The sequence below is a fragment of the Lutra lutra genome, chromosome 9 (assembly GCF_902655055.1).
Source record: "Lutra lutra chromosome 9, mLutLut1.2, whole genome shotgun sequence".
Lineage (NCBI taxonomy): Eukaryota > Metazoa > Chordata > Mammalia > Carnivora > Mustelidae > Lutra > Lutra lutra.
In genome coordinates, this window is record NC_062286.1 from 138,707,784 (window position 1) to 138,848,048 (window position 140,265).

The 140,265-nt window shown below is 52.5% G+C and overlaps 3 protein-coding genes across 6 annotated transcripts; all 3 read left to right on the forward strand.

The window, feature by feature from the left end:
* The first annotated feature begins 8,409 nt into the window (after positions 1 to 8,409).
* Positions 8,410 to 21,210, forward strand: SPO11 (SPO11 initiator of meiotic double stranded breaks). Its single transcript, XM_047747201.1, has 13 exons — positions 8,410 to 8,638; positions 10,692 to 10,805; positions 12,069 to 12,157; positions 12,574 to 12,640; positions 12,856 to 12,964; positions 13,445 to 13,531; positions 14,200 to 14,236; positions 14,558 to 14,667; positions 16,023 to 16,122; positions 16,439 to 16,476; positions 17,397 to 17,473; positions 20,339 to 20,450; positions 20,949 to 21,210. Exons 1-13 carry the CDS (start codon positions 8,508 to 8,510, stop codon positions 21,066 to 21,068), a joined length of 1,191 nt encoding a protein of 396 aa, XP_047603157.1. The 5' UTR covers positions 8,410 to 8,507; the 3' UTR covers positions 21,069 to 21,210.
* Positions 21,211 to 27,981: 6,771 nt separating this feature from the next.
* On the forward strand, positions 27,982 to 49,137 carry RAE1 (ribonucleic acid export 1). Of its 4 annotated transcripts, none has more exons than XM_047745907.1 (12): positions 27,982 to 28,173; positions 30,754 to 30,850; positions 31,414 to 31,518; positions 33,977 to 34,069; positions 39,153 to 39,239; positions 40,159 to 40,245; positions 40,372 to 40,443; positions 41,837 to 41,944; positions 44,947 to 45,053; positions 45,136 to 45,211; positions 45,753 to 45,947; positions 48,692 to 49,137. In XM_047745907.1, exons 2-12 carry the CDS (start codon positions 30,761 to 30,763, stop codon positions 48,776 to 48,778), a joined length of 1,107 nt encoding a protein of 368 aa, XP_047601863.1. In that variant the 5' UTR covers positions 27,982 to 28,173; positions 30,754 to 30,760; the 3' UTR covers positions 48,779 to 49,137. The 4 variants fall into 4 exon arrangements, with proteins under 4 accessions (XP_047601863.1, XP_047601864.1, XP_047601865.1 ...); XM_047745908.1 differs by lacking the exon at positions 27,982 to 28,173 and adding an exon at positions 28,260 to 28,811; XM_047745909.1 differs by lacking the exon at positions 27,982 to 28,173 and adding an exon at positions 28,260 to 28,766.
* Positions 49,138 to 61,278: 12,141 nt separating this feature from the next.
* Positions 61,279 to 76,340, forward strand: RBM38 (RNA binding motif protein 38). The gene is made up of 4 exons (XM_047745974.1): positions 61,279 to 61,711; positions 62,510 to 62,633; positions 63,121 to 63,175; positions 74,678 to 76,340. Exons 1-4 carry the CDS (start codon positions 61,475 to 61,477, stop codon positions 74,976 to 74,978), a joined length of 717 nt encoding a protein of 238 aa, XP_047601930.1. The 5' UTR covers positions 61,279 to 61,474; the 3' UTR covers positions 74,979 to 76,340.
* Positions 76,341 to 140,265: the final 63,925 nt, after the last annotated feature.

The following is a 140,265-nucleotide window of genomic DNA, read 5'->3' on the forward strand; positions in this document are numbered from 1 at the left end:
TTAAGTCTGGATGAATAAGCAGAGGATGGGAATCTTGGGGGAGCCAACTTGAGGCTCCTCCAGCTTCCTTGTTCCTCAAACATCCCATCTCTGCTCTCCCTCGAAGCCTGTATGTGCCGTCTGTGCCTCCAAAGAGCTCATCTGGAAAGTGCCCACGGGGCTCACCACTCACCTCCTTGTGATTGGGATGGTGATGGTGATGGCACCTCCTTGGGAAGACGCCCCCGTCCTCCCTGCAGAAACATCACCCCTCTCACTCCCCAGCCCCTTAACCCTGCTTTGTTCCTCTTCATGAAGTTTACGGAGTATCACAGATGTATTCACTCTCCCTGCCCCCCTGGACGGCAAGCCCTGGGACAGGGACTTTTACTGTGTTTGCAGAACCTGGCACAGAGTAATTGCTCAATATTTATGCTGACTGGAAGGATGGACATGTTTCTTAGATTTTCTTAATGGTCTTAAATAGTCACCGTGAGGTCTTTTGTGTTTAACCGCCAGCCCTGGGCTCTGTGGGAGGCACAGTAAAGCCGAGGCAGAGAGCCCAGGGATCGGAGCCAGACGGCCTGTGTTCCAAACATATGGGCCAGCCCTGCACCTCGAAGAGCAGGGTTCTTCCTCTGCGACACTAGCACCTACCTCAAAGTGTGTCCGTAGAAGCAAAATAGCCCAGGTGAAGCGGCAGGCACCCAAAGCCAAACCGTAAAAGGACACCATTTCCCACCCTTGGAAAAGCAGGGTTGTCCCAGATCGACAAGGATGGGTGTGATGGGCCCTTGCGGGGGAATGCCTCTCGAGGCGGCCACTTCAGAGATTTATTTCACAATCGCTAGCCGAGGTGAGGATGTGCACATCCTGTGTCCTGCCCAGAGACAAGCCCAGGAATCTGTCCACGCCATCTGCCAAGATACACTGCTTGTATCAGTAAGATCTCACAGGACACATTCAGAGATGCTACCAGCTTCCGCTGAAGGACTGGCAGACACCGGAACAAATGCTTTCCACAAACAACCTCCCTGCATCTTATTCCCACTTTACAGATTGGAAAATCGAGGCTCAGGGAGGTGCACAGTGCTTGCTCAAGATCACGCAGCTGGGAAGTGGCAAAGTTCTGGCCTGCACCCTGGATGGTGGAGAGGGAAAGGGGTTGGGGGGCAGGGGAGGAAAATGGCAGAGTGGACACAATGCCAGCATCAATGTGTCTCAGAGAGCGCCCTCTTCTGCAAAATGCTGGCCCAGCTGTTTCATTCCGAGGTCTGGACGCAAGAGCAATGAAAACACACGTCCACACAAAAATCTGTACGAGAACGTTCATTATTCATAAAAGTGGGAGCATTATTCATAATAATAATAATAATAAGCAGCATTATTCATAAAAGTGGGAACAACCCAAGCACCCATCAACTAATGAATGGGTAAACAAAACCGTGTTCTTTCCACCCAGTGGGAGACTGACTTGGCCATATAAAGGAATGAAGCACAGATATACACAGATAAACCTCGAGAATATGCTGATTGAATGAACCAGTCAAAAAGGCCTCATATTGTGAGACTGCGTTTATATGGATTTCCAGAACAGGCAAATGTATGAAGACAGAAGGTTGCCAGGGAGCTGCAGGAAGGCAGAATGAGAAAGGACTAAGAGGTACTGGGGGCGTTTTCCAGGGGCAAGGAGAGGGAAGAACACAAAAATCTTCTGAAAGTGGATTGCGATGGTGGTTGCACAGTTCTGCGAATTCACTTGGAAGTAGGACTCTAAAAGAGTGAATTTTGTGATCAGTGAATTATATCTCAGTGTAGCTGTTTTTAAAGTGTGTTCTAAGGACTTCCAGTTTTCTGAGTGTCAATGAGGAAAAGTCATGAAAAAGTAAGTCTGGTAAATGTGGGTTAAACAGGTTCATGAGGTTTTTACGCAGAGCCTTCAGTTTGTAGAGACGCCTGCTGACGCCCCACATGGACCTTGCTCTAATAAAGGGCGATGCTTGCCGAGTGCCCGCCACGTGCCAGGCATATACGAACTCATGTACACGTATTAGCAAGTTAACTCTCCGCACTGAGCCTGTGAGGTGGGTGCTCTTGTTGTCCTTACTTTAGAAATGAAGAAACTGAGGCACAGAGAGATTGCGAGTCTTACCCAAGATCACACAGTTGGTAAGCAGCAAAGCCAAGGTTTGAACCCATCGAGTCTTGCTCTGGGATTCGTGCTAGACTGCTGTCTTGATGGAGTATCCAGCATTTCCAAGACATGTGTGACCCTCTCTGACTTTGATACCACGCATCCCCACCCCTGTGCCTTTTCTCCTTCCTGGAGGACAGCACCTGGTCTGGGAGCACCGCTCACCTGCACGGTGGGGCGGCAGTTCTCCTCCCCAGGCTTGCTGCCTTCACCCTCCCTCCCCTGTGCTCCATTCTCTTCTTATTTCAGCTTGTACCAATCTCTCACTCTGAACCCTCTGATGACCTCCCCTGCCTTGGGACCAGGCTCTCTCAGCCTTGGCACTATTAACATTTGGGATCGACACATTCTCTTCTGCGAGGACGGCCCCGGGCACTTGGGAATGCTTAACTTGGGAATGTTTAACAGCATCCCCGGCCTTGTGCTACTATATGCCAGGAGCATCCACCCCCTCCCCTCAACCTCCTGCAAGTTGTGACAGCCCAAAATATGTCCCAACACCACCAGATGTCCTGTGGAGGCAAAATTGCCCCAGTTAAAATCATTGCCTTCTAGCAAAGTCCCAATTCCTCCCGCTGGCTGATAGGCCCCCTGATGGTCTGACCATTGCCCACCCTCTTGCCTCCACCTTCCCATCCTTCACATCATCCATTAACACTGGCTGGCTCTCCAATCCCATCTCTCCTCAGGCCCTTTGCATGTGCCATTCCTTCTAGCCTGTGGCAGGCCCTTCTTCATGATCCCGTTTTTTCTGGTCGCTTCTTTACTCTTTCCTGTCCTCACACCAGGATGTATGTTCCCAGCAACACAACCTTATTGCATTTATGTTGTAGATTTCTTTGTTGTCTTTATAATCTGTCCTCTCCACCAAAGTACCAGCCATGTGGGTATGGCACTTGGCGATCTTGTTCTTTGTTGAGTCTTGGTGCCAAGGAGAGCCCTGGGTGCCAGGCAAGCACTTGTCTCTGCCAGATGATTCATGTCATGATGGAAACTGGGGAGGCCTTCTGGTGCGGACCTGTGCACAGGAGAGAAGGAGAAGTGAAGAGGGAATCACCTGAGGAGCGTGTTATCTCCTTGGGTTTAGCCACTAAAGATGCCTTCTGGTCTTTTGTAAAAGGTCTCTTCCTGTCCAAGCCTATTGCCAGGAAGTCTTTAGAATGGAAGACAAACAAAAAAAGACGACAAAGAAGGGGCAGAGAAGGAGGATGAGAACTACTTAAAAGTTTTAAAGCCTCCTTAAATCAAAGCAAGTCGCTGTTTAGTGTCAACTGACTTTTCAAATAAAGCCGAGACTGGCTGTTGGAGCAGGGCTGGAAAACTGGGGTGGTAGGGTGTCTCTAAGGCCAGGATTCTGACACACGGGGTGGGTGGAGGGGAGCGATGAGCAGCCCAGCTGGGGTGTGAGGAAGAAATAAAAAGCAGAGGGGATGAGTCAGGTTGGGCCGTGGCAAGAAGACTCTGCCTGCTAGCCAGCCAAGAGGCAGCCAGGTGGAGAAAGCTTCCCCGCAAATCCAGAGGCCGGCATCTGCGGCTGAGGGAAGTGGTGGCTCAAAGAGCTCTCCCTGGATTTCCTCCTCTGGGTTGGTCTTCCATGAAGGGATTCAGGATTTTGCTGAGCATGACTTCGCCTCCTGGAGTGAGCTTCTCCTTCTGTTCATGAGAGGCTCAGGCTGGATCTGAGCTTCTCTACCTGGAAAACCCAGCCACAGAGGTCCTGGAAGGTTCCAGTAGAGATCCTACCCAGTTCAAACCTAGGATATATTTTTTGCCAAAGGAAGGAAGGAAGGATATATTTTTTGCCAAAGGAAGGAAGGAAGGGAGGGAGGGTGGATGATCAAAGCAGGACCAGGCAAGCCCCTAGATCTAACCTCCAATTTACAGGAAATACCAGGGACAGAAAAACATGTCAAGTGACACCACAGGGGTGCAGTCCACAAGCTATTAATTGCAGGAAACTCTCTGGGATAAATGACTCAGTGCCTTCAACAAATAAGGACAAGGAAGGAAAAGAGGGGAACCTATGGAACTAAGGACATTTAGGAGACCTATCAACCAACAGCCATGAATGGATGGACCTTATCTGCACCTCGACAAGAACAACCTATAAAAACATTTCATGGGATAATGGGGGACATTAAGCAGTGATGGAGTATTGGGGGATATTCAAGGATGATTGTGAATGGAAGTTCTGCTATGAAAATGGAATTGTGTTGTTGTTTTTTTAAAAGAGTCCTTGTTTTTTAGAGATACCTGTTTAACTACTTAAGATGAAATAATATGATGCCTGGAATTTGCTTCCAAATAGTCTGGAAGGAGGGTTGGGAAGGGGGTGGATGTAGGTGAAAAAGTTTGGCTGGGGCAGACAGTCATGGAAGCTGGTGTTGTGTCCATGTGACTCTGTCTCTCTTTAAACAAACAACCATGCGTGCCTGGGAGGCTCAGTAAGTTAAGCATCTGCCTTTGGCTCAGGTCATGATCCCAGGGTCCTTGGATCAGGTTCCTTGCTCAGTGGGGAGTCTGCTTCTTCCTTGTCTGCTCTGCCTGCCACTCCCCCTGCTTGTGCACGCTTGTTCTCTCTCTCTCTCTCTGACAAATAAATAAATCAAATCTTACGGGGAAAAAAAACCCACCATGCCCGCATCAGTAAGATGACCCACATGCTCCCAAATGTTTTGCTGATCTTATTAAAATTTGATTTATCTTCCTTTCACTGATCTACTCCATACCACACATCCTGTTGTATAATCACTGGTTATGAAAAATGGGCAAATTTATTCATCACTACTAAATTACCTTGACTTTGAGGCAACCTGGTATAGCAGCTGACAGCCAAGACGCTGTTCCTGTCAGAGTTTTCTCATATGCCTCTCTAAGAAACCCAGAAGGTTTATTTATACTTCTTCAAGCCTCAACTTTCTCCCTCACACAGTGGGAAGGAGTAAATGAGATTTTGTGTGTGGAGCATTTGGCTCAGTGTCTGACCGTCAGCAAACTGCGGTTATGATTATGACCAGTGGCAGCAATCCCAGAAGAATGTTGAGTAGCGTCTTATTCATATAAAAAGTGATGCTTATTTGGGCATGCACAGAGAGATGTCGGAGCTGAAATACTTTAAGTAGATAATGGACATAATCCCACAAGGGGTCATTCGTTCATTCAACAAACATGACTGAGTGCCTTCTATGTGCCAGACACAGTGCAACTGTGGGGTACTGAGAGCTCACCCCATGGGGGTGACAGGGTAGAGAAGTGCCGGTATATTGAGACGGGGGAAAACAGGGGTCAAGACTTGGGGGTGGTCCAGGGAGATGTTCAGCTGAGATCTGAAGGATACAGGAGAATCAGCAAAGCTGGATTTGGTGGGGGGGAGGGCAAGGAGTAGGAGAGAAAAAGGACAAAACATCCCAAATTGTCAAAGGATGAGCAAGTGCAAAGGCCCTGGGGCAAGAAGGAGCAATTCCAGGGTTCAGAGGATGACAGAGCCCCAGGAGGACAAATGAAGGTGGTGGGTGGGTGTTTCTTTCACTCTCACGCTGTACCTTCTAAATTACGCAAATATTTTATGAAAAGCATACATCATTCTTACATTTTTTAAACACCTAAAAAATCCCACAGATACAAAAGAAAAACAACTGCCAAAGCCCCCAGACACAAATTATTGTAGCACTTACTTTTTTTTTTCTCAAGAATCTATAATACATTAAAATCCATCCACATTTGCTAAAGACACCACCTTGCTTAAAGGTAACAAGCGTGGCATCATCTCCTGTCTGGTTCGCCAGAAGGGTCTCCCCATCCTTCCCTACGATAATCATGTCTAATTTAAATAATGTTCCTTGCCAACCTGCATGAGGGCTCTGATTCCCAGATAAATTTCCGGATGTCAGGTTGGGTTTGGATGAAAGGCCCAGCCCACTAGTGGGGTTTGGGGAAAATCTTTACATTTTCCGAAGAGCAGCTCGAGCACAGCTTTGAGACCCTTCTCTGTCCCTGTGCCGAGCATCACGGGCCAGCAGGAAGAAAGGACCCACTAGGGAGACTACGTTGCAGAGTAGCTTCCCGGTTTCATCTGCAAGTTGTGGCTGGAGGCGCGGAATCTGTTTTTCTGGTTTTGGGGCCTGGGGCTGGGATGCTGGACTTTGATGTGAAGGTGGCAGCTTACCTGAGTGCGGCTAACGCCTCCTGCTTTGGTCTCCTGAGGCCAGAACAGGCGACACCTTTCAAGTCAGCCCCGTGTGGTGTCTCCCTGCAAGGATGTCACGTTGATTAGGGGTTGTTCCCTTCTCCATGTCAATCTCCTCCCTGGGACCCTGCCCTGCTCAGGACTTTTCATTTCATGTCGAAGATCCCGAGAGGCCGCTGGCTCCCGGCTGAGTGTAGCACTACGTGAGACGGAACAGCCTGTCCTCAAGAGCGGCAGAGACAACGAGACAGATGGTTCTAGTCCTTGGAGAGAGGCACCTCCCAGCAGACCAGTCCAGTTGGTTTCACTGACTCGCTCTCTCCCTTCAAAGACCTGTTGTTTGTTCCACATTGAGGATGATAAATGAGAGCCCACCTGTGGCACCACCCTCATCTCATCATGAGGGAAACTGAGACCAGAGGGGGTAATTCCACCACCAGAGAAGCCTCTGCAATATTCCTGCCCTTCCCAAGCCAGCCCTGCCGTGGGGCCTCCTATCCCCGTGGTAGCAGCTTGAAGGTGGAGGCAAGATTTACATCTCAGCTCTATCACATACCAACGTGCAATCTTGCACAAATTGCTTAACTTCTCCAAGCCTCAGTTTCTTCATCTGTGAAATGGGGATAATAATTTTTACCTCTTAGGGTTGTCAATTTAAATGTGCTTCTCGCCCTGCCAGCTTCACGTTTTAAGTATTCACTTATTTACCCTCTTCTTAGATGGTGAGCAACCAAAGGGCAAGGACTCTGTCTGCCATATTCACAGCAGTGTCCTCAGTAACCAATGCTTCCTAACTCAGACTAGGCAGAGACAAAGTATTTGTGATTATAATAACCAAGGCCATTAGCTCAGTGCCTGGCACAGGCAGCCATCATTATGAACGGAGGTGGGGGGGCTCATTGTTACTTCTGATGGCAAAGCAGTTTTCATTTCAAAATATCAAATAACCAGGAAGTGAGAGAACAAAATAGTTCTCTGGACGGGGCCTGTCGTCAGGCGGCTCTTCTGGGGCAAAGCCCTTGGCTTCCCATTCCTGTAGGACCAAGCACCCCACAGGCCCGGGACCTTACCCTGCTTTATAATCTCTCCCCATTTTTCTTCTCTCTCAAGGACGTCATTCCCCAGAGGCAAGAGTCCTTCCCTGAGGCTTCAGAATTCCTAGCTTCTGCTCAAGGGGGTTAGGGGGTTGGGTGGGACACGGACATGGACATGGACACGGACAGCTCACCAAGTCTGCCAGGCAAGGATGTGGTCCAATGTCAGGATTGCTAGATGAAAACTGGATGTCCAGTTCAATTCTAATTTCAGATAAACAACAAAACGTTTTCCAGTAACAGTATGTCTCAAAGGTTGCATGGGACCTAGTCATCCTTAAAAAAAACAAACAAACAAACAAACAAAAAAAAACCACATCTGTTGTTTATCTGAAACTGAAATTTAACTGAGTGTCCTGTATTTTAATTTGCTAAATCTGGCGATCCTTCAAAGTGATCAAACTGGGAGGCTGTTACCCCAGCCTGAATCCGCTGTGGACCTCACTTTCTTCCTCTCCTGCGAAATCACCAGGACCACATCAGCAACCTCCTGGGATGGTTTTGAGAATTAAGAGAGCGGCTACTATAAAAATATCAGTAGGGCAGGAATCTTGTTTGCCTTGACCACAGCTGAACCCAGTGCCTAGGGCTGCCGTCAAGCACACGGGGCGGGGGGTAGGGGGTGGGGAATCACCATAACTATTTCTTTTCATGAAAAAATCGCTGGTACTATTTTTGCCTCAATACGGCCTCTTATCCCCTTAAAAACAAACAAGGAAACAAATAGAACCACCATAAATCCATTTCAGGGAAAACTGGATCCAATATCCCAAACACGTCATTTTGGTACCCCCTGGGCCCATCGCTTTGACCCTCAGGTGGGAGAGAACCTGATGGAATTCTGTGCACCTGTGCACTCCACTCAACGTTATGCGCATGCGGAGACGGGGGAGGGCAACGTGTGCGCATGCCCAGATAGAAAGCTTGAAAGTGCTGGGAAGAGACCACCATCGCCAGAGAGGCTGTCAGGGAGGGTTCGTTGCAGCGCCCGGCAGGGCCGTCGTGGTCGCCTGTGGGTTCCTGCCCTTGGAGCTTTCCGTTGCTGTCTGCCCTCATGGCCTTTGCGCCCATGGGGCCTGAGGCCTCGTTCTTCGAGGTTTTGGACCAGCACAGGGCTTCCCTGCTGGCCACCCTGAGGAGAAGCGGTGGGGAGCCTGCGGGCGGGGGGACGCGCCTGGCCTCCAGGTAGAAGGGGTCTCTCTGGGACACAATGCTCGGGAGTTAGAGAGGAGCTGGGTCCCCAGCCGGGAGGGGGTGGGGGCTTGAGGCCCTCTGAGGGGACATGGCTGGCGGCCCTTGCCTTCTCCCCAGTCTCGGGATGAGGCGGCCCCAGGAGCGACCCCCTTGGCTTCGCTGGCTGCTCGGAAACTCTGAGAAAGCCGTTCCTCAGAGCTCTCGTCGGCGCTGAGCTCTCCTTTTGAACTCAAAAAGCCGGGGGCAGACCCCGCCCCTCCTGTCTTCTAGAATGTTCCCCTTCTAGAATGTTCCAGGAGCATCCCCACGGCGAGGCTCGCAGGTCTCCTGAGAGTCACAGAGGTCAGGGAGCTGAGGGCACAGCCTGGCTTTGTGTTTGTTTAAAACAGTTTCTTTTTGGGTTCCATTTTAGCTTAAAAAGCTTTCAGAATTTGTGTGTGTGTGTGTAGAGGAAGAGGGAAGCTGAGTGTGTGTGTGTGTGTGTGTGTGTGTAGGGGTGTGTAGGTGTTTGTGTAGGTGTAGGAAGAGGGAAGCTGAGTGTTGGGCGTTCTCTCTCTCCATCCGGGTTTTATCAAAATGAACGTGGAAGCGGTTGATAATGAGACAACGATGTACACACGTTTTAAGTGATTTATTTAAAATCGGTTGAAGCGGTTGACGGCTGGCGAGGTTGGTTAGAGCCCGGTGCTGAGGAGCGCGGTTACTGCGGTTCTCCAGCTGCCCCGCTCGGAATTAGCTACAGAGAATGTATTTATGTTATTGACCATTTTTACTTAAGATGCTGTCCTCCCCCACCCCCCGCCCCGGATCTGCTATTCTGGTTTAGCAGCAAAGTTTTTCAGCCTAAACAAATTACTGTCTTATCTTTAAGAAGACTAAGCCAACTACCAAAACAAAACAAAAGACACACACACAAAGTGGAAAACATATAAGCAAACCGATTTTTATGAAAGTATTAGGAGGAGAACTTGCAAGGGTGAGGAAAGGAGGGACTGGAAGTCCCCTGTTTGAATTTCAGATGCAAATTAACCTAATTGTATTTTCAAGGTTGTCACAGTGTTACCTTGCAACTTTTTTTTTTTTCTCCAAACTGGAAAAATGAGATCTTTCCTTGAGTCCGTTTTTCTCTCTCCCTGTTAGAAAATACTGATTGTTTTAAGATTTGCTTTCTGAAAAAAAAAAAAAAAAAAAGATTTGCTTTCTGATAATGTGCATTTTCTCTTCCTTCCTTCCTTTCTTTTTGAGGAACGTGTGTTTTCAAAGCAAGCTCTGAAGTTTCTGGGGGAATTAGAACATTCTACATTCTACATTTGCGCATTTTCTAGATTTAATTTGATTTCCCTTCTTAGGCAATACACTAATGGTATTTATAACTGAACAACATTTTTTGAAGCTGATGGCTTGTGAAATTAAAAGTCAGCTCATAGAAAACTGGGCTAGGTCTTCTTATTTTGCTGTAAAGTGGGGTAATGGTTGCCAAGTCTTTCCATGGTAGTGATTAAAGTTTTTTCTCTTTGTATCACTAAAATTCAAAGGGCAGATTTAAGGCATGAGATCAATCAGGGTGATGTGTTACAATAAGAAGTTATTTCTTTTGGAATATTTTTTGCATTGCATTTTTGGGAAAGAAATTAAATTCAAAGCCAATATTACATCATTTTTAATTGAAACATTTATCAGGAGTATTTCAAGCCAACAAGTTTGAATTTAGGTTAATACAAAGAGATTAAAATATATTTATATATCATTGTCTAGTTATTGATACTGTCTAAAAGGGAGAGAGTACTTCAATTGGTAATTGTTTGAGAAGTAAAATGACAAGCAAATGAGATTTCTCTGCAAGTAACCACCATAAAGATGGTTTAGTGCAATGCCGATGTCAAAATTTAATAGGAGAGATTTGCATGGAGGTGAATTACCGAGTCTTAAAAAACTTAACCAATGAAACAAAAACCTACTTTTATGTTGATCTGGGGAAATGTTACATATTGTAAAGGTCTAATTTAAAATTAAGATTGAATCATAGTGTGTTTATTTTTTTCAGTTCTGAGGTTCTTGGATCTATAGAAAGTGTTATCCAGGACGTCATCACAAGCGTGGCAAGGAATGAGGCACCTGCATTCACCATAGACAACAGATCAAGCTGGGGAAATATAAAGTGGGCATTTTGCATTTTTAATTTTCGAATACAATACCTATGTCATTATTTGAATTTATTTGAGTTTGAGTTCTAATCCGATTTCTTTCTTTTTACTGCTTTTACCCTGCCTAGAAGGATTTAAGGAAGTTTACAAAATACATACCTCATAGGCAGGTCATATAAACTAGAAGTGGCTGTGAAAGATAAGGCAAAGGGAAAACAATGCTAGGAGCAACAAATGAAGCACCCAAAGAGGTTAGAATTCAAAATGCATATGATAAACTCTTACAATTCTGCTAAAAACAGGCTTCAAACTGGGATCTAAGCTTTCTAGCACTCAAAGTGGGGTAATATGACCAGTGGAATTCTGCAGAAATACTGCAAAAGCAAAGCACTTGCTCTGGGGAGCTACAAGCAATCCTGATACTGGGAGGAAAATAAATGTGTCCGGAACACAGGCTCTTTCTCCTGGTAGATTCCCCTGCTAAGTCATGTGTCCCAAGAAGGTAAAATCAGCAAACAGCTTTGTCAAAGCCCTCCAACCTGCTCAGATCTTTTGTGTTTTTCAGATGCTCAGCCTGCAGAGTCTCAATAATGAAAACACTACAATAGTCCTCAGTAAGAGTTACAGACACAGAATAAAAGTAATCTTGAGTTTCCTTAGTCACTAAGTATTCTTTTATGGTCAGTATAATTAATACAAACTAAACTTTTGAATCCTACTTTGCATAATTTTGCAGAATGGATTTCATCCAGCAGATGAGGCCGCTGACGTTCAGCCTATTTGCCTGGTGCCTTCTGCCACCTTTAGGACAGGCTTGGCAGTTCAATTTAACAACCTAATAACAAATTGCTATTTCATTTAATGTCACTTAGGAAGTAAATCAGAAATATAGTTCAAAACTTGTTAAATTGAGCAAAATTAATGAGTAAATATTAAAATGAGCAAAATGCTAATAAACTTGTGAAAATAGTTCACGTACACTAAATGTCACAGATTATACACTAAATACACACATGCGCACACATTACACTCAAAGGTATTTAATTCACTTATTTTAAACTCTTTATCTTAGTGCTTCTGTATGTCACAAAGCTAATTACCTTATTATTACTTGGAATTACCTAAGATTGTAAATGAAGTTGTCCTAAAGCTTCAGTGCCTCTGTTGAGAAGAAATAGGGGTTTAGATGATGTGCAGAAGAGTGTATTAAGTGTATATTGTTTGGTGTTCAGAAGGTAATTCTTTTTTTATCTTATCGCCTTTCAACAAAATGACAGGTTTGAAGATTCTGTGGGTCTTCAGATGGCATCTCATTGTACCACGAGAAAAATCAAAAGCGATTCACTAAAATCAGTTAAAAAATTTGGTAAATTAATCTTTCTTAGCTTTTACTAATAAGTAAGTTTGGCTACTTCTTGGGTTTAGCTGTTCCTAGTTGAATAATTTTAGTTATGGTTAATAGACCACCCTTATGCCTGAAATAAAGTTACAGAATTTTTCATTGTCAGTAACTATGGAAACAGATTATAATTCCAAAATAAATTTTTAAGGTACATGATTCAGTAGAAAAGTTTTCTCTCCATTTTGTTGTTTAGAGAGCAATTAATTTTATTTGATCCTTCAGGAAATTATTATCCTGTACTCAGTACTTCTATTTTGGAAAGATAATTTTTTTTAATGTTATGGAAAGTAACTGGGGGTAATCAAAATCCTTGATAGTGGTGTGTTTTGAATTAATGAGAAAAATGATGAGTAACTTATTCATTGTATCTTATTTTCCAGCCCTAATTCTTAAAATATTGTCCATGATTTATAAATTAGTACAGAGCAACACTTATGCAACCAAAAGGTAAATACTTGTTTTGGTAAATCATTCCTTTAAGACAGTTTGGGTAACTCCCATTATGTTTTGAAATGGTACATAAGACTAGACTATGGGTAATAAATTACTTTCCTTGTACGTTGTGTTCCGTCCAGTTAAAGCCTCCTAAAAATAATACTCCAATAACTTGTCATTGTCGAAGAGAATATGGCTAATTAAAAATATATATTTAACTTTCATAGAGACCTATATTATACTGACAGCCAACTCTTCGGTAACCAGACTGTCGTGGACAATATTATCAATGACATTTCTTGTATGTTAAAAATGCCAAGGATAAGTCTACATATAGTAAGTAGCATTTAATACAAAACATCTTATTTTAAGACGAAAGATTTGTGTGAAATCATAATAGAAAAACAAATGTAATCTGTGCCTTTTGTAGTATTTGATACTACATGTCTTTCATTATGAATTTAATCTCCTCTCAGTATATTCCCTTGGATGAGTGGACTACAACAAGTGAATTACTAGGTATCCTTTAATTCCTTAATATCCTTACATATTTTCTCCTTTGCTTCTTAAATTCCGATCTGAGCTAAAATACATGTAGTGTGGCAGGTGAACGTGAGGCCTGACTCAGCCGTGTAGAATGTTAGTGAGGGGCGCCTGGCTGGCTCAGTCAGTGGAGCGTGTGATTCTTGCTCTTGGGGTCATGAGTTCGAGCCCTACATTGGGTGTAGAGATTGCTTAAATAAATAAACTTAAATAAATCAACTTTAAAAAATATGTCAGTGAAACAGTGTTCAAAAACGGCTATTATTTTTTCAGTTATCTACATCAAAAGGTTTAATCGCTGGCAACTTAAGGTATCTGGAGGAAGACGGCACCAGAGTGCACTGTACCTGTGGTTCCACAGTAAGCATATTCATGCACCTGCTTTAACTCCCTTTCAGACCCTTTGTTTTCGAAATGTATTTTATTTCCTGCTTTCTTATATAGTTTGGAGCTTAAGATGTTCAAATAAAACTGAAGGGTGAGTAAGCGTATGCTTTAGGGGGTCGTCCGTTAGGCAGTTTTAAAATACCCCAGTTGTCAAATGTCATATTAAAATAAAGATATGCCTTCCTTACAAAAATGTACTATTGTCTTCGGGTAGAATGGAGCTTGGCTGTGTTAGCATGGTTATTTATGTAATCTTGATATAGTTTCCTGGTTTGGAAATTGATCTCTTTAATTCTGAGCTATTTGCTGGGCTTTGGCACCTGGAAAGGCCACAGCATTAACCTGCACAGCAGTCTGGAAATGAGCAGGAGACACCTGTGCCCTCTAGGGTAAGGAGGGCTTTAACTCCCCACTTTCTGCTGCTTAAGCCACGTAGCCACAAAGTTTCCGAGAGACTCTCACCTGCCAGGAAGTAGTTTGGGTGGCACGTCTATCTTCTTAGTGAGGGGTAAATCTGAGGAGTAAATTTCTGATAACTGGTATATTCAAAGAAAAATGAAATAGGGTTTGGGGATACACTTTAAATGTGGTTAAACTTGCTTTTTATTTAAAATAAAAACTCTCTTGTTTTGTTAACTTAGGCTGTTGCTGTGCCATCTAATATTCAAGGAATTCGAAGTATCCTTTGAGTGGGAAAACTATTTAAGCTCGTAGAATGTGCGTTCATCCGTTATTTTGATAAACCAAGCCTTCATAGCGTGTAACCGTCATGCTAGGGCCTATGGTGGTCAAGATGAACACACACGGTTTCTGCTTTAGGGGCTCTCTGTCTAGTAGGTGAGACAGGTATGGGAATATGTGAATAGATGTTTATATATTTGAAGATAAAAAGGAATATACTATGCAGCTGTTTGAAAATTGATTTCTACGGCATCACTATTTAGCTGGCGATTAAATGGAAATATTCTTGGCTTCGAATTATCAGCCTTAACGTCACAGATTTAATTACAGATGCAAAATTTCTATTAATTGTAGAAAAAGATGCAACATTTCAGCGACTCCTGGATGACAGCTTTTGCAACAGAATGTCCCCGTGCATCATGGTTACGGTATTATATTGTCACCCTTTACTACAATGCCAAGACTAACATACTACGTTGGTAATTGGCAAGAGGGGTTTATAACATTATGTCTGCAGCTCACACAACATTCTGTTATCCGCATGGCACATCCTTTGGGGTGATAGAGTAAGAATTTCCAAGGGGGTTATTTAAACATCCTCAAATCTGATTAAAATCAAACTGGTGGTCCCAATTCTTTTTTTTTTTTTTTTAAGATTTTACTAGGGAGAGAGAGGGGCGCCTGGGTGGCTCAGTGGGTTGGGCCTCTGCCTTCGGCTCGGGTCATGATATCGGGGTCCTGGGATCGAGCCCCGCATCGGGCTCTCTGCTCGACAGGAGCCTGCTTCTCCCTCTCTCCGCCTGCCTCTCTGTCTACTTGTGATCTCTGTCTCTGTCAAATAAATAAAATCTTTAAAAAACAAACAAGATTTTATTAGAAAGAGACAGGGCAGGATCCAGGTGGAGGGGCAAAGGGAGAAGGAGAAGCAGATTCCCCGCTGAGCAGAGAGCCCAGTTCGGGGCTCAATCCCAGGACCCAGAGATTATGACATGTGCTGAAGGCAGACGCTTAAGCGACTGAGCCACACGGGTGCCCCAGGTGGTTCCAATTCTTAAACAGCAGTGATTTTCTAATACCACAGTGAGTTTGCACAGGCTCTCAGAGTCACCTACAGGCCATTCCCCCACGGCAGCTTGTCTCAACTGTAATGTGGTAACACTGGAGCTGCTCTGTGTTCCGCCTCCCACAGGTTTATACATCAGGTAATTACATGAATTCCATCAAAGAGAGTCTGCTTTTTTATACATGCATACATACACACATATATACATATACAGAAACAGATACAGAAACAGATACAGATACATATGCGCCAAGAACGGCAGAGAACCCAGAAGCATACGCTGAGATGCCACACGGGCAGCCACAGACATCAGTGAGCAAAGGGTAGTAAGCTTCCTGCACCGCGTCATGTGGGAGGAGTCGATAACCCTGGAGTAATCAGGGACATCTGCTGGACTAGGGCCGGATGACAAATGACGTGTGATGCTGCCTCTCCATGTCCCTGTTGGTAGATATGACCGATTTTTATTATTTCTGTTTGTGCCGAAGTGTTTCCTTGGGATCATTTCCCAGGACCGGGGTAGTTGGGTCACAGTGACAAACGGAGGCAGGCGTCTTCACTCTGTTGTGTAGACTGTACATTTTTCACAGTCCCCACTAGTCTTCCACCTGAAATTTGAGGTGATCTAACTTTTCTAACTTTTAAATTGTTGATAAGGAAAAGGTTTTGTCAGTTTCATTCTGCTGGAATTAAAATGCATAATTTCAATCTTGTTTATAGGGAAAGGGGGTACCTGACCTGAACACAAGACTTTTGGTCAAGAAGCTGTGGGATACATTTCATATTCCTGTTTTCGCTCTTGTCGACGCTGATCCACATGGTGATTTGTCATTGGACTATTTGAAGTAGTTGTCCTAACTAAATCCTCTCTGTCACACTCATAGATGTACTCTTCTGCTCTTAGAACACTTTCACAAGTTATTTTAAAAGAAGATGGTTATTAGATTAAAATTACTGTCTGTAATCATCTGAGGCAATTTATTTTTATTTTGCCCCATTGAACTGAACAGTAAGTTTTTTTATTGGTGGTGTCTATGAAAAGAAAAGTTGCGGGTGTTAGTGAAATGTGAGTGTACACACGATCCAGCCTGTTACATGCAATGAGACGGACCGTAAAGGTGACTTTCTTTTTACAGGCATAGAAATAATGTGCATCTACAAGTATGGATCTATGGTAAGTACAGAAGAGTATTTTCCCTTTTCCAATGTTGAGGTAGTTCATTTTCATCAGGGTGATTGCTGCATTCATTTACCAACCCTTAGTTAGCTGAGGACCCCCAAAGTGTGCCGGGGAGCTCCTCTCCTAGTCTACGGCCAGTCTGTGCTAGTGGCTGTGGTTCCAGCTTCCAGCATGACCAGTGTGACCACAGATGACAGAGTGGGATTAGCTGTGGGCAAGAGGCAATATAATGCTCCACTCTCCCAGCCTGCTGAATTAACTGTGGGAGCTCAGGGTAACAGCAAGGTCTGATTGCCAAATAAACTCTGAAAATTATATATAGCCTTGAATTCTGACATTGCTGATTCCCTTAACACCCAAATGAAAACATCACCAAATTTCACCACTAGAGTCTGAACTACCATCAGTTGTTCTCAGAGTATGGTCCTAGACAAGCAGTGCTGGCGTAACCGGGGAACTTGCTAGAAATGCACAGCTCCGTCCCCATCCAGGCCTCCTAAACTGGAATCTCTAGGCTTGGACCCCAAGTGACTCAGATGCATGATCAAGTTTGGGCACCACCGGTTTACACCTTGGGCGTCCCCGACAGATACATTTATATGACACGTATAGTTAGGTGTAAGGGATGGTGAGGTAAGATGTTAAAACACAGAATCATGAACAACAATAAATGAAGGTCCGAGAGGTTCATTTTTCGTTTTAACTTCTATAAAAGCAATACAGAAATCCTAGAGCAGTTTTAAAACCTTCACTGAAAGCCAGGGTTAGCAAAAGTCTTGGTGATTTTTAGTTCTGTGGGTTCAGGGAGTCTGTAGTCTTTCCCAGTCTTACTGGGAAACATGGGGCTGCAGAAACAGGTCTGCCGGTTTTCTGCAGATTAGCCTCACCTAATGTGCATTTGCTCTTTATTTTAGGCGATGTCTTTTGAGGCCCATAATCTCACAGTTCCAGCTATTAGATGGCTTGGTCTCCTCCCTTCTGATATTAAACGGTGAGATTAATTTTAGTCTTAGTAAAACTAAGATATTTAAAATGATGACTCATCATAATATGTAACAATAAGCTGAAAAAGTGACTGCACAGGAAAGCTGTTAATGTGTTTTGTTTATATTGTCACAATGACACAGGATTATAGAATTATGAGTTAAATGCATGGATGTTTGTTTCAATTACAAAAATCCTTGAATGAATTTGGTTAAATGAACTTTCAGCTAGAAAATATTTTTTGTTTTACCTTATGGTAAAGAGATTTTGTAATATTTAATTTTATTTTTTAATTTTTTTAAAGACTTTGTAATATTTTTATAGTCATAAAGTATAAGACATTGGCTCTAGTGAAACGGTAATTGTCGACAACATCATTTGCTATATGAATCGATTTTACTGTAGATTTAAAATTTTAATTTCATTTAAAAAATCTCATTTTAAGATTACTTAACATTTGGGAACCTAACTTTTGGCAAGTTTAGCATATATGTTCGTTACAGAAAAAAATATCATTATGTAACAAGGTAAAAATCACCTACTGATGAGCACCTTTACCCATGCAAATTATTATTACTCTCCGCCTGTAGCCGTAACTTGTTCACAAAAATGGAATCATGCTCTGTTACTTTGTAGTCTGCTTCTCTCACACAACACAATGAAATCACTTTTCTGTATCCATGACCTCATTCTAGTGTCTTCTGTTACTGAGTTCCAATTCTGGATGTACCAGTGTTTATTCAGCCAGTGCCTCGTAGTCAGACATTTGGGTGGTTTCCAGACCTCTGATAAATAGTGCTTTGATGGGCCCCTCCTGTAACTAAATCTGTGCCTGCATCTTTAATTAGTCCCTTAGTCCCGAAGGCTGAATTCCCAGAATTGTTGGGTCAAAGGGTAGGCACATTTTTAAGATTTTGACTGCCCTCCAGATAGGTTAATTATTTTTTTTTTCTCCTGGAGAGTGAGAGCCCACCTGTCCCTCAGCACAGGATATGATCCCTTTTATTCATCTCTGCTAATGTGATACTTCAAAATATTTCATTGTTTTAATTGGCCAGTGTGAATGAACTTAAACGTGTTTATTGGATTTCTTTAAGCAATGAGCAAACCTTGCTACCTGGTCCTTGTTTCCTAAATTTGGAACGTGAACAGGTTTTGGGTGATTGCCACTTCTTACAAAATGAGGGCATAAGAGAAAACATTTAGTTTTTGGTTTTTGAATATTTGCACTCTTTTGGATTGAAGTTTTGTTCCATTTGGTTTATGTGTCCTGGTCAAAATCCCTAGGGGGTGATCTGTTTGTATGAAAAGCTTTCCTAACACAAAGTCAGGACAAATGATCTGATAATTATTAAGGTGGAGGGCTTGGAGAAACTCTAGCTGCGGGGTGCCTGGGTGGCTCAGTGGGTTAAAGCCTCTGCCTTGAGCTCAGGTCATGGTCCCGGGGTCCTGGGATCGAGCCCCACATCGGGCTCTCTGCTTGGCAGGGAGCCTGCTTCCTCCTCTCTCTCCGCCTGCCTCTCTACCTACTTGTGATCTCTGTCTGTCAAATAAATAAATAAAAAAAAAAAAAGAAAAAAAAAAAAAGAAACTCTAGCTGCATCTCATGAATTCTACCAGTGCCCTCGAAGCCGCTCCAAGTAAATGGACAATGAAATTTTTACACAGAGTGTGATGCCTACACAAACATAGCTTCATGGGAAATCCTCTAGGCCCCTACCCCCAATTTTAATCAAATCGTCACACTATCTGGTAGCTGCCACTGGCAAATTATCATAATTGTGGGGACACATTGAAAAAGACTATTTGAAACTGGAGTTCTCCTGGGAAATCCAGGATTTGTGACTTCAAAAAGTAGTCTATACCATAAATCCTGGACCTTTGCTGTTCTTTTTTTTTTTTAAGATTTTATTTATTTATTTGACAGATCACAAGTAGGCAGAGAGGCAGGCAGAGAGAGAGGAGGAAGCAGACTCCCCGCCGAGCAGAGAGCCCTATGCGGGGCTCGATCCCAGGACCCTGGGATCATGACCTGAGCCGAAGGCAGAGGCTCAACCCACTGAGCCACCCAGGTGCCCCGCTGTTCTATTTTTAAAACACACACCAAGAAAAAATTACAATCCACCTTTTTTTTAAAAAACGTAAAACTAGATAGGGGTGTGTGTATTTGTGTGTGTACACACATGCACTTAAGTGAAATAAATTAGTAATAGACTAACTTCCTTGACCCAGAAAGTTCTCATGAATTACAAAGAATGAAGTGCTCCATGGAGCCTGAGATCCCACTGTGACTCTCACTGCTGGCCACGCATTTTCTCTAGGCCACTGCTTTGAGGCTGTAGCGCTCTGAGAACGTGGGGTGTCCACACACTTGATGGTAGTGCCATTGGCTTTGTGTTTATCACCAGTGTCTGTGTTCTTCTTGTCATTGTCCTGTGCATCTGGAAGGAAAACAACAATTTACAACGGACGTCCACTATGAATTTGAATCCTTGCTGGTCTAGGACAAATTCTGGCTTTTTTTTTTTTAAGATTTTATTTATTTGTTTGACAGACAGAGATCACAAGTAGGCAGAAAAGCAGGCAGAGAGAGAGAGGAGGAAGCAGGCTCCCTGCTAAGCAGAGAGCCCGATGTGGGGCTCGATCCCAGGACCCTGGGATCATGACCTGAGCTGAAGGCAGAGGCTTTAACCCACTGAGCCACCCAGGCGCCCCCAAATTCTGGCTTTTAAAGGAAGGACCTGTAATAATTTGCTTATCTGTTATGTCTGAGTTTCTTGAAATGGTATAATAAATTAAAATACATATATGACCTTTAAGTTATAAGAGCACTCTGTTTTTGCTGATTTTTTTTTTCATTTATTTTTTCTAGGTTAAATATACCTAGAGATACCTTAATTCCGCTGACAAAACAGGACCAGATGAAACTTGACAGTGTCCTGAAAAGACCTTATGTTACTTGCCAACCATTTTGGAGAAAAGAAGTATGTTTCTTTCTAAAATTCAAGTGTCGTATGTTTTATTGCCTTTAACTTTCATAGTGGTTATTCACATAATATTTTGCAAGTATCCTCTCTGAAATTTTATATAACCAACAACTAATGTGAGTGGTGTTTGGCAGTAAATGGTTGTTGAAAGACTGAAATGCCAACCCTAACAGATAAGATCAGATAGACGGAGCTGACCTATTTTTATCCTCATCATAGTTCTATACCCATCATCTATGGCTCTATCATAGTTTATGAGGGGAGGAAAGAAAAGAGAGAAATCACATAAAGACACCGGAGCATTCCTAGTTATCAAGACATCCATACTGGGTATTCTTCTGACATTTTTTTCTAGAACACCTCTGGAATGTTCTGGCCAAGCTAAAACCTATTGCCCATGGCTTTGGGAATGGGACAAGTCTAGATTTCCTAGTTTGAGTCGACAGAGCTGCGGTGCAGGACTTGGTCACAGCTGTGCTTTACTTCTATTGACAGATGGAGATAATGGCAGACTCTAAACTGAAGGCAGAAATTCAAGCTTTGACCTTCCTATCATCAGATTATCTTTCCAGAGTGTACCTACCCAATAAATTAAAATTTGGAGGATGGATATAAAAATATATCAGAATATATCTTGTGATTGTAAGAGGTTTTTCATTAGTTTTATTTTTGGTAGTAGATACCATCTTGGAAAGAACATATATTCTTAATCCTGTAGAGGTAAAATAATTTTCCACTAGTTATATTTTTTGTCAAAACAATTTTATTTGGAAGACTTTATCCTTCTCTGTAGAGCCTGAGTTCTATCCTGTACTCTAAAGTAACTTATAAAAGAGTACATATTATTTTGACTTCTAAATTTTATTTGAAAAAATACCGTACAAATACCATCACGGTCTACAGAAATATTTAATTCCTGCAATATAACCAATGTTAAGGCATGAAGCATCTTTTTTAGTACCAAAACTAATAATAGCCTAAATTTGAGAAGTTGAAAATGAATTAGAGTGTCTAACATTTCTTTTTTTGCCTTCATGGTGTAGGGGTCACCCCCCATTCGTCCACTCCTGAAAGTAGTAAAATTTATCATGAATAAATATTTGGGTTGATGCAGTCTGAAGCACTAAATTTTGTTTCTGAGTATACTTTTTAATAATTTTTTTTAAAGATTTTTTATTTATTTATTTGACAGAGAGAGATCACAAGTAGGCGGAGAGGCAGGCAGAGAGAGAGAGAGAGGGAAGCAGGCTTCTTGCTGAGCAGAGAGCCCGACGTGGGACTCGATCCCAGGACCCTGAGATCATGACCTGAGCCGAAGGCAGCGGCTTAACCCACTGAGCCACCCAGGCGCCCCACTTTTTAATAATTTATCTGAAAATTTCCCCAGGGTTTTATCCATTCTCACTCCAAATCAAGTCCCTTGACTTTCCCTCTAGTCCATGTTTATAAAACATGTTCAAGATTTACAGACGCCTCAACTTTTAATAAGGTCCTTCTGTAATAGTAAAGAATTGATCAACTCCCCTCATAACCCTATCTGAATGTTTCCAGAGTTAAAAATAAAGTTTAATGACTTTATTCTGTACTTTCAGCAAATGTTTAACTGCATTGAGGTTACCTGTAACTTGTAAGCAAGAATATGTATTTAGAGAAGAACAGAATTGTTGGTGAGTTATTTTAACAAGATAGATGCTAGTAATAGTGGGTCCCATTTCTAAGAACTTACCTGTGCCAGTCACTGCTTACACACTATCTTGACTTTCACAAGGGCCCTGGCAGGTCTGTAACTACGTCTGTAGTTTACAGGTGAGAACACAGACGACATTGCATGTCCAAAGCCATGTAGTAGGAACGGGGCAGAGTGTGGACAGTAACAGAGCAGGACCAGCTACTGAATATGTGGGGCCAAGGCAAAATGTAAGTGTAGGGTCCTCCTTCAAAAGTTATTAAGAATTTTGGGGTGCCTGGGTGGCTCAGTGGGTTAAGCCGCTGCCTTTGGCTCAGGTCATGATCTCAGAGTCCTGGGATCGAGCCCCGCATCGGGCTCTCTGCTCAGCACGGAGCTTGCTTCCTCCTCTCTCTCTGCCTGCCTCTCTGCCTGCTTGTGATCTCTCTGTCAAATAAATAAATAAAATCTTAAAAAGTTATTAAGAATTTCAAGACATCAGCAGAGAATTAAAGCACACACTGGGGGCTCTTCTTAGCATGGGGCCTGGCATGACTGCATCCACGAAGCTGGCCCTACTCCAGAGGTTCTGGGAAACATTAAATAAGGTCATACAATAAGAAAAGAAAATACTTGTAGAGCACATATTATGTGCCACATATTTTTCTGGGTGCTTTTGATCATCAACTAGTTTCATCTTCACAGAAACTCTGTGAGCTAGGGACCTTTCTTATCATCTCCACTTCACAGATACGACAACAAAGGTACAGAGTTGCTCAGAAACTTTACCCAAGGTCATATAAGTACTAAGCAGTGGAGCTGGGACTCACTTCTAGAGCCTGGCTCCACACCTTGTGCTTTAGCCACGACACTGGTACTTGAAAGTGTGTTACATGTGGCCAAGGTGGCACACTGCTCCAGAAAGGTCTACAGATCTTACTGTTGGCTAGTGGTCAAATCAGGTCCTCCTGATGCCAAGCCTGTAACATCAACAGTGCTGTTACTTCCCCTGGTCACGTCAGAACCAAGTATTTCATTTTGAGAATATTCCGTGAGACTCTCAACTTGACTTGTGAGACTATCCCAAATTGTAAAGACATTTTTATAAATCACAAGTGTTTCTTTAAATTTATACCTTCCTTCCTTAACATCTAATATCACTGAACTTTGACAAGTGAAGGAGAGTATCACTAACCTAGAAATGCATGGCCAAGCTGCACACAAGGTGTCTGGATGAGGACGTCCTGTCAAAATGGAAAGCAATGAAAAGTCTACAGTAGTCATTAAATTTTGAAAATAAATCAAAAATTGTTTGAAAGAAAATTTGAAAGGGGCTTGCAGATACATTCAGTTTAGATAATTACATTCATTTCAAGTTTATGATGGAAACTTAAAATGATTTTCATTTATTTGGGAAAAGGAAATCGGAGAGCAAAATGCACTGTGTTTTGGCTTTGCTGCCTATCTTTGATGCAGATGAAAACCTAACATTAGTAGCTATTGGGAACCATATAGAATTCCAATTCTCAAGAGTTATTTCTAAAAAGGATTACTGTAAAATAGATGGCCATTTAACATGGTAACTGACAAGATATCCCCTCGGCCATCATCTACTGTGTTTATTTTTCATACTTTCATAATTTCAATTAAGCAAGAACATTGGTATTGGAATTTGGAATTTTATAATGAAAGTGAATAAAAACTAGTACAACAAAAAGATGTTCAGAGAATCTTATTTTTTCCTTAAGAGCTCGTTATCACCCTCATAAAAGAAAAGCTCTTGTAGTATCCCCAGGTTTCTGTCATCACTGATGGTGCTGAGTGACTTGAGACGTCGTGATTTCATGGGGAAAAAAAAAAAACATTGCAGTTTCTACAAAATAGGCAAAAACATCCCAGGTTCACCATCTAGGACTTCTTTAACTGGAGCATCTTGGTTGAACTGTTTGACGGAGGTACCTGTTTATTGATACTCAAAAGAACGGATGCTGTCAAAGCTGTCAAAGCTAAACCACACGAACATGTGCACGAAAAAATACTGGCAGCAGAGTGTTTTCGTAGCAAAGTGTTGAGAAACATTACTTCTGTTTGGACTTGGGTTTACCCTTAAAAAAGTCTATAACCCAAGGAAACAATCTTGTAAACACGAGCCAAAGGCGCCCTCTGCTGGCAAAAGCTCTATTGGTCTCCCAAATCCTCCCACTATTGGGCGGGATTTCTCTCTCTCTCTCTCTCCCCCTCCCTCTCTCTTAAGATTGATTGATTGATTGATTTACATACATACATATTTATAGGGCAGGGGTAGGGGCAGAAGGAGAGAGGAGCCCTGAAGCAGACTCCCTGCTGAGCGTGGAGCTGGACGTAGGGCTTGACGTGGGGCTTGATCCCAGAGCCTCCAGGTCATGACCTGAGCAGAAATCAAGAGTGGGACACTTAACTGATTGAGCCACCAAGGTCCCTGGGTGGATATTTCTTTAAAATATTTTCAAGTCATTGCTTTTAGGAATGGGGTAGAAGAGTCTGAGACACAGCAAAAGTAGTTGGGTAAAACCATGAGGATTCCTGTGTGGGACTGAGTATTACCTCTGGACAAAAATCCATTCTGTATCATCAGCTTTGGATTCACCCAAGCCCTCGTAAAGCTGCACTTCGTGTATGCTTCTTGGCAACCAAGCTCTTTACAAAACCTTAACATATTAGGACTTTTTTTTTTTTTTAAAGAGAAGCAAAGGGAAAGCTACATTTACAACATTTTTTTAAAGATTTTTTTATTTATTTGACAGACAGAGATCACAAATAGGCAGAGAAGCAGGCAGAGAGAGAGGAGGAAGCAGGCTCCATGCTGAGCAGAGAGCCCGATGTGGGGCTCGATCTCAGGACTCTGAGATCATGATCTGAGTTGAAGGCAGAGGCTTTAACCCACTGAGCCACCCAGGTGCCCCATATTAGGACTTTTTAATTAAAATTTCAAAATTAAAAATCACTTTAAGTGAAAAGGATGTATACTAAGCTTACAAGCATAGTTAGTTTCTATTCACCTAGAAATGGAATATAAATATTGCAGAAGTGTTTGCCAATGCGAATGATAGACATATCCGAATTTTAATTATTTTTTATTTTATATTTTTTAAGATTTTATTTATTTGAGAGAGAGAGCACAAGCAAGAGACCAGAAGCAGAAGAAGCAGCAACAGGAGAGGGAGAAGCAGGCTCCCCCCCCAGCAGGGAGCTGGATGCAGGGATCGATCCCAGGACCCCGGGATCCTGACCCGGGCTGAAGGCAGTGGCTCAACAGACTGAGCCACCCAGGCGCCCCTAATTATTTTTTATTTTTGATAATTTTTTGCCTATACTTTATGGCTCAGTAATTCTACCCATGCATACAGATGATTTTTATTCCCCCTTCTTGTTTCTAGAGGGAAGAAGTGGGGTGACTTGCTGTAGCCTGCCATCTGTGGGTGTGTTGTCAGATTGCGGGGGGTGGGCTACATGCATCCAGTTCCCCTCTACTCACTGACTCTGTGACTGGGACAAGTTACAACCTGGCATTGGTTTTGTCCTCTGTAAGATGGAAATAACAATAATAATGCCCCCATAGTGTCATTGTGAGGATTAGAGGAGATAATCCATGGAAAGTGTTTGAGTAACACTGTTCAGGAAAAGTCAAGGAGTGTTCGTTTTTGTTATATTTGGCTGCCCATGCTGCTGCTCTCCTTCCCCTGATGGTATATGCAAAGGGAGCTTGTCTGTTACATGTCCCTCGACGGCAGAAAGATTCTTCTAAAGTATGCTGGATAACCAGTATTATATGAGAATCTGTATCATAATAGAGGTTTCTGGAATATTCCTCAGGCATGGAAAATATAATTCAACAAATACTGATCTAACAGCATATATGTGTAAGAGACACTGTGCTTGGTGCTGCAAAGGGTATGCATAGGAGTAAGGCATAGTGTCCAGGAAGCTAGACAAGGCAAATACTTGCACTGTTTTATGAGACGGAATATGATAAGCACTGAGGGGGCTTTGAGAGGTTAAAGAAGAGATCATATGAGATCGTCCATCTGGGAAAGAATGAGGAAAGGTGTCCATGAGGAGGGAGTACTTGTCGGAGAGGATTCCAAGATTATGCTGGTGGAGATAGGTACCAGATGGACCTCTCTGGCTCTGCGATTTAACAATTAACAGCTAAATCTGCGATTTAACTGACAGGTATGTTCTCTCTCTCCACTATGTTTTCCTTCCTATAAAATGGAGATGACAGGGGCGCCTGAGTGGCTCAGTGGATTAAGCCTCTGCCTTCAGCTCAGGTCCTGATCTCGGGGTCCTGGGATCGAGTCCCACATCGGGCTCTCTGCTGGGTGGATAGCCTGCTTCCTCCTCTCTCTCTCTCTGCCTGCCTCTCTACTTGTGATCTCTCTCTGTCAAATAAAGAATTGGCCAGCTTCATAAAATAATTTAAAAAATGGAGATGACAGTACCTACTTGATAGGGCTGCCCTGGCAATTACAGGAGATGGAACATCTAGTGGTCAAGAGAGCTAATATGGGGCGCCTGGGTGGCTCAGTGGGTTAAAGCCGCTGCCTTCAGCTCAGGTCATGATCCCAGCGTCCTGGGATCCAGCCCCGAGTGGAGCTCTCTGCTCAGCGGGGAGCCTGCCTCCCCCTCTCTGCCTGCCTCTCTGCCGACTTGTGATCTCTGTCAAATAAATAAAATCTTAAAAAAAAAAAAAAGAGAGAGCCATTATTACTATCACGACCTGGACTAGAGGTTCTCAGTCTCGCCTACATCTTAGGAGCACTTGGGGGAGCTTATCAAAAACGACTCATTCCCTCTGTTCCTCCGCAAGACTGACCAGATCAGAAATCTCCCTGATCCCATGCAGCAGGGCTTTACGGAAGTTCCCCCAAATGGTTCCAAATACCTCTAGATTCTTGGGTGCATGGCGAAGCAAGCTCAGCTGGGAATCTGCTAGAAATGTGGATTCTCGGCCCCTCCCCGACCTTCTGAATCTGCATTTCTTTTTTTTTTAATTTTTAAAGATTTTATTTATTTCACAGAGATCACAAGTAGGCAGAGAGGGACAGGGGTGGGGGGGGGAGAGCAGGATCTCGATCTGAGGACCCTGGGATCATGACCTGAGCCACCCACGTACCCCTGAATCTGCATTTTATAACAAGGTCCTGAGGGTCTGAAAGCTCCCTGCGGATGCCAAGACTCCTGGTTCGCAGACCACACCGACTAGCCAAGAAGATTCAGCGGACCCCTGCCTCTTTTTTTCCTTCAGAAATCCAGCCACCAGCTGAAATATTTGGAGCTGGCACGTGTGTCTGTGTCTGAACAGCCCCTTCACAGTCTTACGAAACCTTGGACTTCGCAAAAAGTCTTTCGCGTATGTGGCTTCACTTGAACCTAAGAAGTCCCCTCGAAGTCAGGCACCGTTATACCAATTTCACGGAGGGAAACCGAGGCCCAGGGAGCCCCGGATGGCTTAGGACGCCTCAATCTGCAAACACGAGGTCGGGGTGGGGGCCGGGACCCAGGCTGGCCGACTTCGCCGCCGACCCAGGCAGCGTTCCGTCGGCTTCTCCGAGGATGGCTTTGGACTTCGGTTGGCGGGAATCAGAAATACGCTAGACTTTCCATTCTCAAGAGAAAATACTAACGACCCTCCCTCAGCGGGCTGCGAATTTATCAAAACTGTTGCTTGGCAACAAGCAAGCGGCCCAACTTGCGACCAATCGGCAAATTGCTGGCTCGGGGACTCCTTCTCGGCGTCACTGGCGCTTCTGCGCATGTGCCTTCGCCTCGTGGGCGGGGGAAGCTGTGTTCTTACCTGCCTTCCGGGCGACACAGGAAGTGGTTCCGAGGCGCCTGCGCGGTGCTTACGCGGTAATTGGGGGAGTTTCCTCCACCGGCGTGAGGGTATTTCGGCCCTTGGGGTTTCGGTGCCCAGCACCTCGCCTTCTCCTCCTCCGTTCCCGAGCGGGTTCGCAGTCTCCCGAGTCCTCCGCGCTGCCCGCCACCGGCTCTCCGCCGCGGCGTGACTCTCAGGTAGGCCCCGCGCCGCCTTCCTCGCTCCCCGCCGCCATGGCGCTTCCAACGCCGCCCGCCCCCCTTCGGGGGAGTGGGCCCCGCGGCGAGGCACCTGGGCGCGAGCCGGCCGGTTAGCGAGCTTCCTTACTGGCCCCTGGGAGGGGCTCTGGGGTCACCCCGGGTCTAACCCCCTCGTCCTTCTGTTGGGAAAACTGAGGCACCGGGAGGGTCACAGTTGATGGCAGCGTCTGTCGTCTCCACTCTTCCCCGTTAACGCGTCTGTCTTATCAGACACATGCTCCCACCTCCTCGGAGAAGCCTCCCTTGACCCTTCTTGCAGACAGGCGTCGGTCCCCTACGGTCTCCCGCGCTAATCTTCGTTGCACTTTCCTCTGAAACCGGTCTGTTGCTTTGTTTCTGCCCTCCTCGGCCAAGTACTGGCTGTAAACACAGAGACCCGCGGCCCCCGTCAGGGGTCTTGTTAAATACCAGCCGCCTTGGCCCAGGCGCCCTGCCGAGGGCGGGGCGTATCTTAGAAAGGAGTCCAGACCGCCCTCTGTTCCTGGAGCTGACATTTTCCCGGGGAAGAGGTTGATTGCACACAATTCCAGGTCGTGACCGGTGCTACGAAGAAAACAGGGTAGTGGTATCGCAGGTTGGGTATGTTCAATCAGGAAGGCAGGGGAGCCTCTGAGCAGGTGACCTTTTTGAAAAAGGTAGGTCTAACAGCTTTATTCAAGTACAGCTTTCCTACTGTCACCCACTTAAAACTGGGCCTTTTGCGTTGGGGAAGTTGAATACAGTTATGTGAACATCACCCCCAGAGTTTGAGAACATCTCCATCCCCGCCCCCATCCCCCCAGCGTTCTCAGGAGACAACTTTTGAATTGGGATCTGAAGATTCAGACGGAGGCAGCTGGAGGTTTGGGGGAGAGCGAATCATCCCAGGTCGCAGGAACAGATAGTAGGAATGCTGCAGGGTGGGGCTGAGTTTGCTGTGGTCACAGGCGGAAGGGCGCCCCCAGAGCAGTAGGGCTGGGATGCAGCAAGTGGGGCAGGCGAGGAGATTGCTTGGAGATGTTCTCTGAACTTCTTGAGGGTTCCCCATGCCCTGTATAGTGTGTGGTCCACATAGGCTGACTAATACTTGAATGACCCTTGCTCTTTCCCTAAATTCATCCCCAAAAGAGACAGAGGAAAGAATTTTCAGGCACCGGGTGTGCGACTGATCTCACTTGGTTTTTATGATTCCTTGAACCGGATGTCAGTGACTCTTTTTGTGGATGAGAAAATCAAGGCTAAGTAACCTTCCCAGAGCCACGTAGCTCCTTCGCAGACTCTGACTGCCCAAGCCCTGTTACTCCTCTGTTCACTCGTGCAGTTAACCGGGGCTTCAAGTGCAAGTTCACATTTGAGGCACAAGTAGCTGGCACATACCACTTCCTCTCACAGAGTTGCTTTCCAAGATACTAACATGCTCAGAGCTGTTGCTTTGGCCAGGATATCTGCACTCATTTTGCTCATGAAGTTGGGAATCCCAAGTGCGTTTCCAAAATCCCTAGCAATTTCCCCATTCTGTGTTGTCCAGAACACAATACCAGACCTTTTGGTACCCAGTCACACCAGAGTGGATTACTTCTTAAAACTCCTACAGAGAAATCGCTGAATCTTTGCCAGGACCGATTGCTTTTCTTAGTAACATCCTGCAGAGATAGTGACCTAAGCCAGAGTATAGAAATTATTAAGAAGAAAGTGAACAGGGCGCCTGGGTGGCTCAGTGGGTTAAGCCACTGCCTTCGGCTCAGGTCATGATCCCAGGTCCTGGGTTCAAGCCCCGCATCGGGCTTTCTGCTCGGCAGGGAGCCTGCTTCCTCCTCTCTCTCTGCCTGCCTCTCTGCCTACTTGTGATTTCTCTCTGTCAAATAAATAAATAAAATCTTTAAAAAAAAAAAGAAGAAGAAGAAGAAAGTGAACTCTCACTGAGCAGAGACCTGGAGGAGTGGGGCCTTCTGCTGGTTTATTGTTACATTCCTGGTGCAAAGCTAAGTGTCTCAAATTATGTAAGAAAGGGGTGAATTTATCTTCTAGCTGGTGATTGAAAAGTACTTTGCTGTAATGTATTGGTTTACTAATGGTGACAGATGTAAAAAGGAAATAAGGAAACAATATGGGGGTGTATGGGAACTCTATCTGTATAATTTTCTATATGTCAAAAACTATTCTAAAATAGTACATATTTAAAAAGCACTTTTCGCATTTCTTTTAAAGATTTTATTTATTTATTTGACATAGAGAGAGACGGCATAAGTAGACAGAGCTGCAGGGAGAGGGAGAAGCAAGCTCCCCACTGAGCAGAGAGCCTCACGTGGGATTCGCTCCCAGGGTCCTGACCTGAGCTGAAGGCGGATGTTTAACCGACTGAGCCACCCAGGCGCTCTGGTGATCATTATTTAGACCACTTTGGAAGAGAAAAACCTGACATCAAGTCATTTAGAGTCTTTTTTTCCCTTCTGTGACCTAATTGGCTTTATATTAGCTCTCAGTGATACTGATGACTGAAGAAAAGACCTATCCTTAACATTTTCTATTATTTTTTAGGGCCAAAATGAGTCTATTTGGGACAACCTCGGGTTTTGGAACTAGTGGGACCAGCATGTTTGGCAGCACAAGCACGGATAACCACAACCCTATGAAGGTACCGCATGAAGCTTCATGGGACTTGTATGAAATTACAAGCCAGGGTTTCCCACAATGAGAGAGATCCAGATAGCTTGGGAGCCTCCTTTGGGGCGAAAGCTCTGAATCTTTGTCTAGCCCACTTTCTCAAACTTGGAGCACAGAAACAGTGTCTCTTGTGCTAGTGTCCTGTCCCCCCGACTTTCTTCACCACTTAAGTTAGCAGCGTGCTTATTAAAATTGTGGATTCCCAGGGCCCAGCCCACAACTGTTGAATAAGAATTTCCTCTGGGTTGGGGTCAGGCCATGACTCTGATTGAGCACTTTAGGGCCAGAGTGAACCAGTGGGCCAGAACGTGGAAATCATCCTGGCCATTCATTGAGAGTGCGGCTTCCAGTCCCAGCAGGGCTAGCCCTTCCACTAGCTTCTTTATTACTCCTATTTTGGGTCAAAGCAAGAGAGGTCTAACTCACTTAGTTCTTAGCACAAGGAAAATCCGCCATGAGTGTTCAGTGAGAAGGAAAACAATTTTGAATGAAATCGATGATGCGTACATTGTAACGTTGACTTTTCCCCCCCAGGATATTGAAGTAACATCCTCTCCTGATGACAGCATTGGTTGTCTGTCTTTTAGCCCACCAACCTTACCTGGGAACTTCCTTATCGCAGGATCATGGGCTAACGATGTAAGTCTTCCTTACACGCATGTTCTAGAAGTCTTATTTCTTTGTATGGGCGAGGTTAGCTTTCCATTTGGCTCCATTCTTCCCCAAGTGAATGAAGCAAAGGTAAAGCTTATTCACAGTCATTCTGAAGAAATCAGTTAGCGGGAGTGGCCCTTCTGAGCAGGCGACGTTGCCTGTCACACTGACGTCTGTTATGAAAGCATGGTCATACGGTCAGAGGCCTCACTCAGAACTCCTGCCCTAGTTCAGTGACTTGGCATGGATTTCCAAGTCGCATGTACTGGCATTGAGAATAACTGTTACCCGTGGTGCTATACATAAACTTCGAGGTATCCTGAAAATGTTCTTAAGGCAAATATTAAACTTTTTCAACTTTGGATATGGCACAAATCCTGCAGAGACGTTACACGTAACCTATTGTGTACAAAAAAGGACAAGAAATCACAGTGCACAAAAGGAAAGATAAAAACTCTGGTGGAAGAATCAGCAGACATGAAGAGGCTCTTTGTAGGAGTGCAGGTGGCCTGTTAGTGTGAATTTGAACCATTCAGCCACACTCATAAGCAGGTAAACTCAGACTTCCCTGATGGACGCTACCAAGTTAACAAAATGAAAAGTTAAAAAGAATAACACTTGGTCCCAGCAAAGAAAAGCTGAGACCTTCCATGTACCGCTGGTAGGTATGGAAATTGGCACAGCTCTTCTGAAGGTCAGTTGGCAGTATCGATCAGAAAACGTTAAGTTTATACCCTGCCTCTCAGTGCTTCCCCTCTGAGGCAGTATTGTACCCCTCCGGGGTAAAGTATTGTACTTCACATGTGTAACTGGATTAATCTCTTGACAGCGAAAGCACTGATCCTGTTGTCCTCTCTTCTGACTCGGAATGTGGAGCTTAGGGTTGTAGAGTAGCTGGCCCAGCTCCCGCATCTGAGGGACTGGCCGTCAGACTGCTGACCTGGCAGTGTGGGCCCGGATCTGTATTCCTAGCTACTGTCTGCCACTGCTTCATTGTATTACATTGTCTTTTTATTTTATTTAAAAGATTTTATTTATTTGTCAGCGCACACAAGCAAGGGCAGTGGCAGGCAAAGGGAGAAGCAGGCTTCCTGCCCCACTGAGCAAGGAGCCCAATGCGGGACTTGATTCCAAGACTCTGGGGTCATGACCCGAGCTGAAGGCTGATGCTTTACTGACTGAGCCACCTGGGTGTCCCAACCTCATTTTAAAAAGACTTCATGCTAGTGGAAGTTTTGAAAATTATGATATCAAATAATGTATTTTGTGGTATGTTTTGTATGCTGGACTAGCATTTTAAAAGTTTTGGGAGGGGCACCTGGGTGGCTCAGTGGGTTAAGCCTCTGCCTTCGGCTCAGGTCATGATCCCAGGGTCCTGGGATCGAGCCCCGCATCGGGCTCTCTGCTCAGCAGGAAGCCTGCTTCCCCTCCTCTCTCTCTCTCTCTGTGCCTGCTACTCTGCCTACTTGTGATCTCTCTCTCTGTCGAATAAATAAATAAAATATTTAAAAAAAAAAAAAAGTTTTGGGAAAGATTTTTCTGCAACAGAGGGGCAGCGAGGGGATTGAGGAGAGAACAGCAGGAGGAGGAAGGTAGTCATGGTTGAGCAGATTTGGTTTCTACATGTAGTTTCTGGAAAGACTTCACGTGATTTATTGCTGAAAAACATGAATTGTTTAATGGCAATTCATAATGCAAGGGAGGAAAGTTTCAGTTAAAAGAGTGAAGGTACTCTGTAATCTAGGTTTTTGAAGAAAATACGTGTGCATAGAAACATTGAAAGCACAACAAACTATTAACTATAGTCTGGTGGGATTAAGGTGATTTTTTTATTTTCTTGTCATACTTATCTCAAGTAAAATGCGTTATGTTTATCAGGAAAAACTGTAAAAAAACAGTATTCAGAGAAGAAAGGTAAGTTTCCCCTTTGGTCTTGATTCTCTGAATGGTAATGGATGACATTCTGCTTTAGAAGACAAATACATCTCATAAATGTGATGAATTTATCCGCAGTTTTAGGTGTAAGCAGAAGAAGTTGTATATTTTGATGGCTTGGAAATACAGGAAAATAGCCACTTGAGTAGACTTTTCAGTTGCTTCATTATTATTATTTTTTTTTAAGTTTATTTACTTTAGAGAGAGAGCATGAGCAGGAGGGGCAGAGGGAGGGAGTCTCAAGCAGACTCCGAGATGACCGTGGAGCCCAGCGCAGGGCTGGGTCCCACGATCCTGAGATCGTGACCTGAGCTGAAACCATGAGGCGGACGCTTGACTGACTGTGCCACCCAGGTGGCCCTCAATGGCTTTATTCTTCAAGTTAGATAATTAGGTTGATACGAGAAGTTTGTGTATATTTAAGTCGCACACATTAGTTATTAGGTGTTATGTGCATGTAAGATGTCACGAGGTGCTGTGTTTGCATTAATTTTTCATGTCACTCTAGGTTCGCTGCTGGGAAGTTCAAGATAGTGGACAGACTATTCCAAAAGCCCAGCAGATGCACACAGGGCCTGTCTTAGATGTCTGCTGGAGTGATGTAAGTGTCATCCCATTTTTCATATTTTCTACAACATAAAATCACATGTTATCTGGAGTATGTATATATTTCTATTTTAATATAACCTGAACCACGAATTTTGTGTATTTATACACATTGTTGGGATTCTAAGTTTCTGATTGTCAGTATAATAATGTATTGATATTCGTGATACAGTCAACGTTAGCATTAGTTTATTTGAAAGTTTTTCTTGCATAAAAAGTTCATTATTTTATTGACACATTATCTTAAGCAAATAATTGAATAATTTTTGGAAGCCATTCCTACCTTTCTGCTGTGAATTTATGTCATTTTAAAATGAAAAGTTTAGTATCCCCAAAAATAAATCCCAGAGGAAAAAAGAATCATTTTCTGTTAATAGCATTTGAAGTCTTTTGGGTTTTTGGGATTCTCTTTTTCCTCCCAAATTCTGAGCATCAGTAATACAAGCAAATATATTCAAGTTTATCTGGCTCTGAGCTTTTGTTGTTGACTGGGGAGACTGTAATGAAGGGACCGTTCACAAGGGGGCAGCAGCAGGGAAGGTAAGTGGGGAGCCACGGCAGGAGGCTGTAAAGGGGCCCATCGCCTTCCTAAAGGAGGAGCCAGCATGGTGACAGCCCAGCCTTCCTCCCTCCTGCCACTGCTGCCCAGTGGCTGAACCCAGCAGAGGCAAGAAAACGGGCAGACAGATGTACGTCCGTGCTGAGGAAGCTAAGCCTCCAGGCCCCTGTCAAGGCCTTCTGTGTAATATTAGTCAGGTTCTTTAGATAAGAATTGCAGACAATAAAATTGAACCTTTTTAGTGCATAATTCTGTCAGTTTGAAGAAACGCGGAGAGTTGTCACAATACAGAACACCAGCCGCGGATTCCTTCCTGCCCTTCTGTCACATGCTGCTCAGTTCTAGCCGCTGGAAACCACCGATGTGGTTTCTGTCCCTGTGGTTCTGCCTGTCCCAGAGTGTCATGTGAACAGTCCTGTACCGTGTCACCTTGGCGTCTGGCTTCTTTCGCTCTGGACAGCACGCCTGGGGCCCACGCAGGTTGTTCTGTCAGTCAGTAGTTTGTCCTTTGTGCTGCGCGGTGGCCCGTTGTGTGGCTGTGTTGCTGTTTGTTTGCCCAGCCACCGGGGGAAGGACATTTGGACTGATTCCCATTTTGGTCATTACGAATAACGCCGTTATAAACCGTTGTGTGCTGGGTTTTCTGTGAACAAAAGTTTTCATTTCTCTCGGGTGAATATCTCCTAGAGGGATTGCTGTGTCCTATGTCGATTATATGTATAACTTTGTGAGAAATTGCCAGACTCCTCTTAGTTTATGTTGTCATTTTCAAATGACACCATTCATTTATGTGATCTTATTTAATTTATAATTAAGAAATGATTTTCCTATTTATGTTTTGAGGTGGTTTAGGAGCCAGAATTGGCTCCTGTTTTTTTGTTTTGTTTTGTTTAGAATTTATTTGACAGACAGAGATCACAAGTTGGCAGAGAGAGGGGGAAGCAGGCTCCCTGCTGAGCAGAGTGCCCAAAGCGGGGCTTGATCCCAGGACCCTGAGATCACAACCCGAGCTGAAGGCAGACGCTTAACCCACTGAGCCACCCAGGTGCCCCTAGAATTGGCTCCTGTTTTCATCATTAGCTGAATAGGCTTCAAGCATTTTTGTCATCTGAAAAATGTTTGCTTGACCTATCGGATTGGGTTATTATGAGACTAATAATAGATCTGTGAAAACAGTTTGAAAAGTGATGCATTTATTGCAGATACAACTTGTTTTTAATTTACATGTGGAAAAGTAGCAACTTGAGTAGGTTGAGAATCTTTCTGATTTTGCTGGTCTTTTTTAACCGACTGGATAACGGACCAGAATGTAGTTTCTTACAAAGTATAGGATAAGAAGTACAATTAACTGTGATAGGAATGCTGTTGCCCCCATGTTACTGAGTGGCTGTTGGCATTTATAAAAACAAAGCCTATTTCCTTTCTCCAAGTTGTGCGTCATTTGATGGAGGAATCCAACTTGGTGATGAGGAGTTCTAACGCAGTGAGCAGAGCTCCGAGACGGGCGGGGTGTCCTGGTGCTGGTTTGTAGGGAACACAGAAAGCAACTGTGAATTTTGGGAGGGGTGCCGTGAAGGCCTCACTGAGGAGACGAGTTGAACTGAATCTTAGAAGAGAAGCGAGCCAGATGCCTGGGTGGCTCAGTGGGTTAAGCCTCTGCCTTTGGCTCAGGTCATGATCCCAGGGTCTTGGGATCGAGGCCCGCATCGGACTCTCTGCTCAGTGGGGAGCCTGCTTCCCTCTCTCTCTGCCTGCTTCTCTGCCTACTTGGGATCTCTGTCGGTCAAATAAATAAATAAAAATCTTAAAAAAAAAAAAAAAAAAAAAAAGCAGCGAGCCATGTGCCTGTAACTCTTCGGGCTTTGTGTCATTCAGCCCAGGCCCAAGTTCAGATTGGGGCTCCAGCTTCCTGGCATTTTGACTTTGTCAGGTTACTTAATCTCCCTGTATTTGTTTCCTCCTTTGTAAAATGAAGGTAATAATAATTACAGCAGATGGTATTTAATTACGGAAGTAATTATCAGGCTCTCCTAGGGCGCTAAAGCCCTGGGGATATAGTGAAAAGGGAAGTAGGCAAGGTGGGCAAATACCACATTCATGGAACTTCTGGTCTGTCAGGACAGACAGACAGAACTGCAGATGGTAGAACTCTGTGGCAGCGAGACTGCATCTACGTAAAGTGACTAGCACAGGCTTAGTTGACAGACTTGTAGGAGGGAGCGTGGTGAATGGCTGAGTCTAGGCCCAGACCCAGACCTTCCCGGCTCCAGAGCCCAGGTGCTGGACCGCCTCCCTCAGAGGCTTCCAGGAAAGGGAGTGGGCTAGCGTGGGAGGTGGGAAGAGTGGTCGGGAGAGGAAGCTACACACGTGACAATAGCAGAGAAGCACAAAAGAGCCAGATAACCTTTGAGGCATAAAACCCAAACTTGGTGGAGATGATTTCTTGGGCGCTGTAGGGACATGGCTAGCTGTGTAGCCATAGCAAGGGGACGGGGAGCCTCTGGCTGGAGAGCGCTTGTAAATACCGTTTCTCAGCCCTGGCCTTTTTTTTTTTTTTAAAGATTTTATTTATTTATTTGACAGAGAGAAATCACAAGTAGGCAGAGAGGCAGGCAGAGAGAGAGGAGGAAGCAGGCTCCCCGCTGAGCGGAAAGCCCCATGTGGGGCTCGAACCCAGGACCTGAGATCATGACCTGAGCCGAAGGCAGCGGCTTAACCCACTGAGCCACCCAGGCGCCCCAGCCCTGGCCTTTTGACAGATGAGCCTCCGTGTCTGCACGGCCGCGGATCAGGCACGCTGCTGCTCCGTAGTGCCGACTGCAGCTGGTAGGATGGGCATTTCATAATGACATCGAGAGCCAGTGTGTCGCTCAGTCTCAGGGTAGCCCACGACACACATGGGTATCCTTCTAAGGTTTTATGGAGTTACCCTTACAACTCCGCTGATCAAAAAGCAGATTTTATCTTTTCTTTCAGTTGGAGAACTGATGAGTTTTTTGTTTTTTTGTTTTTTTGTAGTGCTCAAATCACATTCTACTTTTATTTTTTTTAATTTTATTTTTTATAAACATATAATATATTTTTATCCCCAGAGGTACAGGTCTGTGAATCGCCAGATTTACACACTTCACAGCACTCACCATAGCACATACCCTCCCCAATGTCCATAACCCCACCCCGCATCTCCCTACCCCCCTCCCCCTATCAACCCTCAATTTGTTTTTTGATATTAAGAGTCATTTATGGTTTGTTGAACTGGTGAGTTTTATGGGAAGACATTTTTGCTAAGGAAGGATGGCAGTAAATCTTTGAACTTTGAAACCAGAGATGAGATAATTTAGGTCACTGGTCAGCGGACTATGGCCCATTGTCTATATTTGTAAATAAAATTTTATTGGCACACAGCCATGCTCATTCATGTAGGTAACGTGTGTGGCTGCTTTCAGGCTATTATGATAGTTACGGAGTTGCAGCAGAGACCTGTAAAGACTAAAATACTCAATAGATGGCCCTTTCCGAAGAAATTTCTAACCACTGGCCTAGACTTCCATTTAGTTTTTTCTCTTTCTAAAAATTACCTTGTGCTGCTTCATGTATGACCAGTTTATGAGTTTTATATTTAAATATTTTTAAGATCACTACACAATGATTGCTAATTTGTTAAGCTGTTCTATAGTTTCCATAGGACCAGTGACTATTGGAAATTAGTGTAGTTTTATGGTGTGCACTTTAGAATGCTGTTAGAGACCTAGCCGAACAAGCGTGTGCTGGTAGCAGATGCACGTGCGTGTGCAGAGAGAGTGATGCCCTGACTGTGGCAGAGTGTTCACCACTGGGGATTCTGGGTACAGGCTTTATAGCTGGTCATTGTTTCATTCTTGCAACTTATGGTCAAAAAAAGGCTTGAAATTGGGGTGCCTGGGTGGCTCAGTTGGTTGAGCAGCTGCCTTCAGCTTGGGTCGTGATCCCGGCGTCCTGGGATCGAGTCCCATATTGGGCTCCTTGCTCAGCAGGGAGCCTGCTTCTCCCTCTGCCTCTGCCTGCCACTCTTGTCTACCTGTGCTCACTCTCTCTGACAAATAAGTAAATAAAATCTTTAAAGAAAAAAAAAAGGGCTTGGATTTAACCAGAACAAGAAAAAATTGTGTAGGTGGCCCCTGGTACTATATGTGATGCAGGATTTGCAAAAACTACTCTTGGAAGGAAGTCTGGCCCCTGAGAAAGGAGTGGGTCCGGGACAGGAGTCTTCATTTTCCCTATATAACTTCCCATGCTGTTTGATTTTTTTTCTTTATCCTGTTAATTTGGTATCTCTTAGAAAAATTAATCAGTAATAAAGAAATAGAGCGAAAAATGTGTTTCGTATATGACAGTGGAGTTTATAATATACCGGCCCCCAAATAACTAGAAAAATAAAAATTGCAAAACAAAGCCTGCCTCAAGATGATCAACCTAACATACAGATAGAAATTGTATATTTTTTTTCTAGAATGACAGATTTTCTTGATTTTTCTTTTAGGATGGGAGCAAAGTATTTACAGCATCATGTGATAAAACTGCCAAAATGTGGGACCTCAACAGCAATCAAGCAATACAGATTGCACAGGTAATAAACACTGAGTCCAGAAAGGCTGGTGTCTGGGGTGGTGATGAATTTTAAATTCTAATTCTCTAGTATAGAAAACTGCAGTTGACTCTACCAAATCAGTTAGACTTAAGCTTTCCAGAAACCTCTTTAGCATCAGAGTAATACAAAGGTAATAACCATCCTTACTCCTACAGGCATTTCACAGGCGGTCTGTCGTGGATCTTCTGTATGTGTGTAGGAGAGGGGGGCGTCCTAAGGAGTTAGTGCCATCAAAGCCTGTAAAAGACAGACGTTACAGATGGGCCTCAACATTCCTGTGTTTGACGTTCTGATAGCCATGTGTGGCTTGCCTTTTACCAACTGCATTTGGACACTGGTCCACTGGATGAGTATTGAACACCTGCTCCGTGCCAGGCACTGCCAGTAGGGCTACATACCCCCGGAGATTTTAGTCTACCAGGAGCAGCAGGCGCAAAGGGCAGAAGTAATGAAGCTCAGAGAAGCAAGACCCAGAGGGTCCGACCTGGTTGGGAAGGGCCTCTTGACCCAAAACCATTTTCAGAAAGACCTTGCTTACTCTGGGCTCCCAGTATGTGTGACTGTGTTCCAGAAGCATCTCTTTGATCTCTTCATTCACGCCACCTGAGTCAATAGATAAAACTGTACTAGTTATTTCTGAATACTTCCCTGGGGAGGGACTTCCTTTGACTCTCATTATAGGTAAAATAAAATTAACGTTTGTCAGGATGGAAAGTAGCTATATCTTCTTAGGTGAAATTGAGTGTCAGCGGTCTTTAGGAAGAGCTTGGATGTCCTTTGGTGTTTGGTAGGACCTCAGTATTTCAGTTTGTGCCTTCTCTTTGAGTTTCTAGAACTAAAGGTGCTTAGCACATAGTTACGTTTATCTTGACCTGCTTTGATTTTGTCTTCTTACAAGCACGATGCCCCTGTGAAGACCGTACACTGGATCAAAGCGCCCAACTACAGCTGCGTGATGACCGGCAGTTGGGATAAGACTCTGAAGGTTTGATACACCAGTGAGGGGGGCTGCATGGCCTGGCCAGGAGTGACGTGAATTCTTACACTGTTGGGATGATAGCTCTGAAATGGTCACTTACTGGGTGTTTTTTTTTTTTTTTCTAAATTTTAGTTTTGGGATACACGATCATCAAATCCTATGATGGTTTTGCAGCTCCCTGAAAGATGTTACTGTGCCGATGTGGTAAGGAATTTCTAACTTCATATCTATCCTTTTAAGAGAAATACAGGTTTCTTACCTTGTGACATCTTGCAGCTAGAGGGTGATCTAAAAATCCCTCTCACTTGAATAATGAATACACAGAGGATGTAGTTCCGATTTCTGCAGTTACCTTAAATCAGGAGATTTTTGTGCTGCATTTGCCCCCAAATACTAAATACTGATTGTCAAGTTTTTTTTGTCATTTGTTATTTGAAGATGTTTGGGAGCCGCGTACTATGCGTATATAACAGTTACTGTTACGTAGGAAAGTGGGCACTGACTGTGTGGTGTGGTGTTGGATCTTTGAGGACTGACTGGAAGAGAAACTGAAGAACTTTCTCTCTCCATTTGATTATAAGTCTTTTTTTTTTTTTTTAAGATTTTATCCATTCATTTGACAGGGAGAGAGATAGTGAAAGAGGGAACACAACAAGGGGAGCAGCAGTCGGAGAGGGAGAAGCAGGCTCCCCACTGAGCAGGGAGCCCATTGTGGGGCTTGATCCCAGAACCCTGGGATCACGACCGTAGCCGAAGGCAGACGCCTAACCATCTGAGCCACCTGGGTGCCCCAGTTTGGTTTTAAGTCTTAGTTTTGTGCTAACAGCTAGTAATTCCACTTTTAGGAATTTATCGTGAGAAAAATAAAGACGCAGATGGTCTTTGTTCTGTATAATGTAATGAAAGCTTGGATGTGGCCTGATGAGCCCACAAGTGCGGTTAAATGAGCTCATTTGAGGGGATATTGGACAGCAGCTGCTGGTATTCTTGGACAACACGCCTCGCATGAGGGTATAAAGTACGCAGGAGCGGACGTGCGCACATACGCATGCGTGACGCTCACACGCGCCCCAGAGAAGAACGTAGCATGTTAATGGCAGTCAGCCTTTGGAAGGGTGGTGTAGGTGCTCTTCATTTCTTCTCTATTCCTCTCTATTTTTTTTTTTAAGATTTTATTTTTATTTATTTGACAGAGATCACAAGTAGGCAGAGAGTCAGGCAGAGAGAGAGGGGGAAGCAGGTTCCCTGCTGAGCAGAGAGCCCGATCCCGGGACCCTGGGATCATGACCTGAGCTGAAGGCAGAGGCTTTAACCCACTGAGCCACTCAGGCGCCCCATATTCCTCTGTGTTTTTTAAAAATAATCCTGTGTTTTATAGTTTTAAAAAATTAGGCTTTTAGAAATGCATGTTCTACTTTGAAATAATTTTTGCCCTAGGTTTTCATGAAGAGTATTGTGGTATCATTGGATTTTTAAACTTAAGAAAATTCAGACTTATTTTTCTGAGTCAAAAAACACAGATCTGATATTTTGGTATTAAAAGAAAATAACACTTCCTTTCATTTTAAGCATGTCTTTGCTTTCCTCTGTTCCCTAGATCTACCCTATGGCTGTGGTGGCCACTGCAGAGAGAGGACTGATTGTCTACCAGTTAGAGAACCAACCGTCCGAGTTCAGGAGGATAGAGTCTCCACTGAAGCATCAGGCGAGTCACCGTCTGGTCAGGAAGCACGTGCTTACTGGGTGTCATACGCAGTTCAGGGCCTGTGTGGGCAGTACCGATGTGCTTTCAGACACCGAGAAGTGTTTTCAAAGGGGTCAGTTTAAGGATACAAGTGCACGTATTTTGTGAGCAGATACTGTCCAGCCCTGGAGGAGCCTGACTTCTCTGTCATCTCGCTGCTGTATACAGCTGTGGGCTCCACGATGGGCTCCGTCGGGTCTTAGTGCCCAGCCATAGCTCTGCCTTTGCGGGGCCTACACACCACCAGGCTTCTCCCTGCAGTCGCCCCGCTGCCACAGACTCTTAGATTTTCTTCACTCTCTTCTCACTCCTAGGCTTTCCCTCCTCTAGCCTTTGTCTCAGCAGATCAGCTCAGCTCCTACTTGGAGAACATCGTGGTGGGGAACTGCTTGTCTTCTTCCTGGGGAATCTAGGAGTCTGCCTGCACCTGTGTCTTTCCCTGCCTTACTCCTGCCGGTTAGGTGAGGTCTGTGCTCTGTGAAGGCCCATGTTGTGGTGGGGCTCTGTGGTTGACCTCCCCCACTCCCACCCCCCGGTGTCTGGACACTTGCCGCACCCACCCCCCAGCACTACTAGCACGGACTCGTGCTCCGGTCTCATTCGTTCTTGAAAACACTCTTGCCCTACACCCTCCAATGCCACCTGGACCCTTTTCCTTTGCAGTGAAGCATCTCACGTGAGCTTTCTTAGTTTCCTTACCTCCCACTCATTTCTCACCCGATTCCGTTGAGGCTTCTGCCCCCATGACTCCAGTGACACTGTTTTTGCCTTGGCCACTGATGGCTTCCTCATCCGTAATTCCAGTGGACACTGAGCAGCCCTCATCTTAGCTTAGCAGATAGCTTTCACGACTGTTCTTATTTGTTCTTAAACACCCTGTCCCTGGCCTCTGTACTGCCCATTCTTACCCCCTGCCTCTCCATGGCTGCTTTGTCTTCCTTGCCGGTTCTCGCTGCACGTTGGGGTTCCCCAGGCCTCTGCCCTTGCCTGCCGCCTTCTCTACTGAAGCAGAATCTTATTCCTGTCCTCGCTGTCATGTAGGCATACCTTGTGGGCGGGGGACCCAGATCCCCAAAAGACCTCGCCTCTGGGATCCCTAGAGGGACACCCATGGTCTGACAGCTCCTTTCATGTCTCCCAGCATCTCAGCCCAGCAGTATCTCACACCAAACCTGGGACCACTTCCTGCAGGTCTTGAGATGTTACCTCTTGTCAGGCTTCTCCCTGGCTGCTTTCCCCAAGACTGTGTGTGTCTTAACAGAGCTACGCATACATGTTTTACATGTCCTGCCTCGTGTTGGCACTGGAATGTCAACCCAGGGGAGGCAGGGATTTCTGTTCGTTGCCTCCTCGTCCCCAGCTCCTGGGACCAGGTCTGGTGCATGGAAGTTTTCTGCAAATGTTTGCTGAGTGAACAAATAGCCTGAACCTGCTCCTGCCTGCCACCCTCAGCCGCCTCTTCCCCATGTGCTCTGCATCTCAGGAGACGGGACCCCCACCTGCTCTTGTCTGAGCTGGAAATCTGGAAGTCATCCTTGATCTGCTCCCCTCCTTTTCTCCTGTCTCACTGGTCTCCAGGTTCCCTTCTGCTCTGCAGGTGTTTTGGAATCTGTTCATTTCCCTCCTGCCTCATCTAATCCAAGTCCCTTGCGTGACTAAGAGCTTAGATCTTGGCCCTCCTTTGGTCCACTCCTCATGCGTGGGTCAGGGAGCTCTTACAATGGCACATCTGACTTTCCCACACCTGTGCTTAAAAACCCAGCACCGACTCCTCATTTCCCTTTGGGTAAATCCCAGATTCCTTGACAAAACCTAGTGTGACTGCCTTCACCACTGGCTGCCTGCGCCAGGCATCCTGGCCTTTGATTTGCCGAGGCAGGGCCTCAGCATTTGCATAGGGCCACTGTGAGGTTGTGTTCTTGTAAACGGTGCCCCAGGGGAGTGCAGTTTCCTGGTCTCTGTGCTGAGCATGGGAGGCACAGTCATGGTTCCTGGTGACTTACAGGCTTTTGCCTCTTTTCATTAATGTTTTTTCCACTCACAAAAGTAATGGGCTTGTTGTTCAAAAAAAGGCAAATAGTATAGAAATAGAGCTAGCATGTATTTTTCCATTTACTTAGGAAATTTGTGAGCTTTAGCAAGCGTCGCAATAACAGAAACTGCTCTCTATATCTTCTGTGGCTTCGTCCCCAGGCTCTGACCTTGCCCCCATGCTTCCTGAACTCCTCACGGAAGATAAGACCTCAGTTTGGGTAGGGTGGGTAGGCCTCTGGAGGAGGCCAGGTCATCACACTGGAAGGTGGGAGTGAGCACCCAGGCCCTGGCCTCCGCCCCTGGCAGCTGGGTCTCGGGCTCTTTTGTGGGACCCTCTGTAGAGTTCAGGAGAACCCTCGTTTGGGTCCCGAGACTCAGTGTTAGGTCAGGTGCAGCGTGTTGCTTCTGCATAGTGTGGTCCCAGTTTAGAAAGTCCTGGCCACGTCCACTGTCCCCTGTGACCTTTGTTTCCCTGTGATCACCGGGCAGATGCTGTTTCCTTTCTCCGTGAGGGGAAGCCGAGGCCCAGACACACCGGGCGAGTTGCTGCAGGGTGTCCCTCTGGTTAGTGGTGGGCTGTGAATCGGGCCAGCGCCAGAATAGGACCTGGCGGGGTTCCGGGGGGCATGTGCACTGCTGGGGGGACGGCAGGGCCCTTGCGAGGACAAAGGCCAAGCAGGGGCAGACATAGCGCGTGCTCTGGATTTTGTTCGTAAAGTCGCAGGGCTGAGTACAGGTAGTTTCTCAAAAGGTAGAAAATATTGCTTGGTAGGGAACTAGAAATAACATGTCGCGTTTATATAATGTGTTTCTGGTTCTTCTGAAACCCAAAAATGAGGTGGACGTTACGTACCTCCACTTGGTTATGAAGTCTTGTATCTTACTTTGTGGTAACATACTGTGTTGTTTTTTTTTCTTTTAAATCATAGCATCGATGTGTGGCTATTTTTAAAGACAAACAGAACAAGCCGACTGGTTTCGCCCTGGGAAGCATCGAGGGGAGGGTTGCTATTCACTACATCAACCCCCCAAATCCGTAAGTGGGCTCGGTTCACTTGGCGAATTTTCACTTGAGACTCGTTCAGAATGGAAAACTCATTTGAGCCTTTGCTTTTCAGCGCCAAAGATAACTTTACCTTCAAATGTCACCGCTCGAACGGAACCAATACCTCAGCTCCTCAGGACATCTATGCGGTATGTTTTTAGAAACTTCAACTTTGAGATTTAGAAACTAGACTTGGAGGTGGGTGGCTGAGTCATTACGGGCCGGGAAAGCGCCCTCTGTCATCGTGCCTGTTCACGGGCAGAGACCGATGGCTTACGTTGCAGATGCTGGTCTTCTGTTTTTGTGACACATTGGCCATCTTTGCTGTCTGTGTGCTGCTGCTGGGTGCAAGCAGACGGCTCTCTCAGGAGGGCCTTCCCTCTCCTCCTGAGCACTGCCCGGCCGCTCCAACGCTTCGCTGAAACTGAGAAAGAAAAGGCGCTTTCCTGAGGTCCACTGCTTGGCGTCCTGGCTGGCTGCGTACTTGTTAACTTCTGCGGCCTTGTGTTTGTAACAAGGGACGCAATTTGGTTCTGGGCTCCCAGTGGATCCGGGAGCACGGCTAGTTCCTCCGTGCTCCGCGGGCGGCCGGCACGTTCTGTTTCCGGAGTGAAGCAGGAGACGTGTCGCTACAAACCTGGTTTCTCCTCCCTCCTCCGCCGCTCATCGTGCGCATGTGAATCCTTGCAGGTAAATGGGATCGCGTTCCATCCTGTCCACGGCACGCTTGCCACGGTGGGGTCGGATGGCAGATTCAGCTTTTGGGACAAAGATGCCAGAACGAAACTAAAAACTTCCGAACAGCTCGACCAGCCGATAGCGGCTTGCTGCTTCAATCACAACGGGAACATATTCGCCTACGCCTCCAGCTACGACTGGTCAAAGGTGAGCGTCCCCGGGCCTGCCGGGCGCACTGAGGCAGTGGCGCCGGCTCTGCAGTCGGAAGGCCTGGGCTTGAGTTGTGACTCTTCTCTGGACCTGCCAAGGTCACCGTCCTGTCCCTGCAAAGGGACATAGCCGGCCTTCCTCACAAGGTGTGGGGACTCAGTCATACCTGTGGAGCCTTTTTCCTGGAAACCTGCCCCTGGGAAGGGTCTGGTCATGCGAGGCCAGAAGCAGAGAGACTCTAGGAGGCTCCGAGTCCGTCAGGGAGGCCCAGGGCGGCGGTCAGAGAGTGAGGGGGCGCGGTGGGGCCAGGTCATGAGGCTTTCGCTGGAGAAATTGCTTCTTTTTCTATTATCTGGGAGAGGGGGTTAGGGGCCGACAGGCTTGTGGCTGCATTTTGGGGGCCTCCCAGCGTGGTGGTAAGGGGAGCAGACTCGGGACTGGGGCTCCAGGCCGCTGGCTGACAGCCCCAGTGTTAGCTTCTCAGCAGCTGGTCTCCTGGATCGTTTGTTCATTTTTCTCGTGCCACCCCCAGCCCCCTCTCCGCAGCAGCCTTCCAGACTTTCCCTGCTCTGCCCTTGCTGCCCAGGTTCCTGACTGGTGAGGTCGCCGGCCTCCCAGAAAGGCTTTGCCCTTCTCAGTGTCTTTTCCTTTCATCCGCACGCGTGCCCGTCTGCCCTGCCATCTCCTTCCGCCCGCCTCCTGCTCCAGACTCCCTGGCGCCCCTCCGTTCTCTCTTCCTGCGAGCACCTTCTCTGCCTGCCCACCGGCTCCTCGTCCATCTGTAGGACACACCAACGCCTGCGGCCGTGCCAGGGCTGTAGCTAAGAACCCTTGTTCTCCCCGACCGACGACCACGGCAGCAGGCTTGGCACCTGCTAGCTTCCGTTCCTTTGGCTGCCTCCTGGGGGCCGCCCTTCCCCGTCAGCTTTGAGCTGACTGGTTCGTCTTGGGGTTCTCCCAGCGCAAACCAGTGACCCTTCGGTCTCTGACTTGGTTCCCGAGCTCGCCCTTCACTTCCTCCCAGAATCCCCGCCTCGGCTGTGTGAACGCGCGGCCCTCCCGGAGCGCCTTCCCTTAGGAGGTGGAAGGCTGGTGACTCCGCCCGCGCGTGCTCTAGCCTCCAGGCTCGCTGCCTCTCCTGGGTCCCCCTTTGAGTCCGTCACTGTCCGCTCACTGGGGGTCTTGGCGTCACCTTTGGTTCTCTGTCTCTCAGAAGCGCGGGGCAGCGGCCCTGTCTGGTGGCTTTAGCGGCAGTACCCCTGCCTGCCCGGCCTCCGTACCCAGGCCCCCTCCCGCCGGGGCTGAGCTGATGCGGGCCGGGCAGCGGAGCGGTGTTTCTGGAAGCTGCTTCGCCAAGGTGCCCCGGGGGAGCAGTGCGCGTGCATGGTGGGCGCATTCGGTGTCTGTACCCAGCAAACCATCGCCACAGCCCAGATAACCTTGTTGTTTAAGATCACAGTTTTAGCTCCCCCAGAAGTTTCCACGCGTGTTGCCGCCATTCTGCCCCCGACACACACACGACCCTCAACCTTCCTGTCATTGTAGATGAGCTTGGTCTTCCAGAACTCTATGTCAGAGGAGTCCTGCACTACGTGCTCTCTCTGGCATGGCTGCGTTCACCCTGTGTAAGGATTGTGGCGTCCGCCCCGGCGCTGAGTGGCCCCGCTGCCAGGCGGTCCGAGGGGCCGGTGTGCCACGTGTGTGTCCGCCCGCCTGTGGCAGCCACATATGCAGTTTTTGCAAAGGATGCCTGGTCCGGTCCTGCCGAGCTGGGGCTGGAGCAGGCTGTGGCCGGGACCTTGGCTCTCCACACTGGGCCTGCCCTAGTCCACGTGCCCAGGCCCCAGCTGCCTGGGGCTGCACCCCCCACCCCCCTCCCTGCCTCCCGTCCGGTGCCGCTCAGGGCGCTGCGTGGTGTGGGCAGTGGCGAACTGGAGTGGGCTGGACGAAGGGAGAAGGCGCATTGCTATGAGCGCCGCCGAACGGTTAATGTCAGCTTACACTTGGAGTTACTTACGTCGTAATGTTTTTCGCTTAAAAAGAGTTGGTTTGCGAATTTCACACTGTTCCTGGTTTAAGGACAGTTCTCTTGGGCATAAAATTGCGATCACAGGGGATGAAAGGTATGAGGTTGCTGCAACGGTCCTCCGACACCTGAGGTGCCCGCTGCTCTGCCGTGCCAACCGCCCGCTCCGCTGTCCTGTCCCTGTGGATGCCAAGAGCTGCTGAGGCCGCCGTTGCTCTTCCCTGGGGGATGATGCTTGAAGGCCTCAGTTCGCCCTTCATGGTCCTTCTTTGTCCATCCTGGTCCCGATTTCCAGGCTCCCTGAGACTCGCACGGCTCCCCTCCCACCTCCCCATGGAGGGCAGACCCACTGACCACATGTACTTGCACTTGTCTCTGGGTCCGTGTGGGCCGGCTTGCTCCTGTGGCGGTCACGTTGGCATTGAAGTGGTGAGGGGTTAACGAGGCTCAGCTCTGAAAAATACGTAAAAGCTCATGCCTCTGAGTGGGTCAGCGAAGACAGATTTCCACCGAGTCCTTAACCTTTCCTCTGAAACCAGAGTTTAAATTTGTTTAACGTTTTGGCTTTTCTGTCCCTCCATAAACCTGTTTTGTTCTCCCAGATACGTTATTTTGTGTACGTAGCACAGGACTTGGCATATACGAAGTGCCCATAAAATGCTGATTTTTACTCTTTAATGATGAGATTGTTGTGTGTGTTTTTCTCCCCCCTTAGGGACACGAATTTTATAATCCCCAAAAGAAAAATTACATTTTCCTGCGTAATGCAGCCGAAGAGCTAAAACCCAGGAATAAGAAGTAGCGGCCCGAGACTTCTGGGTTGTCCAGAGTTGTTTCCTCTCTACTCTGCCTCGTCTTTGTACGGATTCGGGTCCCGGTGTTTGGTCGGTTGTCAGCCCTGGATGTGGACTCACGCCCTGGAGAAAATGTCCTCGATCGCAGTCAGGAGCCCCGCCGGCCACGATGACTGTCCATTCCACTGCCTGTTACAGAGTTCTTCTGTGACTCCACGGGGACTGAAATGATTCTAGAAGTTAGACTCCTGTGGCCGACTACCACGTATTTTGCCGTGCTTCATGCAGCCGCGTGTGTGTTCGAGAACATTGGGAAACATCCTGTGAGCGCTGTACTGTATTTTGTAATAAAATATTTTGAAGATTCCCTGCTAAGCTCCCTTTGTGTGTCTCTCCCCCTCCTGCCCCCTAAGCTCTGAAGCGGCCATCCTGTCCCACAGCGTCCTGGGTTTTGATTTGTGATTGGAGCCGCCCTTGGGGACATGCAGTAGCCTTGCCCCTTCAAGAGGGCATCCTGAGCTGTGCCCGCCGCGTGGAGCGCCTAGTGGTAGCGGCGAGCAGAGGCCAGCAGAGGCTGGATGTGTGTTTCTCTTGCTTCCTTCGTGCCATCTTTAACCTCCCCAGTGGTGTCTGGCTCTGCTGGGCAGAGGTCCCCGTGGCCGGAGTGGGGCCTGCCCCGTGTGCTGAGGTGCAGGCCTTTGTGCACAAGCCCGAGCAGGTGATGTTTGTGTGGCCTTCAGGTTAGGATCTGAGCCCCCTGTGCCCGGTGCTGTTCAGTCGTGCCCCAGTACTGGTAGCTGTTTTTATTCCGTGTCATTGAGAATTCTTGATTGGTAAGTATCCGAAATGAAATTCAGCTTAACATTTGACTTTTGAGTCTGTTGTGTTTTTAACCCTGTGATCCCAAATGCTGCTTAACGCTTTACTGTTAGGGGCTGGTACGTAAACTTGCTGAGTTTGGAAATCTGCCTTTGACAATGTTGTAAGTTGTGTTTGCCTTCTCATGAAAAGCAACGAAAATAAAATTTTCTACTGGAAGAGATTGCCTGCACTGAATGGTTTAAATTCTTCGGTAGTCTGAACACAAGTAAAATCAGACTCATTAACTATTCCGTTCTATCTTTTTGGATGAAAATGTATTTTTTGAGAGAGAAGGGCGGGTGCACTGGTGAAAAAAAAAAAGCCTGAATTTTCAAGTTACTTATTTACACTTCACTCCATGAATCAGCCCTGTGCTTGTGGGGAAGGGAGGGCAAGCGGGACCACTGTTCTCTGAGTCGGCGCAGGTACCCCAGTAGTTGGCTTTGCTGGCATGGAGGCAGGTCTGTGAGCACTGGTTTAGCTGTGGTTTCGTAATGCTCTTTACAAGCTAGTGACTGGTGATGCTCGAAAGGAGACCTCGAAATCATGAGTCTAAACCAGGAGCTTTGCAGTGTTCTTTTCCAAGACTGGGCCTCACCACATCACCAAGGGGGTAGGTAGTTTGTGCCATTGGTTAATTTAAAACATTGGCCAGAGTCCATTTACCAAAGTTACCCGTGTTGGGGTACCGGAAACCAGGAGTGAGGGAGCTCCTTGGTGCCCACAGGGATGTGAACCCTGATAGATGGGGCCAAGGCTCATTTCTCCAGCTGTCCAGAACCTAGAGCATAAAAGCCTGCTATGGGTTTACTCGCAATGAACCAGGAAATATTTGTTGAAATTGCTGAACTACTTAAGATTATTTCCATGTTTTCTAAAACGATGTGGAGTCTGAGGAGCTCTCCATCTTAAAGATCACCCCTGCAGGAACCCACACTACACGCTGCTTGTGAATTTGCCAGCATCTTCTGGTTCAGAAAGATACAAGTGTAATCTTGATGGCCTTAATAAAAGATAAGTCATTGTGCCATTAAAGATGGATATCCATGGAGCGCCTGCATGGCTCAGTCGGCTAAGGGTCTGCCTTGGGTTCAGGTCATGATGTCAGGGTCCTAGGACCTAGTACCGTATTGGCTTCTCTGCTCACGGGAAGTCTGCTTCTCCCTTTCATTCTCCCTCTATGCACATGCTCCCTCGCTTGCTCACTCTCTCAGATAAAAGCTTAAAAATGGGGTGCCTGGGTGGCTCAGTGGGTTAAGCCGCTGCCTTCGGCTCAGGTCATGATCTCAGGGTCCTGGGGTCGAGTCCCGCATCGGGCTCTCTGCTTAGCGGGAGGCCTGCTTCCCTCTCTCTCTCTCTCTCTCTGCCTTCCTCTCCGTCTACTTGTGATCTCTCTCTGTCAAATAAATAAATAAAATCTTTAAAAAAAAAAAAAAAAGATTTACACCCGGTTAAAACCAGAGGTCCCACTCTCCTGGAAAGAAGGGTGCGTAAGCTTCGTGGAGAAGACAGGCTGTCTTGTTCACTTAGGTTTTCCAACATTTTACCATGAAAATTACCGAACGTGTCGGGAGTGTCTCCAGCTTCACAGTGAATACATACCCACCAGCCAGATTCTGAAGTTAACAGATTGCTTTCGCGTGATGTCTCCACTTGGTTTTCCTAGGCCTTTGCTCTGCTCTGCTCACGATGCCACACCTGGCAGTAACCATGGACACAGCCTGGCAGTGAGAACTCGCAGGAAAGGAGGCAGAGCTCAGAGGCGGGGCCGAGCAGGTGGGAGTCGTGGGCAGCAAGGCCCACCTCTGTTCCTGCCATGTTTGGTCTCACCGCGTGTTCTGGGAGACAGACCCCAAAGTGGCCTGGAAACGTGGTGCTCTTTGTGTGGGTCTGCGAGCTTCTCCAGAGTCCGCTGCCGTCATCAGAGGGGCCTCCTGAACCCTGCCTGGCCGACCCATGTGAGGGGCGGCTTGGTCTATCCTGGGCCTGGACGCGAAGGCTGCCACGGTGGGACCTGGTAGAACAGGGTGAGCGGCCAGCTCGTGTCCTCGCCCTTCCTCCCGAGAAGCGGGATTCATTCGCTTCAGGAGCTCAGGCGCCTGCTGGGGTGTTTCAGGGCTGGTTCCCGGGCAGCTCCCCAAGCATTCATCCAGTCACCATTTTCACCGTGATTTTCTCATTTTTCTTTAAGTCAATCCACTTTTTTATTTTTTTAAGATTTTATTTATTTACTTGACAGAGATCACAAGTAGGTAGAGAGGCAGGCAGAGAGAGGAAGGGAAGCAGGCTCCCTGCCAAGCAGAGAGCCTGATGCGAGGCTCAATCCCAGGACCCTGGGATCATGACCTGAGCCGAGGGCAGAGGCTTTAACCCACTGAGCCACCCAGGCGCCCCAAGTCAATCCACTCTTTTTTCTTTTTTTCTTTTTCATTCAACCAAAATGTGATTTTCCTTTGAAGGAGGGGCTCTATGAGAAATTACCAAACACCTTAGGAACACAGAAGTCAGCATTTTCTGGACTAATTCATGATCACGGTTGTGAAATGAGTGTAGTTGTTGCTAAATAGCGTTTTTTTAACGGAGCTCCAAGACTGCATTAAAATATACATGTTTCCGCACCTCACACAGGGATGGTAGGCATCACTGCTTGCTCGACGGGCTACCATTCTGTGTGTCTGTATGGGTCTACACGTGTATGTGTTACAGACCTCAATCATGTCGTGGACTGGGGCTTTCCCCCGTCATGTCTTACGTGGCTGAGGACAGGTAACACTGCCACGTGTAAGGGTCATGACTGCTTCCTTGCACTTCCCCCCCAGATGGGAGAAGGACTGTCTATGGACTGTAATAGGACCTTTGAAATACCCGTATAGCATTGTACGGAGTTAAGGACGTGGACTGCCTGCCTCGCAGTCCTGCCCTGGGTCCGTGAGCATGTGATTTCTACTTCTCTGAGCCCCAGGGACCTCATCTGTAGAACGCGAGACATTAAATACATTCGCAAAAGATTGGTGAGAGTGTTCAGGGTTCAAACCTGCAAAGTGCTTCTGTAGCTGGTCCATAGTAAGTGCTCAAATTCTAGCTGCTACTGCTGTCCAGGTGGGGTGACCTGGTGGGGTGTCCAGGTGGGGTGACGTCCATGGAAGTTCCTTGCCCAAAGGACCAAATTATCCCAAAATGTCCACAGTGTCCTCCGGGAGGAGGCCTCGGGCAGCCCCAGGCCCTGTTTCCAGGCCGCCGGCAGATGGCGCCCACGACCCCAGGGCGGGGCTGCAGGGAGCGGCTGCGTATTCTCCCGTCGGACTTGGGCTTGTTGGCAGAAGTAAGTGCGGGCTCCCCACGTGGTGGTGTTACCAAGCTTGTAAGATAGTTGGGAAGTGGGGTTGAGGGATTATTTATCCTGTTAGAAAAATATCCTTTAAAATTATACACTTTTACCTTTACAAGGATTGATGGCCTCCTTAGAAAATACTAAATTCGGTAATTTTTCAGAGGTCAGATTCCTGATTTTCCTACTTAAGATTTAATGCCCCCACCACCACCACTGCCCGGTTTCCTTGTGGAACACTGAAGTTCTGTTGCCTGTGGTGTTGACGACTCTGGATTCCCCACTCACCCACCCTGGTTTGGGACAGAAAGAGAAGGAAATGCCAGCCTCATCCCGGATGGGTGCTGGTGGCCAACAGGGCCATTTTGAGGCAAATTTTAGTAACTCTGAACACTCTAGACGTACATGTGCTGGTTGGGGGACGTCCGTCCTGGCTGTAGGAGCATCCCATTCTTGTGACAGGAGCTGGACTGGCGCCCGCAGACGACCAGCGTTTCCCAGCTCAGCGGTGGGATTGCCTGCGAAGTGCGGTGCCCTGATTTCAGAGCTCCAGCTGCACGAGGCGGGAGGAGGCAGGAGAACCCCGTGGCTGCCGCGCTAAGAGGTGTGTGTGTGTGTCACAACAGCAGACGAAACCATCGGCTAGCCCGCTGTGAGTCTGTTGTGAATTTGCTTCGATACACGGAGAAATACGGAGATGAGGGCTGTTGCCAAAGCAAACAAAAAGCCTGTTGCAAACTTGCTGAAAACGTGAGGCAGGCCCTAGAGAGACCCGGCGGGCGAGCTCATCTTTGGAGTCTCCTCCTGAGCAGGGGCGGGCAGGGACGGGGTGGACGAAAGTGCTAGAAGCAGCTCAACTGCCAGCACCCGGGGTGCCCTAGCCCACGCTGGCCCTCGGGTCGCCCGGGCACCAGCCACGCTGCCTCCTCTCCTGATTCTTCTCCACGAGGGGGACGGCTCGGAAGCATGAGGCCCTTCCTCTGTTTTGGAGCTGTGACACTGGTAGCACGAAGGGCAGTGTCACCGTGACTCCAGGGACTGGAGGGGCTGCCTTTGACTCTCTGTGTTCCGGGGCCTTCCTCAGCAGGCTGAGCGCCCCCTCCTGACCTTGGGCCTGAGGCACCACATAAATCTGCATTTCTACTCCACATCTTTCTGACTCTGGGCTTGACCTTTATTTATTTTTGTAAGATTTTACTTATTTGAGAGAGAGAGAAGCAGACTCCCTGCTGAGCAGGGAGCCGGACGTGGGACTCGATCCCAGGAGTCTGTGCATCGGCCTGAACCGCCCAAGGCAGACGCTTAACCAACGGAGCCACCCAGGAGTCCTGGGCTTGACCTTTAAAGGAAAAAGTGCAATGGAGGCTGAGTTTTGCTGAGGGAATTCTTTAAGGCATGGGGTTTCCCACTGTCTTTAGGTGTGTGGCATGTCCCCTGGTGCCGAGGGCCACTTCCTCTCTTGGGACCTCCTGTAACATGACCCCAGTCCTTGGCTGCCTCACTGGGACTTTGCAGGAGGGGCCTCGTGGTGACCCACATGGGAGGCCCCAAGAGCAATTCTGTGATTTGTCTGCCAAAGCAGAGTAAGTAGATGTTATGGAATAAATCGTGTCCCCGCCAAATCCCTGTGGTTAGTCCCAACCCCCAGTGCACCAGAATGTGACAACATTGAGAGACAGGGTCTTTACAGACGTGATTAAATTACACGAGGTCATCAGAATGGGCCCTAATCCAGTGTGGCTGGTGTCCTTCTAGGAAGAGATTGGGACACAGACACACAGGAGAGACCATGTGAGGACACGGGGAGGAGACAGTCGGCTGCAAGCCAAGGACAGGGGCTTCACAAAAAACCAACCCTGCCAACACCTCGATCATGGTCTTCTGCCTCCAAAACTGTGCGGAAATAAACTTCTGTCTTTTAAGCACCCCCAGCCCCGAGACTGTGGTCTTTTGCCACAGCAGCCTGAGCTTCCTAGGACAGCGTTCCTAGTAGCTTTTCCCCTTTCAACCGTGTGCCATGGTGCCCCCTGCCCCCACCGTGGGGCCAGAACAGACCCATGTCCACGAGGTACCTGCAGGCACCGTCACCAACACACTCCCGGGCTCCCGGGGGAAGTGTCTCTTGCACCTGCTGGGGCAGGCCCCCAGACCTGCAGTCCCCAGAAGCACGCCAGCTCCCTCATTCCCACTGCGGGGACAGGCTCAGCCTCTCTTCAGCCTCAGACCTCATAGAGTTCTCGAAGCTCAGGGATGAGCCACACACCACACCCGCTAACCTGTAGAGTGGCAGAAGGTGTGAAGCCTTCAGAGTGGGAACTGTCGTGCTTATAATCCATGTTTTCAAATCAGCACTGGCCACTTTCCTAAGGGTGACCGAGGCAGTGGCCCACGCTGTCCGCTGATGAAACACCCCCACTAGCCCCGAGATGGCCCCTGCTTTCCATGCTACCTCATGTGGCAAAGGGACTTTGCGGATGTGACTGAGGCTCTGGACCTTGAGACGGGGAGATGATCCGTATTATGGTGAGATCATCTTTCACGTAGCGGTGGGAGCCGGAGGCAGAGGGAGAGAGCGTCCCCTTCCTGCGGCGTGGGACAGACCACCGAGCAGCAGCGGGCTCTGAGGACGGGGGCGAGGGCTGCAGGCCAAGGAACCCAGTAGCTGAGAAAGGGCAAGGGGACGGATTGCCCCCCAGAGTCTCCAGAGGGAACCAGCCCTGCCTACATCTTGACTTTGGTCCAGGGAGACCCCTGTGGGGCTCTGACCTCCAGAACAAGGAGGAGGAGAGAGGAGATCTGTGTTGCTTTAAGCCGTAAAGGGTGGGTCGCTTGAGCAGTAATGCAAAGGAGTTCTTAGCAGGGCCGCAGACCCATCCAGCCCAGGGGCGGAATGCAGGGTCGTGAACTTGATGGGGAAAGAGTCTTCTTCACAGAGGCGGGCACAGGCAACCAGCGCTATCTCCACAGCCCCTGTGACCCTGAACCCTGGGGCTCCGTGGCATGCAGGGCACGGTGCTCCCGGACGTTTTGCTCATCGCTCCTTCACAACTGCAGCACCGTTAAAACTACCACTCGCTCTTGTGACTTAACGCGTCAGCAAAAGGGCACACACATGCCTGTATCACACACTTATTTTTAAAAAATGTTTTAACAGCTGTATTTTAAGGTGATTCTTCTCCTTTGCACGGCTAACCATCTTACTGTTTGAAACCATCCGTCTGAGGAGGGGAGTAAGGTCTTGGCAGACTGCCGGGGACCCCAGGCCCACAAAGAGTTGGGGGCCCCCGACAGGGGACACTGCTGGGGCAGGCTGGGCCTTTCCACACCAGCTGGGAGTCGGGAAGGCCTCTCCAACAGAGGGGTTTGGGACTCTGTCCCACAAGCCATGGGAACCCCTGAAGGAGCCTGTGTGGGAGGGATGGTGACGTCCCCACCTCCCCACCGGGCCACAGGTGGCTGTGTAGGCTGCAGAGAGAGGCGTGTTGGTAAAACAAAACCCGAAAATTGCAGGAGTTGGCATTTACCAAGCTCCCAGCACGAGGATGACCTCAGCACTTTCTGTGTTTTCCTCCTGCAGCTCACAAGGGCATCTATGAGGAAGCCGCTACCATGATGCCCATTTCAGAGCTGAGGAAACTGAGGCCCAGGGGGTTTGTCGCTGGCGGATGTGTGATGCATGCAGGACAGGAGCATGGGGCTGTCTGGGCTGGGCCTGCCCTCTGCTCCCCACCCCCCACCGGTGCCCACAAAGAAAGCTGAGTGGCTTTCACCACCCGCAGAGGGGGAGCAGGGAGGGGCCCCCGCCAAGCCGTGTGCGGGCCAGTCGGGCTCAGCCAGCCCAAGAAAGTCTGCAAGCCTGAAGTCTCCTGCGCTTCCTCCTTTGTTTGTCGCCCTGATGTTTTATTTCAAGGTTCCCTGGGCCTCCAGTTTGGGGGGGGGGAGTTGGGTGCAGGGGGTCTGCACGCTGCCCCCCCCAGCCCCCAGCCTGGCTTTGAGGTGAATCCAGCCCGAAGCCACAGAAACCCTGAGTTCTTCGGGTCTCCACGAAGATCCCTGCACACCCCCACTCCCAGTCTTCTGGAATGGGCTCCTTTGGGTACTTGTTCCCTCACTCAGCACACACTGACCGAGTGCTTTCCCTGTGCCAGGCCCTGGGGTCACAGCAGCCTGTCCTCTTGGAGCTGGCCTCTGGCGGGGAGACGGCCAGTCCCTAGAGAAGCAAACGGAGGTGGGGGGGGGGACACTAGCTTTTGAGGGATGTTAGAGACCAGACAGTGCCTCTGAGATGCAGGTGGGGATGGTGGGGTCCTAGCCTGGTTGCTCACTGAGGGGAAGAGCCCAGGATCTGGGGACCGCTGGGAGGGGCGCAGGGAAGGCAGGTGCTGGTTCTGTTCCCAGTGGGGCTTGGGTGGGGAGGAGGAGGATGGTGTAAGTGGAAGAACCCTTACTTGGATCTCCCCTATCCTGGCTGAGCAGCTGAAGCCCAGAGCGGTACAGGACTGCCACCCATGCCTGGGTCCGGGAATGACACCCAGGAGTCCCAGGACCCTTGGCGGGCTCTGAAGGCTGTTCCCAGACCCAAGAGGGACAGGCTGTGGGATTTCATCCGCTCAGAGCTCTGTCCTCCTCAGGACCTCTAACTGCGTGAGTCTCCTAGGGCTGCCGCAGCCGACGACCACAGTGGGTGGCTTAAAGCGACAGAAATGTATTCGCACATGGTTCTGGAGGCCCGAAGTCCACAGTCAAGGTGTCAGGAGGGCTGCACTCCCTCTGAACGTGTGAAGAAGGGAGAGTCTGTTCCATGCGTGCCTTTCTCTCAGCTTCTGGTGCCACCAGCAAGCATGGTTGGCTTGTAGATGTCTCTCTTCAGCCTCTGCTCTGTTGTCACGTGTGTGCCCATCATCTCATGGGCTTCTTGTAAGGACCACAGTTATTGTATTAGGCCCCATATTAATCCAATATGACCTTCTTTTAAATTGATTATACTATAAAAAAAAAAAACCCTACCTCCAAATAAGGTCACATTCACGGGTCCTAGGGGTTAGGACCTGAACATATTTGGGGGGAGATGCAATTCAACCTACACGTGGCCACACCCAGGCACGGTCTCACGCAAGGACCCATGTTTCCAGACTAGGGTCGTGAGTCTGGGCTTTCGCCCCAAGACTTCTGCTTCACTTAACCTCTCTGTGGTCCCACCCTCAACGTGGGCCCAGCCCTCAAAGTGGGGAGACAAGTCTTCCTTAAAAGCTATGGGGAGGGGTGCCTGGGTGGCTCAGTCCTTAAGTGTCTGCCTTTGGCTCAGGCCATGATCCCCAGGGCCTGGGATCAGCCCCGCATGGGGCTCCCTGCTCTGTGGGATGCCTGTTGTCCCTCTCCCCCTCCCCCTGCTTGTGTTTCCTCCCTCGCTGTGTTTCTTTCTGTCAAATAAATAAAAATCTTAAAAAAAAAAAAAGGTATGGGGAGAATAAAGGAGACCATGGATTGGCCATCATTTACAGCCCTCCGTGGCCTTGGAGAAGGCACCTGGAGCCTAGGTGGCCTCCTCTGAAAACTGGGCTAATAGTACCGACTGATAACAAAGGCTGTTTTGAGTTAGATCATCTAATGTACGTAAGGTCACCTACTCAAGGAGCTGGCCCCAAACAAATAATGAACTTTATCATTATTAGTGGTGTGCGAGGATTGACCACGTAAAAGTGCCCAGCACTCAAAATATGTTGGACCGACGTTGGTGGCCCTGAGCCTTTGCATTCTGTTCTCCCTGCTGTTCCCTGCCCTTCAGTGTGGCTCTGGCTCGGTTCCCACAGGCCTTCCGACTCTATAAAGAACACCTCTTGCTGTCTGCTCCCTTCTCACGGCCCTAGACACCTAAACGAACAGTCGCATTCATTCATGTCTCTCCACTCCTGAAATGTAAGCCCTCGGGGTGGTGGCGGCGGTGCAGGCTCGTTTCCTACCTGCAGTGTCCCCGGGGCCTGACCCCCGATAGACCATTCATAAGGATCTGATGGGCAAAGAGCGGATGCCCAAGCGGAGATGGGGCACGTGGGGAAGTGGCGCCACCCGACAGGAGAGGTCAGGAATGCAGAAACTCAGGGGGCCACAGTGAACGAGTGAAGGAACCCCTACCCAAGCATTAGCATTCGCGCGTGAGGGCGCACACGGCCCCCCGCCGGGGGTAGGAGGAGGGGTCCCCTTCCCCGGGCCAAGGAGCCCGAGGTGCACGCAGCCAGCCCGCCGTGGACAAAAGCCCCGCCCGAGCCCCGCGCTTTCCGCTTTTCCGAGCCTGTGTCCCAGCCCTGGGCGGCCACCCCTGACTGGGGAACCCCAGGCCCCCACGGCGCCAGCACGTGCTCCGCAAACGCCCGCCGCCCGCGTGCAGCCACGCTCCACGCCGGCGCTCCTCCCGCGCCAGGTTTTCGCCGGGAGGGGCTCGGGGCGCGGGGCGGGCGGGGCCGCCGCGAGGTGGGCGGGGCCGGGCGCAGGGGGCTCTGGGACTTGTAGGCGGAGAGCCTCAGCTGCCGGCGCCCGCCGCAAATGCACCGCCCACCCCTCCCAAGTGCGTCCTGGCCAGGCCTGGGGCAGCCTCCGAGAGGCCCTGTCTGCGACGGAAGGGGAAATTGAGGCCCGGCCGAAGGGACTCAGCTTACCCAAGATCGCGCGGTCGAGTGATGGCCGCCTTCCCTGGCCTCTAGGAAACACGTTTAGGCCACACTTTAATCAAAGTTTCCAAAGGGCGCTCTGAGGGCCCCTTGTCTGCGGGAGAGCTCTCCTCACCTCCGTTTCATCGCGCATTCACTCAGCAAACACTTGCCGAGGGCCTCTGCTTGCCAGGCCTTCAGCTTGAGCAAGACGTCCGAGATCTCACCTAGCAGAAGAGGGAGAGCCACACACGCACAGGTGGGCGGGGTCTGAAAACCCAAGGACTTCGAAGGAAATAAAAAGCAGGATAAAGGAGGCAGGAGCGTGGCTGGGGTGTTGGAGGGACATGAGCGATAGGACTGAGGGAGGAATGAGGTGGGACAGAGAACTGTGTCCTAGGAGGACTGCTAAAGATTGGGGGCTCCCCTCCCCGCGTCGGGGGGAGGCTCAGGCACAGGTTTGAGGGAAGGAAGGAGAGCAGGGCCAGGGGACTTCGGACTTGAGACAGTCTTGGTCTGGAGTCGAACACAGCCTAGACAGAGAAGGTGCGGGATGAACACCTGAAACACTAGGGCACAAGGCAGGCCGTGCCACTCCCAGTCCAGCAGACCCCCGCCTGTGTCCCACCGTCCCCGAGGCGACAGGCTCCACCCAAAGTGACCTCACTTAGAGCTGCAGTTCTCAGCGGCGCTAGTGTGTGCACAGCTGCCCCTGGCCCTGCCGGGGGGTTGGAGGCCCGGAGCAGCGCCCTGCTCTGCCCGAAGTTGTGACCCGCCAGCGGGGAGCGCTGATGCCTGAGCCAGCTTCAACGCCCCGAACTCAGAAAGGTCCCACGCAGGGTTTAATGCTCTGCTGTTTGATGTGAAATTGCTAATGAGTTTGAACGAGTTCTGTAGCCAGTCCTGCCTGGTGTGGAGCTCACAGAGGCCCTGGCATGGCCTGTTTCTGTGGCTGGGACAGGGACAGAGGGTCCGGACCACCCTGAGCTTGCGTTTCCCCCAGGGTCGCGCATATAGAGGGAGGAATCCGTGATATCAGCTGCGGATGGACTTTTGACGAGGCCAGAACAACTCCCCCTGCCTAGACACCCTCCGGAGGTCTCTGCGATCACTCTGGACCCTCCTGGATGGCAGACGCCAGGTTTCTGTCCCTCCCGGTGGTACACTGTATTTTTGACGTTGACCTGCCTATTCGTAGAACTCCGTGGAGCTAGAGTGTATGTTCCATGCACCCATGCGGCCCCATCCTGGGGTGCCTGTTGCATGAGGGGCCCTGAAAAGGATTCGTCGAATGAATCATATTTGCATATAAAACACAAATCATTTCACCTTCTAATACATGTTGCCGTATCTTACCTCGCCCTGAGATAAATGCTGGCTCAATAAACATGTTGCTCATCATCGCTCCCCTCTAGTTCACTGCACGAGGGCAGTGGCGGGAATCCGGCGGGTATGCGGACCGCCCCTCTCGCGGAGGAACAGTGGAGTCAGCCGAACGCGCCCCCGCCCCGCTCCGCCCCTCCCCAGGGTTTCCCGGGCCCACGGGGCGAGGCGGGGCGGGGCCGGGACTACGCTTCCCGGCGGCCCCTGCGCGCCCGTGGCGGGGCAGGGCCGCGGCTGGGAGGCGGGGCCGCGGCTGGCGGGGGGCGGGGCCGCTTACAAAGCCCGGGGGCGGGCGCCGGGGCGCAGAGTGCCCGCAGCGCCGGCCAGAGCGCAGCGCAGCGCAGCGAGGCGCGCAGGGCGCGAGCGGCCCGCGAGTGGACGGGCCCGGCGGCTGGACCCGCGCCGGTGCTGCCCTGCTCGCTCCCCGCCGCCGCCCATGAGCCCAGCGCCGCGCGGCCCGGGTCTGTAGGCGGCGGGGCGCCCCCCCCATGCTGCTGCAGCCCGCGCCGTGCGCTCCGAGCGCGGGCTTCCCGCGGCCCCCGGCCGCCCCCGGCGCCATGCACGGCTCGCAGAAGGACACCACGTTCACCAAGATCTTCGTGGGCGGCCTGCCCTACCACACCACCGACGCCTCGCTCAGGAAATACTTCGAGGGCTTCGGGGACATCGAGGAGGCCGTGGTCATCACCGACCGTCAGACGGGCAAGTCCCGCGGCTACGGCTTCGTAAGTGGCCCCGCGGCCGGGCGCGCACCCGGTCCCGCACTTATTGCGCCGGGGGCGCTGAGTCAACCGGCGGGCGCACGCCCAGCCGCCCCGGCACCTGCCGCCCCTCCTGGGCTCGGGGGCGGAGGTTCACGCTCCAGCCGGTCGCACCGCCGCTCCCTGGCCCCGGCTCCCTCCCCCACCCCACTCCCGGTTTAAAAGGCAGAGCAGTCGTGTTCAGTGAGCACTTCTGAGTTTGCGGAGAGGTTTGGGGACAGTTGGCTGCTGCCGGGACCTCCGGGAGCACCAAGCAAGCAGAAGCCTCGGCTTCGCCTCAGGGCGCTTTGGAGGCCTTAGGTACCCCGTCTCCAGTATTTTACAAAAGCTCCCTTAACCGCCCCAAAGAAACGTCAGTTTAAGTAAAAAACGGCCTGAAGAATTGTCTCCTCCTTCCCTTCTAAGTAGCATCCCCCAACCTCTCCCCTGACGACACTCGCACCCCCCCGCAGGCCGGCGGGCAGAAAGGGCTGGGGCCGCTGCCTTTCCTGGGGCGGGGGAGGGAGCCTTGTTTCCCCTGGGCATCCTTTCTGTCCTTGAAGGCTGGGTTTCCCAGCACATGAACTTGGAGGGAGGAGCTGGAATCCAGGGGCCCCTCTGTGGGAGGGCCCCAGGGTGGGAGGCCAGTGGGGATGCGGCCAGAGGTTCTGGGTCACTGCCCCCCCCCCCCCAGAGGGGGAAGTGAGGGCCCCTTGCGGGAGCAGAACCCTCTGCTCCTCCCACCCAGTAAGGGAAGCCCCTGAACCGTCTGTGCTCCTCCAGGTGACCATGGCCGACCGGGCAGCAGCTGAGAGAGCTTGCAAAGACCCTAATCCCAACATTGATGGCCGCAAGGCCAACGTGAACCTGGCCTATCTGGGTGCCAAGCCGAGGAGCCTCCAGACGGGTGAGAGAGCCGGTGTTTTCCTTCCCCAGCTCATCTTGATTGCTATATTCAGTGTTGGTATCTGTGGGGTGGAAACGGCCCCCCTCCCCGGCCCTGCCCCAGGAGTGGCTGTCTGCTATCATGTGTTTGCAGAACCGTCACGAGGCCGTCCTCCCCCAGCTTGGGAGCTGGACACCTTGGTCTAGGGGCATGGGAGGCACCCTACGTGTGGGGCAGGGTGAGGAGGGCACATCACCCAGTCCTCAACTGTCTTGGAGGAAGGGAGGAAGTTGGTTCCCGGGGCTGGAGAGTGGGAGTACGGACCGCCAGAGGCTGCTGCCACCCTGTCTGGTTGGGGCAGGGCGCTTTGGGCTTGGTGGGATGGTGGCCTGGGAGTGTAGAGGAAGCCCATTATGGGTCCCTTTTGTTGGGGCTGGTGGGGGTACAGCTGTGTGCTCCTCCTGCTCCCTGGGCTGAGGCCGAGCCCCTGACTTCTGTCTCATTTTAGGCTTTGCCATTGGTGTACAGCAGCTTCACCCCACCTTGATCCAGCGGACTTACGGGTGAGTGGATGTGGCTGCTGGGGGCAGGGTTGGGGGTGGGGTGGCAGACCACCCGGAGCAGGCCACGGGCGCCCCTCGGTCCAAGGGAGTCTTCCTCCCCAGGGCTGCTGGCCCCACAGCGTTGACTGTGCTGTTCGCCTCCACACTTTCTCTGATTCCCAGAAACGGGATTGTGTTCTGAGGGCGGGCAGGGTGTGGTAGGCTGGGAGAACTAAGAGAAGGCAGAGAGTGCTTCTCCACTCCCCAAAAGAGGCCACAGTGCGTGGGCACAGGAGCCTGCCAGCCTAGTCTCCAGTCCTGGCTCCCCCCTTGCTAGGTGTGTGGCCTCTAGTGGCTTACATGGCCATCTGTGCCTCAGTTTCCTCCCTGGGAAACAGGGACGGTAGCGGCATCTCTGAGTCCTGTGGAGAGCTTCCGGCTGGGCCCAGCGGGGGCACAGGAGCACTCTAGAAACATGGCCCACGTTCTGTGGGACTGGCGGCTGGGCTCTCCTCAGGGGGCCTGCTGACCTGCTCTGGTGCCTGACAGATGGTGGCAGCAGGTCTCTGCCTCCCAGGGTCTGGTGCCTAGGAGAGCTGCAGCAGGTGAGACAGGCCCCAGGCCAGATGTCCAGCCCAAGGGGGCCCGGCCTGTGGACCTTTTTGTCCGCCGTGCTTTGGTGTGGCCCATCCCACTCTCTCCTCACTTTTTTTTTTTTTTTGAACTTCTAATGAGTTCTGGCAGCTGGTTGCGGAAGGGCACACACGCTTCAGGGCCACAAAGGAGCCTGCCCTGCGATGTGCCTTCCCAGCCCCGTGATTGATGTCGGCCGTGTGCCCCAGGGCCGGGAGCAGGTTGATGGGGGTGGCGAGGGCCGTTACCAGACAGGTGGCCCCTTGTAGGATGTCAGCACTTCCTAAGCTCTCAGAGACCAGATCCCGGCCTTGGGTTTTGTGCTTCACGTTGTGTGAGCGTGTGTCTGCATCTGCCCTAGGAAGGCCAGGCTCAGGGGCGGCCTGGCTCCCGGGCAAGGGTGGGAGCTGGGCTCAGGTGGACTGCGCGGGTCAGACAGATGGCTCAGGACTTGCTCTGTCACCTTCCTTCGGGGGCGACTTGGGGGTGCTTGCGCAGACGGGCAGCATCTGTGTCTGCATGGTGGCCTGGCGTGGATTGGCGTGTGTGTGTGTGGGAGCTCAGCTCTTGGTCTGTTCCCTGGGAGGAAGCCCGTAGGCGGCCGGGAGCAGGTGGTTCTGGGTTTCCTTCTCGCCCTGGGATCTGCTTCATCAGCATCTGGAGCCATCTTGGAAGGTATCTGGGGACACCTGCCATCACCCTAGTCCTTCCTCTTTGGGATTCAGGTCACATGGGGAGGGCGTTCTTCAATTTCCATAGCCTTGGCTCTGTTCCCCAGGTCCATCCCACGCAGCTGGTACCGGGGCCGGAGGGGGCGGCCGGGTACAAAGCTCAGGGCACAGGCCGGGAGCACCTGCGGCTCCGTCCTGCTTCAGATGAAGCAGTGCCTTCCCCTCCCAAGTTCAAGCTCTTTTCTGATCCATTACAGCTGCTCTAAGGCTCCACTAACCATCAGGACTCAGCCTCTGGAGCCTACAGAGTTCTAGTCCTGGCTCCGGCACGGTCCAGCCGGGCCCATTCGGCTGGTGATGGTGCCTCATCTGTTGTTTCCCGGATGGAAATGATAAGCCCTCCCCGCAGTGCCAGCGCCTGGGGCCGGGTACTCCGTGCCCCTGGCCCCCACTCCCTCCTGTCCTCACGACAGCCCTCTGAGGTCGGAACCGATGTGATCCTCACTTCCTTGATGAGGAAACTGAGGCAGAGGTTCATGGTCTGCCAAGGTGACCTGAGTGACACGATCTGAAACCAGGCTGGCTGGCTCCAAACCCACAGTCTGCCCCGCCACTCTCTGGGGCAGGCGGCTGGGAAGGGTGCCCCAGCCTTTCCCCTCAGGGCCCCTTGAATGCCATCCACACCAGGGTAGTGGGGGTCAGCATGGATTTTACCACTGTGCGTTCCTGACTTCAGGTGACAGTGTTTGGTAACTGAATCTCTGGCTGGCATCTGACACCCGTGACAATGAGGAGGCCGCCAGCTCTATTTGCCGGTTGCCAGGGGGCGGAGACCCGAACAGGGACAAGGGGTCAGGGGGACCGTCCAGCTCTTCGTTTCCAGCGGCCGGTGGACTGAAGCCTCTCAGGGTCACGCCGCCCTCCCACCAGGCCCTGCTGGGCTCCGGGGTGGTGGGAGGGGCCCCTGGGGTGCTGTCCCCAGAGAGGTGGGGCGGGGCTGCCTGGGGTCAGCCGTCCCCCCAACCCCCCCACGGTGCCCCTCAGTCGGGAGAGTTGGGCCGTCAGCGTCCCTTTTGTCTTTTGTCTTTGTGAACGAGAACAATCGGGCGGGAGCGCGGCTGGCCTGACTCAGCAGTGGGCGCTGGGCGCTGCGGGCTGGCAGGGAGGCCTGGCCTGCCGCTGGCCGAGGGCACGGTGGGAGCCGGAGCCGGGCAGCTCGGGCTTTTGAAAGCAGTTAACCCCTCTCCTGCCTGGCCGAACTTCCCGCAGGCTTCCTGGCTCGGATCCTGCGGCTTAGACAGTTACAAAGATCCCACAGCCCCGCTTTCCGTCAAGGCTGCGACAGGAGCCTTTTGCCTCCGGGGTTGTAAACGTCAGCTCCGAAGATCGCCCTGGGAACTTGTTACGTGTTAAGCTTTTTCCCCCCGCCCTCCGTTTTTTAAAGCAGATTGGGGTCTTTCAGGACCTTCCTGGCACTCCCATGTCCTGTAACTGAGGGGTCAAGGCCTGAGGTTGGGAGGGTCTTTCCTTGGCAGGTGACAAGTGACTTAATCACGGGAGGAGGCGACTAAGGCCACAGGCCATCCAGCTGAGCGTCTCCTCGCTGCCGGGGTGGGACAGTCCGCAGCCCACAGGCAGGAGTGGTTTGAAGAGGGCACATGTCGGGGGCAGTTTGGGGTCTGCCCTGGAAGGGACCTCCTGGTGTCAAAGGGTGTGTGTCCGGGCCTGGGCCCGAGGCCTGCCAGGATCTGAGATTTGTTCCGGGCCTGGCTGCACTCGGAGCCTCTCCTTGGGCTATGTTTGAAGAGCCGGCTGCTTCTCCGGGCAAGCCCCCGCCCCTGTTGTTAAGGGGGCCTTGCTGTGGTCTTCGCCCCTTCACCACAAGCCTCGCTCCGTGCCTGGGGATTGTGGGGGGTGGCCAGGCCCCGGGTCCCAGATAGCTGGGTTGCTGTGTGCTGGAGCAGGGATCCCAGGGTGTGCTTGAGCTCATCTCCCCGTCCGCATGGTGGGGCCCAGATTGCAGGTACCACGCAGAAGATGTGGGATTTTTCAGGGACCCATCTCGCGGCAGCGCCCTGACAAGGCCTGCTGACCTAGCTGCCTGTGGAGGTGCTGGGTGAGCTGCGCAGGGATAAACTTGCCTGAGCTCACGCTGTGTGTGGCTGGGAGGCTCTAGCACCCTCCTTCCTTCCACGAGGCCCCTACACCTCCGTCTGGGCAGCTCTTGGACAAACCAGAACCAGACACCCCAGGACTGACGACCGTCATGGAATCCTCTTCAGACGGTGTGTGCCCTGGACTTTGAGAGCGTCCAGTCCCCCTGTGAGGCCCCCACCGCCCTCGCCATCACTAGGCCACAGGCGTGTGCGCACTGAGGGGTCTGTGCCCAGTCCCCGGGTCACCAGGGTGGGAGGGGGCCTGGGGATGGACAGGAAGATGGCCGTGTCCTCAGAAGCGTGGCGCACACAGGGCTCAGAGTCTGTCTTTCCTTCGTCAAGCCTTCAGTGTGCTGGACGCAAGGCCCTGAGCCCAGGGTACTTGACAGAAGACAGACACAGTCGGTTCCCCGCCTCAGGGTGCTCGCCTTCCTGCGGGGACGCCAGACCATTAAGGACTCGACCGTGCCCATGAGGGTCCGGCAGTGGTGTTGGGGGGAGCGACCCTGGGTTGGGGGGAGGTCCTCATGGGGAGTGGTTCTGCCGGGTGCTTGTCACGGTGGGCGGGCCATCTGGGCTGGTGACAGAGTGTTCTGGACAGACATGCCAAAAAGGGCTGACATCTGACCAGGGCCTCCGGCTTAGCTAAGAGCCGCCAGCCGGCATCAGGCTCCCGGTGTTGGTAACACGCTGGGTGGACGTCACCCTTGGGGGACCCTGGAGGAGGGCCCACGGGACCTCCCTGTCCGTTGTTGCAGCTTCTTGGGGTTCGCCGTTGTTTCGCAATCCAAAGTAAGTAAAGGCGCGTGGGGGGGGCACCATCTTGGGGGGCGCGGCAGGAAGTGAGGTCAGAGCCAGAGACCGCGGGGGCTGGGAGGAAGCTGGTGCCCGCTGTGGCGTCACCCGGCTTGTTTTTACTTTCAGGGTGTCTGGGGTGGCCCTGCTCCCCACACGGTAAGCTTCCTGTTTGGCACCCACCGGAGCGAGGCGTGGGCCGGCGTGTGGCCCTCCCCTGTGGGCCGCCCGTGCACACCTGTTGTTTGTCCCCCGCGGCTGTAACAGAAACCAGCCTCCGGGCAGGCCTGGGGTTCCTTGGGAGGAGGAGCTCCTCGCTCCGGCCCACTGCCCTGGCAGGGAGGGCCTTCTGCCGGGCACTGCGTGGGTGTGCCCTGGGGTGGGGGGGGGGGGACAGGGGAGTGTTCCCAGGCTCCCTGCTGCGGAGACCCGAGCCCCAGCCGAGGAGGCTGGATGCCCTTTCATGACTCGTGTGTGCCTCGCCTTGGGCCATGACTTTTCCTCAGCTTCCCTGTCTCCATGTGGGCGGGATGAGGGCTCTGTGGGGTCGTGGGGGGACGTCTGCCATCAGGCTCCCACTGCCTCCTGTGTCAGGGGTAGGAGGAGGCCGGAGGGCTTTCACTCAGCCGGGTCGGTCCGCAGGTGCTTGCTTCCTTTGCTGCAGGCCAGGGCTGGGGATAAGGGGGAGCCATGCCCCATGAGGGGTGCAGAGGGGCGTGCACAGGGAGCCCAGGTGGCAGGAGGCACCATGGGGGGAGAGCAGCTGGGCTGGGGTGCCAGCAGGAGCAGCAGGAGGAAGTGGGGAGTGGGGGGCCCGGGGGTGCGTTTAGATTTTATTCTGACTGATGTGGGATGGAGGTGGGCCCCAGTGGATGAGGGCCTCGTGTTTTGAGAGCATCCCTTTGGCTGCTGGGTGGGCCCTCCCTGCCGAGGCCAGCAGGGAGGCTCTGGCCGTCCCCACGGCAGTCCCCATGGCAGTCCCCGCGCAGGGCCATAGTGGCTGCTGGCTCCGACGCCAGGGTGAGCAGCTGCGGGATTCTGGGTACATTTTAAAGGATGTGTGAAAGGAGCCCGGGATGATTCCAGAGCTTTGCGCTGAAGAACCAGAGGTCGGATCGACCTTGGGGAAGGGGAGGCGGGTGTAGGGGAAGGTTTGGGGGAACAGTGGGAATTCAGGTTCGGACATGTTGGGGTGGAGATGCCGTGCCGAGGCCTGGTGCCATCCCACTACCGTACATCTTGTGCCCGCTACCTGCCTTGTGCCCGCTACCTCCACCCTTGCCTGCTGGCGGGTAGCCCCGGGAGCCTTCACGTCCCCTTGCGGGGATTCCCAGGTGCAGGGTCTGTTTCCTGCCAGTGCTGGTGCCCGGCTCGAGGCCCCTCCCTGCATCCAGAGCCTCGCACCACACCCCCAGCAGCTGCCTCGGTGTCCAACACGGCGGGCCAAAACCTCTAGGGAGCAGAAAAAAGTGAAACGGGCTCATTTGCCTGTTTTATTTTGGGGGGTGGCTTTGCATTCAGAAATGGAAGTCTCTAGGGTTGCAGCGATTCCTTCTGGCTAAGTTTTGCTCTGAGTGTGCGAAGAGTGTGGTCGGTTGTCTGGGCCCTGGGTGCTGGCTGCCCTTGGCCATGTCAGCACCCTGTCTGCCTGGGAGCTCGCAGGCCCTGCGGCTCAGAGCCCTGAGACCTCTGCCTTCTTAAGGGACCTCCAGGGACCCACTGGGTGCGCTGGGGCTCAGTGGCACTCTTGGCTGACAGAAGGGGAAACAGATCCAAAGTCAGGGTTCTTGCGTCTGGACCCCTGGGCTTCCACTGGGCCAAGTCAGCGGGGGTGCTGCGTGGTTAACCCGGCACCTTGGGTCCTGGCTAACATCCTGGCTCCCCGGTGGCCTGCACTGAGGCCGCGAGAGTCCAGTCCCACAGGTCGTCATGGTACCTGGCAGGAGGAACCCTGATGGGTGCTGGGGTCACCTGACCTTTGGGTTCTGACCCCGGGTCTGACCGTGCTGCTACCTGGCTCGGTTCCCCCTCCAGGGCTCCGAGGCTGCTCTCCTGGGGCTGGGCTGGGGTGGCTGGAACACAGAGGATCTTCCGTGTGCCTTGGCTGGCTTGGGGGCTCTTCCTTGCCCTCCCTCAAGCCCGGGGAGGGGGCGGGTCTCTGGTGGTGCCAGGCTCTCCAGGGTGCGCAGAGCACTGAAGCCTCACGGCGGTCCCATCCCCACAGAGGCAGTGCTGGGGCTGCCAGGCACCTTGCAAACACCAAAGCCAGTCTTGAATTGAGCCAGCAGGTTCTGCCTCCCCGGGGCTCCCCACCTGTGACTTGCTGAGCAGAGCTGCTGCAGGCTGGGCTGCTTCTAGAGCCTTTGGAGGGGCTTCGACTGCTGGCCCAGGAAACCGTTGGCAACCTTGGGGGAGGCTTCTTTGCCACCTGGGTGCCAGCCGTCCTGGGGCCTGCCTGGGGCCCTCAGCCCTTGACAGATGATGTGCTATGTGCTTGGGACCCAGCAGTCAGCCCAAGCGCCTTCCCTCATAGGGCTTCGGTTTTGTTTTTGTGGAGGAAACAGGAGAACAGAAAGTAAATGACCAGGAGGTTTCAGGTCATGAGAAGGAAATAAAACTGGTGGTGGGTGGGATGTGCTGGCATTGGCCTTGGGGGTTGGTCAGGGAAGGCCTCTGAGGAGGTGAGGTTTGAGCTGTGGGACGATGTCTGCAAGCAGAGGCAGTAGCAGGTGCAAAGGTCCTGTGGTAGAGGCGCTTCTTGAGTCTGGTGGGAGTGGGGACAGTGAGTGGAGATAAGTTGGGGGAAGTTGAGGCTTGGTTGTGTGGGGAGCCGTTGGGGAGCAGTTTGGTTCTGGGCAGTGTGGAGGTCTCAGGAGAGCTCTGGTCCTGGGGGTGACGTGGTCTCTTGGATGTTTTTAAGATGACCCTCTGGCCACCAGATTGGGGTGGGGACTGTGATACTGCTGCCATGTTGTGTTGTGGATAGAGGCTCAACCTGGAGAGATGTGGTTGGGGGGGGGGGGCGCTAGCGTGGAGAATAGGGAGAATTCGGGGACCAGGGGTGGGAATGAGGAGGCTGGGTGTGTTGTGAGGCCCGTGCCCTTTGCAGACGCCTGCAGATCAGGAATGTGGAGGCCGGCGGTGTCCTGACCTCTCTGGGGAATATTGGGGGCAGCGAGGAGCCTGCTGGGCACATCCACCCTGTCCCCAGTGCCCTGGGGCCACGGCCTCCCCCTGCTGCCACGTGCTGGCCTGGGGAGGGTATGGAGCTGTCCTCAGACAGGTGGTTTGGCTGGGTGTTCTCTCTCACCCGAGAGCCCGGGGGTCCCCTGCGTGCGTATATGTCTCTCGCCCGCGTGTGGGTGCACCCCTCCAGCTCTGCCCCATGCCCACCTGGCTTCCTTCCCAGCCCCAGGCGAGGGCATCAGGTCATGAAAGCACCGAAGAGCCTTGTATCTGCCCTTGGCTTTGTAGTTGTCTGGCAGGCTCTTTCCACGTGGGAGGAGCTGTGATGCCAGAGGATTCTCTGTGCTGGGCTGTCCTGTGCCTGGTGGGGAGCCGGCGGCCTCCTTGGGCTCCACCCACCTGAGGGACCACAGAAATGTTCTGGGTATGGCCTGGTGTCCCTCGAGGGACAGAGTCGCCTGGGCTGAGATCCGGTGTTCTGGTGGAGTGTCCCGGGTCTCACAGCAGCCCCTGAGGACAACCTCTGTTAAGTCCCCAGAGGCAGAGCTGTGGGGCCAACGTGCAGGAGGGAGACTGCGTGGGGCCCGTTCCCTGCCTGGGAGGGGGGTGGGGGGTTATTCGGCGGCCCCTTCGGCTCGACTCAACCAGCACCGTCATCTTTCCTGGCCTCACTGTGCAGCAGGACCTGCCGCCATTCCTTCTTTTCCTTTGGATCTGAGTCTGGGGTGCCCACCCCTATCCAGGGTCCAGTCTCTGGATACACTGAGCTCCTCAGTAGGGACAGAGTCACCAGGGGCTGCCGGGTCATGGACTGGGGCTACTCTGCCATCTGCCATCTGGGTGGCTTCCTGGAGACCTGGGCTGGCCCCCGAGGTGAGCCCAGGGTCACAGGCTCCAGCCAGCGCCCATCCTTGCGGGCACAGGTCTCAGGCAGTGTATGGACAAGGAGGCCGACCCCGCTTTGCCGCTCCCTGGCCGTGTGACGGTGCCATCCAGGCCTCTCTGAGCCTCACTGTCCATCTCTGGGAATGGGGTGACGCTCCTGCTTTGTAAGTTATCTCAGGCTTGTCGCAGAGGGCTGGGGGGTGCGGCACCCCACGGAAGGAGGTGAATGCTGCAGATGGGCCGTCTCCTGACTTGTCCGCAAATGGGGGGCTCTCTTCCTCCCCGACTTAAAACATACTGGCTCACACCACGTCGGTGTGTCCAGGACAGAGGTCGGGTCCTGACAGGGGAGAGTGTAGAAGCTGGTTAAGTGTGGCCACTGCCTCCGCTGGCTGGACCCGGGGGTAGGGGGTGGGATATGGCCACAAACCTGTCATTTTTAAAGCCCTGCATCCTGCTGTGGACAGCACAACCCGGGTCTAGGCAGTGTGTCTGGCGTGTGGGTGTGTATCTGAATCCCTGGGGGGGTCCTGTCCAGTGCAGATTCCCAGACCCTCTCTGACTTCTCGGTCTGCAGGGGATCCACGTTCTTATCAGACATTTGGGTGTCTCAGGCAGGGGCATCCCTGCCCATGTTTGGAGAAGTTCTGGGCTTCATGTTTCTGTAGCTGCCAGTTCAGGAATGTTCCTGAGGCTCCTGAAGCCGGATGGGGGCACTGATGGGGCCAGGAACGTCCCAGTGGGCGCTGCACCAAGACACGCTTCCTCGTGTCTGCAGTTGGCTCCTTTCCTGAGAGGCGTCCCAACCGCAGAGCCCCTTGTGTTTCTCAGCGGGGACACTGGTCCCACAGGTCGTTGGAGCAGCACGGTGTGCCCGGTACTCTCCGGAGCTGGGCGTTGGGGCAGAACCCTCCCCATGGCTCAGCTGAGACGCGGGGGAGGCGAGGGAGTGGGGCTGGCCTCGGGCGGGGTCAGGAAGACACCCCTGGGATGAGGGCTCCAGGGGAGGCAGTGGCGGGTATAGGCCCAGGTAGGGATGGCCTTGAACATTGGAGACACCGCAGGGCACGTGCAGCTGGGACGGGACAGAGGCGTGGAAGGCCGAGGGGTTTGGGGATCTGGCCTCAAGTGGACAGCCTGCCGCCCTTGTCCTGGTCCTCCAGTGCACATACTTCTTTTTCCTTTCTGTTCCCTTTGTCTGGAAAGCTCTCCCCGCGGCCAGCTCTGTCTTGTCCTCTGGGCTCAGTGCAGTTGCTCCCTCCTCCGGGAAGCCTTCCCTGACCACTTCCCGCAGTCCTGCTCCAGTTCATGGGTTGGATTGTTTGTGTGTCTGTGCCCGTCCTGGAATCCAAGCTCTAGGGGTCCGGGGGCTGTGCGGTCTGCTCACTGCCGTATCCCCATCCTGAGCAGACATGGGAGAAAGCCATTGTGCTGCTTGGGATGCCGAGCAGGATTTGAACCTAAGCCTGGCTCTGTTCAAGGCTCTCGTTTATGTGGGGGAGGACGGAGGTGGTCGGCAGAGGCTCCTGGGGCGGGGTCAATGGGTGCTTTGGCCCTGAGCAAGAGTGTGGGGTTCCTGGGGGAAGCTGCCCGGGTCTCCTTGTGAACACTGCAGCAGCTGGGGCGTGGGGGTGGGGGTGGGAGGGACAGCCTGTAATCAGCAGGGGCATGTTGCTGTGGTGACCACCACAGCGCTGCCATCTAGGAGGGCAAATGGCAGCAGTAAGGGTGCTGAGGTTGGAGCTGGGGACCCCTCAGGTCCGGGCAGGTGTGGCCCGATGCCCACTCCTTCGTGTGGCCCGATGCCCACTCCTTCCCAGATCCCCTGTGCCCTGCCCGCCCCCACTGGTCCTCGTCCCAGCCCTGCCCACACTGGGCCCAGCCGGCTCTCTGCCCTCGCCAGTGGCTCACCCTCCTGCAGGGTTTGTCCCTCTGGGAGCCGCGCTGTGCTGGTAAGGACAGGTCCCCGAACAGCTCCCCTCTTCAGGCATGAAAGGCATTCACAGACGTGTGCTGCGGCCGGCCCGTCTAACTCAGAGCTTTGTCATCAGCCCTCACTGGCCATCCCAGCCCCCTTGTGAAGCCCCTGGTGGTTTGACCATGTTCCCCCCTGGGTTTTGCTCGCATGCAGCTTGTCTGTCGGTGGGACCCTACCGTGTGTGTCTAACAGCTTTCCCTCAGCAAGCGCTCGGGGTCATCCACACCGGCGTGTGTCCAACATGGCTTGTTGTGGAGTGGACAGACCACGTTGGTCTCTGTCCTTGGGGGGCTGAGCCGAAGCCCCTGTTCTCGCAGCCGCCACATGTGGCATGCTCTGGAGGGACATTGGCTGCTGCTCTCTCCCCTGCAGGGGACACTCGGGCTCCTCTGGTTTGTCACCCATCCCGTAGATGCTGCTGTGGTCCACTCAGCTGTGGGGCCCTGGACAGGTCACTGAAGCCCTGAGCTCCGTTCTCTGTTGTGAAACAAGACGATGCCATGAAGGGCAGCCTGAGGGCATGTGTGACTGTCACCGTGTGAGGGCATGGGCACTGGGGGTGGTTGGTGGCCTTGTTCCCAGGGCCTCTCGTCCTCTTCATCTTCATCACTGTCCTTACTGCATCACTCACAGAGCGGCTCAGCACATGTTCACTGAGCTGCTCTGGGCCCGGCCCTGGGCTGCCAGTGACAGAGTGGGGGAGAGCCCGTAGCTCGTGCTCCTGTCACTTGGCGGATCGTAGATGTTGGGAAGATGAGTGAGGAAGTGGAGGGATGGGGTGTGACCTGGGCGACCACACAGTGACCTGTGCTTAGAAGGCCCACACCGGGTTTGATGCTCTGTTGTCATCGTCTGAAAATTGTCAATCATTTTTAAGTCTGCCCACCCCGCCCCATCATAGCTGGCCCTATGGGGGATAGCAGGAGTGTGGAGCATAGGGTTGGGCTGGGGGTGCCTGGGAAGGGCTCGCGGAGCAGGGGGAGCTCTGCGGATAGCCGGGGGAAGTGCGTTTCAGGCAGTGGAACAGCCTGGCAGTGGAAACAGCCAGTGCAAAGGTCCTGGGATAGGAGCCCATCTGGTGTGTTCAGAGAAGGTAGGTTATGGCCGCACCCGTTTCACAAACAAGAAATAGACCAGGGTCGGGGAACACAGCCTCCCCCGCAGCCAGCTCTCCCCAGCCCTGCCTCCTCGCCCTGACCCTCTGTGTTTGGCCCCACAGGCTGACCCCCCACTACATCTATCCGCAAGCCATCGTGCAGCCCAGTGTGGTGATCCCGGCCGCCCCTGTCCCGTCGCTGTCCTCGCCCTACATCGAGTACACGCCAGCCAGCCCGGCCTATGCCCAGTACCCACCGGCCACCTTCGACCAGTACCCGTACGCCGCCTCGCCCGCCACGGCCGCCAGCTTCGTGGGCTATGGCTACCCGGCCGCCCTGCCTCAGGCACTGTCGGCCGCGGCCCCCGCTGCTGCCTTCGTGCAGTACCAGCCGCCGCAGCTGCAGCCCGACCGGATGCAGTGAGGGGGCCGCGGACCCGCACCCCCACGCCGGCCAGTGGCTCCGGGGCGCAGCCCCACACGGGGCCTCCGGAGACCCTGTGGGACGCCTGCCTGAGCCCAGCCGGACTGGAGGCCGCGTCTCCTTCGATCCAGGCCCCGCGGCGTTTTCGGGGAGGACCTCGGGGGACAGGGCTGACCGAACGCTGTCCGGAGATGCACGCGGGACCCATCTTCCCGGACCTCGCCTCGCCGCCTCCCTTCCTCCTGCGCCTTGCACCCGTCCCCGCCCCCCAGCACCGCCAGGACCTGCCGCCCCTGTGGACCGGCTTCCGGGCAGGCTGCGCGGACACCGTGTCCCGCTCCAGATGCCTTAGTCCAGCGCCGCCCAAGGGCGTGGGGGCGGGGGTGCGCTGCAGGTGCATCCGTGGGGCCCTGAGCTGCAGGGGCGGGGGGACACCTGCCTCCGGAATTCACATCTTCTAGAGCACGGCCCGCCCCCTGCCCAGGCTCCCAGCCGCAGCAGGGCCGCTGGCGACGTCCGTTTTTGTCAAAGCTGCAACTCTTTTTCTTACCGTCAATGTTTTGCTACTAAGATGATTTCAGAATGTCAGTCTATTTTTTCAACCGGAACTCCCACCACCAAGAATCCAGAACCTATTTTTGACTCTGAGAGACTCATTTGGGTCACTGGCCCCGCCTGAGGACACAGTGACAATACTTCCGTGTGATAAGGCGTCTGCCAGCTGGAGGGCACAGAGCCCCTCGGAGGGTGGGCGTCTCCAGGCCGGTCTCACTAGGCGACAGCAAGTCGTCTCAGCGCTTGTCCCCGTCCTTGGCCTCAGAGGGTGGGAGGGAGTGGGGCCCAAGGTGATGCTGGCCAAGGGGGGGTTTGAGTGGCAAGAGCCTTTGAGTGCAGAACCCTGCAGCCTCGCCCATCCACCTTCCCTCGTGCTGTCACCTGCTGTATAGCAGCCTGGGCGGCGGGATTGAGCCGAGACACATCCCACCTTCCTTGGGGGCGCAGTTCAGGGTGCAGACGAGACCTTCCAACCGGCCATCAGGGAATTCCCGGGTGGGATACCTGGGCTGTGTGGTGGCCCCTGGCTCGGAGTGGGAGGGGAGGGAGTGAGCCAAGAGGCAGCCTGGCAGAGGAGATGGGCAGAGGCATCTGGGGAGGGCGGGCCGCAGAGTCGGGGGCACTGGGGGCATTCCTTCCGACCTACCTCAGGGAAGTGGGAGGCCTCGGGGGGCTGACCGACCTGGGCAAGCACTTCACGGCACACCTGGTACAGAGCCAAGGCCCAGAAAATAAAGGTAGCTAATATTATAATAATATTTTTATTAGAACGTTCTGATTATAAAAATAAAACTTGTTTTCTTTAAAGAAAAAGTGGGTCTGTGATTTCTCTCTCGAAGTGGGGCCTTCAACACCACCCCCGTCCCCTGCCACAGTTAGCGTGGGCCAGTCGCTCTCAGGTCAAGATCACACCCCATGTCAGGGCTGGGGAGCCGGCGGCTGTAATTGGCTCTTTCTTGAGCTCCTACCCTGCACCAGCCTAGGGGGATCCAGAGTGATGGGACACCCGCGGCCCACCTCATCGCCACCCACCTTCCCACTGATGTAGGGAAGGAGCAGATGCTCCCCCACCACCCTGGGCGCTGCTTCCCCACAGTCTGCTTCAAGTGCAGGGGAGGGCTGACGGACCGAGCATCAGTGACATGCTCCGGGCTCCGTCCTGGCACCGGTGGCTGGGGCTGAGGGCAGGCATAGTGTGATTGGTGGCTCCCAGTATCCCATGGAATGGGGGGCACTTCGCCAAGACAAGGGCCAGAGCTTCTAGAAGACCCTGAGTCATGGCTACCAAGGGGACAGCACAGGTGTCTGCCAGCTGCCCAACGGGTGCTGGTAGGCAGGGTGCAAGGTCACAGGAAGGGAAGTCTCGGCGTGCGGCTGAGGGGGCCCAGGCCAGAGGTAGTCCTGGCATTTCACAGAACTCCGCTAGAGCCACAGCTCCATGCTAGAGAAATCACAGGGGACTCAAGGAGGAGGTGTTAAGGCTGGAGAGGAGATTAATTCACTCATTCATTCAATTTAAAAAATGTACCTGGCAAAGAAGCAAAGCACTAGGGAGAGTCACAAAGCAGACGTGATGCTACCCATTGGGGTTTATAATCTCGTGGGGGAGAGCTAACAAACATACATATGGGGTCATTTTGGATACTGATTGGCATTATGAAGGAGGTATCGCAGGGTGTTGGAGAATGACAGTTCTAGGCAGATGGCAGCAAGTGCAGAGGCCCTGGGGTAGGTCCTTGGAGCAAGGAGGCCAGTGTGGCTGTGGAGAAGGGGTAGTGAGGAGAAAGTGGCAGGTGATGGGTTTAGAGAAGTGATGGAACTGGAAGCTGGAGGACCCAGGGATGGTCCTGCTGTGGCGTGCAGTCTGCGGAGGGATAGTGGTGCACAGACGGCCCGGCAAACTTAGCACAGTGTGGTCTGATTGATGCTGTCAATGGGGAGGCTCCGGGCCTGGTGGGGATGGGGTGGGGGGAGACGCCCCAGCTGGGTTACACAGAATGGAGGGATTCCTGGAGATTTAGGGGCAAATGGAATGGGTGCCCCTGGTGAGGGGGCCAGTTGGAGCAAAGGCTTGGAAGTTGTGGGTTTGGCCTATTTGGGGCCAGGTGCATGCCAGGCACCAGGCTTATCATTCCCTGACCCCTCAGAGCAGAGCTGGGCCCCATAACATGCAATCTGTCCCCATCTCCTTCCATCACCTCCCTCTCTGGCTGAGCCAGAGAATCCAGGTCCTTTCAACTCTCCCTCACCTTTACATCTAACTTGTCTCCATGTCCAGAAGTTTCTGCCAGCTAAACTGCCCCCCAACCCAGGTACCACACTCTTTCCTGGATCCTCCCCATGGCCCCTTTGCAGCTTCTGTCCTTGTCTTCCTATAGTCCATGCTCTACGTGCAACCAGAATTTAGGATTATGATATGTTAATCAGAATTCAGCGTAAGTGAGACCACGTCTCCCAGCTCAGAGCCCTCTGTGGCTCCTGGTGGTCCTAGAAGGAAAAGCCAATGTTATCACTGAACTATGAGACCCAGAGTAGCCTCCTCCCTGCCGGCTAGACACACCAGTCACAGCCCACCTCAGGCCCTTTGCACGTGCTATGGAGTCCTCTAGCTTCTACCAGCTGAGTCCCACCTTCGGCTCTCAGCCCAGAAGTTTGAGTTCAGGGAACCTGGAGCCTGCAAGCATTCTGAACCTGATTCAGGGGATGATAAGCGAGGATCAGAGACCTCTGCAGGGGTTTTAGGACCATCCCTTCAGGGTGGAGCATACAGGGCAGACCTGAGCCGGGGGAGTCTGGGCCAGGGGAACAGAGGGCGGGACAGAGACCAGTGACTGCAATGTCCACGTGGACTGGGGCAGAAGGAAGTATGGTGAGACGAGCGCCTGCACAGAGCTGGATCTGACCCCAGGACACACTCGCTACTCCACGTGGTCGGCCCTGGGCTTTGAAGTGAGATGGGGTTGCCCTGATGTGGGGAGGGGGCTGGGGTGGACTCGGGACCGCCTTCTCTGCACCTTCCCTGGGGGTCCCCAAGGGATCTCCTTGGGCCTTTTCCAGTGACTTTGACTTGGAGATTTACAAATCCCCTTTTTCTGTGGCCTAGGACCTCTGGCCTCTGGTCAAGGAAGGGTCAGGGTTCCCAGGGTCAAGCTGGGTGAGATCCTGCCAGGCGTGTTGGCTTTTCTTACCAGGGACCCGGACCTGTCCCCCCGCCTCCCGGCCTGCTGGGTCTTAGTTTGCAAACACTGGCAAGGGGTCAAGGAGGTCAGTGTGGGGCTCCCAGTTCAGGGGAGACATTTGCTGCAGCTGATAAGGGCTTAGGGGCCCGGCAGGGGCTTGCGGGTGCTGTCAGGGTTATCTGGAGGGCCACTTGCTGCCAGTCCATTTCCTGTCGCTATCTGCTTGTGGCAGCTTCTGGGACAGGCCTCGGGGCCTTGAAAACACCCTCTGGGTCCCAGGCCTGAGGGCTCTGGATGGTGGCAAACCGGGGAGAGAGTTTCCAAAGTCGCTGGCTCCAAGTGGAAGGCAGGTCAGGCTACGGTGGAGCCTGGGTGGCTGTGACCATGGCCACCAGCCTCGGCCACAGGGACTATGAATAATGACCATCCCCCAGCCGCTAACCTCCACTGCGCTGCCCCAGGTCAGGCCCATCGCTGACCGCCGTTCACCAGTGGTCTCAGTCACCCTGGGGGTGGACATTCTGGAAGGGGTCTGCCCTGGAGGGGAGGGGCCCTGGCCCCACCCAGCCCAGCGGGGAGAGTGCGGCTTGCCTCCACCTCCCTCTGCCTCTTAGAGAAAGGGGTTGCAACCGCCCTCCAAGGGTAGGTCTCTCTGTCCCCTTAGCCTGTGTCGCTAACAGCCAGCCTAGGGGGCGTGGGCTCAAGGGGGGGTCCAGGGTGCCAGCTCCTTCCTCATCTGCATCTGTCCCATCATCCCTGGTCCCACACACCCAGAGGGCTAGGCACACACACACACACACACACACGTGCACACACACGAGTGCTTATGCACACATATACACACTTTCTCCTTTTCTCCCCGTTCCCCACAGACATATCTAGACACACACCGACACAGACATGCACACTCATAGATGTGCACACGTAGATAGGCACCGCACAAGTCACACACCCACACACAGACGTCTATATGCTACACAGGGACACACACACGCCCATGTATATACAGGCATGCACACTCCCCCGTGCCCATGTATACAGGCACGCATTCACTCACACGTGCACGCCCGCAAGCCCGGAGCCGCTGCCGGGGTCTGGGGTCCACGTTAAGTGTGTCATCAACATCCAGGGTTTGGAAGGGCGCACAGGTCGGACCGCCTGGGAGGAGGGGCGTGGGCATAGCCGGTGGGAGGGTCGGGGGTGGCCGGCTGAGGTCTCCCAGGGGCAGGCCCTGCTCAGCCTGGCAGAGAGAAGAAGGGAGAGAAGGTTTGCCCTGGAGGCAGAAAGGGAAGGGCGGGGAAGTGTCTGGGGCTGTGGCTGCAGAAGGGACGTCACAGACCCTCCACGTCCTCCTGGCTCACCAGAAGGCTGCTGACTGCCACCGCTAGCACCCCTGCTCTTGTCCTCTGGCCTTGGGGGAGTGAGCCCCTGGGAGTGGCCCCAGACACAGCTGGGTGGGGGTTGAGCAAGCACCCCCTCCCTCACCCTTGGGGGTGGGGGATAACTTGGGGTGCGTGTTCCCCTGTGGGATGCAGCTCCAGTGGCCCACAGTGACGATCGGCTCCATGATACTCCTTTCCCGTCCCCTCCCAGCACATTCCTGCTCTGTGCTGAGCTTCCTGGAGTCATGTCCCTAGCAAACTGCGGCTTGTGGGGCACCTGCCCAGGCAGCCAAGCGTGATCACAGACCCCGCAATGGGGATCAATGCACCCTGTGCCCAGGCCTGGGCAGTGCTGAAAATCTGTCGGCTCCCTGTTGCCCACGGGCCCTTCAGGCAGGTCCTATTTCCCCCCTTTCCACAGGTGGAGACAGGTGCACAGAGGCTCCCCCTACCCTCCGCCAGTTCGTGAGTAGGTGTCTGAGCCGGCAGGGGCACGAGGCCAGGGGAGGATGCTGCAGTGGGGAGAGACCCCCCTGGACTTCAGGGACTGTGGCTGCCACGGGAGCTGGGTGGGGTTCCAGCTGCAGGGGTGGGGGGCACTTCCTTTACTTGTTGGAACCTCATTATCCCACTTTCCAGATGAGCAAACTGAGGGCCAAAGAGGAGAGAAGGAGAAAAGGGTTTCTCTGAGACTGCTGGGTTGTTGCTCCTGCTCTGGTCTTATGATCCCGAAGGGACAGACTGGGTATGGGGCCACACGTCACCTCCATGCTACTTTGCATTGGGGCCGGGGCTCACCTGGCCCCTGGCCTCTCTGGTCCTCAGTTGCTTGCACAGACGAGATGATCCCTAGGGGCACCTGCAGGTGCCACCCCCTTCCTCAGCGAACATGCTCTGGTTTTTCCTTTGAGGAGCTGGCCACCCCCGCCCCCAGCTCAGCTCTATAGCTCAGACCATCAGCATGTTCTACTCCCCTGGCCCCAGTGATTGGCTCCTAGGGATAGGCATGTGACGAAGTTTGGGTCAATGAGAGTCGGTCCTGGATTTCTACTAGAACGTCTGGGGAAGGAAGCTCTTTCTGCTGGGAAGCCAAGCTGGGAGCAGATAAGTCTGGAGCTACTGGGAGGGAGGGGACGATGGGGAGGGATGATTTGAGCTTATGGAGACAGTTCCTGAGAAGGAAGCCAGCACAAGGGCAAGTAGAGCTGAGGAGTTAAGAAGAAATAGGGTCTTGGTGACACCATTGGGAACCCCTTGATCCAGCTATGCCTTAAGCTAGATCCTGGGCTTTTCTCTGATAAGAGCAAATAAATTCCCCCTTTTCCATAAGCCTGTTTCATTTTGTTCTTCTGTCCCTTGCAACCAAGACTCTGGACATATATAGTCTCAATGGGCCTGCATTACTTAGAATTAGATTGAGTGACATACATGGAAAAACAGAAAATAACAGTGCTTCTTAGTTAGCTACAAGTTGTTTTCCCCATGTTTAAAAAAAAAATCTGAAGTAGGCAGTCCAGAGTTTCAATGACAGCTTCACAGTCATCAGGAACTCATGCTCCTTCTAACTTCCCATTATACTATTTCAGTGCATGGCTTCCTTTCTCAAGACTGTCTCATGGTACAGAATTGCTGAGGTAGCTCCAGCCCTCATTTCCAAGTTCCAAGCAGCAAAAGGAAGCAGAGGAACGTGAAAGGTGTACCTCAAGCTGAGACTTCCCTCAGAGACTTCCCAGAAGTTGCACAGCATGTTCTTCTGTTCAGAACTTAGTCATTTGACCATCCCTAGCTGAGAGGGAGGCTAGGTGTTCGTCTGGGTGTAGAGCTACCCCGATACAGGAAGCCTTCTGTTTTTAAGGAAGAAAACAGAATGTCTCTTAGGTAGTAGACAACTCGTAGTTTGTGTCGGGCTCTTCCAGCAATAACACTGTACATCCAGGAAAATAACGGTCACGTGGGAATTTGTGAAGACTGTCACTGACTCAGCCTGTGTTTCCTCACTCCACCTTCATGCCCGCCCGCGGAGCTAAGTCTACTATCATTTTGTGCCCATTTCACACATGGGGAAACTGAGGCTGGGAGTGCTCGAGGAACTTCATCCCCTGGCTCCCTGGGGGCGGCTCAGGGGTGACAGCTGAACTTCTTCCTCACTGATGTGTTCGAGTTTGGTGAACAGTCCTCCTAGGGCATGTCAGGCTCAAGTGGGACTTGAGACCCAAAGTGCTTTCACATGGGGAGCCCTCGAGTGGGGTTCTTGGTCTGGCACTCCCCGGAGGTATGGTTCGATATTCTCCCATGTGCTGGCTCGTTTCCTCATTGCCAGAACCCTCCCACAAGGAGTGGGTTACTAGTCCCATTTTACAGAAGGGAAGACTGAGGCTCAGAGGGGCAAGGTGACGTGGTTGGAAATGGCTGCTCCAGGCTCAGGTTGGTGTGCCTGGCCCCAGGGCCGTGTTGCTGGCCTGCGGCCTCTAGGAGCTTACGGTGGAACGTCTTGGCCAGGTCTCCCACTGTACCCCCTGCCCTGCACCCCTCCTCCCAGGGCCATTATCACGCGGCTCAAAGGGCCAGCTGCTTGGAGCTCCCCCATCTCTGCTGCTGCCTTACCACTGCCTGTTCTGGGGTGATGGCTGGGTCACGGTTACATCACCTGCATGTGGGGTAATCACCGTGGCCACCCTGTCCGGGCCATGGCAAGGATGAAAGGAGGCCACGCACTGCAGGCGTGGCGGGGGGTAGGCACAGTGTGCGGGGGACACTCATTGAATCCCCAGCCCCCACGCTCGCAGGGAAGCTGGGCAAGCTGTGGAGTCTGGAGGGGAGAAGACCACCCTAATTCCTATAACCCCCGCCCCCTGCCTCTCAGCATCCTGCCTGTGGACATGGACCCGTGTTTGCAGTCCCCTGAGACAGCCACCCCCAGCGTGATTTCATCTCTCACCCCGGAATGGGGGTTGTCCTTGGAGCCCCAGGACTGATGAGAACTGACAGGGATTGAACACTTCCTATGGCTTTGTGTCTCTCCTTTCCCTGAACCCTCCCAGCCGCCTGTTCCCAGTTCCCAGTTCCCATCTGTGAACTGCGCCCTGTTCACAGATGGGAAAACCAAGGCTGGGAAGGCGGGTGCACGCCGCCACTTGACCAGGGCAGGTGCATGGCAGAGGCAGGATACGGACCCAAGAATCCCGCCTCTGGAGGCCACATACCGCCCTGCCTGAGGCCCGCGCCCCATTCTTTCACGTCCTCACCCCACAGCCAGCTTGGGCGTGTAGCCCTCTGCAGTCCCTGCCCTGGTGGCTGCGTCCACTTGTGTTTGTGCCCCAGAGATGGAAACACCAAACTGGGAGCCCCCGGGCCGGGGCCATCCAAACACAGCCAGAATGACAGGGGCAGCTGCCCAGAGTGCCCTGGGGCTGGGTGTCTGCGCAGGGCACGGCGTGGAGTGGGCACCTGGCCCTCCAGATACCTCCCGGGCCTCCTGCGGGGGCCGATAAGTGCCCGGCTCTGCTTATCAGCCCCGTTCCCCTGCCCGCTTTCCCCGCAGCCTGGTGTACGCGTCGGGGTGCGCAGCGGCCTGGCCGTCGATGATGGGGCGAACCTCCCCAAGCCCGGCCCCCAGAGCTCGGAGCATCAGAGACAACGGAGTTGTTGTCTCCCGCTGCTTCCAGGTGCCGCCTGCTGGCTTCCCTGCTCCCGTGATGGGGGCATTTTTAGAGAAATTAAAAATAAAGGTTTTTTTTTTTCTAAATTATGAAATGAACATGGTTGGGGGGGTTTCTAAAATAAATGTATTAAGATACTCTGCCTACAGGCGTGCGCACGGGAGGAAGGACACGGAGCTGATGTGAGTGGCAGCCGGACCGCAGGCAGCCTTACTCGAGCTCTGCTCCTCACAGCTGAGTCATAAAAATCAGAAAACGAGGTGTGAGTGTGCGTACTCCGGATACTAACGGGGAGGGGTTCTTTCCGCGGCTGTCAGCTTGCTCACACTGACCCGGGTGCCCCTGGCCAGCCTGAGCTGGGGGTCCAGCAGCTGCCCTTACCCCCTCCTGTCTCTTTTCTATGACAACCCATTGATTTTCTAAGAAGGTAACTCACAGCATGTGCGGTTGCCTGGCTTAGAGCCCTCTGTGGCTCCCTACTGCCGGGGAATGAAATCCCAGCTCCTGGTCTCAGCCTCCCTGGCTGGTGTGAGCTGGCCCTGGCCACTCTCAGGCGCCTCTCTCAGGAGCCACTCTCCCGCCAGATGTCCTGCTGGGCTCCTTCTTGCCCCTTAGTCCTAGTTCCAAAGTCACCGGGTGTCAGCTGAGATGTCACCCCTGCTCCCCAGCCCCCAGATAGCTTCCTGGGTCTCCTTGTCTAAGCTTCCCCCACCCCTATCCCTGTTCTCTCTCATTTTTCTTTTCTTTACTTTTTTTTTTTTTTTTTTTTTCTGAGCAGCTATCTCTTTTACTGTCGCCAGCATCAGGGCCAAGGGCCTGAGCCCAGCCTCCACACGTCCTAGGAGTGAATCTGGGCAGCCTCTTGCTCCTCCTGGGAGCTGACTGGGGTCTCTGGGCTGCATTCCCCCAACGTAGCCACTATCAGAGGGTAGGCCTCACCCCTGCCCGACCCTAGGGCTCCCACTGCCCAGGAGACCCACCCCCATGCCAGTGGGACCCAGTCGCTGACCAGCGGACATCCTCAACTCTGCTGGGCCAAGGCAGAGGAAAACATTGCAGGAGGCTGCTTGGCTCCCACGAGCCCAGGCTGAGGTGATGCTTGTGAAAAAGGCCACTGTCCTGAATCTCAAGCTGAGGTTTAAGGGAAGCCTCCGAGGTGATGAGGGCTGTGGGGCAGCTGTGCTCCTCCTGGACCGGGCAGGTCAGAGACGCCGGCCCTGACAGAGCACCTAGCTTGGGCCAGGTCCTGCACCTGCCACTCTGCGGTATCAGCTCGCTGAATCCCACACAGCTCTGCAAGATGCGTGTACACTGTCCCCATTTTGCAGACGCAGAAACTGAGGTTCAAGGTAGCTAGGGAGCTTGCCAGAGGCCACATAGCCAATAGCTGGCAGACACCAAAGCCAGCCCCTTACCCTGCGGCTAGGCTCTCCACTGGAGGGAGCAGGGATGTGAAGTAGGATGCAGCCCTGATGAGCCATGAGGCGCGCGGGTGTATTTCCTGCCACGGGGACATGCTCTCAGGGCTCTGTGGGAAGGAAAGGGCAGCCACCAACCGAAGCTTCTTTGGCAGCCCTGGGCCCGCCTTTCCCTGCAGCAATGATTAAACACGCTCTCCAGTTTACTACAGTCCCTGGCCGGCCTTACTGGGCCTCTCACCAAGCGCTGGGGAGGCATTTTAGTTTGTTGGTAGGAGCCACGGGAGAGTCAAGTGGGGACCATGGCAGGGGCCACATCAGGCACACATACGTTTTATGGGCCCGATGTCTAACTAGAGGACATTCAGGCAGTTTAAGCCCTGAATGGACAGAGAAAGGGACAGCTGTGTGGATGGAAGAAAGGACAGAGAGGGACAGGGAAGGAGGGACGGTTACAGAGGTAGAGGGATGGAAAGACAGACAGATGGAAGGATGGATAGACTGCCGGCCCCCGTTCCCACCCCGCAAAGTCAGCTTTGCCTTAGAAGAGCGTTTAACGCAAGGGTTAATGATGCAGCGGTTTGGAATCAGACAGACTCAAGCTTGAATTCGAGTCCTTACAAGCTGCGTAACCTCGGGCAAGTCACTCACCTGCTCTGACCCTCAGTTTTCCTATCAATAAAACGATGGAGAGTGATGGCTCGTAGCGCCTCACAAGACACACTTGGGAAGAGCACTTAGGGCCAGGGTGAGGGACAAGCCCCGGGGTGGGGGGGCAGTCCCTTGTCGCTAACCGTGCTGCTCCTGCTGCCCTGCCTGCCTGTCTCGAGAAAACACGTCTGTCTCTGGGGAGACTCAGGGCTCCCCATCCCTCCAGTTCCAAGGAGCTCAGGATCTCAGGGGACCAACACCAACACGGATAGCATCGCTTGCTGCTGGCCCAACCCCCGCGGGGCAGGGGTCAGCCATCCCGGGCTCGGTCTGCGCTCCGCGGTAGAAGCAGAAGGGCCCTCGCGGCCCCACCCAGAGCAATCCCTGTTATCAGGGCTCCGGTCCTCACTGCGCCTCAAAACCTGCCTCTGGAAGCTTCTCAAAACAGCCCTGCCCGGGCCCCATCCAGGATCCCCATCTCCGGGGGTAAGGGCCAGGGCATGGCTGTGTTTTCAAGAGCTTCTAGATGATTCTAGGGTGAGGCTTGGCCTGAGAACTGTCATGTTCAGTCCTTTTCAATTTTCTTATGTTTCCACCTGGCCGTTGTTTTTTTTCTGTTTTTCTCTTTAGTTCCTTCAGAGATCGGAAAGGACTCTGCTCTCTGGAATTAGAGGAAGAACTCAAATTTGTTTCCTTTTTAGGGTCTTTTTTTTTTTTAAAGATTTTATTTATTTATTTGAGAGAGAGACAGTGAGAGAGAGCATGAGCGAGGAGAAGGTCACAGAGAGAAGCAGACTCCCCGTGGAGCCGGGAGCCCGATGCGGGACTCGATCCCGGGACTCCAGGATCATGACCTGAGCCGAAGGCAGTCGTCCAACCAACTGAGCCACCCAGGCATCCCCCTTTTTAGGGTCTTGATGGTTCAGTTTAAAAAATATTTTTTGGTGAATCCTCTTGGAGTATAGCTGGTTAGAGCAGGGGAGCTGGGGGCCCCCGTCTTTTTCCTTTACACAGGCTCTGAGGTCCTCCCTGAGTGCAGCATGGGGCTGACTTTCAGGACAACTTAAACTGGATTAAAGAATAACACTTAGTGCCGGGGCACCCCGAGGGCCTTGGTTGGTTAAGCTTCTGACTCTTGATTTCGCCCCAGGACATGATCTCAGGGTCATGAGATCGAGCCCTGTGTCAGGCTCCCCGCTCAACATGGAGTCTGCTTGAGATTCTCTCTCTCCTTCTGTCTCTGCCCCTCCCCTCGCTTGTGTGCTCTCTCTCTAAAATAAATAAAATCTTAAAAAAAAAAAAAAGAATAACACTGCTTGCAAATCAAAGCAAAAACGTAAAATTCTACTTCCCGCCCTTAGAATAGCTGGAGTGAGAAGCCGGTCAACACCACGTGCCGGCAGGTGCCGCAGGTCATCGATAGGCGTGCGCAGGTATTGTGGGAATTGATAGGTTTGTGAGTGTTGTTGAGTGTTCATAAGTTGGTAGGCGTTCATGAGCATTGTTGGATGTTGGTAAGATGGTAGGTGTTGGTAGGCATTCGTGGGTATTGGTAAGTTGGTGGGTGTTGGTGGGGGTTGGTGGGGGTTGGTAGGTGTTGGTGGGTGTTGGTGGATGTTGGTAAGTTGGTGGGTGTAGGTGGGTGTTGGTGGGTGTTGGTGGGTGTTGGTAGGTGTTGGTAAGTTGGTGGGTATTGCTGGGTGTTGGTGGGTGTTTGTGGGTATTGGTGGGTGTTGGTGGATGTTGGTGGGTGTTGGTGGGTGTTGGTTGGTGTTGGTAGGTGTTGGTGAGATGGTGGGTGTTGGTAGATGTTGGTAGGTGTTGGTAAGTTGGTGGGTATTGGTGGGTGTTGGTGGATGTTGGTGGGTGTTGGATGTTTGTAAGTTGGTGGGTGTAGGTGGGTGTTGGTGGGTGTTGGTGGGTGTTAGTGGGTGTAGGTGGGTGTTGGTGGGTGTTGGTTGGTGTTGGTAGGTGTTGGTGAGATGGTGGGTGTTGGTAGATGTTGGTAGGTGTCGGTAAGTTGGTGGGTGTTGGTGGGTAAGAATGTGAAGGGGTTGGAATTCTACTGGTAGTATGTGCGGCAGAAAACAAGCCGGTGGGGCTTCAGATGATTAAACAGAGAGCTGCCTCATGACCCAGGAATGCCACCCCCAGGTGTCTACCCGAGACGAGTAAAAGCAAACACCCACACACAGTCTCGTCCATGAGTGCTCGCGGCGGCGCTACTCATAGTAGCCAGAATGTGGAAACATCCCAAATGTCCATCAGTTGAAAAACGAGTGAACAAATATGGTCTCTTCATACGACAAGAATATTATTCAGCCATAAAAAGGAAGGAAATGCTGAGAGATGCTACAACACAGACGAACCTTGAGGATGAGGTGCTAAGGGAAAGAAGCCGTTGTGGGGGCCCGTCTTGTGTGCTCCCCTTCCCACGATGTGTCCGGGATAGGCCAGTCCGTACAGGCAGTGAGAGTAGTGAGACAGTGTAGTGGTTGCCAGGGGCTGGGGGGCACCAGGGCTGGGGTGTGGGAGGAAGCGGGGGGAACCGGGACCGGGGACACGGAGGGCAGGGGGGCACCGGGGCTGGAGGTGTGGGGGGCAGGGGGCACCGGGTCTGGGGGCATGGGGACAGGGGCACTGGGGTTGGGGACACGGGGGACAGGGGGGCACTGGGGCTGGGGGATGGGGGGAGGCGGGGGTGCCCACTGCTCACCGGGCACATCTCACCAAGCAGCTCTTCAGAAACCAGCAGGGCAGCGATTCTGGAGAAATGAGGAAAGACTGAAGAGAGCAACAGGAATCACCACGGGAAAACCCAGAACTCTGGGGGCCCTCCCTGCCTGACGGACGCGTGCATGTCCCTTCTGTTTTGAATGATGTGTTGGAGAGTCACCTCTTCCTTCTTGTTTGCACCCGGAGTCTCTGCTTGGCCGGCCCCGCGGGGTAGAGCTCCTGATCAGGGGCAGGGGTGGCCCTCAACAGGGAAAGGGTCACTGTGGGGGGCTGTGTCCCCAGGTCGCACAGGGAGGGAGGCGGCCAGCTTCCCGGCCCTCTCCCTGGCCTCCACCTACACTGGGCCCCCGAGCCCCAGCCTCTGGCCCTACGGCCTGTGTGTGGACACGGGGACCAACTCCTCCCCTAACCATGAGGTGTGACCCTGGGGGTCGGGGGCTGGGATGAAAGGTGCACTCAGGGAATTCAGGGCAGGCTGAGGGGCTGTGCCTGGTGAAAACGACCTTTTCTCTTTGAACGTGGAGCCACGAGTGCATACTGCTTCTGTAGATGCTAAAACAACGACAACAACAACCAGATCAAAAATAAATATAATCTCACAGGAAAACGCTGGAAGGTAGCAGAAGCCTGCCAAGTACAATGAGAAATTACATCCGAGGCCACCCCCTGGAGATAACATTGGTTTGTGTCCCTCCAGATTTCTCTCCTAGGACAGGGTGACACAGACATAAACACTCTTCAGAGGACCTCGCTGTTTTTTGGCTTTTCTGCTCGGTTTCGTGGAGCACAGCGCACTCATCGGTTCCGCATTCCCTGAATGGCGCTGATACGCGTCAGCTCCGGCTGTGCGCAGACTTTATTCTAGGCTCTGCTGATAGTTCAGGGAGCCAAGTGGACAGACTCCTGCCCCCGGGGGCGTTTCTAGCTCCCTGGGAGAGATGGGCAATCATCAAGGAAACAACCAACCAACATCATCCCAGGGTACTCCTGGGGGGCTCAGTCAGTTGAGCGTCTGCCTTCGGCTCAGGTCATGATGTCAGGGTCCTGGGATGGAGTCCCATGTCGGGCTCCCTGCTCAGCATGGAGTCTGCTTCTCCCTCTCCCTCTCCCTCTGCCTCTCCTCCCTGCTAATGCTCTCTCTCTATCAAACAAATAAATTAATTAAAAACAAACAAACAAACAAACAAACAATAACCAAGATCATTACAGAACCAGAGAGGAGCTGGGAAGGAAGGAGATCACAGGGCCTTTGCACGGGCAGGTTCCTTTGCCCTGGAGTGTGTTTCCCACGGAGGCTCATGGGTTGTGTCCATCCCCTCCCTGCTCCCTCCCCTCACTCTGCGCCCTGCTTGCCTTCCCCCTCCGGAGCACCCATCGGGGTTGGGCATCTCAGTGTGTTTCTTTGTTTGCTCATTTAATGCATGTCTCCCATCTTGGACTGGGCACTAGGGTGGATCAGGAGCGTGCCTGACCCATTTCTGAACCAGCCGCAGTGCCAGGGCCAAGCCCATAGCAGGGGGACTCATACTCGCTGAACGTATGGATTCTAAAGAATGTAAAGGAAATAATCTTTCAAGCTGAGAAGTCACCTGAGGCAGCGTGGGGCGCGTCTTCATGAGAAAGTTCATGGGGGACATGAGTACCTGCCCTGGGCACGGGACCCGCCAGGAGCAGATCTGCAAAAGGCCCTCAGAAATCCAGACCCTGGGGAAAGGAGCAGAGCTGCCTCATCTGGGGTCCACGGGGACGAGGAGAATTGACCCCTTCCCCGCCTCCAGACTCTCCTGGGTGATCAGAGGCGTCCATGGGAGTGTGGGATGTGGACGTCTCCCACCAAGCTCCTCTGGGGACAGCCTTGCTCTTCTCCGAGGCTGTCTGCACTCAGTTTTGACCATATTTGCCTCAGAGCCAAGTGGCCACCCGGTGGGGCCGTGGTATAAATATCAGTTTATTTACTCTGTGTCCCAGTTAAGCATGCTTCTGAGTAACGAAAGGCTTCCCTGTTTTTCTTGCATAAGTTTGGAACGCGGCCCCCCGGGTAGGGGGCAGTAGCATGGGGTAGTAGCATGGGGCTCAGCTGGGGAGAAGTTTGCTGGAGGTTCTAAATCACCTTTGCGGGCTGGCCTGGGGCTCTTCCTCCCAGGCCACTCTGCACCAGCTTCCCTACCGGAAAGGAAAACAGCAAATTCTCTGTGAGGTCGGACCTCCCACCTATCCCCTCGTGCTGAGACCGCTGTGGGCATTTGCCAACTTTCTGTAACTGTGCCCTCGCTTTCCTCTGGGGAATCCGCCCTGGGCCCCAACTGGTTCCAGATCCTTCTGCCCCTTCTACAAATGCCCATGCCTCTTCTGGCCCAGGCACTGGGGGTACAGCAGTAAAAAGATGGGTGTGACTACTGCCCTGATAGGAGCTCGCCTCATCAGGAGAACAAGCCAAGAAATCACTGAGTTACAAATTTGTGAAGGAAACAAACAGGGAAGTGGCTGGAGAAGAATCAGGAAGGTCCAGGTCAGAGGTGGGTCCAGCAGATGGCTCACTGGACAGAGGTCATACACAGAGGCAACAGTGGGAAGAGCGGTTCGGGACAGTCACAGCATGTGCAAAGGCCCTGAGGTTGGATGTACCTAGCCAGGCTGGAAGGTAGGGAGGCCTGCACAGCAAGAGCATGGTCTGGGAGCAGAGGCTGAGGTTGGCACAGTGGCTAGGGAACCTGGTGGGGATGAATGCATTAAGCCGCTCCCCCCAACCCCCCACCAAAACAAAAACGGGCGACCAGCATGGCTTTGGCACAGCTTCCTACGGGTTGGGGTTGGGAGCATGGGGCCTGACGAGGACCGCTCCCTGGCGTCTTTGCTCTCCCCCCTCCCCCGGGTGCCGTTCCCCCAGCATCTCTGCGTTTGCCGTGTTGGAGCCCAAGATGGTTGCCAGCATGACTTCCGCTCTTGCTTCCGCCCTGGCTGCCCAGAATAGTGTTTGACACCTCCCTGAGGTCCCCACCTGCCACCCCCAGCTGTCTCCGCCCTCCCTTCCTCCCTGAAGAGGAGGGGAAGCACTGCTGGTCTTTGGCTGGGATGGTCTGTGGGGATGGTTGGACGGCTGTGGGGATGGGGGAAGGAGGGGACACACAGGTCCCAAGGAGCAGCAAGCCCCAGCATTCCAGCCTCCTTTGCACCCCGGGCCAACTGCGGGCCGGCACCTCCCTGCTGTGAATAGTGGCAGCATTTTCATCAGGATAGTTGCACAGCTTCTGTCCCCCAATGTCTCGACTAAGTGTCACAGAGGCGAGTATGTCCCATCCTGCCCCATGCCCAGTTTTCTCCCTGGAAGCATCCAGAACCTCTAGTTTGGACTCACGTGGACTGTGCCCGCTGGACTCTCCATGCTCGCCCAGATCAAGGAGCCGCACGCAACCTGTGAGGTGCCCTTCCCTGAAATATGCCTTGAAGGGCCATACTTTTAAAATTCATTTTCCAAATTCAGTGACCCGGCAGGAACCTGCCCCCTTACCCAGCCCCGTGGTTTCCCGGCTCCTTCTGGGGTGTCTACAGGGGCTCACGTAGGCCTCCAACCAAGCTGAGAGATTGTGGAGCCTTCCCTGTTCTTCTTCAGCTGTTCATGCCGGCCCAGGCTCCTGGGAAAAGCTGCCTGCTGCCCTGTCCCCAGACATGAGGGCCAATCCAGGTTTTGGCCTGCAGGGGCTCCAGCCTGGGAGCTGCCCAGGGGCCTCAGGGCGAGGTTGAGGCTCCATGACAACTTCACTAGTTCAACCTCCTCCTTCAAATAAACACATAGGTAAGTCCTTTCTCCATTTGTTTAGTAAACAAGTACCAAATACAAGGTCCTAGTGGGTAAGACTGAAACTGTATAAGTCATCACGTGAATAATTATTTAATTTCAGGCTGAGAAACACCGCAGAGAAGTGCTGAGTGCTCCCAGGTGAGCCTCTGCCTCAGGACCTTTGCATGTGCTGTTCCCTTTACCTGGACTGCTCATCCCCAGGTACCCATAAGGCTCTCCTCTTACCTTGCTCTATTAAAAAATCATAGCCCCATGCTCTGTCTCCCTCCCCTGCTCATTTTTCTCTGTAGCTCTGGTCACACCTCAAACCAACATTTACCAGTTATTACTGCTGGAACATTTCTTATCTGTCGATTACCTGTACCCCTGGGGGAGTAAAGGGCCACAGGGCAGGCATTTTTGTCTGTCTTGTTCACTGGTCTGTCTCCAGTGCCTAGAAAAGTCCCCGGTACAGAAGAGCTGCTCAGTAAATGTTGAAAGAATGAATTACCTCATATGGAACGTGACCTACTCAGCTAATCGGGGATGGGGCCGGGGGCGGGGGTGGGGAGAGCATCCGGGGACATTTTCCCCCCACTGGGGAAGGAGGCAGGTTTTGTGGGACCATCGTTAAGAAAATGAATATACATACAATTACATGGGCATGAGGGGCCAGAGACCCACAGCTAGCCTAGCGTCAGGGAAGGGAAAGGAACTCCAGGCAGAAGAAACCGCCTGTGGGAAGCCTGGCAGCGACTGCGAGCCAGAGAAAGACAGGGAGAAGGTCAGCGTGGCCACAGCTTTGCCAGGCATCCAGGAGGGGCTCTGAGCCACCACGCATGGCCAAGAAATGGCGGGGTGTGGCACAGCAGTGCTCTGGTTTCTGCGGGATCCTAGGGAGATCACCTGGACCCGTGACCTATAGGTTCCAGGGGGACAGGGCCCTGGGCCAGCCACCACTTTTCCACTCCCTCCACTGACGAAGCAAACGGTTGCTCTAGCCGGAGCCTTCCCTGTCAGCCTCCAGGAATGTGTCTCCCCTGCCCTGGGGACCCTGCTCACCCCTAACCCACCTGGAAAGCTCCCCCGAGGCTGCCGGGGCAGGCTCCCCCTCCTTCCTTCCCCAGGCTCCGCTCAGAATAAAAGCTGGGGCCCTGGCTGGGGACTTGTGCCCTGGCCCCAAGCCACTGCCAGCCATTTGCATCACAAATGAGACTCAGGCTGTTGGGCTCCAGCCAGCCGGCCTGGTGCTGCCCTCAGTGACTTAAGGACAGGAGCCAGGACCAGCTGCTGCCTCCGCTGCCCCCTCCCCCAGCTGCCTCACCGCACCCTCTGGGAGATGCGGGCTGTCCAGCCTGCTCAGGATCCCCCTGGCCAGCCAGCCGGCCGTCTGCAGCTGCGGGCCAAGGAGGGCTCTCGAATGTCAGGGGAGCTCAGCACTCGACATGTTTTCTCTTAGCTCTCAGCTGGGCCTCTTAACAGTTGAGGGATCTGAGGCTCAGAGAGGGGGATTGGTATCCCCAAGGCTGCTCAGCTGATACCCCACAGAACGCGGACCGGAACCCATGGCCTTCCACTCCAGAACCTGCGCTGTGAGGTGCGCCACCCCTCGAGGCTCGTCTGTGCCTGTCCACTGTGCAGTGCTGGGGGAGTCCACGACCATGTCAGCACGGGCCTCTCTCTCCTGCAGGGTCAGGGGAAGGGGGTGAGCTGCTGCTTCTTCTAGACCCGAGCCCCCTACGGTTCTAGCATGTAGCAAGCGCTCCGTGTTTCTGAAGGAGACCATCGGGCAAATCAGTCCACAGACTTTGTTTTCAGCCCAGGTTGTGCTTTCCCCCTGCAGGTTCTTTCCAAGGCAGAGCTGGATCGGTCTGGCCCTCAGTGGGGATGCTTGAAGGTTCTCTGAGGTTTGTCATACTGGCAGTGGGCTGGCTGAGGTTCCTGCCTCAGGGCCCGTGAACCTGGTGCCTAGGGAGGCCCCTGTCTCACTCCCCCGTCTCTCCCTGGCTTGTCCCCTGGGGTTCTTCCCTACCCCAGGACCTTTGCTCATGCTGTCCTTCTGCCTAGATGTGTCCCAGCAGTGGCTGCTTTTCCTCCCATAGGATAGGTTTTGTTGTCACCTTCTCAGAGGGGTCCCCTGGCTGCCCCATCTAGCTGGAACTCTCAGATAGTCTCTATCCCTTCCCTGTCTGTCTCCAGAGCCCTGAGCGTGCCCTCTGGTTGCTCTTTATTCATTTTATTGGATTGGCCTGTGTCCCTTTGAATGAAAGAGTGAGGCAGATGCAGACTTAGAGAAAAACAGAACATGTGTGAGAGCGACAGTGTGACTCACAGGCAGAGACACGAACAGAAACCGAAAGAAAAGCAGGAACAGAGTCGCGGAGAGAGAGGGAACCAGAGAAAGTGCCATGGCGGGGGATGGGAAGGGGGACAGGGGCTGTCCTTCTGGGGTGAGAGAGATGTTCTGGGACTTGATCGTGTGACAGTTGCACAACCGTGTGCAGACTCCCAGCCACGGAATTGTGTGTGTGTAAAAGGGCGCATTTTATGGACTGTGAATTCTCTCTTCTTTTAAAACATGAGAGGACATCGGATAAACCCAGATTGAAGTACAACGTACACAATACAGGGCTGACCCTCTTCAGACATGGCAAGGCCATGAAAGACCAGAAAGGAGCAGAGAGCCTCCCCAGGCTGCCGGAGACGGAGGCCATGATCACTAAAGCCTTGGGTATCCCTGAATAGGAAGGGGACGTGAGGGGGGACATTGGTGAACCCCAAACAAAGTCTGTGTTAATGCTACTACATCCACGTGGATGTCTCGGTTCTGACAGTTGAGCTATTATGTAGGGCACTGATATTAGGAGAAACTGGGGGACGGGGATATGCATTTTCTTTATACATTTTCTGTAAGTTTAAATTATTTCAAAATAAAAAGCTAAAACAAAGAAGACAGAAATAACAGAATGTGCCAAGGGACGAGGACTGCCTGTCCCGCTGGCCCAGCAGGGACCACCAGCCCAGGCCTCTGTAAAATTAAAGCCTGGACTGGGGAGAGGGGCGGATTGCCCTGCCTGCGGTCAGTCTCCCCGTTACCGCGGGAAAGACTGCTGAAAATTCAGGGTGATTCCTCTGATTCATCTAAGGGGCTCAACCGGGGTTGGGGCAGCCTTGGGTGCTCCCCTCCACCCACCCGTGATTGTGTCTGAATGTGTCTGCTGTGGCGCACACCCCTCACCCCCCCATCCCTGGGTACCTAGCAGCAGACTCCTACAAAGCTTTGGGGGTCCTTCTGCGGGAGCCAAAAAGCACCTGATCTCGTTTTCCTGTGAAAGTGGCCAAGTGGCAGCCCCATGGCAGGGTCGGGGCTGTGTCATGTGAGTCCCGGCACAGGACATTTATGTCTGATTTCTGTCCCCCTTGCTGGGCTCTGGGCTCCTGGAGGGGAAACACTTGGAAATACTTGTTTCCCTGGAATACAGCCCTGGGCCAGGCATGCAGTAGGTGCTCAATTAATGCTCGTGCATTTCTGAGGCACCTTACAGGAAGATAGTAAAAGAATAGGTACTTTCTAATCCGGTGGCTTTGTTACAAGCTTTTGAAAGTGATGAACTCTTACAAAATTTAAGAGCTATGGAATGCTTCCGAAAACAATAAAACCACCAACCCCGAATTAAACATTCTTAAGATTTTTGTCACATTAGGGGCTAATCTTCTTTTCTTCAAGAAGTAAAAGGTTACAGATACAGCTCAATCCTGCTCTAACTCCCCACCCAGAGCCAGCCTTGGGGCGAGAGAGGGCGGGGAGCCTCAGCCTCCCATCCTGGTCTTTACCCAGATACAGATGGTGACTGTCCACTTAGGACCTTGTTCTGTGCCTGCCACTGTGACTTGCACGGGAGGCTCCGCGTGCCGTGTGTGCTGCTCTGACGTTGTCTTCCTTTCGACAGCAGGCTGAGCTTTAGAGAAGGATCCATCTTTGTAAGGAACCCCCACCCCATCTCCTACCCCCTCCTGCCCCCTGGGGTGCATCCCCCCCATGTCTTGGGTGTGGAGGGGGCCTCGGTAGTCACGTGGGGCTCAGAGGGGCCCTGCACCAGGGTTAACACTCTGCTGTCTCCATCTGGAAATTCCTAGCTTCTTTTGAGCAAGGGGCCCCACATTCTCATTTTGACTGGCCCTCGCCAATCTGACAACATGGAACACTGACCGAACCCCATCCTGCGCCAAACCCTGTCCCTGGCCAGCCGGCGGCGTGGGCCTCACCACCACTGATACCCCCGACAAGACTCTCTGAAGGGCGCGGTTCCCATCAGCCCATCCTGCAGACGGGGAGACTGAGGTTCAGAGAATTCCCGACTCTGGTACCCCTGTCTGAACCACCATGGGACAGCCCCTTGGAAGATCGAATCTGGTCCAGATCCCTTTCTCTTAAAGCAAAGTGCGGAGAGGGTGAGGCTCACTCATGTGGACATGTCCTAGCTGGACATGCCTCCCAGGCTACCCATCAGCCAGGAGCCGGAGGCCTCCCAGCCTGGCGGCTGAATTCATTTCACACATTTCCTCTCCCCATGGGGACGGTCTCAGTGAACAAACCCCAGGGCGTTCATCAGAGCTGCCACTTCCTCTCAGACCTGCCTTCTATAATTAGACACCAGACCTCACGATCTGAGCCCGCCGAGGAGGGCCGGGCCTGCGGCTGCTTCCGGCCAACAGGTTTCCATGTTCTTCCCCAAGAGCCCAGAAACCCTGGGGGCAGGGGTGTGTGCGGGGGTGGTGGGCTCAGGGCCCGAGGCCCATGGAAGGGACCCTCTCTGGCTTCCCTGGCAGGCTCTCCCCCTACCTTCGCAGCCATGAAGGAAGTCAGGATCCATTTCTAGAAGCCGGGAGAAGCAACCCCATCTCATTCATTCACTTGTGGAACTCAGGTTTCCAGATTGTCTCCTGTGTGCCCGGGGCTGTTCTGCCCCATGAAGCTGAGACATAAGTAAACGCATCCGTAAATGAGAAACAGAATCAGAGTGACTCTGGGAAAGGCAACAAAGTTGATAAATTAGGCAGATGGATGGAGAAGGGTCAACCCATCCTGCAGACGGAAGACTGAGGTTCAGCGAGCTCCCAGCTCCATGACGGGCGGGGGGCACTCCGGCAGCATGGTCGGGGGCCCCGAGGGCATGAAGGGCCTGGAATGGGACAAGAGATTGGAGGATGACCAACGGTGGAGGGGACAGCGGGTGCCTAGGTTAGGGGCGGGGCAAGCTGGAGAGAGGGGTGGCTGAGGTCCAGCAGGTCCCTGTGCTTTGGGCCACCAAGATAGGGCTGGGATCCAAAGATCGGGGGATGCCACCAGCCAGCAGACACTAGCTTTGTTTTGCTGGAGTCTAGACCAGGGCTCCTCCACTGGGAGCGATTCTGCTCCGCAGGGACGCTGGGCAGTCTGGAAGTGTCTTTGATGTCCCAGCTAGGGTGGGAGTGGGCCTGGCATCTAGAGGATGAAGGTCAGTGACACTGCTCACCCCCCAATGGAGCCCAGAACGGCCTCAAGTGTCAGTGGCAGGGGGCTGGCCAAGGAGGTGGTGACCAAGGTGACAGTGGAGGAGGAGAGAGGCAGGGATTTGGGGTGTACGCTCAAGGCCGAGCAGACAGGACACGGGCAACAAGCACACTGTTGAGAAGGAACATCATAGGGAACGGCCCGCAGGGAGAGGCAGGGAGAGGCCCCGGTAGCAGGTGACAGGCAGCAGAGGCCGCCCTGGAGAACCTAGCGGGAGACTGCGGGGAGAAGGAGCAAGGTACACAGGCAGGCGGGAAAGGATTTTGAATTTGGATGAGGAGGTAGGATGGGGTTGGGGAATAGGCAGGGGTCACATCCTGCCTGGCTTTGTGGGCCCAGAAGAAGACTTGCCCTGGCAGCCTTTAAATGCAAAGGTGTTCAGAGCACTGGACGGGGAGTCCAGACACTGGGTTTCAGGTTGAATGGGGGCTAACTGGCCAAGTGACTTTGGAAAAATTACCCTTTGGGGGCCCCAGTTCCCTCTCTGTCCACACTGCTGTCCTAGACCCCAGGGGGCTTCTGGGCAAGGTCAATGCAGTCCTTAGTATTGGGACCTAAGATGTGTGTAGGTCGGGGATGTGACTTGTCCTTCTGCTAAGTGTTTAGGAGTGACCCCCGAGAGCTGTAACCTCAAGTCTCAAGTGTGGGTGACCCCCAGGACCCAGGCAGTAGGTCTTCACCCAGCTCAGGCCTCACTGCCAGGTGGGCATGGACTGCAGGGGTGTTCCAGGGCCATCTCCAACAACAACCCCATGTGGTCACAGGGTGCCATAACAGCAGTGAAGTTGTGGGGGAAAGCAATGGTACCCCCACTGCTGAGGATGATTTTGGGGTCCTTGGATGATTCCAGGTGGCAGAGGACCCAAGAAGGAGTTCTGGGTGTCTTCCTAATATGGCACCAGGATCCCAAGTGATCAAGGAATAGAGAGAGGCATCACCTTGTCATGACTGGGTGGAGGGGTTTATTCTGACCCCATAATTTGGAAGGAAAACTTCTCGGGACCCAGAGATTCCTGGGAGAGCGGGGCTGGGGTGCAGGATGGCAGTTGTCAGAACTATAGGAATGGAACCTATTACCCTTCTCTCTCAACGACCGGCTTGTTGCTCTAAGAATGCCGTCAGTTCTTCTGGTCCCCCATTTCTTCCTCCCCCAGCCGCGGTGCCTGCAACCCCAGTCCCAGGAAGGGATTTCCTCAGGTGGGGAGGCTCTGAAGACACTTGGGGGAAGGGAAGGCAGGGGATGGTGTGGGTGGGATAGAGGCTTTCACTGCCATCCCAAGCTACGACCTCTCCCTTCTCGCTTTCCTGCTCCTCAGATGCTTCCAAATGTGGACCTGACAAGGGACAGTCACAGATGCCCCTTGAGAAACATTCAAAGGAGGCCACCAAACCATTCATCCCTGAGGAATTAACAGCCAGCTGCTACAGGGAAGAATGCACAGACTTGTAGGCAAAGAAAGAAATGCAGACAAAGCCCCTCTTCATTTTGATCAAATTATGAAACAGTTATAAAGTGATAAAACCCTGTGCTGGCAGGGATGTGGAGAAAATGACACATCAGCTTCACTGTAAACACATTCCGATCCGGAAGATCCGGAAGATCCGGAAGGTCAATCTCCGTGCAAGGAACAAGTGCTGAGAAACCGCACAGGCCCTCTGACCCAGCATTTGTCCTTTGGCAACATGTTTCGGTCCTTGGGGACAAAAACATTTACAGTTGCCTTTTTAAAAAGTGCGGAGGGGTAGAAAAAACAAAGACCAAAAACCCCAGATGCCCTGGGCTAACATGTGTGGAGTGCTCACTCTGTAAGAAATGCTGAACCTGTATTTGTTCTTCAGTCCTCAGAGAGCTGTGTGTTTTCTGACCCCTGCACTGCAGAGGAGGACCTGGGAGCACACGGAGTCCGGCCCTGTCTCTGTGGTCACTCAGGTGCTCAGCGGCCGAGCTGAGGTTTGAGGGCAGGCTGCCCCGTGCGCTCCATGCGCTTCCCCCACCCCCCGCCCCGTGCAACTCAGAGAGGGGAGGCCCCACCCCACACTCCTGTTCTATAGCATGAAGATTGACTTGTCCACCTAAGGGAAGGTGACATGTAGCTCCGTGGGCATGTGCTGTCACCAGGAGGCAATCCAAAGGATAAAAGGGCTTCTTTCTGCTTTTGCCGGGTGCTAACTTCGAGCCTGCTGCCTGGAAGGCATGCCCCAGCCTGTGGTTCTGGAATGTGGGCGAGCCACCCTCCCGGAGACCTGCCGTTGGTGGTCGGTCTTGAGACAGCTAGTCCCAGCCCACAGAGCTGGCCAGCAAACGCACTGTGTGTTTGCCCCGGGAACCAAGCCAGCGCCCTTCACGCTGCCTTCATGGGAGCGGAGCCCTGACCTGAAGCCTAGAACATCTCAGGGCTGCCCCTGGGCAGGAACGCTAGCGGCCGCCTGGTCGGAGGGGCTGGATGGAGGGCCACAGTCCAGGCAACTCTGGCTTCAAGGAGATCATGACGTTTTAGAGACGGGTCACAGGGCAGAGCTGGGAGATCCTCTGTCTCTTGAGCAGGGCACAGGAGGGGTCTCAGCTTGGTGGCACTTGAGAGGCTGGTTGAGTGTTGACGTGTCTCAGACTCTCAAGGAACCGTGGCTCCTGTTCTTGAGGCCCGGCCTCCCCGTCTCTAAAGAACGGGCCAGTGCAGATGGGTGTGTCATAAACATGGGCCCTGCACTGCCATGGTGTGGGCAGGCGCCTAGGGAGGTGGCTTTCAGCGGCTCTCCTGTCCTTCTCAGTTCTGCTGGATGCTCGGCGTGTCTCAGAGGGCGGCCCGCCCTTCCGAGCCCCCTTCATGGCAGAGACAGAGAAGCCTCAGGCCCAGGGGCGTGGGCAGGCAACAGTATTATCCATGGTTTGTCTCCACTGTGCTCATTTTCAGGGCTATCCTTTATTAGAGGCAGGTGATACTGGTTTCCCATGACATTGTTGATAGAGAATTTCCTTTTGAAATAAACTTACATAGGTTAAAAAAAAATAAGATGAGCCAATGTAAATATAAGTACAAAGCAGGTGGCAGGTCAGAGGGCCGTGATCAGAGCCCTAGAACTGGTCTCAAGTTTGGAACCCGTAGGCCAGGGCCCTTCTTGGCCCCCAGCAAGATCAGCCCCAATAGTGTGGGTTTCACCAGCCTGGTCCCTCCTGGCCTCTCCTCAGTCCTCACTGTCTGGGGCCTGGGGTTTGCTCCCCATCTCTGCAGCGTGCTCTCTCCTGCACGGGGCCTGGGTTGGAAGCAAATGGTCCCAGGCTCAAATCCTCGCTCAACAGTTAGCTGTTGTGTGACCTGGGGCGGCTGTCTCAGCCTCTCTGGGCTTTGCTCCTTCTCTGCACAGAGTTAACAGCCCTTTCTTCCAAGGATAGCACGAGATTTCCAGGTGGTGACAGTTGGCTCAGAGCCTGGCATTCAGCAAACCCCCGGCTATTGCCGGCTATCCTTGCCTTCCCCTTTAATAAACGGGCCAACTGAGGTCCAGAAGAGGCTCAAGGCCCAGAGCCCCTAGATTCAAAGGCGGCCTCCGTGCCTCTGCGTCTCCCCACTGCGGAGACGAGCCCGCCCTGCTTGGCCTGTTCCCGGGCCTGCTCCCGCGTTCTGCTTCCCTGGCACACAGCCCCAGCCCTCCCTTTGTCCTGCTGTCGCCGGCTGTCCGGGAGCAGGTGGCGTTGCCCCGGTGCCGGTGGGAGGCTAAGGCGGGCAACACACGGGTTGCTATTTGCTTTCCTCTCCACAGCCCCTTCCTGGTCAGGGCGGACATGGGCGTGGGGCCAGGTGTGCGGGCGCAGCGGACCTGGATGTCTCCTCCCCAGTCCAAGCTACCCAAGCCCCTGAGTGGGCCACCTGCAGGGCAAGTGATGACCATCTTGTGCCTGGACTGAGGGATTTCCCGGGAACAGGACTTGCGGTGCTGGACAGGGCAAGCCCCAGGCACAAGAGGGCACACTGTTCCCCGCTCTGCAAGAGGCTGTGCGTGGGGGGCAGCGGGTGGGAAGGCAGGTGGAAAGGGGACGGGATCAGCCATGCCCAAGGACATTGCACGGCTCCCCTCTGGCCCTGTGCCTCGCGGGGTAGGGGGAAGGGAGCGGGGGGCAGTCTGCACTGGCACTGGCTTTGACATAAGGCAGAGCCGAGGGAGGAATTCCTGTCCTATCCCATACTAATGACACAGCACCTCATTTCTGCTCTCAGAGCCTCAGTTCCTCATCTGTAAAATGGGGATAAGGATTCCACCACCATCACAGGGATGCTGGAGAATCAGATGAGAAAATGAACATACAGCACTTAGCAAAGTGTAGACATCTCATACATGACAGCACATATGATTACATTAGATGTCTACTTAAAATGCAGCATCCCACTACTCTTGGAATAAAACCCATCCCTGCTCCTGAAATGAATCTTTGAAGCTCCTGGGATCGTGACCTGTGCCTGCATCTTCTGCCCCAACCATGTTGGCCTCCTGGCTGGCCTGGGCCTGACCATGCTTCTCCCTGCCTCAGGGCCTTTGCTCATGCTATTTCCTCTGCCTGCAACACCACCTCTGTTTTTCCCAGGACTGCTTCCTTCTCAACTTTAGGCCTCAATTTAAAGATTGTCTGCACAGAGAGACCTCGGTGTGCCTTACTTGACAGGATGTTTGTTCTCTGGGGGACAAGGCATTTCTTAGCAGCTTCACTGTGGTTGCCCCAAGCCTAAGTGGATGCCTGGCCCAGAGCTGAGCTCAGGGCGCAATTGTGAACACGCTTGTGAACAATGCACACTGGCCTGTGGAGGCCCCCACAGGGTTGTAGGAAGAGTCCAGAGTCCTAAATCCCTTTCCTTCTCTGAGCCCTTGGCTTCCTCATCGGTCAGCAGGGACACCAGGAACATCCAGCTCCTTGGGGCCTGAGAGGCCTGGATGAAGTGACAAAGACGGACCTGTTCTTCCACGGCAGCCACATGCAGTAGAACCCTGAGGCCGGCAGCCCCCGCATGGTGACCTCATGGGCACCCCTCTGCCCATGTGCCTCCCTGCATCCTCAGCCCATGGGGAACGTGCCGCGCACACCCGCTGCCGCTCCGGAAACAGAGGCCCTGTGCGGGTGCTCCCTGCCCAGGGCCCCTGAGGGGGGCAGCCCTGAGCCCGCTGCCCGAGCTTACCGGCCCCGCGGGCGGCTGACGCACCACGTGCCCTCGGCCCTCCGGGACAGTCTTCTCGTGGAGACTCCAGAACATTGTCAGAGCTGTCAAACAATTTCCCTGCCAGGATTTTACAAGAATCCAAGGCCTCGCTGCCTGATGCCAAACACCCTCTTAAGACAATACGTCCGGGGCCTGTGGGCCCGTCTGAGCACCGCTGCCTCGCCTCGGCCATATATAGGCAAAAGCTGGGGAATCCCTCTCCCATCCCCTGGGCTGCGATCCCAGGGAGGCCGCCACAGCCCGGGCGGGACCTTGGGGATATCGCGTGTCCCAGACCGCCCACCTCCAGCCCAGGGGGCCTGGGGAGGAGGACAGGTGGGTGGGAGCAGGCAGTGGTGCCCCGGCAGCTGGAGCCCGAGTGGCAGGACCATCGCGGGCTCTGACCAAATAAGGCCTGGGCAGCGTGGCCTGGCCAGGCTCACGGGCAGTGGCGGGCTTGTCTGCTCCCCACTTCCTCCCACCGCACTGTCCTGCCCACTGAGCCTGAGGCTGGGAGGAGAGCCCCACTGTGAGCAGAGCCAGTGGGCCATTCAGCACCCCCCGGGAGAGGAGCCTCCATTTGGGATCCTTGGAATGTTCTATTTGGAACCTTCAGGAGCCCCATTTAGAATCTTGAGAGTCAAGATTCCCCGAATTCCTGCTGCAGCCACGGGAGCCCCTGCTGGGCCCGAGGGAGCCCCTGCTGGCCTGCCTTCCCGCAGTGCACGTGTGCCCCTGCCCTGGCCCCCTGTGGTATTCCCTGGCTCATGTCCCCTGTGGGTCACCAGTCACACCTTGTAGCCCTTCCTGGTGCCTGGTCTGTGAGGTCAAAGGGTGAGGCCAGCCAAGGGGCTGGGGCGGGGGCCTAAGGACTCTGGAGCAAAGGGACCCTGCCCCACCCATGCCCTTGGTGAGGTGGGGGTGTGAGCCGTTGGGGGGCTGGGTGGACCTCCATCCCTGTGAATCAGCTTGAGTAGTCCCCTGAGCCACAAGCCCCCCTGCAGGCAGGGACCTGGAAGAAGGGATAAGCCCGCGGGGGGGCGGGGGGTGGGTTGGGCAGCGGCGAGGGGACCAGGAGGCTTGTCGTACTTCAGGAGCCGCCGTGGAGCGTGGAGCCGCTGAGTCTTCCTGCCAAGGCTCCCTGCCTTGGCAAGCAACTTCTTCTTGGAACCTCAGTGTCCCATCCTTAAAACGGTATAATACATACGCGACGTGGCTTTGGCTGCAGGGATTGGATGGGATAAGGTGCCGAGGGCTCGAATGGGATCCTGGGCCAGGGAGGGGATGCCTCCCTTCCTGGGAGATTGGGGGAGGCGGGGGCTCTCCCTCTGTCCTGGACGCCCCCTCCCAGGCTTTGTGCAGCCATCCCTGCTTTCTCAGTAGCCTGGGCGGGCTGGAGTGGCACTTGACGGTCTCCAGAGCAAGAAGCCTGTGGCTCGGTGTGACCAGCTGCTGCGTGTGTGAGCACGCGTGAGTGCAGGCGGATGTGTGTGCGCCTCCATGAGCCCAGCTGTGCAAGCAAGGATGTCTGCAGCGGGCTGGGCACCTGGGGCCCTAGTGTGGCCATGAGGAGGTCAGGGATAGTGAGCGTTTCTCCACTGCCTCTCCGGAGGCAGATGTCTCTCTGGAGGACCTGAGCATCTCAGGGACCCGGGGCTCACCTGCTGGGCCCTCAGAACCCCTCTTCCAGGATTGGCTACAGAATTGGGGGCCCAGAAACTGTGCAGCCACTATTCAGAGAGTAGCAAGACTTATAAGATGGCAACAGCAGAGCATTAAACCAAGCATGGGGCCCTTCTGAGCATGGGGGACCCTGCCTGACCCTGGGGACCCTGCATGAGTCCTGGGGCCCTGTGCCCTCCCTCTCCCCAGCAGTTTGGGTGTGTGGCCTGGGCTGGGTCCACTGGACACTTCAGCCCAGCCGTGGCGGTCGGGTCAGCAGGAAGGGTCTGTAAAGTCTGTGAAAGTGACCCTGTCCCCGCAGTCATCGCCAGGAGATCTGCCCCAAATAAACGTGCTCTCCCCACAGCTCTCTTCAAGCCCAGATTGAGCTTTGCTCCCACAGACCTGAGGCGAGTGTATGCGGCTCCTGCTGTGAGCCAGCTTGGCAGGGGGCTGGCCAGGACGCTGCAGACAAGGCTGTCTGTGAGCTGCTCACCCAGGGTGGCCAGGAGGGGCTCTGCTGGACGGGGCAGCCTGGCAGAGCTGGGGAGCCCTGGAGATGGAGGGCAGGGAGGGCACCAGATGTCCTGAGAGCCCAGAGCCTCTTCTTGGTACGGTAAAAGGGGCTACCCTGGAGGCTCCTGCAAGGGGCTTGGGGCTTGCCCCCCTGGTGGCTGCCACCTTGGATGCTAGCCCTGGGGGGGCAGGGGACACCCCTACCTCTCTGGAAAGTTCTCTATGATCTCCAGAACCCACCCACCTGCCACTTGAAGGCGCTCACTGGGAACTCATGGCTTCTCTGTTGGAACCACAGGGATTCCACTCAGAACCTTCTGGATGGCCCTCTCAGGGTAGGGAGTGGGCTGGGCTCGTTCACCAGCATTTCTCAGAGCCTGGCAAGGCATTGGCACAGAAGGGAAGAGCCATCAGCTTCCTGTGGGGGTGGAGGAAAGTGGAACGTTTCTCAGCCAAGAGCGTAGAACCAGGAGTTGGGTGTTCAACACCCTCCCCTGAGGCTGGGATCATACCCCACGTGGCTTCTGCTCCTTCCACGTTTTATTTAATGGAAAGCTTCTCATGCACTTGCCTATTTTTTGATGTAGGATGAGCCGTGCGCCCAGTGGCTCTCTTACCTTCTGCAGTTTCTTTCTTTAAAGTGGAGAGAGAAGAAATATACTCCCAGAGACAATGGACCCAGAGCTTCTGGGCAGACTTCTGTGCTCTAAAGTAAACTTGTCTTTTCAATTAATTAATCAACAAAGATTTATTTGGCACCGACGGCATGCCACTGCCAGCACTAGATACCGAGAAACTGGATGAAAAATGAGCTGAGGAAAATTCTGCCCGAGGGCAGCTAGGTTGGTTTCCTGTGTAATTTACAGAGGTAGAGTCCAAGGCTCAGAGAGGTTGTGTGTTAGCTAAGGCCACACAGCGCGTGCATGACAGTCTCCGGATGGCAAGCATGTTGAGCTGGAGAAATCAGCTAGGAGAGTCAGGAGAATAGGCAGTCATCGGTGTTTAGGACTCAGGCTTTGGTGCCAGAGAAACTGGGTTCAAACCCTGCCTCTGGGACCATTCATCCACCCAAGCCTGGGTTGCCTCAGCCTCCAAGTGTTGTGCTTTGCTACGTGCTAAGGCTAACCTACCTCTTGGAGCCTCAGTTGTTCATCTGTAATATGGGAATGACAAGAAACCTGCTCATTCCTTTGGTCCCTCAACAAACATTTATTGAGCACCTACTATGTTGCCACACAGCGCTCTAGGCGCTGGGATACAGCCGTGAAGCCAACAGCCCCCAGGGCTTGTTGTGAGAATTGACAGAGGTAGGAGGGTGACAGCGTGCCTGCCCAGGCTCCCTCGTGAGCCAGATGTGGGGCAAGTCCCAGCAGTGGGGCCAGGCTGCAGGTGGAATTCAGCAAGACAGGCCCCGGCTCTGAGCCTACCGGGGAGCCAGGCCAGGGGCCCAAGGGGAGCAGGGAGAGGACTGGGGGCCAGAAGGAGGGCAAGGATGAGGGAGAGGAAGAGAGGAGGGATCACCGTCACTGCCACCCTTCTCTAGGGAGGAATGGCAGCTGCTGGACACTGGTTCATTTGCCCGTCCCTGTGCTCAGCTCCGCACCCGCACATCGTGTGGGCCCTGAGGACCGCTCCGCGAGGCACGGGCCCCATGTGACCAAGGCAGCTGAGGCTCATGGGATGAAGTCACAGCTTATGAGGACGGAGCCTGGGTGGCCTCCCTCCACAGTCTGATCTTTTATTTATGAAGGTGATGACGCGGGGGGAGAAAAGCAGAAGGGAAGAGAGGGATTTGACAAGAAGGCCACCTGACATCCTTACTCTGGAGGACTCTCTGGGCCCTGCCTCGACTTCCCCAAGGAGAGGCCTGGCTCCCCATCTATGCCTCCTGGAGGAGTTTGCTCCCAGGACTCAGGCTCAGCCCAGCCCGCAGGCAGGTTTTGGGCCTGGCCCAGGACTCTCCCGGGCGTGTGGCAGGTGTTTGTCTCCCCAGAAGATGGTGCCCCCACCTTGGGGTTCATTCTTCTCCTTAGCGGGGAACCTGGCCTCTCTAGGAGCCTGCAGAGGCTATTTTTAGAGCTTACAGCTGGTTTTTATCACAGCGGCTGATATGTACGTGTAGAAACCCTGAGCTCATTCTGTCAACACTCTGAACGGACTTCGCAAATGAGCAGGGTTGGTGTTGATCAAATGGGAGCTCGGGGGAACCACAGGCTGACGCAAGTGTCCCGTCCCCACTGGATTCTGGGGAGAGAAGGGAGCAAAAGAGCCAGACCCAGCCAGGAGGTCTCAAGGTGGGTGACAGCAGGGATTAGATATCTTCCAAAGAAGGTGTACATGACATTTTGGAAGCCAGAGTGGGATTTTTAGCAGCTTTGGGCTTTGTTGCTTATTCTCCTTCTGGGAGGTAGCTGAATATAGAGGTCGAGAGCACGGGTTGTGGAGTCCAATGAGCCTGGCATCATATGATTATGAGTGTATCATCTAGCTGTTGCTGTGTGACAAATGACCCCTAAACTTAGTTGCTTAAAACAACACGATTTGGGGACTCAGCAACTTAGCTTAACCATCCTCTGGATGGTCCTCGGGGCTGAGCTGGGATCCTTCATGCCTTTGTGGTCAGCTGCTGGGTCAGCCGGAGGCGCTGTTCCTGGGGAGCAGCTGGCTATCATCCAGGTGATGGAGACAACTGGGTCTTGAGTCTCTCATTCTCTGATAGTCTTGTTCTCCTGATGGAGACAGGAGTCCAAGACAGAGAGAGAGAGAGACAGAGAGAGAAAGAGAGAGAGAGAGAGAGAGCAGAAACATGTAAGGCTGTTTGAGCCTAAGCTGAGGTATGGTAAAAAATCATTTCCAGCAATTCTGGGATCCAAAGCAAATCACAAGACCAACCCAGATCCTAGAGGTGGGGAAGTAAACACTACCCTTAAAAAAAAAATTTATTTGAGAGAGAGAATGCAAATGGGGAGAGGGGCAGGAGGAGAGGGAGAGAGAATCCGAAGCAGGCTCCCCGCTGAACACGGATCCTGACGTGGGGGTTGATCCCAGGACCCTGAGATCATGAGCTGAGCTAAAACCAGGAGTCAGTTGCTCAACCAACTGAGCCACTCAGGCACCCCTAAACTTTGATGGCTGCATCTGCAAAGTCATTTGCAAAGTGTTTTATATACAGAGAGGGATAGAGAATTAAAGTCTTCAAAACTCAGTGTATCACACTGAGTCTTATGTACCTCCTTGAGCCTCAGTTTTGTCGTTTGTAAAGTGAACAACATGGCTGTTGCGTGAACTAAATGAGATGATGCTTGTGAAGTCATTAGCGGGGTGCCCAGTACAAAGTAAGTGCCCAGAGCTGGGGCTGCCAAAATCCCTTCAAGGGAAGGATTACTCCCTGCCCCTCCCCTACCGTCTCCGTAAAACTTGCCTTGAGGGTGAGCTGCCTTCTGGAAGAACACTCCAAAATGAGAGCCTATAGTTGTAAGAAACCCACCAGGGCCAGGAGCCTTTTGTTAAGTATTTCTTCCACTGTCCCTGTTTGGCTGGACTGACGTTGATTAAACATAGGGACTTACTGGCCACTGTCTGTCTGTCCTCCAACCATGTAAGTGTCTTCACTCTTCTATTCAACAACACCAGGTACATTCTTGCACACATGCACACTCCTATTCATGTGTATGCATTCATGTACACACTCACCTGCACATCCACAGGTGCACACACACACACACACACGCCTGTTTATGTGCAGACACACCTGGCATTTCACACATTTACTTAGACACACCCTCCTGCACACTCACACTCTCATATGTACATTTGCATGCATGCATTCTGTAACACACCCACACGCTCTGCAACACACATGTGCACATTCACACTCACAGAGCTCTCCTGGTGTGAGTTTCTCAGCCTCAGTTGGTTATGGCCCTGCACATAGAGAAGCTGGGCCCGTCCAAGGCCAGGGCCGGGAGATTCATTTCCACCCAGCTCAGCCACTGGGCTCTGAACCTGAGCACCTTCCTCTCCAGCTCTGGGCCTCCGTCTCCTAACAATGACACCCAGCATTTGTTGAGCATGCCTGACACATTCTTAACTAAAACTCACAGCAGCCTGACAGATGGGGAAACTGAGGTGCAGAGAGGGGAACAGCCTGCCAGAGTCACCCAGGCTATAACCAGAAGACTTAGGGTTTGAGTGCATGTCTGGTCTGACTGCAGACCCCATTCTTTCAGATACTTTGCTACACGGCTCCTGGGCCCACTTCATTACAGTCAGGGGACACTGTTACAATCCCATCTCACCGGTGAGGAATCTGGGGCTTCAGCCACAACAGGCTTCATTCCCTTCCTCCCTTTCTTGTACCAGGTCCCCTCTGACCTCAGGGCCCTTGCACCTCTGCCTCTTTCCTTTGCTTGGTTGATGTTTGCTCATCCTGTGTGTTTCACCTCAAACTCCACTTCTCTGGGAAGCCTCCTTCTCTGACCCCTAAACTGGACGACACTACATGCATTTCCTGCTACCACGTTCTACATGTGTCAGAGGTGCAGGGTCTCACCCAGTTCTGTGCAGGGTTTCACAAAGCCAAGTGCATGATGCTGGCCAGTTGCACTCCTCTCTGGAGGCTCGAGGAGCCCCTGTTTCCTGCTGATCTGGGCTGATGGCAGGAGGTGGTGCCATGATTCGTGGCCCCTTCCTCCATCCTCAGGCCAGCCACATCGAGGAGGTCCTCAATCTGCTGTCTTTCTGCTTCTCTCTTTTAGTTTTCTCTTCTACTTCTTTTTCCTTGAGGCATAATTGACTATAACATTAAATGTGTGTTATCCTCCACTTTGAAGGATCTTTGTGGTTCCATCAGACCCATCTAGACAATCCAGGATAATGTCTTCACCTCTAGGTCAGCTGTTGAGATAAATAAGTCCATCCTGGGGATGGAAGGTTACAGCGTCGTGATCGTAGTCAATAATACTGTATTGCATATGGCTAAGTTGCTAAGGGAGTAGACTTTAGAGTTCTCAGCACCCCAAGAAAAAAAAGAAAAATGTTTTGTAACAACATATAGCAAGGGACATTAACTAGACTATTGTGGTGATCATATTGCTATGGACACAAACATCAAATCATCGTGGTACACACCTGAAGCTAACGTAATGTTACGTGTTCACTATCCCTCCATAAATAAATGTATAAATAAATAATTTTAATAATTAAATGTATTTAAAACAATGAAGATTTCCTCAATGTAAACTGAAATGTAAAATAAAATAAGGAGTAGAAATTTAAAATTCAAAAAAAGACATACACCACCTTTAACTTGTTCCCTTAGAAGTGGATTGTTCTAATTTGCCTACATGTTCCCACTCCACTCTGTAATCCCCAATGCCTTTCTGTATCCTGTTGTCTGCCTAAGTGACCCCACAGCCTTAAAGCTTATTAATGCATATGAAATTGTCACATATATCAATTGTACATAGTGTTTCAAATTAAGGAAAACGAATCTAGTGGATATGTGGGGGAAAAAAAAAAAGGTCAGCCTTTCAGTGACCTTCATTCCATCCACAGCCCTGAGTCCCTATGCCACATAATCTAGGGTGTTCACAGGTTCTGGGGATTGGGGCATGGACGAGTTTGAGACACCATTATTTGGCCTTCCACCCTTCCCTTATTGATATTTTCCATCATGTGCATGTGTCAAATTTGTTATTGATATTCATTTGTGAGATTCTCTGTTTTCTGTCTCTGTCCCTCTGGAGACCATCAGCTCTATGACTGGTAGCTGGAGGAACTGAGCACAAATTCCCTGAGCAGACAGTGAGACCAGGATTCAAATCTGCACACTTACATAGTAATTTCTCTACAAAGGAGATTGGATACTCATTTTCTCCTGTGCCCCCATCACGGCTGCTGGGTCCAGTTGCACACGTTATGCACTGCACAATTCCAGGGCTCTGGTCACACCTCAGACTGTGTGATCTTCGCAGTGGGGTGGGGTCCAGCCTTCAAGCCTGTGGGCCGTGGCTCTGCTTCTGAACCTGGAGCTTGTGTTCTCAACCTCAGTTGCCCTTGGAGTCATCCAAAGGGCTTCTAAAATCCTGATGCCTGGGTCATACCCCAGACCAATTGCCTTGGAATCGCAGGAGTGGGCCTAGACATCTGCATTTTTGTAGCTTCCCCAAGTGATTCTAGGTAGGAGCTCCCTCTGGCAGGGTCAGAGAGAGAGTGATGAAACACGGAGGGAGGGGGTGGAACCGAGGCCCAGCAGCTACAATGACACGTGTGCCTTCCCCTCCCACAGGCCCTCTGTTTCCCCACCCTGTGTGGCTATGACCCAGCTTGGGGTTCTTGTGGTCGATGAGCTGGCCTGATTTATGACCAGCCAGCTCTTGGCTGTCAGTGAACATGGGCTTCTCTTGTCTACCCGCCCTGCTCCATCGAGGGTGGGGGTCATCCCTTCTGGGTGTCAGGTTGGCTGCAGAGACAGGTGGGGACAGCTAGGGGGCCCGTCAGAGAGGCAACGGCGTCCCTTGGGGAGCATGTCCTTGTGTCCATACTTGGGAGCTCCTTGAAGGTTGCCCGATCCTAAGTTGAGCTTGGCCTCAGTCAATTTGCTGGCATGTCAACTGGAATTTTCCCTCCGCGTGTGCTGAGCACAGCTTCCGTGGGCCCGGCATCTCACTCGGGGCTGGTGATGAAATGTGCCAGAGGCCGGGCCTGGGAGCCGGGGTGAGATAAGGCAACAGGGCCTGTCTGGGGCAATGTGCTGTCGACACCGCGTTTCCAGGACACTTCTGCTCTGCCCCGCACTTGGGGACCCAGCTCGAGGGAGGAAGGAAGGGGGTGCACGGAGGAGCCTGGGGTGGGAGCCAGCCAGAGATGGGAATGTATATTTCACCATTTGTGAGAAATGCTCATGCTCCTCCCTCTGGCCCCCTGGGAGGCTGTGGCCCTTGGCCAAGCCCCACTCCTGGACGGTGCGGTCCCTGCTTGGACACTAGCCTGGCGATGGGCGTGGCAGGTGTTTGCGTTCCCCAGGGTCATCCAGCCAGAGTGCCCGGGGCCCATCAGGCCTGAGCCCCCTTCCTCAATTTGTCTTCACCAAAGAGCTGCCTTTGCGACATCTCTTGGCTGGGACCTGGGCATTCTGTGTCCTCGGTGTCTTCCAGAGTGAAGCTGGTAGTGGGAATGGAGAGACTCAAGGGCTGCTCGGGACAGGAAAGGGGGGGCACTGGGACTTCTTCCGGGCCAGTCCCCCAAAAGGAGCAACATGGCAAAACACTCCCTCAACTACCAACATAGCCCCTCTACCCACGGCCATGGGACATTGTCATACCAATCGTCTGTCACGTTCCCTGTTCTGGCCTGGCCGTGCCCCAGATCAGGCCAATCACGTGCCACAGCTTGCACCCAAGAAGGGTGGAGGGAGGGAAGCAAGACCACCCTTCTCCATAGCACGGCACATTTGCTTCTGTGCTAACACCTGCTTACTGGACACTCACTGGCTGGGGCCGTTCCCAGCCTGCATGTGTATGTGTTCATTTAATCCTCAGGCAGCCTCGGGAGCCAGGTAAACTCTTGCTGTACCCATTTTGTAGATAAGAAGACCGAGGCATGGAGAGGTCAGAAAATAGGCCCAGACCACACAGACCACACAGCTCTGGCCCTGGGATGCCCGCCTCCCTTCGCCAGGGGACTCTGCGGAGGAGGCCGCTGAGCCTCCTGTTCACATGTGCCGTGAGAGGGGGAGTCACGGCCCCGGCCACAGGGGTCATGGGGAGCGTCTCAGCTGCTCAAGAGGAAACGGAACTTTGGAAACCGCAGTCTTATCTGCTCCCCACAAGAGCTGCAACTTGGCAGCGCTCGCGGGCAATTAAGTTGGTGGTTCGTCATTTACTTCCTTATTCGTTCATTCACTCACTCACTCATTTGTTCGGCTGGTGCTAACGAGGCGTCCTCCCGGGCCAGTTCCCGGGGGTGGGGCACAGACAGGGCAAGGCTCTTCTCCGGAGTTCCAGATCCAAAGGGGAGCCGGCCCTGAATCAGCAAGCACGTGATGCAGGGCCATGAACACGCGTGACGGGGTGGTGGGTGACGGGACGGGAGCCCGCCTGAAACAGGAGGTCAGGGAAGGCCCCTGGGGAGGGGACATTTGAGCAGAGACCTGAGTGAGGAGAGAGAGTGAGCCAGGCAGAGGAGAGGTGTGTGCATTTTCAATGCTGCACATTGCTTTTTTCTCTTTCCTCTCCTCCCCTTCCCTCCCCTCCCCTCCCATGCCCTTCCCTTTCCTTTCCCTTTCTCCCTTTCTTCCTCTCTTTCTCCCTTTCTTCCTCCCTCCCCCTTCCCTCCCTCCCTCCCTCTCTCTCTTCTTTCTTTCTTTCCTTCCTCTCTCTCTCCCTTCCTCCCCGCTCCCTTCCTTCCTTCCTTTTTAGAGAATCTTAAGCAGGTTCCATATCCCATAAGGAGTCCCACACAAGGCTCCATCTCACCACCCTGAGATCATGACCTGAGCCGAAACCAAGAGTCGGATGCTTAACCAACTGGGCCACCCAGGGACCCCCAATGCTGCAAATTCCCACAAACTCAGTGGCTTACACAACACCCACTTATTATCTCAGGATAATAAGTGAGTGGGTCAGGAGTCAGCACATTTTAGCTGGGTTCTCAGCTTAGGGTCAGTCATGGCCACAGACAAGTTGTGGGCTGAGTTGTGTTCTCATCCGGAGTCTTAAGTGGGAAAAGAACCCACCTCCAAGCTCCCTTAAGTTGTTGGCAGTTCAGGAACGAGACCCCGTTGTCCCACTCGTTGTGGGCTCAGGATGGTTCTCAGCTTCTAGAGGCTGCTCATAGGTCTTACCAGGTGGCTGCCCTTGTTAGGCTCTCTCACACGTTCAGTCCCTACTTTCAGAAAGGCCTGGTTCCTTTTAAGACCTCACCTGATTTGGTCAGACCCATCCAGGATAATCTCCTTTTTGGTGAACTCCAAGTCAATGAATCAGTAACTTAGTCATGGGACTGACCTTTAGTCATAGTCACAGTCCTGTCCACATTCAGGGGATGGGAATTCTGCAGGGACCCTGTAACTGGGACCAGGATTCTCTCTGCTATAAGGGACGTAACCTCTTCTGTGCCGCAGGAAAGCGTAAGAACTCTCTTTGGAAGGACTCCTGGCCAAAGAGCCTTAGAAAGAAAAACCAGTGTGAAGCATGGGCTGCTTTCCAAAACCTTCCTTTTGCCAGCTTTAGTAATTTCTCCAAGTCCTGGGCAACTGTGCTGGAGAGCCGAGTGTGGGTTCTGTTCATGTGCAGCTGTATCCTTCACAACAGAGGGAGACAGTACGTTGCTCAGGGCTCTTGCCGGCAGGAGTGATACAAAACCTGACTCAACTGCCGTAGAAAGACAATATTTCTTGTTTTTTATTTTTTAAAGATTGTATTCATTTACTTGACAGACAGAGATCACAAGCAGGCAGAAAGGCAGGCAGAGAGAAAGGGGGAGGCGGTCTCCCTGCTGAGCAGAGAGCCCGATGCGGGGCTCATCCCAGGACCCTGGGATCATGACCCGAGCCGAAGGCAGAGGCTTTGACCCACGGAGCCACCCAGGCGCCCCAGAAAGAAAATGTTTATGTGGCTGAAATGATCTTGTCCAGCTTCAGGCATGGCTGGATCCAGGGGCTCAAATGCTGTCATGGGGACTTGATTTCTCTACATCTCTGGCTCAGTCTCTTCGTCTCCCATCGGCCCCTGACAGCTCAAAGTTTACATCTTCCCACTTTCCCTTTCCAGTAGAAAGTCAGGTTCTTTCTTCCCAACGCTTTCATAGAATTAGCTCAGATCATATCAATTTGAGTCACATTCTTCTCCCTGAACTAGTTGCTGAGGCCTAGAGGATGGAATAAGCTGATCGGTCAGGCCTGGGCCACATAGCCACCCTTGGATTCTGGGAGTAGGGCTTTTGCTGCCCAAGACACAGGGATTCAAGTGGGATGGGATCCTGTAAGAACTTTCTAAGTACTCTTTCCAGAAGATGTGGGAATGCATACTGCGGGATGGGAAGGGGGTGGTGAGAGTGGTGTCAAAGGTGACAACTGTCTTTGCATTTGGTGAGACAAATGGAGAGGCATAAACACCTCCCCATCCCACCCCACCGAGGGGCAGGGAACGTCAACAGCCTGAGGAGATGTGTGCTCCAGCTCAGGAGGAGGAGACGGAGGGAAGAACCTAGGGAAGAAGGAGGTGCAGCCGTTCCTGGGAGAGCGACGCTGCCCCAGACTGGGAAGGGGAGAGCGGCTGGCAAATTTCTTGAAGTGCGGGGTTGAGGGGTAGACAGCAGGATCTCTGGGGAGGGGGAACATTTTCCTGGGGCATCTGGTAAGGCCTTGCCCGTCTTGGGGTGTTCTAGCTGCAGCCAAGTTCCCCAGCTCCAGCCCAGCCAAAGGTTGCAGATCTGCCCCTATAAGGGGCAGTTCGGGCTCCAGTAATGAGCACATCAAGGCAATGAATGTGGTCTGGCCAGCCAGCTCCTGGAAGTTTCCACCTGGGGTGAGACCCTGCCTTTGCATGACCCCTGGCACAGTGGGATGGGATGAGCAGCAGAATTTGTAGGGCCCAATGTGGAACGAAAATGGAGGCCTGTTTTCAGAAATAATGAAGAACTTCCAGATGCTGACTGCAGACCATGAACCAAGGACAGGCCCTTCTGGGCACACACGTGGGACCCCGTGGGGAAGCCCACCTTCGAAGCCCACCAGTGGTGGGGGAGGGAGCCCAGGACTTCCTTCCAAAAATCAAATGTCACTTGACTTAGAAGAAGAATTGGGTCAAATGATGCCTCCCGCCCCCACTGCTGTGTCCTTGTCACCCCAGGCAAGCCCCCTGGACCCCTGCCTTCTCTGGGCTGCCGTAAGGAGAGACCGATTCCGCTTGTGCATGCTGGGAGGAGCGAGAAGGCAGAAGAAAATGAATGTGACTTGAATCTGGGCCAAATCCGGCTTTTGCCATTGACCAGCTGCGTGAGCCCAGAGAGAAGGCTCCTCTCTGACCCTTAGGCTCCTCCTCTAGCAACTGGTGGTGGTGTGTCGCGGAACTGTTGCCAGGTGAGTTGAGCTCGTGTGGAACAGCGCTAGTCACCATGTCTGTAGGGAGAACTTACACGTGGCATGGATCATGCTTGGCTGGGGGGTGCTGTCTCTCTGTGGTCGCCCCAGAGTCTGGGCACCCTGAGAACAGGGCCTGGTCTCTGTCTGTGGCCACCGCTACTGGTGGGGAGGAGTTAATCCCCTGCCCTGCATTCCCATGCTCCTCCTGTCACCTGGACTTGCCACCCACGGGCCCTTGCCTGCCACTCTGGTGATGCCCCTGCCAAAATCCTTTGTTTATTTATTTATTTTTAAAGAGTTTATTATCATTATTTTTTAAAGTAATCACTACATGCACCATGGGGCTCGAGCCTACAACTCTGAGTTCAAGAGTTGCAATGCTCCACCCACGGAGCCAGCTAGGCACCCCCAGAATCCCTTTGCTTCCCTTGCCTTGTGTGCCCCCATCTGAAGGGCTCCAGGAGGCGTCAAGGCCTCAGCAGGAGGGAAAGCAGGAGCTTTCCCCAGCGTGCCTCCTGCAGTGTGTAGGCCCCAGGCCTGTCCCCCTGGCTGCCATTGGCCGGAGGCCTCCCAGGACTGTTCTGGGAAGGTCCCCCCACGCTACAGGGTTCTACCCAATGCCAGGCTCCCCCCTGCAGTGTGCCCAAGGGATGTATAGAAGGCTCGGAGGGCCTGCCTGCCCCCTGCCTGGAATGGGAGAGGGGGTGATGTTGTCCCTCTGTATGAGCTGATTTTCTTCTTGGACCACAGGAACGAGAGAAGTGCCATCGCTGGTATCATGACAGGTGTCTGGCGGCCTGCTGGCTGCCAACGCCGAGGGCCTCAATCTTTTGTAGCTGTCTGCTGACAGTCTGAATTTTCTCAGAGCCTCCTACCCTCTTCCCTCTGCCCCTCTTGATAATGGTGTGGGCCACACTGACCGCCGGACCCATTTGCACTTTGACCGATGGGGAGCCACCAGGGGAGGCTGGAGGGGCCCAGCTGGCGGGGGAGGGTAAAGGCCTCTGTTTGCCGTGGTCTTTAGATTTCACTTTCAAGGCAGAGAGGCCCCTAGGCAAGGCTGGCTTCCCGGGCCTGTGACCCGGTCAGCTCCTCAGGGCCCCGAACTCTGAGGCCCCCACGCTTGGTTTAACGCTCTGCGGTCACTGTCTTGAAATTCTCAGAACTTTTCAAATAAGCGCCCCGAATTTTCATTTGTCACCCGGCCTGCCCTTGGATTTTGGAGCTGCTGGGGGCCCTGCGGTGGCCCCGACCATGAGGAGAGCACTTGTGCCCACATTCAGGAAGGACTGCGTCCTCCCCGTGTGGTATCCCCTTGACGCGGCTCCCTCACTTGGGTGCAGAGCCCCTAGGGCACTATCTGGGTATCCGGCCACACCCCATTTTGATCCTCCTGCTTTTTTGTCAATTTTTGACCTTTCTAGCATTCATCGAGTCTGAGCCAGGGCTTGCTGCCCTCTTCTACGGTACCATCTTGCTTCGTCTCAGGAGACCCCCCTGAGTTCCATTTTACAGATGGGGAAGTCGAGGCTGGGATGTGGGTGCAGCATCTTGCAGAGGCCGCGGGGCTGTGGGTGGCTGAAACGGTCCTACATCCAGTCTGCGGAGCTCCAGACCCCACAAAGGGCAGGGGTCGGGGGAGAGAAGAGCGTGTCCTGCGTCTACACCGTCTCTCGAGCTGCCTCCCCGCCCCAGGGCACACTCTGTGCCGGAGGTGGTATAAGTCCCCAAAATGTGTGGGCACCATGGCTGCATCCTTGGGGTGGGTGGTCAGCTGCCCACAGGGCTGCAGGGGAGCCCCGTGTGGGGCCAGCCCGGACCTCTGCATCTGTGCATCTTCTCCTGGCCTTGCCCAGCCTGGCAGAGTGGCCTCCCCAGAGACTCGAGGGACTGGCCATGCCAGGGTTCCCAGGGCTGCGTTCTAAGGGAGCTTTTTAAAGCCGTTTTCCTGGGCCGGAAAGAGGAAAATGCCAATTAAGTGCCTGGCTGAAGCGTGAGACCCGGATGTCCTTGAGCCACGTCACCGCGCCTCTTGGCCTGGCTGTCCCCGCTCTCAGCGTGGGTTCTGGAGTCACAATGGGCCCAGGGTCCTCTCGCTGGAGTCCCTTACAAGGGGAGAGTGTCCAAGCTGTCCAAGCTGACTTTTTAGGCTCTATGTGCCCACCGGGGCCCCAGAAGCTCCTTACAAGCCACATTCTGACCCAGCAGGCTAGGGCAGCTGGAGGCATTTCTAGCCAGCCCCCAGGTGACACTGATGTGGCTGGTCTGTGGGGACAGGGACAGGGAGAGGGGGCATGTACCGTAGTGGAAGAGAAGCTCCAGGAGGTGGTGTGACTGGTGAGGGCTTTGCCATCAGGTTTAGCCCGAATCCCAGCGCCATCCCTGCTGGCTGTGATTCAGGCCCTCAGTCTCCTCTTCTTGAAAATGGGGCTAACAACAGTGAGACAAGGCAAGGGCCTGGCGCCAGGTGGAAGCTCAGACCGTGTGGGCTTTATGTTATCTGAAGTGAGACCAAGTGGGACCTTTCTGGGGACATCCCCACCGTGCTTCGGGGCTCCTCCAAAAGGATGGGTCATCTGGCATTGGAAGAGCCTTTTAAAAGAACTCCCGGGGGCACCTGGGTGGTTTTATTTGGATAATCCTCTGCCTTCAGCCCAGGTCATGATCTTAGTGTCATGGGATCCAGCCCCGAGTCTGGATCCCAGCTCAGCAGGGAGCCGGCTTCCCCCTCTCCCTCTGCCCCTCTCCCTACTTGTGCTGTCTCTCTCTCAAATAAATAAAAAATCCTAAAAAAACAACAAAAAAAGTGAAAGAACCCCCTGAAGGCAAGGAAAAGCCACACATCACATTTTAGCTACTGGGGAGTGGATTTGGGGCAGAAGGGCTGAAAAGGATGTTAGAATTTTTGGCTTTGCACAGTTCTGTATATACAAGCTCCCTGGGGCTCCCTGTACACTTCAAGGGTGCCCTTGAACTTGGAATCAAAGTTGCAAAGACAGTACGGAGAGTTCTCATATATCCCTCCGTCAGTTTGAACTTCCCGTAATATTATCATCCTACCCGACACTGGTACAGGGTACAGTTGTCTCAGCTGAGAGCCCGACACTGGCACATTATGATCCACTAAATTCTACACTTTGTTTAGAGTTCACCAATATTCCCCTCCCTTTCCTGCTCCAGGGCCGGTCTGGGACGTGTTCAGGATTCCTTGTTTCTCTGGGTCGCGACACTTTCTCCAGTATTCGTTGCTTTGGGTGATCTGGGCATCTTGGGGAGCACTGCTCAGGACTTTTGTGAAACTCCCTCCAGCCTGGGTCTGTCTGCCTGGTGTTTTTTCATGGTTGGACCAGGGCTATGGGGTTTTGCAAAAAGACGGCAGAGGCGGAATGGTCTTGTCACATTCTGTCAGGCCGACGTGATATCCTAGCGGCATTGTTTTTACTCCTAAGCAATTCTGGAAAGATAACAAACAGGCCTGCGTGTTAGCTGCAGGAGAGAAATCTGTTGAGGTAGATGGACGCATATGTCAGCCCAAAGTGTGGAGGTGTGTGACACCCTCCTCTCCGCCTCCCTTGCCACACGATTTTTGAGGAACTTTCTCTGACATCTGCAATCTGACTTGGCCAATTTCCTTGCTGAAATCAGACCTCAGCACAGCGCGGAGCCCCCGGCACCCTGACTTCCTGGAGGCCGCCCCTCCCCCCGGGCTCTTTGGAAAGGGAACGGGTTCAGGTTGAGGAAGACAGGAAGCTGCTTGGTGGAGGTGTGTCGTCCCCTGGGAAACAACATCTTCAGATTCCAAGCGGCCTCCGTCCTGGGTCTCCCCTCAGGCAGCTCTCACAGACAGAGAAACCGGATGGTGCAGGAGAATGTTTAGCATCTTTTGAGAGGAATTGGGCCAAAAATGAGTCCCTGGGGGGGAGAGGCCAGTGGGGAAGAAGAAGGCGTTTGTACTCCAATGGACAGAGCCGGGCGTCAGTGCCTTCTGCTGTGTATTAGCTGGTGACCAACAGGCAGGTTACCCACCTCTCTGAGCCTCAACTTACTCATCCATAAGGGAGGCTAATAATGGTGCTCTGTACTTTCAATTTGGTTTCCTGCATCCAGGCCACCCGGTCAGTCGATGCCTGCCCCCAGGCCTGGACCAGCCTCCAAAATGGCACATGGGGTTGGTGACCGAGGAAGTGGTGCTGGGCGAGTCCCTCTCTGCTCGCTCAGGTCTGGCATCTGGGGAGGTGGCTGCTGGCATGGTGACTGTTCTCTGTAGCTTTCCCCGGGGACCGGGACTTCCCCCTCCCACCGGCGTGGCGAGAGGGCAGCTGAGCTGCTGGTGGGCAGACACACCGGCCCCTCCAGCCAGGCCTCCCCACTCCTGGGCTGCCCCTCGGCGCGTTGTCTGCACCTGTCTGCACCTGTCTGCTCTCAGAGCTCCTTCCTCCAAGCCTCGTCCTGCAGGGGCCCCTTCACCTGAGGGTCATGGATTTTCTCAGCCCATCCCTACCCTCCAGACCCACCTGCAAAGTCACCAGCAACAGCCCCCTTGGCCTGTCCCAGGCTTTCCCAGCATCTCCTTGGCCTCCGCACCATGGATCTGAACATGACCTTGCCTTCCAGTTGACAGTGACTGTTATTTTTCAGCCTTCTCAAGAGCTTCTGTGTATATAAACTTATTTTTTTTTTTAAAGATTTTATTTATTTATTTGTCAGAGAGAGAGCGGGAGAGAGAGCGAGCACAGGCAGACAGAATGGCAGGCAGAGGCAGAGGGAGAAGCAGGCTCCCTGATGAGCAAGGAGCCCGATGTGGGACTCGATCCCAGGATGCTGGGATCATGACCTGAGCCGAAGGCAGCTGCTTAACCAACTGAGCCACCCAGGCGTCCCAATATATAAACTTATTTAATTCCCACAAGACCCCTACCAGCAGGGGGCATGAGTACTACTGGCCCCATTTTGCAGTGGGGAAGACTGAGGCTCCCAGAGCTCAGGCTGCTGCCCAAAGCCACAGAGCCAAGAGGAAACAGCAGTGGGCTTTAGATGCAGGACAGTGTCGCTTCTGGGTGCGCATTTTTTCCACGTGCCTGACGGAGCCCTCCTGGAGTCCTTCCCACAGGGCTGGGACTAGGGCAAGGCCAGGAGGCAGTCCCTCAGGCACAGGAAACACCCTCCTCGAATAGATAAATACTATTCGAATGCAACTTTTAAAAAAATCAAAATGCAAAAAAAAAACTCCGAAAAAAACCAAAAGCCAAAAAACCAAGCTCCCCTTCCTGGCCAACAATATACAAAAACAGAAGACAGTAAACAAAGTCAGGTGAGAGATGTGTCCTGGCCCAGACCCGCCACCTTGGAGCCCGCCCTCTGAGTGGGCCCCGGGCGTCGGAGTCAGAGTCGGGAGTCGGAGTCAGAGTCGGAGCGCAGGATGAGGCTTAGAAGCCAGCCCTGGGGTGAGATGCCCTGATCAGCAGCGACTAGTAAGGGCTGGGGGTCCTGCTCCATCCCTCCCCAACATCACCCCACCCCACTCCTCTTCATAACAACCCAGAGGCCCTCAACCAGCAGCCTGCGCCCCCCAACGCTTGGTTGTGTCTGGGAGGGGCATGTGCCTGGCATCTGGGGGTCAAGGCCAGGAAGGCCGCTACACCCCGACCAATGCGGGACAGCCCCACAGCTGAGCGTCATCTGGCCCAAAGGACTGTTTGCGAGGCCAAGACCCGTACGTGCTCTGTGGGCCAGTCGCTGTCATCTGTTTTGCAGAGAAGGAAACCAAGGCTTCAGGGGAGGGTTCTGAAGCCGCCCCCGTGTGGTATGTGGGGGCTGTGAGAGCCCCCGCGAGGGTTACGGTAACAAAGCAACAGCTCATTCATTCAGTTGACTGACATTTTTACCGAAGTTCTCCTCTGAGTAAGTGCTGGGATGTGGGGCACACAGCAGGCATCCAATAAATGCTGCTCATCACAACAGAGGCACCGAATAGTTGTGGACCCCTCGGGACCTATCGTGGCCGTTATCCATCGGGCTCGGATGACACTGGCAGTCATCCCCATTTTATGTTTTTCTTGGGAGGCTGCAAGGTCCTGTCGGTGGCTGCGGGCTTTTATTTTTCTGCTCCCTGCCCGCAAGTCCCAGGTCTCCGTGCAGAGCCGGGCACCCCAGCACGGCCCATCTGGGGAACAGATGTGCTGTTTGCCAACCTCTGCCCAGAGGTTGCAGGGTGGGTCAGAGGGAGCCAGTTCTGGGGACACGGGGGACACGGTCCCGCTCACACGCCTCGTGGGTCTGGCAATATTCAGGACATACTTAGGCTCAAAAGTGATTCCTTGTTTACCTGAAATTCAAATTTAACTGGATGTCCTGTGTCTTAGCGCTATTTCCTGGCCCACCCTCCCCTCCTCACCCCCCTCCCTGCTTTGTTATTTCATGTAAACTTTTTATTGATAAGGCGTGAAAACAGGGTGCAAATCCCAACTGACGGGTGCGTGAGACTCCCCAAATACACGCCGTGTACCGAGCGCCCAGAGCTAGAGATGGAAGCTGATCCGGGGCCCCTCGGCCCCTCCGGCCCCACCGCCCCGCCCCTCATGGCTAACCACTGTCTTTATTCCCAGCCCAACGCATTATTTTCCTGCTCTGGAGGCATCTATGTGTGGGAGTCCACACTATGCTCCCGTGGCCTGTACTGAGCTGCGTCCCTGTGGCTCGGTGTCTCCTCTGCTCTCAGCAATCTAGAATATTCTATCGTGATAAGGCACCCTTTGCTTCCCCATCCCCTGTTGATGGGCACTTCCAGTCTGAGGGTCTTGTAAATAAAGCTGCAATGACTATTCTAGCATAATCCTGCTTCACATTTTACCCTCGCACTTGACAGACACCGGTTCTTGTGCGGGGAGGGGCACGGCGTGGGTTCTATGAGTCTGTCTCCCCCCTGGGCGTGCGAGCCCAGGCCATTCTGCTCCCTCTGGTAACCCAGCCCCCGCCACACCGCCTGCACAAAGCCAGTGCTTAGTATGCATTTGGGGGATGAAAGAAAGAACGCTCTCCCTGGAGCGCTCAGTTCGGGGCATCCGGCAAGGATGAACTCTGGGGCACAGCCCTCAGATTTGCATTTTGACTGAGGACTCAGGCAACTGCCTTGCAAATGTTTAGGGAAATGTCTCCCTTAGGCCCCTGGAGAGGACCAGATTGAGTGGATGTGGGGCAGGAAACGGCCTTCCTCCCTGTGGCCGCCCGCCCGCTGGGCTCCACCTGTTGGGGTGTCCAGTATATAGCCCCCCAGGGCTGCCTGCACTCCCCCACCCTGCAGGCACCGGTGGGAACATTCCTGGGCTTCTGAATGCCTCCAGCCCCCCCCCCACCCCGTGTCCATGCGGTGCTGGATGATAAAGGGTAATAAAGGATTCCAGTTCCAGCACTGCCCTGGCTCTTGGCCCCTTAGACCTGTGCCATTACAGTCCCGTAAAAACAGCCGGCTTGTGGCTATTTTGGGTCATGGGAAGCCTCGGGGAGACACCGTGTTCTGAGGAGGACCGGGAGGAACCCAGAGCAGCCAATAGGAGGGGAGATGGAAGTCCACAGCAAAGCGCAGATGGCGTTTTCTAGCAAACAGGAATCTTTCTAAAAACTACAAATTAGTGGCCGGTGTGTAAGAATAACAGGCCATGTTCACATGAAAACGCAGTCTCCCTTTCTGCTGCCCATCCTGGTCACCTGCCCGGCCTGGAAGGTGTTTGAATTGTGGCCCTGGGTGGGCTGGATCCCGTGGGGGGCCCCGTGGTTGCCGGGGGGACTTACGTAGCAGGAACGTGGTCACCCGCCAGCGGGGGTGGCGGAGGGCAGCGGGGCCTCCAGTGTGTAAAATGGCGAGGCTCCTTCGGAAGGCACAGCTGAGAGTCTCTCTTCTGTTTCTGTGCCTCTCCCTTCCGATGGGCTCTCTCTCAAGTCTTTTTCTCGGTGGAACTAACGTTAGAATGTTTTCTTGGAAAGTGAGGAAACATGTTCAGTCCGGCCTCTTCTCCGCGTCGGCCGCAGCGTGCTGTGTCCCCGCCGGCCCCCGGCACCAGACCTACACCACCACCCTCTGCCCGGCCCCGCCCAGCAGACCTCTTGATTCTTTCCTTGGGGTCTGTTCCTGCCATCAGATGTAAGCTCTGCCAAGGGCCAGATCTCGGCCTGGTTTGTCCCTAGCACTTAGAGCCCTGCACACAGTAGGAGCTCCATAAATGCTTGCGGATGCAGTCAACACGGTTCATAAATGGGGTGCTTCTTTCTCCTGGGTTTCCCATCCTCGGAATCCCTGGAATGAGGAGCAGAAAGGACCTGAAATCACTGGGAAAGCAGCCAGAACGGGCCTCCTGGGGTGTCAGGGGCCCACGCCCAGGCTCTAACCCCAGGGGTCTGTGATTAGGACAGAAGAGAACCATGGGGTCTGGAATCAGACACTCACTGGTCTGAGAAGTCCACACCAGTCACTGTTGGAAGCTTCCAGAAGCTTCCAGCCAGCCTTCAGGTGTCTGCAGCAGGAAATGGACACTCAGACAGCAAAGGCTTGTTAGAGCCACAAGCATTTGGTGAATGGTTCCCCAAGGCTCCCATTTGCTCTCTTTCTCTCTCTGAGAGGGATGGCTGGGGAGGGAGGTCTGCTCCGAGGAATGCTGGCAGTTGCCCGAGCTCTGACTGCGGGTTTAGGTGGCTGGGGTCCCTGGGGGGCTGTAGCAACCCTCAGCCGGGCCCCACCCTGGAGGTTCTGGTGTGATTGGTCTGGATACCAAGAGTTTTCGAAGTTCCCTCGGGAATTCTCATGCACACCCAGCCTTGAGAGTGAGTCAGCGCGTTAACGCATCTTGGCCAATAGGGGTAATATTAACCACCCTTTGTCGGGCACCTTCTGCATACTGGATTTTGTTGTTGTTGTCTTGTTTTGTTTCATTTTGGGGGTTTTCTTTGTGTGTGTATATTTTTGTTTTGTTTGTTTTTGTTTTTTTGCAAATGTTACGAACTGCACTCCTGTGGGGTCAGGCAGGCCATGTGATGGAAGCAGCGGACCAGGTGACAAGCACTAGGGAACAGCGGGGCCTTCGGGGAGCTGAGGCTCAGGGCAGTCTCTGCCATCATCCTAGCGAGCGGGCCCAGGGTGCGGGATCTATCCTTAGGTCAAGAGAAATAGGACCTGTGCATGTTCACGTGAAAGGGGCCGGTTTAACAACGTCAGCAGCTGACTCAGAGCAGAGAAGGTGGGGAGGGCCGGTCCTGCCCGTGGTCGGACAAAGCCAGCAGGTGGCCGGTTTGGTGCCTTTGCTTCTTGTTCACGCCAGTCTCCGTGGGAGTCAGACATGAGGAAACACTCAGACAAGTGGTTTTCCCAAGGTTGCTGTGGGAGCAGAATAAGGCCCCCTGAGACGTGTCCCCCTCTGAGTCCCTGTAACACGTGAGGTGTCGCCTTCCACGGCAGGGGAATGAAAGTCGCAGACGGCAGGAGGATTGCTAATCAGCTGACTTTTGAATGGGAGATTATTCTGGATTATCCGGATGTGCCCAGAGTCATCACGAGGGTCTTTTAAACGTGGAAGAGAGAGGCAGGAGGGCCAGTGTCAGTGTGAGAAAGCGAAGACAGGCCTTTCCTCTCTTTGGAGATGGGAGAAGAGGCCGCTAGAGGACAGGAAAGGCAAGGAAACAGATTTTTCCCCAGAGCCTCCGGGAGGAGCGCAGCCCTCCCGACACTTGACTGCTGCTCAGGGAGACCCGTTCCAGATGTCCGGCCTCCAGAACCATAAGGGGACAATTGTGTGTTGTGTTAAGACACTGACGTTGTGGTGCCTCGTACAGCAGCCGAAGGAAACCCACAAGGTTGCCGAGCTAAGTTAGCAATAGTGATACGTTCCCAATGCCGGCGGCCTGACTCCTGGAAGGGAAAACATGGCCTCGCAGCCTGGATTCTCTGGGACAGCCCTGATTTCAGTATCTGTCTCTGCCTAAGAGAGCGAGTTACGGACAACACAGCTCTGTGCCTATGGGACAAGGCACTTCCTTACTGAATTTGTTTTTCCTCAGTAGCTGTCAAGCCCTCATGTGGCAAGGACCTTAGTGACCTCTAACATCCTTTCTCTGCATAGTAACGGACCCCCGAGTGTGAGCAGGGACTGCCCAGAATATACCCTACATTTCTCAGCCTCCCTGGGCGGGGTGGAGTTAGTTATGGTCATGTGACTGGCATAGCCAATGGGAAGCACTCTTGAGGCCAGGGGTGCACCAAGCTGAACCATCCTGGACCCTGCAGACAGAGCATCACCTCAGGAAAGTGACCCAACAGCCTTCTCCCCAGGGTGGGAATTGAGAAGGGTCGGCAATAGGCATGGAGGGCATAAAAGGCCTTTCCTAAAAAGCTGTCTGGGAAGTATCTTGTCTTTATCTCCTAGAAAACCTGCTAATTTACCCCCTTTATTGCTTAACTGAGCTTTGGCTAGGGAGGTTTTGCAAAGTTTTTGGGGTCTTAGCCTTTTTCAACTTGTGACTCTGCCATCCTCATGCTCCAAAATTGTTGCTTGAGCTCCAGCCATCAAATCTCCTTTCCATCCGGGAGGAAGGAACACAGAAGGGGGTCCTCTGCTCCTTTTAAGAACACTTTCCACACCGCTGTGTCCCACGGCCACACCTCACTGCAAGGAAAATGTATCTTTATCCTGGGTGGTCCTGCGACCAGCTAAAATTGTAAATGGAACGAGAGAGGAGCACAGATTCTGGGGACAACCCACACTTTCTGCTATGTTCTGCCAAATCCTATCTGTGCAGAAGGACCATCTGACAGCAGGTGGGAGCTCAACCAAACAGTGTTGCTCCATTTAAGGTGATCGGCTGTGTGGCCTCTGATGAGCCCCTTGGCCCTTCTGGGCTGCTCTTGCTCACCTTCAAAATAACTGACGTGGAATAACACGGTCTTTACTGTGTCTTTTGGCAGCCTCCTCTCCTATGAATCTAAGGATTGTCTCCTTTTCAGACACAGAGAATGTCGCGATAGACAAAGAAAACGGGTGCACGGCATACATGGTGTGTCTCTGGTGTCTGGCTGACCAGCCCTCCTGTCCTGAGGGGCCCAGGGAAGCAGCCTTCCTGGCTCCTTGTACCACCTCTTCCCCTGGCTGCCCCCGGCTGGCCCCCTCCTCCCGGCCACACCCAGATGCAGGTTTGGGACCAGGCGACCACCAAGTTCCCAGCACACCCCACCCCAACGCCAGCCCCACCGGCCGATCAACAGTTCAACAGAAATAAAACAAGGACTGGGTCTGGTTCCTCCTGCTGCTACTGTAACAAAGGGCCATCCGCTTGGGGGCTTGCTCTCTTACAGATCCAGAGCTCAGGAGTCCCACACGGGCCTCGAGGGGCTGTGTTCCTTCTGGAGGCTCTGGGGGGAGAGTCCGTTTCCTGCTCATCTGGGTTTTGGCAGAACCCAGCGCCCGGCGGGTGGAGGCCTGACGTCTTGGAAGGCAGCAGTCTGCCTCCCACAGGAACCAAGTTCTGGGTGCCTGTGAGGTAACGGACGGATTTGTTTCCAAAAACTGAATTGTCATGTAGCCGTTGGGTTTAGCCGGTGGCGCTCGGTCTGAATGAAGCCGGTCAGACGGAGCTCAGGGGTGAGCAGGGGCCTCAGTGTCCCTTTCCTCCCCACCTCTGAGCTGTCCTGGATGGGTCCTTGTTACTCTGGCCTTGGGAATTCCCTGCTTCTCTGCCACAGCTCGCCAAGGCGAGGCCCCTCTTCCAGGAACATACGTCCCCATCCGATGACACCTCCTGAAACATTGAGCCCAAGGCGGAGAGCCTCTCTTGTCCCCACCCTCGGCCCAGCTCTCCCAGAGGACAGCTCTGCCTCTGAGTTCAAGGACTAAGTGGCCAAGGGCGGTCGTTTCGTTGAAGCCCAAATCAGCACCCAGCTCTGGCAGTGGGTTGGGGAGGCAGGCCTTGGGGGCTCCAGCACCTGGGCTCTGGAGTCACATGGCCCGTGTTCAAATCCTGGGTCCACCTGGGAGCTGGGGAGCCTGGAGCATGTTTCTTGACTTTTCTGTGCCCTGCTTTCCTCGCTTGTAAGAGATGAATAATGATGGCATTTCCCTCAAGGGATGGTTGATTAAATGAGATAATCAGCACCAGCTGCTTGCACTGGGGAGAGCCTGGAACGTTCGCCACGGGCTGGTAATCCCATGGTGATTACTGTCATGGGAGCAACACGCGTTCCCCACTCGAGCTCCAGCTGTGGGTTCGGTGCGCTTCCCGGATTAGCCAAGGTTTTGTCTGGGCATCATGTGTGCAGGGGCACAGGGTGTTTGGAATGGAGACAGGGAGCTGGCACAGGTTTCTCCCTGGTTTGTACTCCCCGCAAAGAAAAGTTCTAAAAGCAGCAACTCTAACCCTCTTTACCTGGGATTCTGTTTCTCTTTTGGCTTTGACCTTAGATCTCACCCTGCTCAGCACCGGAGGCGTCTAGGCACCACTCTGGCCAAATTTCTAAGGCTCTTTCTAAAGGGCAGATGCTGTCTAGGGCTATCCCATGGGGTCCTCCAAGTCCCTTGCAGAAAGGGGGGGCTTACCCTCAGTCTATATGGACGGTAATGATAATAGGAGATACTCACTTAACACTTCCTAGGTACCAGGGTCTGTGACAAGTGCAATCAAGAATCCAAGGGGTGGCCTGTCTTACAGAGAGGGAACTAGCCTGGCATCCCTTACAAGTGGGAGGAGGTGGCTGGAATCCGAGACCCGGCTGGTCTTACTCAGCCTGCGCTCTTACTTCTGTCACCTGATGAAACAGTAATTCCAGATTTTTAATTTCCCCCAAAGCACCATCTTCCTCCTCGATGCCATGCTGAGCACATTTGGATGTGGGGAGAGAAGGGGGAAAAGCCACTGCCTCCAGGCTGGGGCTCGGTTACTCTGATGGATGTCCTTGCGAAGCCATGGCGCGTTGCAAAGGGAAACATCGGTTGTAAAAGATGAACGTCATGCCCGCCTAGATTAGACTTAGAAAGCCCCACGCTGGGAGTTGTACTACTTACAAATATTGCTTATTATTAGGTTCCTTTTACCATTTGGTAAGGAATTTCAATTCCCCATCAAGGAAATGAATTCTATTAGTTTAAAAAAATAGCCTTGGATTTCCACTTCTTTCTAAATAAAGTCTCAGGGAGAGAAAAGGGACATGTGGACATCGCAGGGGAATTTTGATGTGTATTTGTAAAATTCCAAGGTGTGTGCACATGAGAACAAACACGGGGATATGGATATTAGCTTAAACTTGCTGGGAGCATGCTACTTCTTAACTCACTTTGAAAAATCCAGTACGTTAAAAAAAAAATCTTTACCATGTCACTATGTATATGGAAAACATTATTACTTGCTAGAAGCAATAATCATCATTGTCATTATTAGTAAGAACATTTTGAGCATTTACTCCGTAGCTGGAACCGCCAGAATGCTTTTACAGTGTGCATGACATGTCCCTCTTCGTGGATGTTACTCTAGGAGGCTGGCTCCATTATTCCCATTTGACAGACAAAGAAACTGAGGTCCAGTCCTTAGTATGTTAACAATAGGGGTGTCAGTGAAGACATGAAAGCTACTTCGATCCATCTCTTTAATGCACCTGAATTGCCCTGTTGCCCTGTCTCCGTCCCTGACTCCACTCACCTATCTCCTATCACCCTTAAAGGTTGAGAAACTTTGCCCAGCATCACCCTTCTGCCCCCAAGTCTAGGCTGGAGGACACCCTCTCCCTTGCACCTCTGTAGCTCGGAGATGCCCACCACAGGCCTGTCCACATGCACCCTTCTCCTTGAGCAGGGGGGCTCTCCGGGGCAGGGACGGAGTCCCCCCACTCCCCCTCCCCAGCCCCAGGCACACTGTGGGGGCTGAGCAACGCTTGTGGAATAGATGAGTAGGGGAAGCGAATGCAGAAAGCAAGTCAGAATCAGAGTCCGGCATAGCTGGGGGCCCTGGGTGCTGGAGGTCGTCCTGGCCTTTGGTTTATTTAGGTGATGACACGTCTCTTTTCAGGACTGCTGCTCTGAGCCTCTTCTCTCCTGCACCTGCACCTGCACCAAAAGGGACAACAGAGGAAGGGAGTCATGTTATGGCAAGTCATTAAGTGAGTTAATACTGTGGAGTCCGGAGCTGCTCCTGGTTCAGAATAAATGCTCAAAAGTGTCAATAACATTATATATTATCATGCTACGTATTGCTGTCTACATATAATTACTATTTCTGACGGGTGATGTTGGTTTTCCATTTACTGCCGTGTTGTGAGGTTTTATTTAAAAATAAATGTATTTGATTCTTTGTTTTTCTTTTAAAGATTTTATTTATTTATTTGACTGGCAAAGATCACAAGTAGGCAGAGAGGCAGGCAGAGAGAGAGGGGGAAGCAGGCTCCCTGCTTCATGCCAGGCTTGAACCCAGGACCCTGGGATCATGATCTGAGCCTAAGGCTGAGGCTTTAACCCACTGAGCCACCCAGGCGCCCCAGTGTATTTGATTCTTAAAAGCGAGTTGAAAAGGAGTAAATGTCAGGGAAGTGGTACCTTGGTCTGGTCCAAGGTCCGAAGTCCTATTGAAGGATGGGGTAACCAGACCCCAGGGGAAAGGAACCCAGGGTGGGGCAGCTTTTGTAATGGTCGCCTGGAGACCAGCTCCTTGCCATCTGTGTGGCCTGGGGCACCACTTCCGGTGGGCGTGCCAAGGGTCCTAGGAGGAGATGAAAGCGAGCTGTCCGGAATCCTGGGTGCCCTGCCACCCAGGGCAGCCTCCACCCCAGGCCGGGCTGGTATTTTTAGCACACAGGCACCCTGCGCAGCCTCCTACACTCTGACCAAATTTAGAAATCTCCAGAGGTCTTTGCACTTCTCTGCCCTCAGTAGGAGCGATGAATGAAAAGGCCTCCAGATGCCAGTCTGGCTAGAGCCGGCGTTGGCTGGGCTCGCTCTCTCTGCGGACTGGTCGGGAAGCCTGAGATTTGCCTGGCGGGGAGAGAAAGCAACTGCATCACGGGTGTGGTCTGGGGCTACTTCCGCAAAAGCACAACAACCCACACCACGTGCGAGCTTGTCTGGGCTGCAGAGCCCGGAGAGGGGCATTGGGGGCGGGGGGCGCCCCCTCTGCCCAAGCTGCGAACAGCGGGATTGCGGGTGGGGTGGGGGTGGGGTGGGGGTGGGGCGGCGCTGGAGGCTGGGGACAGGAGGAACCCTGTGGGCTCTTATCCGCGGTTTATATTTACCTTTTCCTTTGTTAAAACAAGTCTGTGTTACTTCTGAAATTTGAAAACCCTGAGTACCAAAGGTCTAAAAACATCCCAAGACTGAAAAGCCACAAACTGAACGTTTCTAAGGAATTTCCTTGAACAAGGGCTTCCAAGACCGCGAGTAGCAGACCCTCACTGTTTCTGACAACCACTCGTCCCCTGCCGCCTCCTCCACCTTAATCACCCAGAGGTTCCCGGGAGCTCCTGCTGCAGGCTCAGGTCCCCGGGTGCTAACCCCACCCCCAGCCCGGGGAGGGGCGTGGCCACGGCTGGCCAATCAGAGCCCGGCATGTCCCTGGCTCTCCAGGGCTGGGGCTGGCCTCTAACAGGGAGGTGACTGTTGACATTGCTGGAATCCCCAAAACCCAAAACCCTTTGCTGAAGAGTTACTGAGGAACCTCCTGTCCCACAAACCCATTCATTCCCCGCTGGCGGAGCTTGTCTGACGCTAGTCCGAGTCGGGATTGGTCTCTGGGAGCAAAGGTCTGATCGCTGAACGATCAGGAGTATTGCATGCCGGTGGTTAAACATGGCCAATATAAAAATTAAGTGACATAAATTTATAAGTAAATGAATTACATTAAAACCAAAGATAGTAAATACCCAGAACGAATCACTCCCCGGCTTAATTCACTACACTTGACTATTATCTATGCCCTTGGGGCGATTTACCTCTGTTGTCTCTCTACAGTGGAAATGCCCCACTGGTGTGTGCCTGGGCGACTCTTCCCAACTCCACACCCAGGGAGCCACAACCAGGGAGCCCGCTGGTAGGTTGGAATCTGCCGTGGACGGAGTCCTTACACCATGGGATCTTCAAAACCCATCAGCAGGGTTCTCCCACCCAAAGCCGTTGCTAAACACTTACCAGCAGAGAGGAGGCTGGATAACACATGCAGGGACATGTCTGTTCTTCAGGAACCCCAAGGAATAGGAAGGAAGGTGAGCAAGCATCTTCAGGACAAGAACCACCCTTTATCTCATTTAGTTTTCCCAGCATCTACCTGAGAAGCTCCGTTTATGCTTGTCGACTGACTTGCGGAAATGAGGGTCCAAGAAATCAAGGGCTTTGCCTTGCGGAAATGAGGATCCAAGAAGTCAAGGGCTTTGCCCGAGGTCACCTGGGATGGGGTGAGGACGTGGGCTCAGCGGCTGATCCTGAGCCTCACCAGGAGTTAGTTCTTTTTTGAGCAGTGCTCTCTGACCCCTGCTGACTCAAAGGTCCTGCGGGAGGCTGAGCCAAAATGCCCTGGGGCCCACAAGGAAGGTGAGGCGGCTCCTCCCAGTGGCCCTAAAGTTCGAGGCCTCTGTTTGGAGCATTCATTTCTTGCGGCTTGCAGATCTGCAGGGTGATCTTAGCAAGTGCATGGGCACAGCATTTAATAACACGGAGTCCCAAGTTGAGGGGCGTGTGGCTTTTTAAAACACACACAGCAGAAACCAAAAGGACAAACAGACAAAGCCACGATTCTAGTTGAAGACCTCAGCACTCTCCACTGTAAGCTGCTGAAAGAACAAAAAGACAGAAAACCAGCAGGGATACAAAAGACACGGACAGCACTATCAACTTGACCTAACTGGCATTTTAGAACATTCCACCCAACAGCAGGACACACATTTTTTCTCAAGTGCACACTGAACATTCACCAAGGTAGACCTTTCTGGACAATAAAACAAATCCTAACAGACTGAAGAGGAATGACAGAGATAAAGTGTTCTCTGATCATAATGTAATAAATCCGCAAATCACTAACAGGAAGGTATCTGGGAAATCCCAAAGATTTGAAATTTAAACATACTTCTAAGTAACCCAAGGATCCAAGTGGGAATCTCAAGGGAAAGTAGAAAATATTTTGAACTGACTAAAAATAAAACACAACATATCGAGATTTATAAAATGCAAATAAAGCAGTACCGAGAGGGAATTTTCTAACATCGAGTGCTCACGTTAGAAAATAAAAAATGGTTTCAAATGAATTACCCAAGCTTCTACTTTAAGAAACTAGAAAAAGAGTGACCAAGTTCATCAGAAGGAGTGAAGGGATAAAGATAAGAACAGAAATCAATGGACTTAACATCAGGAACACTAGAGAGGAAATTAATGAAACAAAAAGCTAGTTCTTTTTTTTTTTTTTAAAGATTTTATTTATTTATTTGACAGAGAGATCACAAGCAGGCAGAGAGGCAGGCAGAGAGAGAGGAGGAAGCGGGCTCCCTGCTGAGCAGAGAGCCCGACGCGGGGCTCGATCCCAGGACTCTGAGATCACGACCTGAGCCGAAGGCAGCGGCTCAACCCACTGAGCCACCAAGGCGCCCCCAAAAAGCTAGTTCTTTGGAAAGATCAACAAAATGGATAAGCCTCCAGCCGAACGGTCTGTGCAGAAAGGGAGAAGACAGAATTAGCAGCGTTAGGAAGGAAGGAAGGAATTGCTGTAGGCTCTCCAGACATGACAAAGATAATAAAGGAATATCACAAGCAACTTTATTCCCTAGAATTTGACGGCTGAGATGAAATGGGCAGATGCCTGAAAGACGTCAACTACCCAAGCCTGCTCAGGCAAGAATATGCAGCCATAAAAAAGAATGACATCTTGCCATTTGCGACGGTATGGATGGATCTAGGGAGTGTAAGGCTAAGCAAAGTAAGCCAAGCAGAGAAAGATAAATATCCTGCGATTTTACTCATCTGTGGAATTTAAGGGGGAAAAAAGGAATAAAGCAAAAAAGAGACAAACTAAAACACCAGACTCTTCAATAATTACAGAGAACAAACTGGTGGTTGCCAGAGGGGAGGTGGGTGGGGGGATGGGTAGGAATAAAGAAAGAAAAGAAAGAATATGGAATAATCCCATAGTTATCAAAGAAATGAAATTCACAGTTACAACTTTCTAATAAAGAAAAGTCCAGGTCAGGTGCCTTCACTAGTAAATACTACCAATCAAGGAGGAAATAATCTGAATTCTACACAAACTCTTCTAGAAAACAGGCTAGCATTACCCTAATACCAAAGATACTGCAAGAAAACTGTAGACTAATATTGCTTGTGAACATAATTGAAAAAACTGCTCAATAAAATATTATCAAATCAACTCTGGCAAAATATAAAAAAGAATACATCATGACCAAGTGAGGTTTATCCTGAAATGCAAGGCTGGTTCAACATTAGAAAATCAGCCAATGTAACCCATCATATCAGCAGATATAGACAAAGCATATAATCATCTTAATTGATGCAGAAAAAGCATTTAACAAAATGCAACATTCATTCATGATGAATTCTCAGCAAACTGGTAATGGAAAGAAATGGCCTCAACCCAATAAAGAGCATTTACAAAAAACTTATAGCTAAGGGGCGCCTGGGTGGCTCAGTGGGTTAAGCCGCTGCCTTCGGCTCAGGTCATGATCTCAGGGTCCTGGGATCGAGTCCCACATCGGGCTCTCTGCTCAGCAAGAAGCCTGCTTCCCTCTCTCTCTCTCTGCCTGCCTCTCCGTCTACTTGTGATCTCTCTCTGTCAAATAAATAAATAAAAAAATCTAAAAAAAAAAAAAAAACTTATAGCTAACATCATGCTTAATGGCAAAAAGCTCAATGTTTTTCCCCTAAATTGGGAGCAAGGCAAGGATGTCTGTTCTCAGCACTTCTATTCAGCATCATACTAGAGGTCCTAGACAGTGAAATATGGCAGGAAAATAAAAACAGAGACAGATTGGAGAGGGAGAAATAGAATTGTATCTATTTGCAGATGGCATGATTATCTATACACAAAACATAAAGGAATCTACAAACCAACTAATAGAACTTACCATAAGTGAGTTTAGCAAGATTACAGGATGCAAGGCCAATATACAATACTCAATTGCATGTTTCTGTACTGGCAATGAACAATAAGAAATCAAAATTTCAGAAACAGTACAATTTACAATAGTACCAAAAAACAAACCAAACCAAAAAACCATGAAAAACTCGGTATAAATCCAACATCTGTTCAAGATCTATATGCTGAAAACTACAAACAATGATGAAAGAAATCAAAGACTTATCTAAATGGGGAGATATACTATGTTCATGGATTGAAAAACTACATTGTTAAATGCTGAACTCTTTCCAAAAGGATCTATAAATGTATAGCCCTACACAGTCTCAGCAACATTTTCTTGCACAAATCAACAAATGTATTTGTCAGTTTATAAGGAGAGGCAAAAGTTGTTGGATAACCAAGACTATTTAGGAAAAGAAGAAGAGTGTTGTTAGGACTCACATTTTCTGTTTTGCTGTTTACTCTAAAGTTATAGTAATCAAGGCAGCCTGGAACTGATGAAAGAAGGCTGGATCGGTGGAAAAGAACAGAGTCCAAAAATAGATCCCCACATGTGTGACCAATCTGCTTTCGACACAGCTGCCAGGGGAATTCAATGGACAAAGGATAGTATTTTCCAGCAAGGCACACTGGAACAATTGGTCATCTGCAGTGAAAAAAGGAACCTTGATCCCCACCTTGCAAACTTGACTCCAAACGGATCACAGACTTGATTGCAAAGCATAAAATTACAAGACTTCTAGAAATAGACCTATGGAGGGAAGGGGAGCGGGGGGAGGAAAAAAAAAAAAAAAGAAATAGACCTATGGAAAATATCCCATGACCTTGAGTTATACAGAGATTATCTGTGCCACTAACAGGAAGATTCATCAAAGATAGGATAAATTTGACTTCATGAAAACTTGTAAAAAAATCTGCTCTTTTGACAACACTATTAAGAGAAGGAAAAGACAAGACATGGACCGTGAGAAAATACGTGCAAAACATATGTCTGATAAAGAACTTGTGTCCAGATTCCATAAATAACCCTCCAACAACCCAATTTTAAAAAGGAGTTTAAAGATCTGACAACCATTTTACCAAAGAAGATATGCAGATGACAAAGAAGCCCATGGGAGGATTTTCAAAATCGTAAGTTGTTAGTGAAATGCAAATTAAAACCACCATGAGATACCATGGCATACCAACGAGGATGACTAAAAACAAAACAAGGCACACCCTGACAAAAACAAGTGACGGTGAGGTCGTGGAGAAACTGGAAGGCTCATCTGCGGCAGGTGGAACGGTGCATCCACTTCGGGAAACAGGTCGACAGTTTCTTATGAAATTAGACATACAGCTGCCTGGAGACTCCGGATTTTCACCTCGAGAGAAATGAAAATGCGTGTTGGTGCACCAGTGTTGATGATGGCTCCATCCATAATCTTCCTGAACTAGGGACAACTCGCATGTCCTTGAGTTGTGCAAGGATAAGCCAACTGTAGAATATTGCACTATGGAATCTGACCCAGAAATGGAAAGGAAGGAGCTAGTGATCCAGATGAGAGCAGGGTTGAATCTTGGAGGCGTTCTGTGGAATAAGAGAAGCGAGACCCAAACACACAGTGTATGATTCCTTCTCTGCGACACACTGGTAGTGACAAGGGGGACATAAAGAGATCAGTAGTTGCCAGGGGCGGGGAATAAGGGATGGCTGGCTCCAAAGCCAGACGGAGTGGGGATATGCCCTGAGTCTTGACCCTGGTGATGGTTACACGACCATGCATTTGTCAAAACTCAGAATTGCATACAAAGGGGGAATTATGCTGTAATTTTTTTTGAAAAAAATTTTTAAAAAAATAATTCTTTTGAAAAAAAATTCTTTTCCAAAAAAAAAGTAAGAAAAAGAAAAAAAGGCTTCTTGTAAAATGGCACTAAGAAGGTTTCTGATATCCATTCCACTTAGGTAAAAAATCTGATTAGTTAACTAATTTGCAGCTGACTACCATTTGAAGGCCTCACCTTCCCAGGACTAATTTTTGTTTTCTCATGGAAATTTTTTAAAACAAAAAAATTTGAAAAGTATGAGCATGTTACCTATCTGGACACATCCAGCGCTCCATGCTGAGATCCTCCTACCTGTCAAAATGAAAGGTAGGAATAATTTTTTTTTAAAAAGCTTATTGATTTATTTGAGAGAGAGAGCAGGAGAGAGAGCGGAGAGCACCATCAAGGAGGGGACAGGGAGAGGCAGAGGGAGAGGGACAAGGAGATTCCCCGCTGAGTAGGGAGCCCAATGCAGGGCTTGATCCCAGGACCTGGATCATGACCTGAGCCCAAGGCAGATGCTTTACTGACTGAGCCCGAAGGCACCTCTCAAAGGTAGGAATAATTTTAAGAAGACCCAGCTCCTCTCTTTCTGGAATGGGGGGTGACTCAAAGTGGAACTTTGCCTCAACACAGGACAGAACAGTTTGCCGGGTCAGACAAGTGCATTTTCCAGCGGTCAGTCCGTCTTGGGAGCACTTGGCGTGATCCACGTCCTGTCAGCTGGGGAGGGTCACTCCTGCGCCGCAGGCAGAGCCCCAATCTTCTAGCCATCTCCCTCCTTTTCCCACAAGCTACGCTCTGTCCCTGTTAAACAGCTGTCACATTCGCTCCCCGGTCACCTGAGTATGTGATCTCAGTGCTAAAACACAGAGGAGGCCCAGCAAATTCCACAACATGGGTCTCGGGTCCCTCCCAGAGCCTTGCCTTCTTCCATTCCTTCTGGAACAAAAACCGGTTGACAGGTCACCAGAGAGATGCTGAGTCACTCTGAGTAGAACCACCTAGAATGAGATGCTTAGGGCCTGGCTACTGAAAGCACCTTCAGTTTTTCCAACATTTGTGAGAACAGGGAAGAGATCAGCCTGGAGAGCAGCTGCCCTCGGCCCCCCTCCCATCCCCCAAGAGTCTATCTAATTCTGTGGGCCTACAGGGGTGTGGTCCAGGAGTCCGTATTTTTCCCAAGCTCCCTAGATCATCCCAGCCCCCAGGGGGTTCTGAACCACCATTGTGGAGGGCCTTGGGGGAACTGGAAACTCCCCCAAGGTTGATGGGATCAGAAGAAGCTCAGATATGTTGTGTGGCCAGACACATGCAGAGCCACGATTCCGGAGGAGCCCTGCTCACCAAGGCAGATGGAGTGACCAGGTGACGGGCACAGTGACAAGCACCTATCCGAATGCCAGGCGACGCTGCTCTGAGCAGGACGCTGGCGCTCGGTGCAGGTGGCCATGGGAGCAGTCCCTAGAAGACCCCGTGGGAGGGCCGCCCTCTGGCCCCTGCTGCAGGTGGAAACAGTGGCTCCTGCCACTCCTTCCCCTCCCCGCAGACTCCCTTCTCCCAGCTCCTCCGGCAAACTCTCCCGGCTGCGACTGGGCGACTGGGCGGCTGGGGAAGAACAGGGCTCTTCTCAGTTTCTTAAAAATTAACATGCATTTAGATTGGGTTCTTCTGAGGGACTGGACGTCCCGTCATCAGCACGTGGATCATTCATAAGGGACCATGTGTCCACATCCTCAGGATCAGGTTCTAAATTCCAGGCTGACCAAGTCAACAAAGATCAAGGTCAGCCATCGTGGGCCCGTTCTAGGGGACATCACAGGGGGCGGGGCGGGGGGGGATGGTTTGCTGACCCTGTGGTCTCTCCAAGATTCGTCCTGGGGGTCCGTGCTCCAGGGGTCTCACTGCTAGGTGGGACACGTGCATCCGGGAAGTCTAGTTTTCTCCACCTCCTCCCAAAGTGTCCTACTTTCAAGTACTAGTTTTAAAGGAGCTGGCTTCCGAACTCTGGGCCGGTTTAATGATGCTCCAGGGCTGGGACAGAACAAGGCTGTTCATTCCTGGATTTCCTTTAAAATCAATTTTTGAACTCCCAGCGGCAGCCGTATTTAAATCCCTCTGTACCAGCCACAAAGCTGGGCAAGCCGCTGTAAGGCAACTTCTTTTTCCCCCGCTTACGACAAATTGTTTAACTGATAACATAGATGTTTTTATCGAAGGGAAAAATCCTAGAATCCCTTTTAAAAGTATTTTGCCAGTATTCCCATATAATTTCAACGCTGCAAGCACCTTACACTCATTTTGGGGGGAAAAGAAGTTCTCAGGCTCTGAATTACTAGCTGAGCTTCTCCCCACGAGCAAGTGCATGTTTCCAGTTCCCAGTTTCCAGGTGGCCATTAAGGAACAGGACCGCCTCGGGGAAGCACAGCATTTCCTACCAATATAGCGACTGATGGCTGATTGACTTAAAGTAAAGCATTGTCTAGCATCATCTTTTCTGTTATCATTGGACCGATTCCGATAGCTGAGGCCTGGGAAAGGATTTGCTTGCTCCTATGGGGAATATTGCACGGAAAGGGCTGTTTGCAGTCATCCTCTATGGTCTCCTGTGGCCGGCTTCCAGCCGCGGTGGCTCAGTTAAGAGGGCTTGTTTTGTTTTGTTTTACCAGCTTTTGGTCCCTGCGAGCACGGCGAGTGTCCCGTGTGGGACTCTCTGTACAAATGCACCGAAGAATCAGCGTATGTGTCTTTGGAAATCCCAAACTGTGCATGCTCTAAAACAAGGATGGATGGAAACGAGGCCCTAATCACAGCCGTGCCTTGGAAATGATACAAAAGCTGCTAAAATAGCATCATGACCTAGGCTGCCGCTTCAAGTCCGTGTTTTGTCGGATACACTCGATTAAAAATCAGCTGCCACAAGGAGATGGGGTCGGGGGAGACAGTCGATTCTTTGAGGCTCTGACCGGACGTGTCTGACAGTGCTGCCCCTTAACGCTGGGTTGTCCTCCCGAAGGCATCCACGGG

Coding starts and splice junctions, on each gene's coding strand:
- RBM38 (XM_047745974.1), top strand. CDS start 61,475: ATGCTGCTGCAGCCCGCGCCGTGCGCTCCGAGCGCGGGCTTCCCGCGG. Junction 61,712..62,509: donor AGTCCCGCGGCTACGGCTTC/GTAAGTGGCCCC, acceptor GTGCTCCTCCAG/GTGACCATGGCCGACCGGGC. Junction 62,634..63,120: donor GCCGAGGAGCCTCCAGACGG/GTGAGAGAGCCG, acceptor GTCTCATTTTAG/GCTTTGCCATTGGTGTACAG.
- RAE1 (XM_047745906.1), top strand. CDS start 28,818: ATGTTCAATCAGGAAGGCAGGGGAGCCTCTGAGCAGGTGACCTTTTTG. Junction 28,869..30,751: donor AGCAGGTGACCTTTTTGAAA/AAGGTAGGTCTA, acceptor CTATTATTTTTT/AGGGCCAAAATGAGTCTATT. Junction 40,246..40,371: donor GTTGGGATAAGACTCTGAAG/GTTTGATACACC, acceptor TCTAAATTTTAG/TTTTGGGATACACGATCATC.
- SPO11 (XM_047747201.1), top strand. CDS start 8,508: ATGGCCTTTGCGCCCATGGGGCCTGAGGCCTCGTTCTTCGAGGTTTTG. Junction 12,158..12,573: donor AAAATCAGTTAAAAAATTTG/GTAAATTAATCT, acceptor CTTATTTTCCAG/CCCTAATTCTTAAAATATTG. Junction 13,532..14,199: donor ACTGTACCTGTGGTTCCACA/GTAAGCATATTC, acceptor TTGTTAACTTAG/GCTGTTGCTGTGCCATCTAA.